Genomic DNA, 121,896 nt, shown 5'->3' with positions numbered 1-121,896 from the left:
GAACATGAATTCAGGTGTCAACTTACAATGTATACCAGTGAACACAGAAATACTGATGAGGTTGCACCTGTGATCACATACAGACGGACACATACCACATACACCCACTAATTCTTCTCGAGTACATAAGTCACAATACATTTTATAGAATAGAAGTGTTCTCTAGTTTATCAAATAAAGAAACCGATTTTTATACTCACACTGAACCTCAAGTCCCTGTCCATCTATATCCTTCAGTGTTATGGTGCATGTACGTGTTATCTCCTCATCCCCTTAAAGCTGACTAGTTGATACGTGTCGGACGATGGTAAAGTAAAGTCTAGTGTATGTTTACAAACGGGACTTGTCTGAAACAGCCGAACATAATACCTACATATTGTAAACAGACGAAATGTGGCATTAGTGGACATTTAAATAGTGCCTGAATCATAATCAGACTTCGATTTAAACGGTTTGTTTAATCCCGTAAGTAAATGCACTTGTTATGTAAACGATCATGTTTCGATATTAGGTATGTACGCAGATCAATTGATCGTGGCGGGATCTCCTTTAGTAAGTCTAATCCGGTAGTATCGCACCGTACTAGAATGGTTTGCCTACTTTCATTTATTGTTATAATACTATCCAACTATTTTATTCCATATAGTAATGAGGATATTTAAGGGGGTCAGTGATACGAATAGTAGTTAATTACTTTGACGTAACAAATTTTCATATGACAATATTAGAGGCACAGTTGTTTGGTGATGAGACATTTGACTGGTGATCGTGGGGCCGTTAGCTCAACTTCCGGCACGGACGCCATGTTGTATCCTTGGACAAGAAGTTTTTACTTGATATGTACCTGTAGACTCGGCTGTACATGCGGTTCAAGATTCTCTTTCACGCTCAGCCACACTTTAGTGTGGAACAAGAGGTCACATAAAAGAAATGTCGGGTTACAGTGATATAGATATCAATAATGTTAATATTATATATACAGTTTTGACATTTTAGTCACCATCTTACATACCACAACTTGGGATGTCTTTTTGTCCGCTATAAAGGGCATTCGTCGTCCATCGGCCGAAGGGATTATCGAGACACCTAAATTTACACCACCACTCTCGATTTAGATTTATAACTTTGTATTTATTTTATATTCTATGTATGTGATGTAATTTATGTAATATTTGTGTCTTGATAAAGAGGCAGGTTGCCTCGAAAATTTGACATTCGTTTGTCCGTATCATCGTTATTACTTCATTGATCATATATGTATATATATATACATATATATGTATTCTTAGATTTTAACAGTCAAGATTTAAAAAAAAAATCTGAAAGTCAGTCCTGTTGAGAAGAGACATAACAGTGACATTTGATGCAGGAACCATTTCTTTTAATATTAGTTATATTTGGATTTGTACAGCAATACTGAGCTATATAGAGATCTCTGTGTTTGTGTAGGGTACAAGCTGTTAGAGCCGAAATGACAGCTTTAGTTGTATAATCCCCCAGGGAGTCGAGATTATTATGACAAACAGCGATAAACACAGATGATTATTTGTGAACCACGTGGTAGTGGTAAAGAGGTACACAAAATCCTCAAATAATAGCTAGGAATATTTCGAACGCTAACACGCCATAATGTGTCGTCTCCAATTCTTTACATCGATATCCCTGTGATATCTATAAAGTGTTCCCTTATACTTATGGTAAGGAAGGCGAGCTCATGATCACTTCCCTTCGTAATCAAGGCGGAAATGGGTGTTTTAAATGGCCATCAAGTGACGAAAAAAAATCTGTTCAACTTTACCTGTTTAATACGTGAATAATAAAATGACTACCTCCGTTATGCTCAGACACAATTCTCATCAAATATTTGGCTTTGCTGTATGTTATTATCAATTGTGTAACATGGGTGCGTGTGTAAAACATAGATACCAGCACGAAACACAGATACCTTGTAGCCAAACTTTACAATTATAGCTAAATCTGTATTGCGATACCTGGATTTCAATATAGTGAGTAAACTAAAAACGAACCCATCACCCTAAAAAAATCAACGTATGTTGTTTATGGCATCGTGTACTTTTCTAAACGTAAACGTACATGTATCTAAGTTAGATAGGAGTCCTAGTCGGACAAAACAACCGCACTGCATTAAAAGGTGTGGTTTATTACGATCCACGAAAATAACAACAGTCGATAGTCTTGCTCATAAATATTGCCAACATATTGGTAACTAAAACATTTGTATCAGTGTAGATTTTTTTATATCTTATTTTTATGGATTGATTGTCAGATTTTCTATCATATTCTTAAGTCTAGATTGACTTACCTACATATCTATGTACTTACCTACATATCTATGTACTCACCTACATATCTATGTACTTACCTATATATCTATGTACTTACCTACATATCTATGTACTTACCTATATATCTATGTACTTACCTACATATCTATGTACTCACCTACATATCTATGTACTCACCTACATATCTATGTACTCACCTACATATCTATGTACTCACCTACATATCTATGTACTCACCTACATATCTATGTACTCACCTATATATCTATTGACTTACCTACATATCTATAAACTTACCTACATATCTATTGACTTACCTACATATCTATTGACTTACCTACATATCTATGTACTTACCTACATATATATGTACTTACCTACATATCTATGTACTTACCTACATATCTATTGACTTACCTACATATCTATGTACTTACTTACATATCTATGTACTTACCTACATATCTATTGACTTACCTACATATCTATGTACTTACCTACATATCTATGTACTTACCTACATATCCATGTACCTACCTACATATCTATTACATACCTACATATCTATGTACTTACCTACATATCTATTGACTTACCTACATATCTATTGACTTACCTACAAATCTATGTACTTACCTACATATCTATTGACTTACCTACATATCTATGTACTTACCTACATATCTATTGACTTACCTACATATCTATTGACTTACCTACATATCTATATACTTACCTACATATCTATGTACTTACCTACATATCTATGTACTTACCTACATATCTATTGACTTACCTACATATCTATGTACTTACCTACATATCTATGTACTTACCTACATATCTATTGACTTACCTACATATCTATGTACTTACCTACATATCTATTGATTTACCTACATATCTATGTACTTACCTACATATCTATTGACTTACCTACATATCTATTGACTTACCTACATATCTATGCCTACATATCTATGTACTTACCAACATATCTATTGACTTACCTACATATCTATGTACTTACCTACATATCTATTGACTTACCTACATATCTATTGATTTACCTACATATCTATGTACTTACCTACATATCTATTGACTTACCTACATATCTATGTACTTACCTACATATCTATTGACTTACCTACATATCTATGTACTTACCTACATATATTGACTTACCTACATATCTATTGATTTACCTACATATCTATGTACTTACCTACATATCTATTGACTTACCTACATATCTATGTACTTACCAACATATCTATGTACTTACCTACATATCTATTGACTTACCCACATATCTATGTACTTACCTACATATCTATTGACTTACCTACATATCTATTGACTTACCTACATATCTATGTACTTATCTACATATCTATTGACTTACCTACATATCTATTGACTTACCTACATATCTATGTACTTACCTATATATCTATTGACTTACCTACATGTGTAAGTTAATTTTCTTACAACTGTAACTCAGAAATGAGGTATAAAACAGATGATGATGATGATGATGATGATGATGATGATGATGATGATGATGATGATGATGATGATGACGATGATGATGATGATTATGATGATGATGATGATGATGATGACGATGATGATGATGATGATGATGATGATGATGATGATGATGATGATGATGATGACGATGATGATGATGATGCTGTATTTACCAGTATTAGTGATTACAATTAATGTTTTACTGTGCAATCCATGTACGTCCTACTAAGGGTTAGCTCCCTTGCTCCATCTGCACACTTCGAAATCACTAAATCTTAAACTTGTTAAAAACACGGCAAGATTTGTCATTTTCATCACAACTCTGTTATTTTACTTAAATATATATCTCAAAGCCCGAACAAATTGAAGAAAATTGAAGTTTTTTGTTTTTGTTTGTTTTTTGGTTTTTTTTTGGGGGGGGGGGGGGGGGTGAGTAAGGGCGGCTCTGCATAATGATATGAAAGTCTCCCGAGGACAGACTTTAAGAAATGTCTTGCTGGTCGGCATCAGGTAAATAATTGAAATTATTTAACTACGTATGGTGTGAATTATCTACTATAGAATAGAGGCTCTGATATGATCTTCTAGCCTGTTTTCAGTCTTCTTTTTACATTCTGTATTTGTAAATGTTTGGTTTATCTTTGCTTTACGTCCTATACACGGCCAGGGTCATTTGATGGTGTGCCAGGTTTGGATGGTGGCGAAAAGTAAAAATTTCCGCAGACAAAACCTTCGATCTGAGGACAGTACCCGGCGTCTACCCCACGCAGGTCTCGGTGTGGACGGCTAAATACAATAACCATCTGGCCACCGCATTGTTTTTAGTCGGTCGGTCGGTCGTTGGCTGGTTACGGATTGTCCGTTTTCCGTCCCCATGACTCCTCCCGTTGTCGTCCCACCGACGAACGTCAGTGTTCTGGCGACAAGTGTGAAGTATTTTAATGTCAGCCATTTGTGTATTACTGGGGGTGGGTTAATATAGTCAGATTGACTAATTATCAAAGAAAAGACAAAATCTCTTACCAGAGATGTTTCATTGAATAAAGATATTGGCAGATCAAAATGTTTATAAAGATGGTTTTTCTCTCATTTGGTTTTTTGTTCTTTACATACAAGTTTAAATATGTTAACTTCACTATCGCCCTCCATTCCCTCTCTCCATTCTCTCTCTCTCTCCATTCTCTCTCTCTTAATTCCCTCTCTCTCCATTCTCTCTCTCTTTCCATTCTCTCTCTTTCCATTCTCTCTCTCCATTCTGTCTCTCCAGTCTCTCTCTCTATTCTCTCTCTCCATTCTCTCTCTCAATTTTCTCTCTATTCTCTCTCCATTCTCTTTCTCCATTCTCCCTCTCCAATTCTCCTTCTCCATTCTCTTTCTCCATTCTCTTTCTCCATTCTCTCTCTCCATCCTCTCTCTCCATTCTCTCTCTTCATTCTTTCTATCCATTCTCTCTCTCTCCATTCTCTCTCTTTCTCTCTCTCTCTCCATTATCTCTCTCCATTCTCTCTCTCCAATTTCCATTCTCTCTCTCTCTTTCTCCATTCTCTCTCTCTCTCTCTCTCTCTCTCTTCATTTTCTTCTCTCTCTCTCCATTCTCTCTCTTTCTCTCTCTCTCCATTTTCTCTCTCCTTTCTCCCTCCTTATCCTCCCTCTCCATTCTCCCTTTCCATTCACATTCTTCCTTTAACAGTACATACGTCATAATTCGTTTTTCCCATTACAGTTTATAAAGAAAAGTACTCGTTATGATAAACGTTTGGAGCATTTTTGTCAATGTGTCCTTATCAATAATTCTTGAAATATTGTATGAAATTCAAGCTTTGTTTTTTATCTGTTATCCATTGTCTCCTTAAAAATATTCTATATGTTAAGGTTTTTTGTTTAAGAGACAGTCTTCCAAAAACTAACAGTTTCTTTGTATCGGTATAACCCTGTATGGATGTCCATCCAATAAGTAGGCCACAACACAATGTCAGTGCAAGTTCTGTTATGAAATCCCTGAATTGCTGTTATAATTAATCTATGTGTTCTCTCTAAAATCAGGACGTCATTCCTAATTAAAACCCAAACTCACAACCATAGAGTGCTGACGTATACACAGTTTGTTTAATAAGTTTACCAGCAATCACTGGGTCTAATTTACCGCTTTCCTCATTTAGATCTCTCACGCTTCCATCCGGCTCATCAGGAATGATTGAGATAAACCATGAGATTGTTTAGCTATAGTAAAATACATCAAGTTTATAGCTATATTTGAAGAACAGTGAACGAATGTAACCCACGTTATCCAATAAGACTTACACACACATATTGATTTGGGTGGACTCGATATTTAATTTTACATGAACATGTACCTAGGTAAGTCTTCGATATAATACCCAACAGCAGCATACAGGCCATTCAATGTAAACACTTAACCAACTCCATGTTAAACGACAGTAAAATCACGTGACCACTGGTCTTGTGGTGTTACATGCAAATTAATATCCAAAATTAGAACGTAACGAAAAGAAATTAACGAAAGTACACATCGACCTAAATCATGATTCTAGCAGCACAAGAAGACGTGCAAAATGAGGTAACCGAATGTCAGTAATTATCAACGATGTCTGAAGTAGTTTAAATCAAAACCTGAAGACTGTAATTATGAAAAATGATTCGTAACGAAAGAAGAGCATTTAGCTTTCAGTCCCGTACTTAAAACCCAGTTTGCACTCTAGACATTCAATCAACACCCAGTCCATGTTACAACATATATGTTATTAAGATAAAGGCGGGAAATATAGCGAGAGATAGGGTGGATCCACAGGCGAACTTCATTACAATGTTGATCGGTAGATAAAGGGTTTGACAGTATCTTGGTGTTTAAAAATAAAATTAATTTAATCAATAAAAAAAACAAATCTTAAGGGTTTTACATCAACCATTACGGCCTTTTCACCTTTCAGTGGACGAGCCCAAATATTTTGCGTCTCCGGCGAGGGCGAATTATACAAATAATATAACTCACTAAAACTATATAGAGGCAAGCGCCGGAAGGAGGATTTGTTGCTATGGGAATTTATGTTAACATATCACTTCGAAAATTTAGTGTTTCAACACATAGTTTTAAAAGAAGGAATCATGCACGGTCTGAGTTGAACATCAATTCGACAAGTAAAAAGGAAAATTTACTACTGAAAAAGTCTATACATTTCTAATGATCCTCAGTCGTGGAGTCACTACCGGAGATAGGTATTGCCCCGATACTCAGTCGTGGAGTCACTACCGGAGATAGGTATTGCCCCGATACTCAGTCGTGGAGTCACTACCGGAGATAGGTATTGCCCCGATACTCAGTCGTGGAGTCACTACCGGAGATAGGTATTGCCCCGATACTCAGTCGTGGAGTCACTACCGGAGATAGGTATTGCCCCGATACTCAGTCGTGGAGTCAATATCGCGGAAATGTATTGCCCCGGATAACGATGTCTGGTATAAATCCCGGTATGGGAATTTGTCCTAATGCTTATGTCTAGGGCCAATCCTGGGGTGGGGAGTCGATCTAATGGTGATGTCTGGGGACGATCCCGTGGATAGGGAGTTGTCCCAACGGCAATATCTAGGGCCAATCCCGGGGGTGGAGATATGTCCTAATGATGATGTCTGGAGCCAATCACGGGGATTGGAAGTTGTTCGAATGATAATGTCGTGAATCAATCCCGGGGGTGGGAAGTTGTCCAGGTGATGATGTCTTCGCAGGGGCAGTGAACGGTTCAGACGACCTATAAAGCAATCCCGAGATTGTAACTGTTACACATTGAATCTATTGAATTTTTCACAACAACTATCTTTGATGAACGATCTGTTGATGTTCACAGAAAACCTTTTATCTTCAACATCGATTCCAGCAGATGATCACGGCGCATGTACATGTGTTAGCACCCGTTTACCGTTGTTATGGAAACGAAATACATAACTGACGAATAACGAAGAAGCCGTCATGGACAGGTTGCCATGATTATATGCGTTAGTTGATGGCCCTAAACACAGCTAATACGTGTGTGATGAAACCAGATTGATGATTCTGTGTACAAGGAGATTTTCTATTCGCTTAATCGATCTTGTAATGTTACAAAATTGTCTTTAACCGTCAACAGGCGATATTGAAATGATCGATCAGATTTTCATCAAGATTGTTCTGGAGGAGTGGTTTTATCAGATTAGCTAGATATACAGGTATATCACTTTATATACCGGCAAAATCAGTGAAAAATATCGTTACATTAATCAAATGGTTATTTAGAATAGCAAAGCCAGTTTTCCCTCCGTGGAATAATAGCTGGTTTCCGACGTAGCGCAAATCCTTGATTCCTGCAATAATGACACAGATTGGGCACATATACAGCAACGGCCTGAACTGAGAGGAAATGTTAACTTGATCGTCAGGTAAGAACAGGTGACTGTGAATCATATCTATCACTGTATATCTGTCTTATATTCTATCTATCACTGTCTTATATTCTATCTATCACTGTATATCTCTGTCTTATATTCTATCTATCACTGTATATCTCTGTCTTATATTCTATCTATCACTGTATATCTCTGTCTTATATTCTATCTATCACTGTATATCTCTTTCCCTGGTTTCTTATGTATATCTCTGTCTTATATTCTATCTATCACTGTATATCTCTGTCTTATATTCTATCTATCACTGTATATCTGTCTTACATTCTATCTATCACTGTATATCTCTGTCTTATATTCTATCTATCACTGTATATCTCTGTCTTATATTCTATCTATCACTGTATATCTCTGTCTTATATTCTATCTATCACTGTATATCTGTCTTATATTCTATCTATCACTGTATATCTCTGTCTTATATTCTATCTATCTCTGTATATCTCTGTCTTATATTCTATCTATCTCTGTATATCTCTTTCCCTGGTTTCTTATATATCTCTGTCTTATGTTCTATCTATCACTGTATATCTCTGTCTTATATTCTATCTATCACTGTATATCTCTTACATTCTATATCATTATATATCTGTCTTATATTCTATCTATCACTGTATATCTCTGTCTTATATTCTATCTATCACTGTATATCTCTGTCTTATATTCTATCTATCACTGTATATCTCTGTCTTATATTCTATCTATCACTGTATATCTCTGTCTATATCTCTATCACTGTATATCTGTCCTACATTCTATCTATCACTGTATATCTCTGTCTTATATTCTATCTATCACTGTCTTATATTCTATCTATCACTGTATATCTCTGTCTTATATTCTATCTATCACTGTATATCTCTGTCTTATATTCTATCTATCTCTGTATATCTCTGTCTTATATTCTATCTATCACTGTCTTATATTCTATCTATCACTGTATATCTCTGTCTTATATTCTATCTATCACTGTATATCTCTGTCTTATATTCTATCTATCTCTGTATATCTCTGTCTTATATTCTATCTATATATTCTTTATGGTCTACTCTAACACTGTCTGACCTTTATTCTATGCTTTGATATATATTTTTGTGTCCTGTAATTTTGTCGGTAGCTTTATATTTCCTATTGACCCATATGTCCTATTTCTGCGTCCTGTTTTTTTCTATCATTATTTTTTTTGTCTTTATTCCCGTCATTGGTTCCATTAAGAAACGGTAAACATGGAGTGATCAGCTCGACACACATATACAATGTTTGTTCTTACAAATCGATCCACGTGTACTGTGTCAAAGTATTTACAAGGACTTTACAATTGCTGTTGCTGTTACAAAACTGTATTTTCGATTGTCGAAAGTTTCTTTCTTGACCAAAGGCTTTTAGCAAAAGGGATCTTACGGATGTATAGCATATATTACCGTGTCGTTTTCCCTGGTTTCTTTTGTATTTATTTCTGTGTTGATAATTATGGTCACAGAGGAAATTAAAGGCCATCTAAGATAGTAGCTTTTAAATTACTGAGATGTCTGAATGTTCTCCACGAAACTACAATCAATCGGAGCGAGAAGCGTGCGTCACGGATACACCGAGACGTTACCAACCATGTTGGTGTCCCGCAATTCTTGTTCCTTTGTTAAAGCAACAGATATTTATTACTAGAGTAATTATGTCAGTAGTGAGACTGCACACAGTTATATTAGTTTCCTTCGTTTGTCACAGAGTTCCAAGGAAGACGGAATACGACACTAAAGGGGACATAAATTCACCGTTAGGAGTTCAACATCAATGGCAAGGTGTGGATTAATGTTAATTAAAGTATCTATCAGACTAAACTGATACCTCAAACAAGTGGGAAAGTTCAACACACGTGAATTATAAGGCAGATTTATTACATCAAGCTGTACGATATTGGATGATCATGTTTTAACTTTGGAAGTGTATTATGATGCTATATATAGTAACATTACACTGAACCTGTACTTCAGGTGCTGACTGTAGAATTGGACCTTTGTTAAATAGGTCACTGTGAAATCGTTGAGAAATACACCATACTCTCGCTCAACCCTGTCTGGGTTAACTTTGAGTCCTAGATATTTGATATTAGTTATAGTTTTCAACATTGGTACTAAAACCGTCATTAAAAAGTTTGAAACATTTTTGATGGCTCACGTAAAGACACTCTGCATATAGGCAAAACTAATTAAAGAACAATTGTCCCGGGAAAAATCTCCCGGACATGTGTTACACGCGATTCAACTTCTGAATAATTTGACTAAAACTCATTACAATTAAACAGTGTCAACATGACGGACTTGCCAATTCAGATTACGGAACCAGTCGGATTACGAAATGTGTCTGAACCAACCCCAACTCGTCATATCACGGAGCCACGAAAATCTCGGCGGATAACGGAACCATTCGGACCTTCTAATTCCCGACATTCGGAATCAAAGAATGTCGTCCACGTCGGCCATCCGATTCCACAGAGACGACAAACGTATTGTGGAGCCTCTGTTCAGTATGAGGACCTTCAAAGGGTTCAGTTGACTGTATCTGAAAACTTTTCCTCGGAAGATGACGACATTTCCGGTCAGAAAACGTGGCAGGAAGTTGGGGCCGTTTCTGATTTGGTACGGTTTCATTGTCAGCGGTTGTACTCTAAAGCTGGAGGACGAAGTGACCTGGGTCTTTTTTATAACCGTGGAACATTCTATGCTATGGGTGCGTGGTGTGGACACATGGGTAAGATAGCTGCTTCTAAAATTTCCTCTATTGTTCTGTTTATGATAATGAAGAGGTTTGTAAATGTGGTTGTTCATGGTTATCCTATTTAATATATGTAAAGTCGGTAAGGTTATTGTCAGACATACATATATATCTATACATATTACATATTTGTGTGTATATGTGTGTAAAGTCGGTAAGGTTATTGTCAGACATACATATATATCTATACATATTACATATTTGTGTGTATATGTGTGTAAAGTCGGTAAGGTTATAGTCAGACATACATATATATCTATACATATTACATATTTGTGTGTATATGTGTGTAAAGTCGGTAAGGTTATTGTCAGACATACATATATATCTATACATATTACATATTTGTGTGTATATGTGTGTAAAGTCGGTAAGGTTATTGTCAGACATACATATATATCTATACATATTACATATTTGTGTGTATATGTGTGTAAAGTCGGTAAGGTTATTGTCAGACATACATATATATCTATACATATTACATATTTGTGTGTATATGTGTGTAAAGTCGGTAAGGTTATTGTCAGACATACATATATATCTATACATATTACATATTTGTGTGTATATGTGTGTAAAGTCGGTAAGGTTATAGTCAGACATACATATATATCTATACATATTACATATTTGTGTGTATATGTGTGTAAAGTCGGTAAGGTTATTGTCAGACATACATATATATCTAGTGCGGTATGTCTGTCGACGTTGTTTTGTGTTGATGCTTCGGTGTTCTTGTGTGTTGATGTAGTACACTAAGCATGTTGATAACCAGATATTGATATTTATGCAAACAAATATCAAAATAACGAGATACATTATTACTGAACGGATAAGGCAGCTTTGAAATTACCACCAAACGTTTTAGTGGCAGCCGATCATTAATATAAGGACGACGGGTTGACGGAATTCATTACAATCTGTGTGACTTTTGTACAGAATTGTTAGCCTTTGTTGATATATTACGACCGGGAAAGGAAACCACCATGAATGGTCAATATTTCAGTGTAATAGCACTACAAACATGTCACCGTTGCCATACGGTTATACTGTGACAAGGACGCAAAATCATAATGCTTTTCGCTCGCCATTATGACCTATATTGGAAATCTGAAGTTGAATATTTTGAACCCTCGTTAGAGTTTCATTTTCACTACGTTTTCCCATTTTGACATTCTCGGGAGGTTCCTTGATTTCTATGGCGGTTTCCGTCAAATGGCAGAAAATCTATTTTAAAGATTTTTCTGACTATCTTAATGATCCCCCAAGGACAGCCTTCGCGTTATTTGTTTTGTCCTTCCATCCAGTTTGAAGCTTGTTTTTCGTTGCCATTGCGAAATTCCCTCCCTTTTTTAAAATATGTTTATAAAACTCATCAGCACATATTGGAATTATTTTAAGAATTAAGACACAGATTATTTCTGAAATAGAATTTCATTAAGACTGCTATTGCTTCAAAGGCAACATTAACGACAACACAAAAAGAGAGAGAAAAACATCTTTAAAACAAACTTACTCAAAACAAAAAAGGTCGAGATTGTCCATTTCACAATTTCCTTAAAATACGTCCCTTATTAAATATATTTGTGAAAATACACAAATTTCTACCCTCAAAAATATGCATGACTTTCAACAGAAACATTTCGCGAGAGTTATAACAAGAAACAACAAGAAAACACCAACATGTCAATATCCGTAATATAATAAAAACGCCACCTGGTGACAGGGTCGGTAACTCGTGACGAAAACAATCGTCGAGATCGACACACATGATTGCGGTCCACTGCCCTCCAGGTAAACTATAATCACTGGTCAGAGCTTGGTCGTATTTGTGAGGTCAATTATCGTTAATAAGTGGTCGTTGGGACTGTAAGAAGTGGTCGTAATACGGAATAGCGGGATGGTCGTAATACTGAAGCGACCAATACAAAAATAGATAATGAAAAAAACGGGACTGAAGAAGAATTCCCCGTAGAAGCGGGGCTGTCGTAATTTTGTGGATATAATGGTATGAGTGTAATTGATTACCTTTTGATGCCTTTTGCATTATTTCCTACAGTTAAAAAATTTCTTGTGTGTAATTTTACAGAATTTTCTGATCATGCTCCTTTACATGTACAACTTTTTTCCAATATTTTGAAAGTGACAAAAGGTGATGAAGATCATGCTGAATCTGTAGAAAATTTCAGGTTTAAATTTACTTGGGATGACAATTTCAAACATCAGTTTTTAGAGGCATTGAATATAAATTCAGATAGCCCCAAGGAGCACATTCAAATTAGTGGCGAACTCAACCAGGAAACTATTGATGGTAGTGTTATGAATTTTACAAACCAGTTACAAGAAATTATGGAGCCATTTTTCAAGAAAACTGTTTCTGTAAATGTTTTTGACAAAGCTGTTTGTGGGCGAGCTAACCACTCAAAACGTGAAGACAAACCATGGTTTAACGGTGAAGTTAAATTCTTACGTAGGCAATATTTAAATGCTTTGAGTAATTTTAATAAAAATAAGAATTCTACCACGCACGAGGTTTTAATTGCAAAGAAGAAACGTTATAAAGTGTTAGAAAGAAAGTTGAAAAGTCAATACATGATTTATGAGGGTGATATGTTGGAATATTTGCGTAAATATAATCCTAAATATTTTTACAAAAGGTTTTAAAAAGTAACTGTAACTGAACACCCCAAATGTCATTGAACTAATTATTTGACCATTTTAATAGTATTGCTAATATTAACAATAGGGTTGCTTCAAACCCCTCACTTGAATACGAAAGTGTCGCTGATAATATGGTAATATTTGAAGAGTTAGATTCATATTTTTCTACTGATGAAATACTTTCTACAATAAAGAAACTGAAACGTGGCAAATCACATGGTCAAGATTGTTTACTGAATGAATGTTTTATTGAAGGCAGAAATTTTCTGTTACCACTGCTTCAAACTTTATTTAACAACATCTTAAGTTCAGGTTGTTTTCCGTTTGATTGGTCTACTGCTGTGATTGTACCAGTTCATAAGAAAGGTGATCGTACAGATCCTAATAATTTTCGTGGTATTAGTCTAATTAGTTGTTTATGCAAATTGTTCACGTCTATTCTAAACAGTAGACTGCTAGGTGTGTGTATAAGACACAACATTCTTACAGATGCACAATTTGGATTCAGACCTGGTGTAAGTACGATTGATGTTATTTTTGAGTTGCATACGATTATTTCTTAAACATTGTCCAATAAAAAAGGGTTATACTGTTGTTTTGTAGATTTTAAATTAAATTTTTTATATAACTCAGTAAAATCTTGCGTTTTGTTAAAGGGAAAGTGTTCAGATTATTTCCCTGATAATGTCGGATTGATGCAAGGGGAAATTTTATCACCTCTGTTACATTAATGATTTCGAACAAAGTTTTATTGAGAAGGGCGCGACTAGTTACGATTTTGGTGATCTCAGTCTTTTTCTCCTTCTATATGCAGATGACTTGGCTTTATTTTCCGAAACGGTTGAAGGATTACAAAACTTGTTGAATAATTTAAGTTCTTATGCTGATAATTGGAAACTAATTGTTAATACAGAGAAAACAAACATTGTCGTTTTCCGAAATGGAGGTATTGTCAAAGAAAATGAGTGTTGGACATACAAAGGGGAAAGTATTGATATTGTTGACCAGTTTTGTTATTTGGGCACTCTTTTTCGTTTTAATAATAAATTTAGTTGCATGATTAAGCACGTTGTTGATCAAGGACGTAAAGCAATTTTTTGTCTTCGTACCAAATGTAATTCTTTGAATCTAAATGTTAAAACTAAGTTACATCTTTTTGATACTTACGTTGGAAGTATTCTTTTTTATGCATGTGAAGTTTGGGGTAGCCTCAAAGCGACTGAGTTGGAAAAAATACATCTGGAGTTTTGTAAAAATCTGCTTGGTGTTATGAAGTCTACTTGTAATGCTATGGTTTACACTGAACTAGGACAACTGCCTCTTGTTAACACACAATTGTATAGAATGTACAAATACTGGTTTAAATTGTTAAAGACTGATAATTGCATTTTAAAAGAGGCGTATAATTTTCTGTATATAGATGCAGAGAAAGACAATCAAAAACATACTTGGCTTGTTCATATTAAGCAGAAGTTATTTGAACTAGGATTTGGATACGTGTGGATAAGGCAGTCGCCCTCCGATGTTATTCTTCTCACTAGTATTAAACAGAGAATAGAAGATCAGGATAATCAAATGTTGTTTAATTCTATGCAAATTACTAGCAAATGTTATCTGTGTAGGCATATTGTTGATAAGGTAACTTTGCAATTTTATTTAACAAAATCCTTACCTAAACAAAGAAGAATTATGATAACCAAATTTCGTCTTGCTTCTCATAACCTGGCCATAGAGTCTGGTAGATACAGAAATATATATAAGCGTCTTCGACCTTGTTTAAATTGTAATTCTATGGATATAGAAGATAAATTTCATTTTCTCCTTGTTTGCCAGAGTTATGCAGACCTGAGGAAAAAGTACATTAAGAGTTATTTTTGGCGTAAGCCATCAGTTTTCAAAATGGTCGTTCTTTTGAATTCTCAGAACCTAAAGGAATTAAATTTTGCTAGGTAAGTTTATGATAGAAGCACACAAGCGTATAATTGCATAATTGTATAATTGTATTGCATTTTTTATCCGTCTGACTACTGTCCGTCTCTCCGACTTTTTCAATAGGTTTGTCCGGCCAGTCTAGATCTGTTTTGCTACTATTTACATGTATTTCCTATGTGTAGTATAAGGTATACAAATTGTCGATTTAAATTGCAATGCTGTGCGCAATATGACATATAAATCATAATAACCTGTTTTTCTTGCTCCCTTTGTATAAGTACTTACTTTTGTTGATACTATTGGCGTTGTACGTTATTATTCTTACACAGCTATGCCTTCAAATGTATTTGATTATTTTGTATTATCTATGTACATGTACTGATGGGCTGTAACGCCTAAAGTTAATAAATGAATGAATGAATTTTGAGGTGGTCGTTAGGTTCGGTTTCACTGTATAATCTAAACTAAATTCAATAACGCTGGGGCAAATCTATGAACAAACGAAAGATTTACCAAGGGAATAAGACCAGATGTTCCGGAAAATCAAACGTCTTCTGTTCCATCGATGACACTCGCCATGTAATCCTTGATCAATCCAAATAAGTAATGTCACGTTCTGAGATGAGAGCAAGGTATACAACAACAGAACCTTTAGACAAACGAACGAGCATCAAACACGTCCAGCTTCACGTCACACACAGAAATAACATATTTCTCAATGCTATCACCATGGTATGCAAATTATCCTTTACATTATAAGCAAGTTTTGTTTAGATCTATTTGTATGGACTGATCAAATCTTACCATACATTTTGTTTTAGATCTGTAGATATTTGTATGGATTGATCAAATCGTACCATACATTTTGTTTTAGATCTGTAGATATTTGTATGGACTGATCAAATCTTACCATACATTTTGTTTTAGATCTGTAGATATTTGTATGGACTGATCAAATCTTACCATACATTTTGTTTTAGATCTGTAGGTATTTGTATGGACTGATCAAATCTTACCATACATTTTGTTTTAGATCTGTAGATATTTGTATGGACTGATCAAATTTTACCATACATTTTGTGTTAGATTTTTAACTATTTTATAACAGTATAACAGGATAATAGAATTAAATACTCAACATTCTTTTAGAATCGCTAATCATGTGTTTTACTCAAAGTCTGAGAAATGCCATAATGAAACAGAGGAGACAAAGACAAAGTGAAATACAGATAAGGATATCAAGCTGGGAGCGTACCGATATTAATGCTTGGTGTGTTATATACTTATGAAAAATGGTAATTAGATATACACTGAAATAAGCATATTTAGAACCTCGTCATTTGATGTCGTCAAGGCAATGTTATGTCTTACAAATCGCTTCCTGATGCAGATAATGATCTGTTAAGTAATTCTCCTGTCGCTTTGTTTGTCGTCGTTGTTTGTAGGGCTGTTATTACTCGCACTAAACACTGGACACCTGTCTATATCAATCAGAACGCATGCGTGCTGTACAGGTGATTAATACACAGGTGCGCGTGGCGGTGGTCGTTAGCCCGTAATTTAAACTTAAGGTCATTCAGTGGCCAGTGTTATTATCTCAACAGCACCAGTCTCCCTCTTTGACGTAATCGCCGTGAAAATTCAACACTTCGAGCCCCAAGCATCACTGACAAACTCAGAAAGACGACCCATATGTATGATGTGGTATCAGTCATCATTTGTCATGACTTTATCTAATGGTCGATTTGTGCTGAACGATGCTGATCACAGTTTGTGTGTCTGTTGCGCAGTCCTTTGAGATTGCGTGTGGTAGAGCCATACACTGTTGGTAGACTTTTTGCCCCTGAGATTTGCTGTAAACTGCTTGCCACGTTTTAATTCATGGGAATAGTGACACGGTTCAGAATATACACATGTACTTGGTAATCTTTCTGTATCATTTAATAATTAAGATTTTGAAATTTAGGAAATTTATTGTATATTCTTTTTAAAGTACTATTGTTATAACATCTCCCCGTATGGCTGTTGGTATTTATTTTGACCAAAGTTTAAGTTAGGAATAAAAGAGTCACTTAATTTCGGCTTTAAATGCCATAGAACAGATGTTTTAAACAGCCAACGTTGTAAAAGTCAATTTGAAACTACATGCACGTACTCAACAACATCTTGTGATATTCTATTCCTTGGTGTTGTATTTCATAAAAAAATAATTCATGGTATTCTGTTTGTATAGTTTGTGTAATGTTCTCACGTCGACACGCTTGAGCGATAACAACAATAACCATACGTACACAGTATATGTTCACGGGTAGTGTATGTATTTAGAATTAAATAGACAGAGTAGTAATATCTCTGTTTTGACTTAATTCACGTTGCAGTTTTGAAATGATGGATGCATGACCATTACCTAAGGCAGTTTAGTCATTTGGTTGACTTGACTATAGTTTCACGGCCCTTTGGCAGTCACAGGAAATTTAGGCTAAACTGCTTTGTTGGAAGCTTTAGATGGTTTCGTTATGACAACTTTCCCTTAATTTAACGATCTAAGACGATCAAACTACACACACATATCAATGGAGGTCTTATTATAATGTCGACACAACGGCGACTGATTATGGAAAAAGAAGAAAAAATAAAATTAAAAAAAAAAACTCTAAATAGTACAAGGAACTATAGACGAGGATGTCATATTTTCTAGAATCTCTCATTTTCTTTTACTCCAATGAACGTGGTGTTTAGAAAAGCTACGTTACGAAACAACAATCAATATCATTTCGTTTTTATTTCGTTTCGCTTTTATTTCGTTTCTAGATTTGAGCAATAAGTCGCATGTCATATACTGCTTTGATATTTCAGGAAACGTATATAATCTTTAAAATTGTTTTCTCTTTAAATAAGACACGAAATTAAGTAGAAAAAGAGAAATATAGGCGATGATCGCAAATCTAGATAAAAATGACGGATAAAATTCGATGAAGAATTCCTCATTTTATCAACATCAGTTTTATCTATCTTTTTAGTTATTTCGACAAATCGACATAATCAAACCTTGTGTGAGTTTTACAAAATAACACGACTAGTCGTAATCAGAAATTGACCTCCATTGACCTCTGCTGAAAACATCCGCTCTATAAATCTAGGCCTCTATCATACAACCTCGTAATACCAACTTAACAACCTGGACTACTAATTGGGGAAATAAGAGAAGTTTGTCAACCAGAATCGACAAAATAAGTTGTATGACGTCATTGATGTGATAGATGAATACTGAAGGTAATGGCTCCTGTAGATGGTCGATATCTTCCTGACAGACAAGGTTTAGTCTGTTGTTATCGAGGCTGTTTTACCATCCATGCAATCAATATTGCTCTACCATACAAAGTGTACGTGATTAAAAAGGCTTGAAGCTCGTGTCTTATGTCTGAAAAGATTTGTTATGACAGGTGTATGGTATTGTTATATGCAGACACTATCAGGTAGCAGGCGAGACATAGTTAAATAGGGTTTTTAACGCGTCAATGTTTTCCTCCAGGACAAAATTTGATCCTGTTTTTTTCATTGACGCTACAGATCCATAGTGTTTCCTTATGCTAGTGTACATTGTACATAGAAAATGGCGAGAATCAATTGAGACACAGCTGAAAATGTATGTTCTTTTTGCAACTTAAATACTTTTTGTTGATTAAATGCGTCATTTTGCGTATTGACGTCACTGTGTTTTATGATCTCTGTCTTCATCACACGCCGTTAAACCTGGGCGCAGCGGCCGGGTACATTTTTCTGCAAGCCTTGCCATATTTTTTAAGAGTAATATATGAATAACACTGAACCATGTAGGGCATATGACCCGTGGTCATCTGACATCTGACTACCAAATACGTGTCATTGTCCCTGATAATTACTTCAGCTGTGTTCATGCCTTAGTAAGAGGTTCGTTTTCTGATATCATGAGTTTTATTTCTGAGGTGTTCAATTTTAAATTTTTGGATTAAAATCCCATTGAATATGAAATTGACCCGGAAAACTGTTTCTCTTCACTTTCAGAAATAAAATTCGTTTGCTTATTAAATTTACTAGTAAAATTCTAGTAATAATAAAGACAAATTTCAATCTTTATTTTGTTCTGATTTCTTGACAATATGGAATATTTTGTCCAGAAGATTTGGCGGTGTGAAATATGTTGTCGTGATTTCTTGACAATATGGAATATTTTGTCCAGAAGATTTGGCGGTGTGAAATATGTTGTCGTGATTTCTTGACAATATGGAATATTTTGTCCAGAAGATTTGGCGGTGTGAAATATGTTGTCGTGATTTCTTGACAATATGGAATATTTTGTTGTGATGTATTGACAATGTTGTATATTTGTCCTGATGTATTGACAATGTTGTATATTTGTCCTGATGTATTGACAATGTTGTATATTTGTCCTGATGTATTGACAATGTTGTATATTTGTCCTGATGTATTGACAATGTTGTATATTTGTCCTGATGTATTGACAATGTTGTATATTTGTCCTGATGTATTGACAGTGTTATATATTTTGTCCTGATGTATTGACAGTGTTATATATTTTGTCCTGATGTATTGACAGTGTTATATATTTTGTCCTGATGTATTGACAATGTTGTATATTTGTCCTGATGTATTGACAATGTTGTATATTTGTCCTGATGTCTTGACAATGTTATATATTTGTCCTGATGTCTTGACAATGTTATATATTTGTCCTGATGTATTGACAGTGTTATATATTTTGTCCTGATGTATTGACAGTGTTATATATTTTGTCCTGATGTATTGACAGTGTTATATATTTTGTCCTGATGTATTGACAATGTTATATATTTGTCCTGATATATTGACAGTGTTATATATTTTGTCCTGATGTATTGACAATGTTATATATTTGTCCTGATATATTGACAGTGTTATATATTTTGTCCTGATGTATTGACAATGTTATATATTTGTCCTGATGTCTTGACAATGTGTAATGTTTTGTCCTGATGGATTGACAATGTGTTATATATATTTTATATTTTGTCCTGATGTATTGACAATCCTGTATAATTTTCCCTGATGACTGGAGGTTGTAGTATGTTTGACAAGTTCACGTGATAATTCTGGATAGAAGATTTTTTTTCTTGTAAAAATTAAGTTCAACAATGCACTTTGTTTGAAGAGTCCAACATCTAAATATGTATGCAATATTATTAACTCACATCAGATATTGATTGGACTATTTGTCGGTATTGACGAAATCCCCAGGTATTGTGTTGTGTAAGTCAAGATGTTGTCATATTGTTATAAAACCGTCCCCGATCGTATTGATTAAACACTAATGAGATTTTCAAGATAAACCTTCAGCACAGCACAACTTCTCTTCTTATTAATCTACAAACAGGTGGCCCGCTCTTTGAAGGAGATATTGAAGACTTAAATGGACGTGCTCACGTGATGTGCCCATGGCATTCTTACATGTTTGATCTTGAGACTGGGAAGAATAACCTTGGAATGAAGGTTTGTTTATGGGACTTCTTACATTAAGTAATGTAATTAACGTGGAAATGAAATGGTTTAATAACTTAGAGTGGAGTCTCGCCTAGTGAAAAAAGAAAAAAAAAACATGCTTTCATTTTTGTCAATTTTTCTTGAAAATGGTTTGAATGTAGCACAGAAATCGAGAAATATATAAAATTCTTTTCTTTGAAAACGGATAAATCAAATTGAACCAACTTTTGAAAAGATCAATATAGGAAACTGCTATTGTGATGGACAGAACTTGAGGAAACCGAACCAAGTCCTCCTCTAAAGGCGAAGACAAATACAGTAATTGTAGTATTTTTCGTTGACGACAATCGCATGTCGTGATACAATCGCATGTCGTGATACAAACGTATGTTGAAAAGATGTCGTTATCTAACCAAAACAATGAAAGACGATTTTTTTATGTCACATTCGTCAATTTCACATTGTTCAAAAACACTCTTTTTGGGTTTTTTTGTTGGCGTATTAGTAATAATTACATACTTGTTTTCATGTCATTCTTTACGTCTTTGTCAACTGAACGGAAATGAAATTTATGTACCTTTTTTATTTCAGCAAGAGATTTTTAAAGTAAAGGTAGAGGAAGGGTTAGTATATGTCCTTTACGACACCGACCTTTCTACGACGCCCTTCAACAAATTGGAGTAGCTATATATTCCTCTTACAGTTCACAAACGAAGTCACACAGACAAAGAGGACAATTGCGATTCACTGGGAAACGGAATGCAATTGAAAATATCATTCTGGAAAAAGGCGAAAACCAAACGCATGTAATGAAGTCACAAAAACTTGAAATAGAGAATGTGTATTAAATTCTTACAACATTGAACATGCATCGAAAAATATTTTTTAGAAGAAATAGTTTAAAAAAGGAATAGGGATATGATGTATAATGTATGATACTTCTGCTTTAGGTTTCCATAGCTTGAAGTACTGATGTATAATTTAATGTACAATTGAATTACTTCTACACCGGGTTTCCATAGTTTCCATTAGTATATAATTGATTCATTTCTAAGCAATGTTTTAATATCTTTTAACAATGAAATATTTTATTGCCTTCACAGAAATACCTTTTTACTCGAATATATAGTAAGACAGCATACGATAATTTAATTCTTCAATTTTTTCTGTCCATAATAACTGTTAGATAAAGCCTCATCCGTTAATGCCATAGGCCTGTCCTGACCGAATCACTTTTTGACCTGAACTTTGAAGTATTCTACTCATGTTACAAACATTAAAAACCACGTTAATGTACTGTATGATAAGCTTTAGACATAAAATATGTGAATATTCCATCAGTGAATATTTTCATAGCGAGTGCATGTCTTAAGTAAACAAAAGAAACCACGTTGTATACCGTTTTGAGCCACAGATTACATGGTAAGTATAGTGCAAGTTAAGATTGTTTATGTCGGCTACGGCCAGAAGGACGAAGATTATGAGCTTTTTTTTACCTTTCCGAATCGTCTCCCCTAACATTCGCCGAATTAGACCTTGTATTGTACGACTGTAACCGTCTGTTTTCTATATATCATAGACATAATAACTCCTTGTTATTGTCACCAGGATGACTTGGTCATACAAAACCTTGGAACCAAATATATACTCCAGATGTATGATCTGCGAAATTAAATAAAAAACAACAAGAAAATAAGAAAGGCAATATCTCAACAGAATCGTAATCCAAACGCAAATTCAATTTAACTTGGGCAAAATACGTAAAAAGGAAGACTTACACCGAGACTGAATGAGAAACAAGGTGTTCCGAAAGAATAAGCGTCAAATGCTTTATCGATGACACCTGCAATGTAAATCTTGGTCAACGCAAGTAAGTAATGTCACGTTCTCAGATGAGAACAATGTATACAAAATCAGAACCAATAGATAAACTAACGAGCATCAAACACGTCCAGCTTCATTTCCAACAGGGAAATAAAATATCAAAATGATAAAGGTATAAAAAAAAAAAACAATATCAGTATGACGATGATAAACCGTCTCAATAATTTTCATCAGCTTAATCTCTTGAAAACGAACGTTATTAGAGTTTGGCAGTTGCACGCAAATCGTGATAATGGGAACAGGCCCTTGACTATCGAATACACTGTGATAAATAAACACCCTAGGTTTGAAAAGCAGGAATGATGTTATCCAGAAATGGCAAAATTAACAGAAGGGAATTAAAATAGGTTTTTATCAGGGAAAAATTCTATAACGGGGATCTTACTACAAAAGGAAATGGGTAACAGACAAACTCTATGAAAGCCAGCTCCTTGGAAAAACACAATACGCATAAACTTATTAAAAGAACACAAAGATAAATCTAAATATCTGCATAACAATTAGGATATAAATTATAATGATGAAATATGGGAGAAAAAGGGAAATATGACTATCAAACTCCTTATGATTACATATTTGTAATTTATAAAAGCTACCAAAATAACAGATCGTTCTTCAGACTTGGTCAGTAGGTCAGCGCAAACAAACTGCCCAGAAAATTAACATATCTGTGCCGTTCCATACCGGACAATTGATGAAAAGACCAAGATCTGTGGCAACATTGAGTGTAGCACCAATTAATCTACAACTCTACAATAAATGTATTGATGTTTTCATCAAGATAAGAACAGCCATGTAGAAAGGTTTGGACAGTAGGTTGGAAACATCGTTAAGAGTAGAAATGGAGTCTTTAATTAGTAGAAAGATAACACTGGCTTACAAGAAATAAAAGCACCACGCTTATACAGCTGGAGGAGAGCTGTCCATGTTGGTTCCGTTGTAGTAATATATCCAGATTAGTGGCTGGTGTCTATCTTTGAAGTGTTCCCGATTTCAGATTCTTTTTATTGGAAAATGACATGTAAATTCAACGATATGAAAATTTCCGAATTAAGAACTACACAGAAATTTTCATTACCTATAGAAAGGACAAATCCACTTGATACGTTATAAAAATAGTCCATCTTCAACGAGAACAGTTATCTAACAGTCAAAAATAATGTAATGTTTATTTCACTGATAGAATAAACTGGGTGACAATGTCATTGTCTTTTCTTCCTGAACACATGGTCTTATTTTCTTTTGTTCAAAATTTGTCCTACTTATATTGAATTTCCGTTTGGATTATGATTGTGTTGACATGTTGGTATTTTCTTGTTTTTTTTTTTTTTTTTTTTTGTCCTAGTTTTATTGAATCAGAGTTTGGATTATGATTGTGTTGACATGTTAGTAGTTTCTTGTCTTTGAAGATAATTGGCTGTTCTTTCGATATACATGTACAGGGTGTAGCGAGCGAAGTTCATTCTAAGACTAAATAATGTAATACATATGAATATATATTGTCTAAATGTATTCTACTGTGACGAATGAAATGTGGTATGTTTGGTACTCATTTCCCATGTGATAGAAACTCGAGCTCACCGGAAGTGGCTTCATCATATAAGTGTGTCTTGGTTCTCAACCAGCATTTATTCATTCTTAATGTTTAAATGAGGTATTGTTTGTGATGTTTTTGTGTTGATATTTTCACTCTGTGATATTTTGATTGGATACATTGTTATGTATGTTGATATTGTAGAACAGCTCTGAAATATCTTTGATTGCTGTAAATTTATATCGTGGTGTGGTCAGACAGAGTTAATTGAGATTACATTTTGTCCGTGTTAATATAGACTTTATTGTGTTATGATCTCGCGGGAAGACGCTGTGCATTTCGGGAATTTGTGTTGATATTGTGATAGATTCTAGTTATGTACAGGGGTATGTGAAAGTGATGGAGTATCTAAAAACGTTAATTTTTTTCTATAATTGCGTGTTGACATTGTGGTATCACATGAACCAATATGTTGACACGGATCAGAAGAAATCATTCAATATTAAAAAATAAATTTATTGAATTTTGGGGGTTAGTGCACCTTACCATTGATCTTCTTTAAACAGTTTCTGTACCAACTTAGGCCTTTTTCATAGAATGACGAAACAGCAGGAGGGTGCGGTTTAGTTCATTATTTGGCCCGACTATAACTAATTATAAATTAACATCGATATATGTATTATTACTTGTGTATCTTTTTACAATCTTGAAATAAATCTTTGTCGGTTGATATTGTGTGGTTTCGTCTGTATGATCGCTACGTTGTTATACTTGATTTTTTTTCATATCACATCCTCTCTAAAAGTAGCAATAAAAAAATCTCGATTTTTGTTACTTGAATTAGATCATCTTAACACTGACACAAATATAAAATTCGATTTTTTACATCACAATCCATTTATTTATTTTCATAAGCTGGAATACAAATTTCAACCTATCACGTGATCACTTCCGGTATACAACTTATAATCCTCTATTCGGGCCGCATGATTACACGAGGGCCCCTTGCAACAAAAATGACACACTACCGGTTGGTTTGAAGGTCCCTTTTCATTATTATACATGTCAAGGCACACTGGATTATTCATACTCTGAATCCACCATTTATCGTAGCATTCTTCCTCGCCAACACATCTGAAAAAAACACGACACCATATCTACAATATTTGTCTTTTTATATGTCGTTTTTAATTTAAATTTCAGGATATCCGTTTCTGTACACGTGTTTAAAATTAGTGATTTAAGTACGACAAGCGTTAAGAATAAAAATAACCGTGAACGTTTGAGTGAAAAAAATAGGATTCGTAGTGAAATTGTAAAGCCTTAGTTCTGGAAACATGTGACATTGGTATGATGAAAGTAATCGAAATCCAAGCATACTTCATTTTTTAAATTTCAAGCCTTGATTTTATGACACGCAGGGTAATATAACTTTTACATTGTCATTTCGAAAAATCAATGAAGCAATGGTCAGTCCAGTTATTGCTTACTCTCGACTGAACTCCCGAGCACCATTGCGTTTCTGAATGATGGTGTTCATACAGTAGTTCTTTCCTACTGCGCATGTCTTCAATCCATCTGCTTTACAGTCAGTCTCATTACATGAGTAGCAAGACGTATATGCTATTTCCGATGTCGCTGAAAATGTTTGACTCGTCGTGATTGTCTGTGATACTGGATCTACAACACTAGGCACAGGGGATGTTGTAATGGAAGTGAAAGGCATTTGCGTGGAGGAGACAGCGACAGAGGGCGCAGGTGTCGTTGAGAGATCAGAAGAGAGCACTGCCGTTGTTATTTTTTCGGCAGAAGTAGTAGAGGGTGGCTGCATCGTCGAAAGAATCGACACTAAGGTTGTTTTGGTTATTTCAGTGGAAGGTCTTGTGTTAAGAATTCCAAATTTTCCAACATCGGAGTCTCGGAAATACACTAAAAAGAACGTACACTTCAAATTATAACCATGCAAATTTAAAGTATCACAAGAATACAATAAACATTTATTGTGTAGAAGTGTTTTTGTGATGTACTAAAACAACTGAAAAATATTAATTATGTTAATGAAATATAGGCGCATTATGAATAACTTCGTGTAAGAAACACAAATCATGAACAAGAAACGTTTACATTGTTATTGAATATTTCCAGGTCGGGATTAATCGACTACCACTGAACTGAAAATCGATAACACCGTGTATCTCTCTAGTCTCCGTTTACATTTTAACTCTTTCGATCACTTTGGATTTTCCTATTTTTATAACTTGATAACCTGATATTTCATGCTGAATAATTTGTAACTGATATGCATATACGAGGACTAAATGATAAGGTATGAGTCTTGTACTGAAAACGTTAAGCAGTCTTGTCATTTTTCAGCTCAACTGTTAAGTGACTTTTCAAGGGCCTTCAAGGTCCCAAGGCTGGTGTCATTTGGTCATTATGTCGAAGAGGTAGCTCTCTAAAATGTACAAAATGGCTGAAAGGGCAGTGATTCAATATTTGCACAAGAAAAGTCTATCACCTAAGGTTATCCATTACTGGTGTGGTAGCAAGACGCTCTACGTATGCTACAGTCAAAATGTGGGTGGTGGAATTTAATGGTGGCAGAAAGAGCCTTGGAGATGACGCTGAGAGGTCTGTCACTACTGCGACCCCAGAAATGGTCAATAAAGTCTATGATATTGTTTGCCAGACAGGTGAATTAAAGAGAAATCTAGACCCAGTACAGTTCGGATTTCACAGGTAAGAGTGCATTTCATTCTTACTGATGATCTTGCAATGAGAACACTCTCAGCCCGTTGGGTACCAAGACTTGTGACAGTTGATCAGAAGAACACCAGGCAGAAATTGTCGCGTTGTAATCTGAACAGAGACAGGTCCAGCTAAATTTCTGCAGAGGTTTCTGACTATTGACGAATGAAATATTTGCCAATCAGTTCACCCCAGAGGCCAAACAACAGTCTGTACAATTGAAGCACCCTGGCTCAACTCGCCAAAGAAGGGAAAGACTGCTCCATTAGCTGAAAAGGTTATTGCCTCTGTTTTCTGGGATGCTAATGGTAATCTGAAGATAGATTATCTGCAAAAGCACAATGCATCTCTTGGAAGACCGTTAAGAATCTGCTCCTGTGAAAGGGCAATTTGTATGGCTTCTAATACCTTATGGTAAAGGTGAGAACATATCTATATATATAATGAAACAAAACGATAGGTCAGTGTGCTTGTTTTCCTATGACATGTTACTGAACTTCGGTTGTACTCTAAATATAATATATATTATTGATATTATTATTAATATATATAATATTGTCTTCTTTCTTACTATCTGATAACTTATAGTGTTAATAATCATCTGTTTCCATTCTTAAAACAAATAAACACTTCTTCTAGCATGAATTGTATTTTTACACAATCAATATCATATTTGACAAATAATTTGAAGTGGTGTACAAATGGCCGTGATCAACAATATGTTAAGTGATCTTGGGAATAACGTCACCAAGTAACGTTCGATCGGTCATCGCAAGTTTCAGAATGAGTAAAGAGTATGGTTTTCAGTTATGTTTAACATCTTCATATGGCGTCATTTTGCATTACGAATACAAAGTTTGAGGTACTGATGGTGTTGTTAGTTATTGATTTAAATCTGGTCATAGTTTGTTTGTACCCAATTCTTGTGGACATGCATCTCGTTGCTGTCTTGTCCGACAGCGCTAGCACGGATTTGTTTACGTACTGTGCCTGCTGGTCATAGATCTAAGATATGAGCCGCCCTGAGTATTTTTCAGCATTAAAACAAACCATTTGCTATGCTGAACATAAAAGAAACTTTAAGTCAAAATAATATGTACTAAAATTTCTTCTCAATCAGCTTCCCTTTTACGTCACGTCGTTTCGCTGACTGAGTTATCGCCCTTCTCGAAAACGTCACCAGATCAGATTCTTAAGATGAAATATCAAACGCAAGCGCCGCGGAAAACTCGGTAAATGTGTGTTGTTCCACCGGGACAATGACCCTGTTTACATGTCCGACATTGCAATGGCTGCCATTAACGAGTATCACTTTCAAATGATTGAGCCTTCTTCCACGGTCTCACTCCTTCAGAGTTTTAATTTATTTCCGAAATTCAAAAACGCCATTTCCTTTACTCCATTTCGCTCATATGATGACGTCATACATGCTGTTGAGGTCGCTCTAAACGACCACGAAAATTTCTTCTTTAAAACTGTATTTGGGGCCCTTAACCATCGCCAAAAGAAAATAGATACTGAAAAGGAATTTTGTTGTTGGAAAGTGCAATATATCCGCCAAAAGTCCTTAAAGATAAGGCTCACAACTTATCAATCAGCCATTGTAAAATATTACACTCAAATGTAAATCACTCACTGTTCTCATATTTTACCATACAGCAAAAATCTTGTGGACATCTGTGGACCACAAGACATTGACACCAGTGAGTATAGACATAAGACCTATACCGTTATTATTTCTTTGATAACAAAGACTTTTGTTATGCCAACGACACTAATTGATTTGGTGAGTTTGGTGTAGTTACTATAATCAGTACACATACAAGAGGGGAATAAAGACACATATGATATCCCTGATATGTTTTTAGTTTATTTGTTTTCTATTTTCATTAAACTAAGTAAACAGAAAAGTAATTTTTTTATATCTTGTAAAAAGTATTCAGAATACTTCTAACATCTATCAATGTTTGTAAAGCAAAAAAAAATCAAAGTGAAAACAAATGTAAAAAACAAACAAAAAATTGTAAATAGAGAGAAACGTAAAAAATTGCTCAGTAAGATATTATATGTTATAGATCATTGTAGTATTTATCAATTTCCCTTCAAACAGTGTAAAAGTGTTTGGCTATATATCCATAGTTATGTTTATTACGTCACAATGTAGTTTGTGAATGTGTGACATCATTAAGTCGTCCATAACTGGCGTCACAAATAGTTTCATTACACACGTTCAGTACACAACATCAGTACAGTCAATTACTAATCAGACAAGTATGTGATCAACGTATATAGTTTCTGTTATGATGTTATGAAAGGGTAACGACATCATATTCTGTCCCTTATGTACTTTGATATATGGATGGCACGATAACCATGTGATATGAAGCTGCCAACTAAATATCTTAAAGTCTCTTTAATAAAAGGATAGCCCTTACTACTTCCGCACTGACATAGGTGACAGTGTAACCCAATGGTTCTCAGATTACATATTTCTGTTGGGCAATCGTCAGCGTCCGTCAGACAGTTAATCACAGGGGCAATGGTATGTGCCTGCTCTACCGTCGTCGTCGGTAAATCAACGTGGTAATGTACAGGGCCCTGACTGGATGTTCCTGTTAAAAAAATAGATTTCTAGTATTAACGAATCTATAAATGCGAGTACATTAAAGTTACCTTACTTATGCTTTCATAATATTTTAATGTATATTATATATATAAGTAAGTATATGTGTTTGTAGTATACAGTTAATTTCTTACACACAACTTTAACATGCTTAGCTCGTGATAAATACATTTCGTTTCACTTTTTGACGGGTTCAAAGGTTATGTTTTCTTCGTGATATTATATTTGGCAAATGGCCAGTTATTCTGAAATACTTATTATATCATACTGTCACACTGAAAAAAGTATAACACAGCGACATCAATGGAGATAAAAGAAGCTAACCAAGGCTGTCATTTATATTATGCCTGCTTGATATATAGTCTGTCATACACTGTCAATAACGTCGTATACAGAAATGGAAATTGTTTATAGGGAAACTGAAACCATACTTCATGTTTGTTACTGAATATTATTTCTTACAGCAGAAGTGAGATACGTCTCTCTCTGTTATCAAATATTGTGTATTACCTATAGACTAACATACTTCTCTTTCTGTGAACAAATATTTTATACTATCGCTGGACTAACCTACCCCTCGATGTTTGACTAAATATTACGTATAATCACGATGTGATTTTTTTCTCAGTTTTCTTTTTATTTCTAGGTTTTCCCACGAACTTCATAATGTGGTACATATATCTGCAGCGAAAAAAATACAGATATATAAAACACAGGAATGTCATTTTATACTATTCTGAATATTGACAATTCGTAACATCAATGTGGTACATATATCTGCAGCGAAAAAAATACAGATATATAAAACACAGGAATGTCATTTTATACTGTTCTGAATATTGACAATTCGTAACATCAATGTGGTACATATATCTGCAGCGAAAAAAATACAGATATATAAAACACAGGAATGTCATTTTATACTGTTCTGAATATTGACAATTCGTAACATCAATGTGGTACATATATCTGCAGCGAAAAAAATACAGATATATAAAACACAGGAATGTCATTTTATACTGTTCTGAATATTGACAATTCGTAACATCAATGTGGTACATATATCTGCAGCGAAAAAAATACAGATATATAAAACACAGGAATGTCATTTTATACTGTTCTGAATATTGACAATTCGTAACATCAATGTGGTACATATATCTGCAGCGAAAAAAATACAGATATATAAAACACAGGAATGTCATTTTATACTGTTCTGAATATTGACAATTCGTAACATCAATGTGGTACATATATCTGCAGCGAAAAAAATACAGATATATAAAACACAGGAATGTCATTTTATACTGTTCTGAATATTGACAATTCGTAACATCAATGTGGTACATATATCTGCAGCGAAAAAAATACAGATATATAAAACACAGGAATGTCATTTTATACTGTTCTGAATATTGACAATTCGTAACATCAATGTGGTACATATATCTGCAGCGAAAAAAATACAGATATATAAAACACAGGAATGTCATTTTATACTGTTCTGAATATTGACAATTCGTAACATCAATGTGGTACATATATCTGCAGCGAAAAAAATACAGATATATAAAACACAGGAATGTCATTTTATACTGTTCTGAATATTGACAATTCGTAACATCAATGTGGTACATATATCTGCAGCGAAAAAAATACAGATATATAAAACACAGGAATGTCATTTTATACTGTTCTGAATATTGACAATTCGTAACATCAATGTGGTACATATATCTGCAGCGAAAAAAATACAGATATATAAAACACAGGAATGTCATTTTATACTGTTCTGAATATTGACAATTCGTAACATCAATGTGGTACATATATCTGCAGCGAAAAAAATACAGATATATAAAACACAGGAATGTCATTTTATACTGTTCTGAATATTGACAATTCGTAACATCAATGTGGTACATATATCTGCAGCGAAAAAAATACAGATATATAAAACACAGGAATGTCATTTTATACTGTTCTGAATATTGACAATTCGTAACATCAATGTGGTACATATATCTGCAGCGAAAAAAATACAGATATATAAAACACAGGAATGTCATTTTATACTGTTCTGAATATTGACAATTCGTAACATCAATGTGGTACATATATCTGCAGCGAAAAAAATACAGATATATAAAACACAGGAATGTCATTTTATACTGTTCTGAATATTGACAATTCGTAACATCAATGTGGTACATATATCTGCAGCGAAAAAAATACAGATATATAAAACACAGGAATGTCATTTTATACTGTTCTGAATATTGACAATTCGTAACATCAATGTGGTACATATATCTGCAGCGAAAAAAATACAGATATATAAAACACAGGAATGTCATTTTATACTGTTCTGAATATTGACAATTCGTAACATCAATGCTGGTAATCGTAATCATAGTCGTACCTTTAGACACGCAGGGAACATAAGAATTAGAATTCTGTATGGCTTTTATGGCTCTGGACAGCTGGTAAATCGTATTATTACACTCTCTTCAAATGCTAACTGGGCGGGAGTGTAAAGTCCTAATTCTATGTCCTAATCAATTTAAATATTCATATAAGAATGCACACATTTTCGGACTTTGACAGAAAGACCTATGTCTACACAACTCTACTCTGTACAAACACTTTGAGAAGTGCATCTACCGTATATATGGCCTTGGGAAGGATTAAATCCAAAAGGGATGCTCTGACTCATGTCAAATACGTTTCCACCCTGAACAGGTCCGGAATAGGCAACATGAGAGTTATGCGATGGACCAAAAAGAAATTTTCTTCTCCTTTGAGGTGCTGTCAAAACAAAATATCAATGTGTTTGATAGCGCTAAACTAAAACATCATATCAAATTCATTGCAATATGAACAAATATTGATGTTTCGAGACAGATATATGTATTACATTAAAACAAAAATTCATTTTTTTTTTATAAAATTCGTTAAAATTAATTTCATATGAATTCATAAAAATAGTGTTCAACCTTTGTAACATGAACTGCATTTTGTACAATGTAAAACTTTTTAGTGTTGTTTAGTTCGTGTATTGTAAGTATTGTGAAGCAAAAACCACGAAGAGAAAAAAAACCGCGAAAAAATGTAAACGGTTTACATAGTTTGGACAGAACACAGAATTTCAATAATACCTGGTGGTTCTGAGTAGTAGTATAGAGGAATATGAATGGATAAAATATAAAAAAAATCAAACGAAAATGTAGCGAAGAACAAGTTTTTGTTTAAGCAATACAACGTAGTTCACAACAACATGAGTTCTGTATAAACGAATGATTACATGAAAATGGATTGCAGCCTTTAATTCATAATGACGTAATAAATCAAATATTCTATTCGCCATCATTAAATCATTGATTACCTGATGACGATTTCTTGCAGTCGCATATCTGACATGATGTCGTTGGACCGGAGAAGTCTTCCTCGTTCCTAATTGAGCAATTTGAAGGACACACGTACGAGTTTTCGTCACATGGCTTCTGTAGCGCTATGAACGTTTGACCTATTAAGAATTTGTACGATTTTGTAATGATCACAATTATGACTGAAATAGTTCATTACCTAAATATTACTGTATAGAATTACCAATTAAGCGCACAGTTCAAAGCATATCATATAAAAGGTATTGGTAATAGATATCGTTGTTGTTAGTAAAGAAACAGCGTTAGTGATTAAAGTAGAGTTATTTTCATATGACTAGTTTAACGATGGGTAGATTTGCGTATTTCGACTAATTGCTTCTCGAGACTGTGACTGCTTTTGAATCATCTTCTTAATTATATGGCAATCTTTCGCAAAAGAATATTTTTCTGTATTTCAAAATCTCCGTCATTTAGAAGACGGAGCAAATGATCTACATAGACGTCAATACAAGGGAGATAATAATTTCATTGATCATATAATCAATGTAAATTATCTAAAAAAAAACTCGAAATGCTCGTTGTTAAATATATTTTACTATAGTCATTTGTCCTGGCCTAATTACTGTGAAAATCTGACTATAAGGATTGTATTTCGCAGCATTATGAATTTTTCAGTGTCATTTGTTCTCATTGGAACAATAGATTATTGTCCGGCACGCCCAATGGATAACCTTTTCCCGTGAAAAAAATCATAAACAAAAACAAACATCGGCCATTTGTCTATTTGACCTAAACGTGAATTGTAGATAAAATGATGTAAAACAATACTGAATTATCACTTGATTATCGATCATTACAACTCTAATCTTCTACTGGTTGTAAGAAGTACCAATCTGATATATAGTCCCTACATCAACAACATTGGCGGCAGTGAATATGACATCATACACCAACATGCCCAATTTGACTACAAATTCTTCTACGTTCCACTGTCGTTTGTCGAAGAAGTAGGTTATAACAGTACATTTCATTTCTCCTATGATTAAAATGGGATACTAAATTTCCGTTCTTTTACTCCACTTATTTCGGAATCGTTGACTTCCTTATCTCGAATTCTAACTCCACTATGGTGAATCACATTTATCTAAGCTTTTATTTTACTTGTTCTAAGATCGTTAATGAAACAAGAACAACTACTTATTCATAAAAAAACACTTACAGTTCCTCATAGTTCCAATATACAATATCTAATTCAGCACAGCACTCATCACAAATGGCCATGTAATGAATACATGATTACATGGTATCACGCCTATCACAATTAAAGAATCTTAACGATGAACTTTGTAACTATTAATTACCTTCAGGACAAGAACAATGGTAACAGTCCCATGATCCCACTCTGTAATTGGTCACGTGGCATGCGGATGGACAATAATCCGCTTTAGGCAAGCAAAACATTTCTAGGAAGCTCGCCGGATCTTGATTTAAAAAAAATATACATCAAACATTATCTCAAATAAAATGTCCACCAATATATTGTCAATACTGTTTCATCGGTGACAAAACTATTGACTAGCAAAAACAGCAAAATTAATACGAGACTCATAACTGAAAATTAAAAGAGACAAATAATAAATTAAACTGCACCATACAGCTGTTTCATCAATATATGACCCGTCAGGTGGTCCTAATAAACAGTTGTAACATGAGATGACTGGAAATATGATTCCAATTTGTGGAAATGAATGTTAAAAAACTACACAGGACTTTCGCTACCCCAAAACACAATGAATTTATCATTTATTCAATATTGAATGAATGTGATATTCGTATTAAGGTAAAATAATTCCAGAAGTTTGTATTTCTACATTTATTTACTGCTGATTATCAATGTAACAATCGTTTTAAACTCTTCTTTATCCTTTGATGGTTTCGTGGTGTCTTAGTTACCTATAATGTTAGTGTTACAAATCTTGTCGATGATATTCTGTTCATCACAAATTTATATATGTGCATTCAAATTAATTTTACTCGTAGAAAACATTGTTACTGTAAATAACTTAATAATGCGATGATGATAAGTAAAACAGTACAGTCTAAAGGTTGTTTTTCTTGATACTCTAATATTTTGCTGTTTTGCCATCAGCTTGTACAACGAGTTTATTCGTCGCGGAAGTCGTGAATTTGGCTTTATTTACTTATTCTGATTATAAGATATATATATTTTTGTGGATATTCTACATTTTTTTGTGCGGTAGTCAATGCAACAAAAGACGCTTACTCTTCTGGAACACCTGGTCTTATTATCCTTGTACTTTTTAAGGAGTCTGCGTGTAAATCTTTCTTTTGTACATAATTGGCCCTAGTATTATGGAATTTCGGTTGGAATTGTGATTATGGTGCCATGTTGGTATTTTCTTGATACTTATTCTGATTATAGGATATATATTTTCCTGAATTAAATCCATTCTTGAAAATAGCAAATAAAATCCATCGAAAAAAAAAACTTTTACAGAATTGCTTAAACCTCCTAGAAATGAAGAAATTACCTATTGTTGTAGGTGGTTCCGTGGTTTCCGATGTAGTGGAAGGTTGGTCCGTAATTGGCGTAACAGCAGCTGCATCTAAAACAAACATTAAAACAAGTGCGAGAAGAAATATGTTATGAAATTGTAATACATTTAAATAGGATATGTTACTATCGTGCGAGTATGAATACACCGAGATCGAGGTCATATGTTAAGATCGTAACGAAAAACATATCTAAGTATTAATTTTTGGTTTCATGGGGTGATGCATTGAGTTGTCCCTCAGACAAATTCAATGAACTGTGACATGTATGTTAATCTGGTCATATTCATAAACAAACGTAACAGGCTAAAATCTGTACATTTAGACTGTTTTACTTATCATCATCGCATTATTCAGTTATTTACAGTAACAAACGTTTTCTGGGAGCAAAGTGAATTCGAATGCAACCGGAGTAGAAATTAAGATATAAATTCATATAAACATAATGTTTTCCTTTTAATATTCTTTAACGACTGTACCACGAACTCTCAATAAACATAAAAGGTTCCGTCTGTCTGTATCGATATTTTATCTTATCAGGAAATTTGTGTTTTATACACGTACCGATTAACTTTATAGTGATACCAGAATACAACAGAATATTACTGATACATCTCTCAGCAATAGTTTTGTTAAGCGTAACGGATTGGGTACATTACGACAATCAATTGGATAAAACGCCCCCCGTTTACAGACATCTCATGTCTATATAAGGCATAATCTCGTTATATGGCCAATATTTCAGTAAAAATTGCTTTTAACACAACGAGATGTTTAATGATATTATTGTTACTCAATAGACACACGGATTAACAAGCATTAACATATAAGTATGGATCTAATGATACATACAGAATGCGACATGTTTAAATACTCATTTGACCTTGTTCTTTTAGGGAACGTTACATTACCAACTTGGATATATCGAATTTTACATCGGCGGGTATTGTCAACGGAGCAGTGGAAAATGGCCTCTGTTCGAAATTTGTTCTTATTTCTAAGTGTCTCAAATTTAATTATCCTTTTATTCAAATTTCCCATGTTTCATAACATTGAAAGTAGATTATATTGTCATGGCAATAATCACTTGTTTTTCGTGCTAGGAGCAAATGATATTCAAAGTTGTTTACAATGCATGGAATGTGTCTAATTATGACAATTATTTCTACCAAATATGTTTGAAATATTTCAAATTACACCGTATAATTCATTCAGATAATGTACTGTTTTCAATTTTAACACTCATGTACTACAGTACCGATAAAAATCGCTTAGATTCAAATCTGAATTTTTAAATGTCAGCTAATTGGTAAATACAACGTCGTCATTAACGTGTTATTAATTAATTGATTTTAGGTAGAATCTTATTAACAAGTGGTTCTGTCTTACTGGAGGCCTGTGTAATAACACACTGACACATCCGACATCCACTCGGAGTCACGGGCATGTGTTGTCCAGGTGGACAGGTGAAAATAGGACAGGTGAAAAAAGGCATACACGGTCTGTTCCAAAACGCATGTGGCATCACTGTAACAAAGATATAAGAAAGGTGAAGAAAGATAGACACGGTTTGTTCCCAAAATCATAAAGCATCATTGTAACGATACTCAATATTGCGTCAAATAAAAAAGAGACACAATAGATGCCAGTCTTTTTCCTAAACAGTTTATGATAGTTTAACGTCAAGTCTTAAAGAACAAAATGAGAAACAACTGTAAGATATCAACGATAACAACAAAAAACAAACCACAGAAAAATCAGTGACAACGGCACTGCGTAAAGTAACTGAAAGCCAACGATAAGGTATCAAAAAACAAAGATATACCTACATATCAACATAGTCCAAATCCAAACTCAAACTCAACAAACATTATATAAAACTTTGGCAAGTTATGAACAAAAGAAACCGTTACACGGAGACTCTTGAAAAAGTACAAGAAGACTAAATAGAACCATGCATGTAAACCATAGTCAATCCAAGTAAGTAATGTTAATTTCCTTAAACAAGAATGGTAAACATCAGGATATTACATGAAACATACGTGTTCAATTAGCTAGTACAGTATATAGTGTTCAAGGACCATCACACGAAGGAATCAAACCACACACCTCATGTCTTCACCTGGGTTTGTTAATTTATTTTTTATCACACAGACCAAGGAAACATTTGTGAGGGCACTCACAAACGAGGAAGAAAAAATCCTTATTTGGTTTTTTTCAGAAAAGGTGAAACATCGATAACATTTGACATCATTATCAACAACAGTTCAACTATATTGTCCTCGTGAAATGATGATTAGCTTATTCCGTTAAAAACCACAATGATACAAAAGACACTTACTCTTCCGGAACATCTGGTCTTATTCTCTTTGTTTCTGTTTTTTCAGGAGTGTCTGTATAAATCTTTCTTTCCATATTTTGCCCTAGGTTCAATGATTTTGAGTTTGAATCATGATTATATTGACATCTTGGTTTTTCATAACTTACTATATTACACAACTTACTTTCAGGGCCTGGATGTCGTTGCATATGTTGTCTAACCAAGCGCACTTGATCTTCCTTCCAAATTTTTTCTGAAATAGATCATCATAAGCCTCAGGGAAATACGAAGTGAATCTAGGTATGAATTCAAAATCTGGGCAACAGAAAAAACGTTCAGTATCATATCGCACAAACAAAATAATCCTTTTAAAATGAGATCTCTATGACGACCGTAAAACTTCCCAATACTTTTTCTGTCTCAACCTTAAAGGGGAATTCAGAAAATTCAAAGTGACCGAAAGAAATGTTTAGATGGGGAGTTGACTAGCCTCACAATTAAATACATTTCGTAATTTTCATATGTTTGATAGTGATATAAAAACGTCAAGTACTCGTGTTTATTCAGAATCAAGTTAGAGTCGACGTTCGATCATTCAATACAGTAGATGATTTATAGATTTCGTTATGAGTAGATCTTATATTACAAGCGTAACATGATTTGAAATGATCTATATCAATCTGAACGTTGTTGCCTTTGAAGCAGAAGGCAATAATCCTTAGACAAGTCTCAAGATCTTAGTGCATTCTGGTACCCATACAATAATTTAATCACATAACTCGTCTGTTGTGTCACGCCATATACACAATGTACGATATATTTCGCTACAAACTCTTCTTTAAAAGGCTTGACAATCTTAACATCTAAAGAGATTGTTTTAATCGTACTGAAGACACAAAAGTAAATCACATCTCTCAACACCACTTTGGAATTAGACACAAGATAAAGGACAAAAACTACATCATAATGCTTTTCATCGGGTAGATCCTTAGGTTTCAAATTGTTGAACCTCGGGACGCGATAGAGAGAAACTGATTCTTCTTCTCGAATAAACTGTTATTGGTGTATTTAAAAAGCTTACACACTACATGTTGTGGCAAAAAATTAAACAGATATACATTAATTCTTAAATAAAATCTTATATCTGTAGGACACTATCCGACACACAGACTCTATATATATAATCTGATATCTGTAGGACACTACCCGACACACAGACCCTGTATATAAAACCTGATGTCTGTAGGACACTACCCGACACACAGACCATATATATAAAACCTGATGTCTGTAGGACACTACCCGACACACAGACTCTATATATAAAATCTGATATCTGTAGGACACTACCCAACACACAGACCTTATATATAAAATCTGATATCTGTAGGACACTACCCGACACACAGACCCTGTATATAAAATCTGATATCTGTAGGACACTACCCGACACACAGACCATATATATAAAATCTGATATCTGTAGGACACTACCCGACACACAGACCATATATATAAAATCTGATATCTGTAGGATACTACCCGACACACAGACCCTGTATATAAAATCTGATATCTGTAGGACACTACCCGACACACAGACCTTATATATAAAATCTGATATCTGTAGGACACTACCCGACACACAGACTCTATATATAAAATCTGATATCTGTAGGACACTACCCGACACACAGACCTTATATATAAAATCTGATGTCTGCAGGACACTACCCGACACACAGACTCTATATATAAAATCTGATATCTATAGGACACTACCCGACACACAGACCTTATATATATAAAATCTGATGTCTGTAGGACACTACCCGACACACAGACCTTATATATAAAATCTGATATCTGTAGGACACTACCCGACACACAGACCCTATATATATAACCTGCTATATGTAAGGCACTCTCCGGAACACAAACCATGTTACGTACTTTAGATTCTGTTTGTTAGGCTTACCTGTTAACAAAGATGCTTTAGACCATTCTCGCCTCCCAATCAAGGCAGACTGCGGACTATCTGCTAACATATAAAAGGAAACCCATGAAAAACTGTGATATTTGAGCCAAACTGGTGAATTATAGAATACATTAGGATGAAAATGTACACAATATGAAATTAAAAAACCCATTAGTTTGCATGGCTGTCTCAAATGACATTTAACACGTGTGAGTGTAAGCTATAGAGGAAATGAAATGACACATATGATACATAAATGTCTTCCTCATGGAGAGGGTGGGGAGGGGGGGATATCATTTTCATTTTTCTCGTTCTTACAGTGTCCGTTGTGCCTTTTGGCGCCAATTTTCAGAAATGTTCGCCTTTTCATGTCTTGTCTGCTGTATTTACACAATGTACCTTTGTCCATATTTTGTTCTGATCTGTTCTCACCTTGTCTGGTCAGCCAGTCAAACATTTCTCTTTGTGTGTGTAATACTGTTCACATTTATGGTTGTCTACTATAGCTTACGTCTTGAGTGTATATCCGGACATTCACATCTCTCGCACGTTCTGCCGGACGAAAGTGTCACGTTTCTTCTGATACATGTCGTGGGACACATGGCATTAGAAAGTATACACGGATTTCTCAGTTCCACGTAATGAATGTTGTTTACAATAAAGTGCCCAGGGGGCAGGGTGGTCGTCGTTGAGGCAGTCGTTGATGTAATTGTTGTTGTATCTGGCCATGCTACTGAAAATATCAACACGATCTCATGACATAATGCATAACAATCGTTTCATGGTTTAATAGTGCCATACACCTGTTTCCTATTCCAATGCCTCACACGTGCTTCTTATGACAATGCCACACACCTGTTTCCTATTCAAATGCCTCATACGTGCTTCTTATGACAATGCCACAAACCTATTTCCTATTCCAATGCCACACACGTGCGTCCTATGACAAAATCACACACTTGCTTCCTATGACAATGCCACACACGTGCTTCATATGACAATGCCACACATGTGCTTCCTATGACAATGCCACACACGTGCTTCCTATGATAAAGTCACGCACGTGCTTCCTATGACAATGCCACACAAGTGCTTCCTATGACAATGCCACACACGTATTTTCTATGCCAATGCAACATACGTGCTTTCTATGACAATGCCACACACGTGCTTCCTATGACAATGCCACACACGTGCTTTCTATATCATGTTTTGTGTTAGTGGTTACTCCATGACTAATGGTTCTGATATATTAGATAAAAAACATTGAATTCACGGCTGAATAAAAACCAATTATACACTATTATCTATAATTCCCCTAAGCAATAAAAGTCTCCGACACTTCAGTGTGTGACATTTGTATTTACTTGTATTTCCATACACCATTATCATTGTAAAAGTTTTCCGAGAACTCTTTAAGAACGATTTCCTTGTATCATCAATATACAGCATTCGGTAGCGGTAAATAATTTCTTTGTGTGGCCTGTGTTAGTATTTTTGTTCATTAGTTCATCCCTTCATCAAAACTTTTATTGAAATGTTTTTTTTTAAATTAAAGATTCTCAATACAGTCGGTCAAGTTGAATAAGGCGATGTGTAATTCATATTCATTATAACTATACTTTGTTGAACATCACTGGTCTATAGTAAGTGGAATTCCCTTGGTGTAAAACGCGTTCATGTTGTGAAGCCGTTCACTATTGGGATTCGCTAAAACGTGAGTATTTTTTACCAAGACAATGTGGTTCAATTTTAGCAAATTTTCAGAAATAATTCTTTCATTCGAAGCTGTAGTTTTGAGTGGAAATAAGTGATATTTTAGGATTTTCACAAATTATACTTTTATTTTTCTCATTACACAATTTTGATTTCCCTAAAAGAAGTACATGTAAGTTTGTATTTTTCATCAGCAAATTCTTCTATCTGTGTACTGCAAACCATGTCCTATCACTTCAGGACAAATTAACTAACTGTGACCCAGTGTCTTTCCAAATGAAGCGTTCCAATCAGTGTGGCTTTTATCTAGTTTCCATCGATATTTACTGTGAGAGATAACAAAATAGTTATGTATCCTGTTATATGTTACGTTGCCTTGCGTGACAATTCCCCACCACACACATTTTACCTGAATCTATAGGATTTGTGCAGAAACAAAATTCGCAGTTAGTTGACCCGGACATCTTCATAAGGTTACAGGTCAGAGGGCAGATGACGTCCTGGGTCCGGCACGGATTCACGGGGGCCACGAATTCCGGATCACTAGATATCACACCTAAATATAGATCCTATATTTATTCATATCAACATCAAATTTTCACATCATACATTGTATTTATATGGCGTCTTACATGACATTCCCTATATAACAGATAGATCTGTGAGTATAGTCTCTATCAGTAGTTCAGGATTATTTTATAAATAATTCAATTTTTTCTAGCCTTTTTTAGCTTTGAAGATAACAAATCAATTTATTTCTAGATATTTTTAGTAATGGGTTTTAATGTCATCATGTTTTCTGGTTATTTTTTATATTGGTTATCAGCATTTCGCTAAAGATCATAAATACAACATGCGTGGGTACAGACCAGGTCACTAAACGTAAGAATATCGTGATGGAAACAAGTCACACAAAGACACAGTGTTTCTTTTACTCTGCTTAATTATTTCCAAAAGTTACAAACAACAACAAGAAAATACAAACATAGCAACATAATTCTAATCCAAAATCAAATTCCATAAATCCAAGGCAAAATATGAACAAATAATACTCCTGAAACAGTACAAGGGAAATAAGACCAGAGGTTCCGGAAGAGTAATCGGCGACTACCGCCGAAGACACTCGTTAATGCTGTTTTTAGTAACTTTCGAAAATAAGTAACTCGAGTGCAATACCTTGTTGTGTGACCTTTGATTATAAAGAAATTATTTATGTAAATAAAAACCCAACAAATCTGTGCCATCATTTCTGTCTGGAAAATAATCATTGATATGTAAACTGACGCTATTCGTTCCGTATAAGTAAGAGAACGTACCACAGATCCATAACATAACGCTGAACGTCCGCCATTGTATACTCCCTGTCATGATGGAACCTGTACATGCAAAATACAACACAAGTTGGTAAAGTCTTTATAGAAACACTATCAAATATTCAGATAGGTACAAAGAACCAATCGCATTTTGCGAAAAAAACGAAAACCAAAAACAAATAAAAACAAAAAGCAAACAAATACCAACATTTCAACATAATCATTATTCAAATTCAAATTCAATTAAACTAGAGCAATAAAAAAAGAAAGAAAAAAAAAAGAAAAAAAATTACACGAGGACTCATGTACGAGGATAATAAGACCAAGTGCTCCGGAAGAGTAAGTGTCTTCTGCTTCATCGACGACACCTGCCATGTAAACCTTGGTTAATTCAAGTAAGTAATGTCATGTTTTCAAATAAGAACAAGGTAAAAAAACCAACGGAATCAAGTGTAACAACCTGAACAATGATAATCAGTGCAGTATCTATATCCCCTGTCATTATTACTGTAGATTTACACACTCGCTTACCTCTTGTTTTCTCATGTTTTTGTTATTAAGATCATTTTGCTAAATTGCAAAAAGAAAGTTTTTTATATATAAACAAATACCGCGAGTCTCTTAAGTATTCCTTACAGTAGTTAACTATTAGAACTACTCCCAAAATTTTCAAACGCTAAAATAATCAAACTAATGACGTGTAAAGCCGAGGAGAAAGGTAGATTTCATTAAACTTATCATAAATGTGAGTTTTATACAGCCAACGTAAGATCGTTCCTGACAGTTGTAACATGGGAAAGTCACCAAAAAAAAAACACCTCCTTGTAAAAACAACACCCTCAAGGTCAGAAAAACACTCTCCTGGTAAAACAACACCCTCATGGTCAGAAAAACACTCTCCTGGTAAAAACAACACCCTCATGGTCAGAAAAACACTCTCCTGGTAAAAACAACACCCCCATGGTCAGAAAAACACTCTCCTGGTAAAAACAACACCCTCAAGGTCAGAAAAACACTCTCCTGGTAAAAACAACACCCTCAAGGTCAGAAAAACACTCTCCTGGTAAAACAACACCCTCATGGTCAGAAAAACACTCTCCTGGTAAAAACAACACCCTCATTGTCAGAAAAACACTCTCCTGGTAAAACAACACCCTCATGGTCAGAAAAACACTCTAATGGTAAAACAACTACCTCATTGTCAGAAAAACACTCTCCTGGTAAAACAACACCCTCATGGTAAAAAAACACTCTCCTGGTAAAACAACACCCTCATGGTCAGAAAAACACTCTCTTGGTAAAAATAAACCACATTCAGGGTCAGAAAAACACTCTCCTGGTAAAACAACACCCTCATGGTCAGAAAAACACTCTCCTGGTAAAACAACACCCTCATTGTCAGAAAAACACTCTCCTGGTAAAACAACACCCTCATGGTCAGAAAAACACTCTCTTGGTAAAAAAAATCACATTCAGGGTCAGAAAAACACTCTCCTGGTAAAAACAACACCCTCATGGTCAGAAAAACACTGTCTTGGTAAAACAACACCCTCATGGTCAGAAAAACACTCTCCTGGTAAAACAACACCCTCATGGTCAGAAAAACACTCTCCTGGTAAAACAACACCCTCATAGTCAGAAAAACACTCTCCTGGTAAAAACAACACCCTCAAGGTCAGAAAAACACTCTCCTGGTAAAACAACACCCTCATGGTCAGAAAAACACTCTCCTGGTAAAAACAACACCCTCATGGTCAGAAAAACACTCTCCTGGTAAAAACAACACCCTCATGGTCAGAAAAACACTCTCCTGGTAAAAACAACACCCTCATTGTCAGAAAAACACTCTCCTGGTAAAACAACACCCTCAAGGTCAGAAAAACACTCTCCTGGTAAAACAACACCCTCATGGTAAAAAAAAAACACTCTCCTGGTAAAACAACACCCTCATGGTCAGAAAAACACTCTCCTGGTAAAACAACACCCTCATAGTCAGAAAAACACTCTCCTGGTAAAAACAACACCCTCAAGGTCAGAAAAACACTCTCCTGGTAAAACAACACCCTCATGGTCAGAAAAACACTCTCCTGGTAAAAACAACACCCTCATTGTCAGAAAAACACTCTCCTGGTAAAACAACACCCTCATGGTCAGAAAAACACTCTCCTGGTAAAACAACACCCTCATTGTCAGAAAAACACTCTCCTGGTAAAACAACACCCTCATGGTAAAAAAACACTCTCCTGGTAAAACAACACCCTCATGGTCAGAAAAACACTCTCCTGGTAAAAAAAACTACATTCAGGGTCAGAAAAACACTCTCCTGGTAAAACAACACCCTCATGGTCAGAAAAACACTTTCCTGGTAAAACAACACCCTCATTGTCCGAAAAACACTCTAATGGTAAAACAACACCCTCATAGTCAGAAAAACACTCTCCTGGTAAAAACAACACCCTCATGGTCAGAAAAACACTCTCCTGGTAAAAACAACACCCTCATGGTCAGAAAAACACTCTCCTGGTAAAAACAACACCCTCATGGTCAGAAAAACACTCTCCTGGTAAAAACAACACCCTCATGGTCAGAAAAACACTCTCCTGGTAAAAACAACACCCTCAAGGTCAGAAAAACACTCTCCTGGTAAAAACAACACCCTCAAGGTGAGAAAAACACTCTCCTGGTAAAACAACACCATCATGGTCAGAAAAACACTCTCTTGGTAAAAATAAACCACATTCAGGGTCAGAAAAACACTCTCCTGGTAAAACAACACCCTCATGGTCAGAAAAACACTCTCCTGGTAAAACAACACCCTCAAGGTCAGAAAAACACTGTCTTGGTAAAACAACACACTCATGGTCAGAAAAACACTCTCCTGGTAAAAACAACACCCTCATGGTCAGAAAAACACTCTCCTGGTAAAAACAACACCCTCTTGGTCAGAAAAACACTCTCCTGGTAAAAACAACACCCTCATGGTCAGAAAAAACACTCTCCTGGTTAACACAACACCCTCATGGTCAGAAAAATACTCTCCTGGTAAAACAACACCCTCATGGTCAGAAAAACACTCTCCTGGTAAAACAACACCCTCATTGTCAGAAAAACACTCTCCTGGTAAAACAACACCCTCAAGGTCAGAAAAACACTGTCTTGGTAAAACAACACACTCATGGTCAGAAAAACACTCTCCTGGTAAAACAACACCCTCATGGTCAGAAAAACACTCTCCTGGTAAAACAACACCCTCATGGTCAGAAAAACACTCTCCTGGTAAAAACAACACCCTCATGGTCAGAAAAACACTCTCCTGGTAAAAACAACACCCTCATGGTCAGAAAAACACTCTCCTGGTAAAAACAACACCCTCATGGTCAGAAAAACACTCTCCTGGTAAAAACAACACCCCCATGGTCAGAAAAACAATCTCTTGGTAAAAACAACACCCTCATGGTCAGAAAAACACTCTCCTGGTAAAAACAACACCCTCATTGTCAGAAAAACACTCTCCTGGTAAAACAGCACCCTCATGGTCAGAAAAACACTCTCCTGGTAAAACAACACCCTCATGGTCAGAAAAACACTCTCCTGGTAAAACAACACCCTCATGGTAAAAAAAACACTCTCCTGGTAAAACAACACCCTCATGGTCAGAAAAACACTCTCCTGGTAAAACAACACCCTCATGGTCAGAAAAACACTCATTTGGTAAAAAAAACCACATTCAGGGTCAGAAAAACACTCTCCTGGTAAAACAACACCCTCATGGTCAGAAAAACACTCTCCTGGTAAAACAACACCCTCATTGTCCGAAAAACACTCTCCTGGTAAAACAACACCCTCATAGTCAGAAAAACACTCTCCTGGTAAAAACAACACCCTCATGGTCAGAAAAACACTCTCCTGGTAAAAACAACACCCTCATGGTCAGAAAAACACTCTCCTGGTAAAAACAACACCCTCATGGTCAGAAAAACACTCTCCTGGTAAAAACAACACCCTCATGGTCAGAAAAACACTCTCCTGGTAAAAACAACACCCTCAAGGTCAGAAAAACACTCTCCTGGTAAAACAACACCCTCAAGGTCAGAAAAACACTCTCCTGGTAAAACAACACCCTCATTGTCAGAAAAACACTCTCCTGGTAAAACAACATCCTCATTGTCAGAAAAACACTCTCCTGGTAAATCAACACCCTCATGGTAAAAAAACACTCTCCTGGTAAAACAACACCCTCATGGTCAGAAAAACACTCTCTTGGTAAAAAAAAACCACATTCATTGTCAGAAAAACACTCTCCTGGTAAAAACAACACCCTCAAGGTCAGAAAAACACTGTCTTGGTAAAACAACACCCTCATGGTCAGAAAAACACTCTCCTGGTAAAACAACACCCTCATGGTCAGAAAAACACTCTCCTGGTAAAACAACACCCTCTTGGTCAGAAAAACACTCTCCTGGTAAAAACAACACCCTCATGGTCAGAAAAACACTCTACTGGTAAAAACAACACCCTCATGGTCAGAAAAACACTCTCTTGGTAAAACAACACCCTCATAGTCAGAAAAACACTCTCCTGGTAAAAACAACACCCTCATGGTCAGAAAAACACTCTACTGGTAAAAACAACACCCTCAAGGTCAGAAAAAACACTCTCCTGGTAAAACAACACCCTCATGGTAAGAAAAACACTCTCCTGGTAAAACAACACCCTCATTGTCAGAAAAACACTCTCCTGGTAAAACAACACCCTCATGGTCAGAAAAACACTATCCTGGAGAAACAACACTTTCATGGTCAGAAAAACACTATCCTGGAGAAACAACACTCTCATGGTCAGAAAAACACTATCCTGGAGAAACAACACGCTCATTGTCAGAAACATAATAGCCTCCTTTAATGTCTTGTTTTAATGTCACTTTAGTCTCTATAACAGTTTATTAAACGTATATTTATCCTGTTATTTTGTGTCTTTGTGCTAAAATCTAATAATCGTACTTAGGTATTGGCACGTCCACTATTGACTACAACAAGGACATCTGTGTAATAAGATCAATCATCCACACAACGTTATCAGAGCCGGTGACGTATTGAATAATTGAATTTGTCGGAGAATTCCTGTCATATTAAAAAGTGGATGATAAATGAAATCAAACAGACGAAAGTAATTACAAAATTATTAATATGCAAGTAGAAACGATAAAAATTAAACACCAACAACGATATGTAAACGAAAGTATCATTTAAACAAAAAATAAATCAAACCAGTGCAAAATATGAAGACATAAAATATTTACAATTAACTTTAGGTCATAGAGAACGTAAATTTGGATCGATCCGAAATCATTTGGCTTGTATGGTATTCTAGGTATGTTAGAATTGACCTTTGACCTCAATCATAGTAGCAACCAGAGTATACAATGATATATACCTCAAATGAAAATATTATAACTTGTCGCACTACATCCCATAATTATCACGTAATTACGACATACTTATCAGGTAATTACGACATACTTATCAGGTAATTACGACATACTTATATCGTTATTAGACTAGATTCCTAAACTTCACAAGAATCCATTTAACTAATGCTTAATTGCCGACTCGTCTAGTTTTTTAACCCGGTTTGGCAAACCTTTAAAAAAGTGTCTTACTTCCATTCTACGCAGTATCAAATAATGGTCACATCTTTCTTCTGACATTTTAAATCAAGGAGTGGAATTAAGGGAACGTTGATTTTAAGACCTCCAAACTAGTTTTTTTGATAATTCTCTCCTGTAAAAATGTCTTCTATAAGATCACGTTTTTACTCTGAACCTTACCGTGTCCCATTCTAAACTGAAGGAACGTGATCTGTCTGTTGTAATGAGAACTTTTCTAGCATTGAAAGGTGACAGAAAGTACCAGAATGTCACAAAGGAATAAAAAAAGATGTTAACAAAATATTAATTCAAACACGTGTTCGATAAACAATGGCAAAATAGGGACAAAAGAACGATTTTATACTGTATCAGATAGCTATTAAGTCAGTGCTACTAAGGGGCTAAAATCTAAACTTTGAAGTTTAGCCAAGGTACACCATAAAAAAGTGAAGACAATTGTTATAATGTGGATGATATTTTGATATGAATAAAGAAATAGAATCAACTGACAAGTTTATAGGTCACGTGATCAAGTCTACTACATTACTACTGGTCCTTGATATCAACATGTAACTTATCCAAATTACAACCTGCCAGATCGAAATTGAATTTTTTATATCTAGAGACGAAACGATCATCTTAGATTTACGAAAGCCTCGTGGATTTATGTGGAGACTTGTTTTGCCTATGATGCCTCTATGTTACTATATATAGCGACATGATCATCGGGTTTATAAAGCTGCTTATATTATGAAATTCTGCCATTTTTTTTCGAGTCAATGAAAACCCGTAGGAATCTGCTATATCATCGTTCTAGCTCTGGTGGTAACTTCTGATACAGATTATCCCTTTCAGTAAACTAGTAAAAAAAGCAGACCTTATAAACACACTTTGTTTACAAACTCCAACTCATATCTCATATTTAATATCTTAAACAACAATTATATAATCAATTTATTATTTCCCTCCGCTATATTTTATCAAAATTTATCTAGCAATGTGCTGTTCTCTTGTGTGTCTTTTGCACAACTTATACAGCTGGAAATATTACTGATAAATGTTGCAGTTGCGATGTGAAGCTGGACGTGTTTGATGCCCGTTAATTTGCCTGATGATTCAAAGTTGTATACATTGTTCTCATTTGAGAACGTGACATTACTTAAATTGACCGATGTTTACATGACAGGTGTCGTCGATAAAGCAGAAGACGCTAATTCTTCCTGAACCTATAGTCTTTTTGTCCTTGTACTATTTCAGGGGGTCACCATGTGAATCTTTTTGTCGATATTTTGCCTTAATCTTATTGAAATTGAGCTTGGATTATGATTATGTTGACATTTGGGTTTTTTTTAAATAACCAATAGAATTATGAATAAATATCTCTCATAACTATTTCTTCTTTGTAAAAGTGTTACTGTATTTGATATCAAACATATTCTGTATAAATCTATCTATTGTCGTATTATTTTTTTATGATATAAAACCTAAACGTGGCCTCAGCTGGCAGATTGCCAGCTCCATTGTTGAGGCTGAAGAAATGTTTCGCTAAATTGACACTTCCTCTAACGTTCGTTATGTGTGGGGAAACCCCGCTAATTGAATGATATCTCGCACTGGTACATTCCTATCATAATACTGTCAATAGTGTCAACCAGCTCTCGTGTCGTGACGGCAATTATAAAACTCAGGACAAATTGACAGATATTTTGTGTACTGAATGGTTATTAAATGTCGTTCTAGAAAGATTGTTTACAGGGACTAAATGGTTAGATTTCGTTACTTTTTTTTCGTGCATTTCATTTCGGGAAAGCGTTGTAATACTTAAAATAAGACTAGTCACAAAATTATGGCACTCTCTGAGGAAACTGATAAATATTATCAGTTTAAATCTTATGCTAGTCGACACTCACTGTTGTGTCTACCACATATCGCTGTTTTGATCGGAGATTTCATCACGTGACCTTTCGAAACCTCGTTTTAACCCGCCGTTTTGTTATGATTTCTAAATATGCACGCACAAAGACATTGTTTACACTCTCCGAACGATAATGATATGAATTAGGGTTGGGTCGCTCCTATTTTATTTTATTTTTTCTACGTTTTTAGTGAAATGGTCATGCCAAATTTTGAATTATCATGATTAACACAAATTTAAAGTGCACAACTTTCAACACATATTTAAATATCATAATGTGTTTTATCAGTTATGAAATAAACATCTAACCATTTAGTCACTTTAAATATTTTCTTAGCTCTACTTATAATACCTACCTTATCTGTACCTCGCTGATTAGATTTAGGACACGGCACCACTGACGGTAGTATCTGTGTGTAGTATGGAAACACGTTAGAGCCATACTGTAAATTGTTTTCTGTTACAAATACTTCCGACACTTATGGAATCTTATTCATTTTTTTATTGTCTACATACAAAGCCGGTCATTCAAACACACAACTCACCAATGCAACAATATGTCTTAATGTAACAAACAACATTACCTTACTAACTGATTGACTGACTGGATAGCTGGCTAATTAATCTGAATAACTGACTGACATAATGGTTAGCTGGCAAAATTAACTGACTCAAGCAATGTGTTTCTCTGACCTAATCCTATTTCAACAAATTTTGCGGCGCAGTTCAAGCAGCAATACTGGTCCAGCGGACGGTCAATCATTTGCATGAAAGTCAGCTAGGAACATATTTTGGTGGGTTGGTGTGTTTAAAACTATTTTATCTGACATATTGATGTAAAAGTTGCATTTTATCACAAGTGTTAAAATACTTATTAATTAAAAAACTGAAAAGGAAATATTGTTTCAAAGTTGTAACATATAAGTGTCTATTCAAACGCTGACTTTTCAGACATGGTCTGTTTCAGATTGCTAGCAATACTACATATCGGACCTTGTTTGAATCTTTAACTCTTGTTGTGAGAATTTCCTTTTCCAAGAAAGGTGAATGACGATACAGATATATAGTTGTAAGCTATAATAAAGCATATTTCGTGAATATTCAGGGAATAATTGAGTATCTAGTTGACAACATTTTCGTCGAGTTTGGTGGTAAGATCTCCCAACAGACTATTGCCATACATGTAGGAAGTAGCTGTGTCCCTCAGTTGGCCGACTTGTTTTTGTTTTATATGAGGCTAAAGAGCTTATCAAAACAGGTCACAAAGACCTTGCAAAGCCGTTTAATTTCAATTTCAGATATATTAATGATTAAAAAGGTCACTATTTATTTTCCTTTTTGTTTTTATTTTTTCCTGTATTTTTTATATTGCCATTTCTCTCTGGTAAATGTTGGATTGTTGTGTTAGATTATGTTAACACGTTTCCTGTCAGTGTAGGTACATTAGACATATATCTCGTTATATACATGTGTATAATCAGTATAGCAGTGGCCTTTAATCCATTACTTCACTCTTTATCCTGCTTTCTGAGATACATTTATCAGGATTTTTATCAGGCAAATTAGTGAATGCAGTCTGAAGGCCTCTGTATCAACAATATATATATACTGAGAAAATGTACATCCTCCAGTACAATAGCTATGTAGGGTCCCAAAAATAAGAATCATGCCAACATTAAAATTAAATATTAAAACAGATATTTTTCCAATGTTCATCAAGCAATACTTCGAAATGGTAAACATTATCTACATCGATAATATGTTGTAGTAAATTATTCTATATATCTACTATTCTATGACTAGAGATATTCTTCCTTATATCCAGGTTACAGCGATTTTTTTTTGTTTTTTTGTTTTTTTTTTTTGTTTTTGTTTTTTTGTTTTGTTATGTTTTTGTTTAATCTTTTATGAATAACTCCTTGTTCGGCTTGAAGTGTCCATTTGGAAAAAAGTTTTCTGTCACTCTATAATCAAAAAGATGTTAAAAGTATATATGATATCTCCTCTGATTCTGCGACATTGAACTGTTGGGAGATTTAATCTCCTCAAGCATTCTTAGTTCGATAAGTTCTGAAGTTCAGGGATTAGCTTGGTAGCCCTCCTCTGTACCTGTACTGCATACTCTAGGTGAGGTCTAACAAAGGCTTTGTACAACAATCCGAATATTGACTCATCAGGATAAACAAATGATCTGATTAGTGGAATTATACTATTTGCCTTATTAACAATATTATGTATGTGTGCTTAACTCCTCATCGATAGTTACGCCAATATCCTTCTCGTGGACTACATTTTCCAAGTGGATCTTAACCCCTCCTTGTCGAGGCACGAGACATTTCCTTTTCTTCAGAACCTTTTATTGACATAACCTTACATTTGTTAGGATGAAATTTTAAAAGCCATTCAATTGACCAAATATGGAGTTTATCCAGGTCTTCTTGGAGCGTTTTAACATCTTCGTCGCTTTTTATCTGCCTGTATATTTTCGTATCATCTGCTAATAGCGGCAGTGAAAAGTCTTTATTTCTGGGAGGTCATTGATATATACTATAAATACCATTGGCCCAAGAATGCTTCCCTGAGAAACACCACTAATTACAGGGTATGTTCTTGATGATTGGCCGTTTACAATAATACGCTGAAGTCTGTTACTTAGAAAGTCCTCTATCCGTTTTACTACTTTCTGACTTGTACCATCTCCTGCCAGTTTAACAGCCGTTTGTGTGGAACTTAATCGCATGCCTTCATAAAGTCCATGTAGATGGCATCTAATTCGCTCCCGCTATCTATAATATCCGTCCAGTCCTCCAGAACAGTTAGAAGCTGGAGCTGCGTTGATCTTCCCGTGGTAAATCCAAATTGTCTTGGGCTTAGTACATCTTAGTACTGTTTTTTTCTTCTAGAGTTCTTACTTGTTAGACTGACTGGTCTATGTAGTTACCTGGGCCTGACTTCGCTCCCTTTTTGAGTATGCTAATTATGTTGGAATCTTTCTATTCCTGTGTAGCTTTCAAAGTTTTCAAGTGAGTGGTTAAATGTATCTGTTAATGGTGAACTAATAGTTTGCCTTAATTCTTTCAACAGTTTTGGATGCATTTTATCTGGTCCTTTCGATTTATTTTATTTAAATTTGCCAAAAGTTTTTCTATCACTTGGGCATTGCAAACAATATTCTTGAAAGGGTATTTCATATATTTTTTTTTATCTGGTATTTTAAAAATCATATGATTTCATGGTGATATTTTAAGATAAGATAAGTTTATTTCCGGTCCAGGGCGTGCTTGAGTCCTCTATACCAGACTCAATAATTTTGTTGTGTTTAATATCATACTGGTTGATTGTCGTAAAAATCGCTCGCTTACCTAAAGTGACTTGTTTCAAAACACGACTTTACACAAATCTTATTTGCGGTTATATTGCTGTCACCAAATGCTTGGGATTCGACATACGACTGGTACGAGCACAGTCGTCAGAAAGCTTTAGAATGTTTTCTAAGTTTGCCAATATATGTTTTATCTTGGGATTAATTTCTGACGGAAAGCTCAACTGAACTTTAAGTTCACCCAATGTTTAGAAAAAGCTAAATTTAATATTTCTGTGTTCCATTCTTTATAAATTGTGTCATCATCGAACGCATCCCTTAAGCTTGGGTGATCGTTACTATTGTACCTCCTTTGAGAAAAGAGCTACAAAACTATGAAATGTCTGCTAAATATTCCACAGAGGGTATGCCACAGGAATCAGACGTTCTAGACTGTATACGTGAAATATAGCTATTATACTGCTTTCCTATAGGCAACCCCTGCTATTTTAGTAATATAAAAGCAATGTTTCACATATAGAACGTCCGGTTCCTGTGGCACTGCCTAAGAAAAATCTCTGATCGAGGTAAGTGTTATTTAATATCAGTATACGACACGTGTTTTTCTTTTCATTTCTCTAAATTACATGCCATCGAATGTATTACTGCATGTCGTTTTCAATTCAGCGCCACATAATTTTCAGACCTACTTATATCTTAAACAATTTGCCTTCTCCACTTTTGCCTCTCCTGGGCTGACAAGGACTTGTTCTAATATTAAAGCGCGGTCTTAACCCCTACTCCGGCCAATAAAAGAACATCGCAATGCATGGTGTCAGTGCTACAACACTGTCGCTAATATGAATATATATAAGATGTTTAATCTGATGCAGTTATTTTCACAGTTTCTATTCGTAAATGGTAACTACAGTTATATATATGCTACAACTGTAACATTGAGGCATTTGCAACAAGTTGTGTGTACTATGTTATTTTAATTTCAGGAATTCAAAGAAGAGGATTTGCTCCAACAGTGTCTCGAGTAAACAGTACTTGTTCTGTACATTTGGTAATAAGAACATAACAAAAATTATCTTGGCATTACATAAAAGTTTAAATAAAAATTCACATGGTGATTTATAGTCATAAACAAACTCGACAGCCCTGGTTATACCAGAGCCGTTTAATTCACAGCTCAAGGGATAAGAAACTAGGCTCTGTGGTGACTTCTCAGGTGTTAGTTTTTTAATTGGTTCACAGGGCCATGAAGCTGCGAAGCTCCCTCTTCTTTCTGCGGTTACCTAATCTTATCTACATGATTGTCTCTGATATAATTAGTAGTGACTTACATAGCCTTGACCAATCTGAGTAATTTTGTCCACAATCTGAGAAGTGACGCTCATTTTTGTAACAAAAATGATACTAATTAATGAAAGTAATGTATCACAAAATTTATGTGAGTCAGTCAGAAAATGACTCGGTTTTTCTATGTTATCAAGTTACGGAAGATTTTCTCCAACAGAAAGTGGTATAGTATAGGATAGTATTTTGGTTGTAAATATCTTTAACATGCGTTTTGTTTTACAAATATCAAAAGTTAACAAAAATTGTTTGTCACAATAGCTAATACTACAATCTATTTGAAAATTATTAAGCGTACAAAAACTGTTTACTTTGAAAAGATAAGTTGTGTACTTATGTAGAAAAATGTTTTGTAAAAGCAACAAGGCTAATGAACTTGATCTGTTCTTCGCTACAGCATTACAAAGATCAAAATCAATATTCGGCGATATTCGGCGTTTTAGTTGAGTCTTTTTTTGCCAAAATATGGAAACCACAAGCGTATGCATGGTGTACCCTCCTAAAAATAAGAACAATTAATGAGAAATAGGGACTTAACTTAAAATTGTATACAGCATCAAAAATTAGGTTGTCAATAAACAGATGAGCCCGATATGGTCGAAACCGGTCAGCAGTAGTAAAGTTTGTTGACAAGCTAATTTTTTGAAGCTGGTATATGTTGTGTTCACGCCTTATTTCTCATTTATAGCAATACAAAAGATACAGGCAATTTCTAATCCCTCTGTATTACACATCCCTTATACAATGTGAAGTGATTTAAATAATGTACTTAAACATCTTTAACTTACCAGTAACAGTTTAAAAGTGGGTTGTCATATCATCCGGTTTATTTAAACTAGAATAACAGAACAGGCAATAGTCAAGTCTCTATCATTTTGAAAAGAAAATTCACTACTACCATGGAATCAGGATTTGAAAAGGACTTGGTAGACGCATTGAAGAGTGTTGTAAAGGGAAGCAACTGGCAGTGTCTTGGAGATGTAGATCAGCTGAAGACATTGAAATGTCGACGGTAAGTCTGACGAAATACCAACAATTACATGAAATTTAAACCTTGTGATATATTGGTATCCATTAAATAGAGGCTTTGTTCCTTGAACCCAGCAAGGAAATGATGTAATCTTTTGTATCATGATACACCTCAGCATTAAATACATGTAAATAAGATTTTTAATTTCAGAGTCTTTTTAAGTATACAATGTAAGTAACAAGTAATTGTTTATATGTGTGTTACCTGTTTCAGTGTATACACAGACGAAGGAGATGATTTGGTTCTGATAAATGTTCAGAATGGAAAACAGTTTTTTGTGTTAGATGCATCTTGTCCTCATGAAGGTAATGTATACTGTTATACCCTATCTGTCTTATCAATACCTCAATGCATGACTGGTTGTGTAAGTCCACCTTTATTGTTATCAATTTCATAGGAATTTAGAAATATAGCAAATGTTTGTTGTCCTGAAATAAACCCGTTCTCTCAAGGTATTGTGTCTGAATTTATGTAGGCTTCACAGAAATAAAACTGGAATTCAACTTGACACTCTGTGTATGGAGGACCAGTGAGCTTATACCATGATACGGCATCTGTTGTTAGTCATCTTGCATCTAGCATCTATCTTCTTTTTTCTAATAATCACTACTGGTCGTGAACCATTGAACCGATTTTGCCCCAGTGTGGTCAGAAGTATCTTTTAAGGAAGCCAAACTAAGTTAATTTAAAAGATTGATTTCTGACCCTTGTTCTTGAGGGATGGTGCCCAAAATGGGAAATTCAGCAAATCCTTCAAAATCTGTTTTCTTCTGTATAGATTTTGGATTTTGTCCTGATTTATTCAGAAGCATCCTTGTGTCATTGAGAATCAGTTTTTATAAACAGTTGGTCTGGGCCCCAAGGGGCAGGATGGTTGGGGCCCAGTACAGTAAATAGAGAAAATTCTTAAAACCCTTGTTCACTGAGAATGTCAGGGTTTGAATCTGTCCTAATTTGGTCTGAATCTTGAGAGGGTGAAGGGGAATCAGTTTTATATTTATTAAACTGTTAGTCTTGGGCCCATAGGGGCAAATGGGGTGGGGCCCATAACGGGAAGAGAGCCAATTCCTTTTAAATCCTTCTTCTTTGGTAGGAGTTTCAGGATTCTATTCCAATTTGGTCTAGCTAGCGATTTTGAAGGGAAATCAATTTTGTATAAACATGTGATTTCAGCTCACTAAATAGAGCAAATTCTATTGAAATGTCAGAATTCTGTTCAAGTGTGGCCTGAAGCATGCATGGATGAAGGAGACTTTGTATAAAAGATTAAGCTGACTCCTTGAGGGCAGAGGGTGGAGCCCGCTGGGGAATAGATATAAAGTTATAGAATTCCTTTTCCTTTACTTTTGATATGCAATTTCAGCCAAATCAAGTCAAAGTTAGCAATGGAGGACCTTTTGGCCTCTTGTATTATGTATGTATCATTGTTAATTTATGTTCTCACTTTTGAATCAATTCAAAAAGTGCGTTTTTCAATTTATTTAGAAAAAAAAAGTTTACTGCAAATGCTACTTTTTTGATGGTTCAATTTTTTTGAGTTTTACTAAAATTTTGGAGCAAAATAAATGGACTTTTGGTGAAAGCTAAAAAATGGACATTGGTTTGTGCTATAGATATGTTTTTAAATTTATGTACAATGTACATTGCATTTTTCAGTTTAATCAATTCTCAAAGTTAGCTAATTAAGAAAAAAAACAATAACAACCTCAGCGGTAATTTCACTTGATTAAAAGTAAAAAGTAAATGTGATATTTATCAGGCTGTTTACACATGTCTTGTAATAAGCCCACCCTTAAGCCACGTTATTAAAGGGACTAAATGGTTAGATTTTGCTATTTTTCCCCAGCATTTGATTTCGAGAAAGCATTGTAATACTTAAAATTAGACTCCTCACAAAATTATAGCACTTTCTGAGAAAAATTTACAAAGATTATCAGCTTCAAAGTAATGCTTTTTGACACTTCGTGTTTTGTCTAGCACCCATAGCTGTTTTGATCAGAGATAGCCAAGTTCTTCATATGCCCTTTTGGAGCCTCTTTTTAACTCACCCTTTTGATAGGATTTCTTACTATGTATAATCAAGAAGTTAGCCAAAACTTAACTTGTCACCAGTGTTTCAATTCTTACTTTGTGAAATGGCCTCTTGTGTCATGCTGTACACATGACAGAGGGAAATAAACAAATTTGAATTTATCTGCAAGCACAAAGAAATTGTTTACTTTCTCTGAACGATAATGATATAAATTATTTCTTGTTTAATTATGGGTCGCTCCTATTTTTTATTTTTTAGTCAAAAAATGGTTATGGAAACTTTAAATTATCATAATTAATAGAAAGTATATATAAATGTTCTAATTCTTTTTATCAGTTATGAAATGAAAATCTAACAATTTAGTCCCTATAAAATGAATTGTATATCAGTGCTATTTTCTTGTTCTCCTTTACGCAGGGTATGAATTTGAATTATTGTAAGATAAATGCGGTAATACATTTTTTTTTTGAGTAGGTGGTCCTCTTGATGAAGGTGACATTGAAGACATAGATGGACGTTGGGTCGTACTGTGTCCATGGCATTTCTACGATTATGATTTAGAGACTGGCAAATCATCTTCTGGTTTGGTGGTAAGTAAGATTGAACTAAAGCTATCTAAATCTTGTCTATATGTAATATATTAAGTCATAGAGATTGTTGTCAGGAGGTTTAATTTCATCCTTTGTCAGCTGGAAAAATAATACAAACCTTGTTATACAGCCATCAGTGTACAGTAAAACCTTGTTATACAACCATCAGTGTACAGTAAAACCTTGTTATACAACCATCAGTGTACAGTAAAACCTTGTTATACAGCCATCAGTGTACAGTAAAACCTTGTTGTACAGCCATCAGTGTACAGTAAAACCTTGTTGTACAGCCATCAGTGTACAGTAAAACCTTGTTGTACAGCCATCAGTGTACAGTAAAACCTTGTTGTACAGCAATCAGTGTAAAGTAAAACCTTGTTGTACAGCCATCAGTGTACAGTAAAACCTTGTTGTACAGCCATCAGTGTACAGTAAAACCTTGTTATACAACCATCAGTGTACAGTAAAACCTTCTTATACAGCCATCAGTGTACAGTAAAACCTTGTTGTACAGCCATCAGTGTACAGTAAAACCTTGTTATACAGCCATCAGTGTACAGTAAAACCTTGTTGTACAGCAATCAGTGTAAAGTAAAACCTTGTTATACAGCCATCAGTGTACAGTAAAACCTTGTTGTACAGCCATCAGAGTACAGTAAAACCTTGTTATACAACCATCAGTGTACAGTAAAACCTTGTTGTACAGCCATCAGTGTACAGTAAAACCTTGTTGTACAGCCATCAGTGTACAGTAAAACCTTGCTATAGAGCCAGCATTATTCAGTGAAACCATGTTGTATTGCTGCCATTGTCCTGTTCAGTTTTTGGTATTTAAACTCACCTGGCTGGGAGGATGAAATGAGCTATTGACATACTGTGATGTCTGTTGTTTGTCCTTCCATCAACTTTTTAATCGCTGCTAGTCATAAATGATTACGCCAATTTTGACTGGAGCATTCTTTGGTTTAGGGGAACAAATTATGTATAAACGGTGGATCTCGGCCCTTGGGAAGGGAGAGGCAGCGCCCAACTGGGGAAATTGTGCAAATTCTCTAAAATCCTACTCCTCCTCTAGGAATGGCTGAATTTTGTGCAAATTTGGTCTGAAGCATTCTTGGGTGAAGGAGAATTAATTTTGTAAAAATGATGTGTCTTGGTCCCCAGGGGCAAGGTCAAATATTGGAAATGAGACAAATTCTTTAAAATCCTACTTATGCTGTTGAAAGATTTGGTCTGAAGTATGACTGGTTTGGTTGACCCCTAAGGATAGAGGGTTGGGGTCCAATAGGAAAGTAAGTTTGTTTTGTATTGTGTGCTTGAACATTTACAATTCCTTTTCCTTTAGTTTTAATGAAGCATTTTCAGCCAAGCAAAGCCAGGTGAGCAATACAGGCCCTATGGGCCTCTTATACATAGCTTTTAGCTGTGTGTATATATGTTTGTACTTGTATTTAGAAAGATAATTTGTATACAGTTTGTCATATACATGTAGATATTTTCTGTTAATGAAACCTTCCCAATATTTTCCTGTAAAGTAGCAACATCTCGCTACCTAAGAAAACTCTCTACCAATTCTAGATTAAAGGGAAATTTCTAGCAGCCAAAACTGGTAAGATAGTTTGTAAGTTACTTTTACTGTCATTAAAGTGTGAATAAAGTTGAAAAACTAATATGATGTTTACGTTGGCCTTACATTTTCAGCAAGACACTTACCCTGTGGAGGTGGTGGACGGCAAAGTGTACATCAACACAGACAGAAATCTCTCCCTACATCCTATAAAGACTAAACAGTTAACTACAGGTGTGTTATTTCTGTATCTCTACATTACAAGTTGGTCTGTATTTTTCCTTCCTTAATTGTATACATACCTAAATCTGTACATATTGTTAAAATATTTCTTAGAAATTTCAAATTGGAAGACATTTAAGACTTTCCCTTCATTTAAATGTTAATACATTCTTCACCTTGGGAAACAGCTTCCCTGCAGTTTTGATGATTTGTAGTGCAAACACTGGAAAATGTAAGTAGCGTGTTTATTTGTGTTAGTTTGAGTTGCAGTGTTTTTGTTTTTGTATTTTGTGCAAGTACATTGTAGTACTACTATCTATAAAAGGATTGTGTCAGAAGAAATGGTGACCTATTGACCTCTGATCGCCTAGTTAATGTGTTACAAATGAGTCATTTAACTGACCACCAAAGTTTAAATCTCCATTGATTTTTTATTTTCGTTTATTTCTACTAGATCCTGGTGTCACCACTGATAGTATAACAGTAAAGGAGGATGACAACAGTCTGACCTACTGGGCTGTTAAAATTCTACAGACGTCAAACCCTGAAGAAAAGGTCAGTTGTCTCCCTTAGAGAGTCTATTGCCTCTTAGTGAAGTTGATTTTTCTGTGTAAAATCTGTCGTCATGGAAGGGACTACACTAAATAAAGATCCTTTTTAGGACATTTTGTTTTTATTTGGGTTAGTAATGTTGGTAAAATAACCATTCTTCAGCAGAATTAGAATGTTATATTTTGATGACTGAACATCTTCATCAGACAAATGACCAGTGTGAAGCGTACTAGCACTGACGTACGTAGTGTGCGAGATCTACACAGTCATCGTCATCAGACAAATGACCAGTGTTTAGTGTACAAGCACTGACGTACTTAGTGTACGAGATCTACACAGTCATCGTCATCAGACAAATGACCAGTGTGGAGTGTACTAGTACTGACGTACTTAGTGTACGAGATCTACACAGTCATCGTCATCAGACAAATGACCAGTGTGAAGTGTACTAGTACTGACGTACGTAGTGTACGAGATCTACACGGTAACCTTCATCAGACAAATGACCAGTGTGAAGCGTACTAGTACTGACATACTTAGTGTACGAGATCTACACGGTAACCTTCATCAGACAAATGACCAGTGTGGAGCGTACTAGCACTGACGTACATAGTGTATGAGATGGTAAGAATTTTTTGCAGCGGTACTCTAATCCTATGTATGCTAAGGTTGAAAATAGTGTGATGAGATGGTAAACAGATTATAGACCGAAAAAACACAAGATGGTATATATATATAATAGCTAATTAGTCTATGTTTTGTTTTTACACTTTATCATAGATACGTGAGAGTCTGTGGGACCCCTCGTCTCTGTTTAGTACGGACCTGCTGTGCTATTGATCCCTTACCATCTCGTACACTATATACATTAGTGGTAGTATGCTTCACACTGGTCATTTGTCTGATGAAGGTGACTGTGTAGTCATAGAAACATCACACTCTAATCTTCTACTGATTGTGTTATAAGATGAAGGGGGCCGTGTAGTCATCAAAACGTCACACTCTAATCTTCTACCGGTTGTGTTATAAGAAGAAGGTGACTGTGTAGTCATAGAAACGTCACACTCTAATCTTCTACTGGTTGAGTTATAAGAAGAAGGTGACTGTGTAGTCATAGAAATGTCACACTCTAATCTTCTACTGGTTGCGTTATAAGAAGAAGGTGACTGTGTAGTCATAGAAATGTCACACTCTAATCTTCTACTGGTTGTGTTATAAGAAGAAGGTGACTGTGTAGTCATAGAAACATCACACTCTAATCTTCTACTGGTTGTGTTATAAGATGAAGGTGACCGTGTAGTCATCAAAACGTCACACTCTAATCTTCTACTGGTTGTGTTATAAGATAAAGGTGACCGTGTAGTCATAGAAACATCACACTCTAATCTTCTACTGGTTGTGTTATAAGGTGAAGGTTACGTCACACTCTAATCTTCTACTGGTTGCGTTATAAGAAGAAGGTGACTGTGTAGTCATAGAAACATCACACTCTAATCTTCTACTGGTTGTGATATAAGAAGAAGGTGACTGTGTAGTCATAGAAACATCACACTCTAATCTTCTACTGGTTGTGATATAAGAAGAAGGTGACAGTGTAGTCATAGAAACATCACACTCTAATGTACTTCCTTTTTGTATCCTTGGAATACAATGTATACACTCCCTGAACATTGTTCCAGAAGTGTTAACACCATCAACATCTTTGATAAACAGAAAAATATTGTCTGATTTTATTAATGGTTCTAGTACCTTCTTAGTTCAATTAATTTTACTGAAATCAAGAATAAGGATCACATGACTAACCTGGAGCCTTTAGACTTCAGTTTTGCTGTGACATAGTCATGTGAGCAGATAATGATGTGTTCAGTAAGAGAAGAGCCATTGGATTGTTATATTGTCATTTAAATACAGACAGTTGATAAAGATTTTGATGTTTGCTACCACAGGCTAGACTCACTTTGGAAATAGGAGAGCTCTGGAGATCAGGGAAGATAACTGGGATAGGTAATAATTCTCCACCTGATCAACCTTCTCGTGATCCTCAGCTCAGCATAGTAGCTCCTGGAAAGGAGAACAAGCGTGGAAAGGGAGCAACACAGGTTGGTACATAAATTTCAGCTTTTCTTGATAACTCATGAAAACAATATATTACTTGTAGTTTATTTTTTGTGAATTTGAAAAATAACGAGAAGTTCTGTGTAATGTTTAGAGGATAGATGAAATAGCTGTATATTGATAAGAGGATTTGACAATAGTCTTCTGTTTCTAAAAAAGTTATATTTTACCATTCACTAAGGTGTTTGTTATGATATGAAAATATTAGCAGATACATAGATAATTACCCATTTGTGTAAAAATGTTCAGCTTTAATTAATTAAAATGATATGATAATTGGAATTATAACAAATGTTCAGATTATATTCATAAAAAAACACAGATATTTTATGTTACGGAGATAAACTTTATCACAAATTTTACATCATCTTGATATACAATGTGATTATGATAGTAAACTTAGTTTTATGTGAAATTATATCCGATGACTTCAAACAAATGTTTATATTCCAGTTAAAAAACATTTATGCTAATTTGTTCCATCTCAATGATGATGAAATCCAATTTGTACAAGACAAAACATGTAAATGAGAAATTTTTGTTAACTTGACTTTATACTTTTCAGAGCAGTCGTATAGCCAACCTTCACTCTCTGGCTAACATAGAACAGTGGGCCATTGACCTGTCCTGGGATATTGTGGCACGTTTCCCATGTTGGCCCAGTGACGTGGTGACTGACCACACCACAGATGTTCTACAACTACCTAAAGCATTTTTTGATGACTTTATTCAGGTTGCCTGTGATGAAGCAAAGGTTTGTAATTATAGATGATAATAAATAAAGTCCAGAATCTCCACTTGATTTAACCTTTAACTTGTACTACATCAACTTTTCGGGGTGATGGTTTATGTAAGTACTTGTGAAATAATTCTATTTGGTTCCTTTTTCCATGTTTTCTTTTGTGGTTTTTTTTTCACCTTTTATCATTTTCCATAAAATTTATTTCTACTGATAAATATTTTTTAATGAATTGTTTGCCCTTACATATATCAGATGCAAATTGCCAGCTAGCTTTTAAAGAAAATTAGAAAAAATCATAAACAAATTTTTACAGTTGTTTGAAAATACTGCAACGTGTCAATCTTTTCCAATAAATAGAACCAAAGTATATATCTCTAATTTGATTTTGAGGACAAAAGATAGTATTCAATATTGTCAAGAATCCAAATGATCTAGATTCACATTATATTTTTGCAGCATTTCCTGTTACTGTCAAACAGACTGAAAGATCTGAACAGCCATTTTGGTGCCTTAACTGTACATAATGGTAAGGTTTGTCAGAAATAAATCAATATAATCAAACAATTAGTGCATTTAAGACCACCCTACTGTACACAGCCACAGACGTACAGATCTGTGAGATGACATTCATACATGGAGCACCATTCCTAGTCTTAATGATCAATGAATCCTCTAAAATGTTCATCATTTCAAAAATTGTAATTGAATGTCCACATCTATCAAGAACCGTGCCCGTATTCATGAAACCATTCTCATGCTCAACAATGAATTTTGTGCTCAAGCCTTATGTCTTATTTAAATTAAAATTTAATAAATAAGACTTATTTTGCCAAAGATTTAGTAAGAAATTTGAAAGGACTTCAAGTTAAAATTACGTTCATTGTTTATATTTAACATTTGTGTTATTTTATATGATTTAGGTGAATTATAAAAATCTATTCTTGAGCATGAGAACGGTTTCATGAATATTGGCCCAGGTTTTCTCATTTGTAGATTAAATATGTAAACTTTCCATATGGAGGTCTATGATTACACTTTGAGTTTGCAGTCCCCTATTGAGATTCCGAGGAGATGAAATGAATAACACAGTGCACGGATTGTGTTTACAGGGCTCTGGGAATCAGCCACTGAGACAAGGGACTCTCTGCTAGCTAGACTTGCTATAGTTCATATGGTACATGAAGCTCGGTAAGGTTGTGTTAACATTGTACTTGACTAATCCACTTCCTTTAGAGAAAATGAAAATTGAAAAACTGGAAAATGTGAAAGAAACATACATAACATGCTCCTGCTTATAGCTAAACAGATATAAACACAAAGTCTTCAATATCATCAGTCTGTATATATTTTAGGTCACCTGAGACAAGCCTTCCATACACTGTTGTGTGTGTCGTGCATTTTCGATAACTTCCTAAAAAAACACTGAACAGATTTCAATAAAATTTTGCAGAATCATTCATGGATCAAAATTGTGAACTATACAGCCCCCCCCTCCCCCCAAACACACACACACCCCCAGGGGTCTGAGGAATTAACTTTTTAACCCTGTAAGTAACTCTATAACGCTGTGTAAACCTTTCTTTTGTTCATACTTTGCCCTAGTTTTATTAAGCTGGAGTTTGGATTATGTTCACATGTTGGGATTTTCTTATTGATTTTTTTTCTTCAGTGGACTGGATGTTCAGCCTAAGACACTGGCTAAATTTGCCACTCAGAAGGACGTGAAATCAGTGGACGTTTTAAAAGTAATCTACACAGACGAAATAACACATGTGGCAGCTGGACTGCGATGGTTTACATATGTTTGTCAGCACCACAGTCCCCCATTGGTAAAAACTTAACATTTATACTCAATCATACACTGACAATTTTAAAACTTCATTATGATAAAATATGGTTGTTCTATTGGTACGGCTGACATTTCAGCACCTAAAGTTTCCTTATCATAACTATTTTATCTTAACAAAAGGTTGGGAAATATGAGTAAATATTTCAAACTATCAAAGAATGTACAAAAATCGCATAAGTGATTATCATTAATAGGACTATTAATGTTCAGCCTACAAATTCCTTCATTATTTTACTGAAATATCTGTAGATATGTTTTCTGCAACAATGAAAAGATAATTTTGTATTTCAAAATTCATAATTACAGCCATTGCCCAGTGTGTTTGCTTTGTTTAGTTTCAGACAAGGAAGTGGGCGTGTTTATTTCGGGTCATTGATTAGCGTACTCCACTCTCTTGATACTCATTTTTCATTGGCAGTTATTTCCATGTGAGGGTCAAACTGGTCTATTCAGTCCAAATTTCATGCCAGTTTTCGCCAGTTTTATCCTAACCGATTGAGACTTCCAGATGGTCTCCTTCTTAATTTGTCATATCTTGGCAAGGGAAGATAATTTTCCTTAGTGAGAACCAACTCTGAGTGGTAATATGAGCTACACATGTAACTTGTCTTACTGTCTTCTGTTTTCAGGAGTGCATCCCTACTTTTCATGACATGGTGAAAAAACATTTTAGGTAGGTTAAAGGAATATGGCAATAACTTATTACAGTGTATACCAGTGTTTAAATATTGTTTAGTGTCAGAGTTAACTCCCTTTGAAAGATAAAATGATTATAGTGTGATTAGATGTATGTGTTAAATTGTTGAATATTGAATAAAAAATATTGTTTAAATAACTAAACTTTTACACAAAAGTCTTCTTTGAGGATGAGAATTATATATACATATTCAAATATAAAAGTTGAATTCTCAGTGTTCGATGAAATGTATAAGAATAACTTAAAACAACACGTCGAAGTAAGCATTAGCACTTTCATTCCTGAATCTTCATGATGCTCAATAAATTGCGTAGAAATTGTTTCTAGGCAATTCATTAATTCTATATATTATTCTAATATTTATGTATATATACATATTTATATATATGACATGAAATACCTTATACTTCTCAGAGGATATTTGAAGCCACCTTTCAACACCGAGGGTCGTGACACAGCAGGCATGGGACCAGAGGTAAGAACAAGTTTGTATAGATGTATGTGATGAAGTAGTACATGTATACTTACATTTTACTTATTTTCTAGGTTGTACTGTACATGTATGGGTATGGGTTCACCTGCTCAAACGTGTTGGTGTGCCAAAGTTTAGATCCACCATTCACTTTAATCCATCAGGAGTGAATGATATTAGTTTATATAATGCACTTAACCAGTTTTTTATGAAATAAAGTTTATGCTGATGATTATGTAATCTATTCACTTACTGAAAAAGATGTCATATGTCAACCTCTATAGTTCCTCTACCCTGGACTCATCATACTGCGGTTTCTAACACTCGCTTCCTATCATAGGTGTTTTATGATTATTAAACATGGCCAGTTTAGCTTATGCTTCCCAATACCCAGCTTACCAAATGTCATGGTATCTGGCTTGTGGTTGCTGGGATGAAGACAATAAAGTTTGCAAAAAAAAAAAAATTACCTTGACCCTTACTTAAGGTCACAGGAGTCAAATTAATTAAAACATTTAAACAACTTTTTTCTAACTAACCAAAAGGTGCAGGATGCAGAAGCATGATGATAATTTCTTAAGTTAGTGTTCTTAGAATGATGCTGAACAAAGCCTGCAAAAATAAATGACCTTGACCCTTCTTCAAGGTCAGAGGGGTAATATTTGCTTAAACATTAAGACAACTTCTTCTGACTAGCTAAAATTTGCAGACGCATGGTATGTGGCTGACAGGTTGCTAGGATAAAACCCAACAAAGGTTGTGAAAAGAAAAGATCTTAAAAGAACTATATTCAAGGTCACAGGGGTCAGATTAGTTAAAACCTTTAAACAACTTCTTCAGACTAACAAACAACCAAGAAGGATAATACTTTGGCTGGCAGGTCTCTTGGATGAAGCACGACAAAATTTGCTAAAAAGAAATGACCATGAAGTATAATTATTCAAGGTCACAGGGGTCAAATTGTCAAAACCTGTAATAGATTTCTTACCAAAATTCCAAGAAGCATGACATTTGGTGGATGTTTCTAAGCCCGACGATTTTGAAGAAGAAAAGAAATGACATTTACCTATTATCCAAGCCATAGCTGCTATTGTTTAGAATATCGTATCAGACACAACTTTTTGTGTGGAAATTGATTGGATGTGCCCACATTGAATGTCAATGGTGTATGTGTTAATGTATAGTGATTGACAACAATTTTATTTTTTAATTACTACAAGATGGACTTACATATATAAATACACGTAAATCTCGAGTCGTTTGATAATTATTTACACTATTCTGTACATGATAAGATTTGAAATTTATTTTCATTTTAGAATTTATTGCTTTTTATTTATAATTGCAATTCATGTACTTATATTAAACCTAAATGTAAGTTTTATCAGATGTTCTTTAGAAACCTTCTATCATTTCAGTGGTATATGCCTCTAATAAAGCCACAGAGTTGATCCCAGGAGGGGGGACAACAAAGAGTTGACTCCGAAGGAAGGATGACACAGAGTTGATCCCAGGAGGGGGGACAACAAAGAGTTGACTCCGAAGGAAGGATGACACAGAGTTGATCCCAGGAGGGGGGACAACAAAGAGTTGACTCCGAAGGAAGGATGACACAGAGTTGATCCCAGGAGGGGGACTCCGAAGGAAGGATGACACAGAGTTGATCCCAGGAGGGGGGACAACAAAGAGTTGACTCCGAAGGAAGGATGACACAGAGTTGATCCCAGGAGGGGGGACAACAAAGAGTTGACTCCGAAGGAAGGATGACACAGAGTTGTACCACAGAGGAGGGACAATGCAGAGTTGTACCCAAGAAGAAGGGGGACGACACAGAGTTGCCCTCTGAAGGAGAGACAACACAGAATTGACCCCTGGAGGAGAGACAACACAAAGGGAGAGACAACATAGAGTTGACCCCTGGAGGAGGGGCAGCACAGAGTTGACCCCAAAGGAAGGATGACAACAGAGTTGACTCCTGGAGGAGGGATGCCACAGAGTTGACCCATGGGAAGGGACAACAGAGTTGACCTCTGAAGGAGAGACAACACAGATTTGATACCTGTAAGACAGGCAACATGATTAACCAATCACCATTGTACTACCGCTATCATTTCTGCTGGGCAGGAAATTTCAGTCGATAATATTTATATAATTAGGGATTTAATTAACTTACGGACTGGACAGTTTAAAGTGGTATGCATTGTTCATTATAATGATGTATCTGTAAATGTACATATTTCAGGGTAATCTTGTTACCCACTTTTTACACTAGAAGTATTGTACTAAACTATAACTGTTCCTCTGCAATTTCTGTGTGCCTCTGATGAAGAAAGTCGAATTTATCATTGTGCTAATTTCACAAGATGTGAAAATGGGGTAAAATTTGTTTTCACCAAACTAAATACATCCACAATATTTGTTACAAGTTTTGATTTAATTTGTTGTGAAGTGTATGTATACATGTATTCAGAAGTTTCATTGATAAACAAAAATATCCTTCATATGTCAATACGATGCTCAGTACTGGAATATATCAAACACCTTCAATTTATACAGTATGTATTTAAAGAATAAAATATTTCATCATCTCAGCAATTTGTTTCTTGTTGTCAAAATACAAAACTATTTTTATGTACTTTCTGTTACAGCATTGGTAAAATATTCTCTCAAAAATAAAAGAAAAAAAAAAGAAAAATGTACTGTCATGAAAACAAAACTATGAGTTCAGTAGGATATTGGTCAAAGGAAGTTAAATGTCTGAAAGACTTACACAAAGAAAGCAAATCTCCTTAATGTTCCAGCTGGCATCTTCTGCTTCGTGTAAGTCAAGGTCAAATCAAAGGAATGGAATATTCTCAAAAAGAGAGTTGGACACTATAAAATACACTAATAAATACCATCAAACAGCAAAAATCACGAAAATTGGACCAGTTGATGATGGCGACAATGAACACTTGTCTGTTGTCTCCATTTACCTATTACTGAAGCAGTCAATATCAAACTGAAAGAAGAAATGTAGTGCAGCATTTCCAATATAACAGACTTAATTTAAATTGTAGAGGCAAGTCTGATGCAGTTATTGATTGGTGAGATCAATCACAATCAAACGGGTATGTACATGTCCCAACTGAAGAAGGAGAAACTAAACCAAACCATAACTTAAACTGCACAAGAAGATAAACCAAACCATAACTTAAACTGCACAAGAAGATAAACCAAACCATAACTTAAATTGCACAAGAAGATAAACCAAACCATAACTTAAACTGCACAAGAAGATAAACCAAACCATAACTTAAACTGCAGAAGAAGATAAACCAAACCATAACTTAAACTGCACAAGAAGAAGATAAACCAAACCATAACTTAAACTGCACAACTGCACAAGAAGATAAACCAAACCATAACTTAAACTGCACAAGAAGATAAACCAAACCATAACTTAAACTGCACAAGAAGAAGATAAACCAAACCATAACTTAAACTGCACATGAAGATAAACCAAACCATAACTTAAACTGCACAAGAAGAAGATAAACCAAACCATAACTTAAACTGCACAAGAAGAAGATAAACCAAACCATAACTTAAACTGCACATGAAGAAGATAAACCAAACCATAACTTAAACTGCACAAGAAGATAAACCAAACCATAACTTAAACTGCACAAGAAGATAAACCAAACCATAACTTAAACTGCACAAGAAGATAAACCAAACCATAACTTAAACTGCACAAGAAGAAGATAAACCAAACCATAACTTAAACTGCACAAGAAGAAGATAAACCAAACCATAACTTAAACTGCACATGAAGATAAACCAAACCATAACTTAAACTGCACATGAAGAAGATAAACCAAACCATAACTTAAACTGCACAAGAAGATAAACCAAACCATAACTTAAACTGCACAAGAAGATAAACCAAACCATAACTTAAACTGCACAAGAAGATAAACCAAACCATAACTTAAACTGCACAAGAAGAAGATAAACCAAACCATAACTTAAACTGCACAAGAAGAAGATAAACCAAACCATAACTTAAACTGCACAAGAAGATAAACCAAACCATAACTTAAACTGCAGAAGAAGATAAACCAAACCATAACTTAAACTGCACAAGAAGAAGATAAACCAAACCATAACTTAAACTGCACAAGAAGAAGATAAACCAAACCAAAACTTAAACTGCACAAGAAGAAGATAAACCAAACCATAACTTAAACTGCACAAGAAGAAGATAAACCAAACCATAACAAACTGCACAAGAAGATAAACCAAACCATAACTTAAACTGCACAAGAAGATAAACCAAACCATAACTTAAACTGCACAAGAAGATAAACCAAACCATAACTTAAACTGCACATGAAGATAAACCAAACCATAACTTAAACTGCATAAACCAAACCATAACTTAAACTGCACAAGAAGAAGATAAACCAAACCATAACTTAAACTGCACAAGAAGATAAACCAAACCATAACTTAAACTGCACAAGAAGATAAACCAAACCATAACTTAAACTGCACAAGAAGAAGATAAACCAAACCATAACTTAAACTGCACAAGAAGATAAACCAAACCATAACTTAAACTGCACAAGAAGATAAACCAAACCATAACTTAAACTGCACAAGAAGATAAACCAAACCATAACTTAAACTGCACAAGAAGAAGATAAACCAAACCATAACTTAAACTGCACAAGAAGAAGATAAACCAAACCATAACTTAAACTGCACAAGAAGAAGATAAACCAAACCATAACTTAAACTGCACAAGAAGAAGATAAACCAAACCATAACTTAAACTGCACAAGAAGATAAACCAAACCATAACTTAAACTGCACAAGAAGATAAACCAAACCATAACTTAAACTGCACAAGAAGATAAACCAAACCATAACTTAAACTGCACAAGAAGATAAACCAAACCATAACTTAAACTGCACAAGAAGATAAACCAAACCATAACTTAAACTGCACAAGAAGATAAACCAAACCATAACTTAAACTGCACAAGAAGAAGATAAACCAAACCATAACTTAAACTGCACAAGAAGAAGATAAACCAAACCATAACTTAAACTGCACAAGAAGATAAACCAAACCATAACTTAAACTGCACATGAAGAAGATAAACCAAACCATAACTTAAACTGCACAAGAAGATAAACCAAACCATAACTTAAACTGCACAAGAAGATAAACCAAACCATAACTTAAACTGCACAAGAAGAAGATAAACCAAACCATAACTTAAACTGCACATGAAGAAGATAAACCAAACCATAACTTAAACTGCACAAGAAGATAAACCAAACCATAACTTAAACTGCACAAGAAGAAGATAAACCAAACCATAACTTAAACTGCACAAGAAGATAAACCAAACCATAACTTAAACTGCACAAGAAGAAGATAAACCAAACCATAACTTAAACTGCACAAGAAGAAGATAAACCAAACCATAACTTAAACTGCACAAGAAGATAAACCAAACCATAACTTAAACTGCACAAGAAGAAGATAAACCAAACCATAACTTAAACTGCACAAGAAGAAGATAAACCAAACCATAACTTAAACTGCACAAGAAGAAGATAAACCAAACCATAACTTAAACTGCACAAGAAGATAAACCAAACCATAACTTAAACTGCACAAGAAGATAAACCAAACCATAACTTAAACTGCACAAGAAGATAAACCAAACCATAACTTAAACTGCACAAGAAGATAAACCAAACCATAACTTAAACTGCACAAGAAGAAGATAAACCAAACCATAACTTAAACTGCACAAGAAGAAGATAAACCAAATGATGAACTGCAATGAAAATAGGACTATATGTTCAAGAAGAGTAGGCATCTTCTGATTCATTCAAGACTTGTGAAATTTGAAATGATGGAGTTTGAAGGTGGTATTTCAAAAATTAAAAGTTGATATAAATGAATTTAACATGGAAATGTTTAAGACTTTGTGGATAAATCTTCTTTATTCTAAAAAAGTCCCCTAGATACACCTGAGGAATCTACTAGCTTTTCATCCTTTATTTAGTTACATGACAAAGATCTAATAAAAACGAATCCAGTTCAAATTTGGAATTACTTGAATAGTTACATAATGCAAATACATGGTATTTTGTAAATAGTGGATTCTTTCAAGTGCAGAAAGTCCTGTACCAAGCGTGAGCTACTTAGCCTTCTCGGACATATGAATTTCGCTTGTTGTTGTATCCGACCTGGGCGTTCTTTTGTCTCGCATTTGATAACTTTATCTACAACCGTGCAGGAGTTACATTATCATAGGATAATTCTAACCATGAACCAAGTCTGTGCTCAAACTGGTCATGACGTTTAATTGTTATAGTACATAAAGTATTGTAGTTTACTCGGATGTAGAACAAGTTTTATGATAAAAAAAACATGACTGACATTTTCTAACAGATAACATACATAAACTTTACTACATACATGTATATGTTAACAATTCCATCAGCAATGTGAAACTTTTTTATTAAATACTGTTTTGATATCAGTTGATAATCATCATTTACTTAGCTATCTATATATAGTTGGTAATAGTTTATAACCTCATGTAAGTCAAAATTTGGACAAAATCAAACAGAGGCTGCCGTTTTTAATGTTACGTTCAGCATTGCCCTTACTACGACATAACAATAAATATTGGCGCAGCCAATGGAAAAAAAACTTATTTTTTCTTCAAAGAAAAAAAAAATTTTATCTGACAGCCACCAGATATCAATCTACATATTTCAAAACAGTTTTCTTCTCTGAGTTCAATTTTGCTTGTTAACAAGTTGTAAAGTACCCCAAGTTATTCTAAAATTTCAGAAGACGATTTATCTGAAATCATTAATCTTCCAAACATAAAGAGTTAAATAAAACACATGTCACAGATCTAGAGGTACATGTACATAAAGTGTAAGAAAAAGATGGAACCATAAAAAAGGTTGACTGTCAAATAAAAGCTAGACAAAAGAAACAGTGCAATACACTTCATACTTACAAACCTGTCACCAGCATGATAAAAAAAATAATTGAATAAATAATGAGTAAAAAATAAATAAATATGCCGACATGAAGTCTAGCTATGATAGACCAAGTTTATAACATTATTGTTTATTTCATGTATAATACAATGTATATCTAATCATTTCTATATTGGTATACGTAGATATCCGACATTCAGTATGAACACATGGTGTATTTGGTATTACGATACCAGATCAGATTGAGCTAGAAGGCTAATATATGTGCACGAATAGGATAAATTTACGAAACTGCGGCTACGCAGTCTTTTCTTTCGCGTAAGCGGCATTTCCGATTTTGTTGAAGTTGACAACCGGCAGGATGAGTTTAGCACTTCGGTAAGAATTTTAAAAGCTGTCTTATGTTTCAGTATTGACAAGCGTGAAGATAAAGAATGCATTGATCTTTCTAGTTAAGACAACCACAGTTCCATTTTGCATAATCTGTCTTTTATATTTGTCAGTTGTTGAATGCATTTTCGTGTTTTCACTTTTGACGTGTTGAAACAAGTTTGTAAACAAATGCATAAACTTACGTATTTAACATCATGCTTGCTTTCCCGGGAAGAACATGCGATTTTCAGTTATCGATTTTGATTTTAACGGTTCCACAATGTTCAATAAACTGTATGTAAATCTGAATGCGAACATAATTTTCTTTTGTTAGAAATGAGAACACACAAAACATATCTAGACCAAATTGACTGTACGATCTGAATACATTGTTGTATTCTGTAGCATTAATTTGTTGGTCAGTTATTGCTGATGGGAATTTTTCATCTCCTTAATACGCCTTCCCACCATAATGGCTATTGTTAGAAAGAAACACGCGTTACATAATGATTTTTGGGACTCGGATGTTAGAGCCCTGGACTCGTGATTTCGCTGTGGGACTCCCACATATATTGATGACCCATTATATATCTTAAAAATGGGACTCATCAAAATTTTAGAAGTGATCTAAGAATATCCAACAAAAGATAATGTACATATAACAATGGATGATGGGAAACTAAACAGAACTTATACAAGCTGTAAAAATCACACTTTAGATCTCCAATTAGTATGTAAGTATGTTGGAATGATGGAAAAGTTGTTCTTTCTATGCTGCATAGAACTTAAACCCTCTGCAAAATGTTCTCCATGTTATTGGTTGATTAGTTTATCGCCCTGTGAAAAGTCTGGGTCATTTGAGGGGGTTCTCCTTGTAGCAGGTGATAGCTACTTCAATGAGATTGGGGATGCCAGCAGTCATACTGCATGACACTCAGAGCAATCACTGAAATATGACTATATGTTCATTTGTATGTAATTGTTGAATGCTTTATGACTGTTTCCATTCATGAGTGATGGTATGTAATTTGTTTTAGTTCATTAATTAGATGATTACTAGGACATGATTATGTCAGATATGTATTTTATATTACTGACATTAATGTTATTTATCTTATAAAGTACTTTTTAACATGTTTAACATTTGTATATTTTTATCTGTTTTGATTAGGATTACCTACATACCTGCACATCAGTTACATAGAATAATACATGTTAATGTCAGGTACAACTAGAGGTAATTGTATTGTATTTGTATAACATAAGTGAACTGTTTTCATAGTCTTGTTCTAGTCGTTGGACACAAAACATGCCCAGTAGACCGGACATTACATGTACAATTTTGATTGGTTGGATTCTATCTGGAGGGAAAATGAAGGATGTTTTTAGTATAGGGGCTAGACTGTTGGTCAGCAAAGGAGAACAAGTTTACGAAGGGAAAACATCAGGTTTCAGAAGGAAGTAATATATTTCAGACAAAGGATTAAATGATCGGTATATAGAAAATGTAGAAGACAGGGAATTTGTCCAGAAAATGTAATTGGTAGGGAACCCAGAATATGAATATAATATAAACTTTATTTATTTTACAACAATTGCAAAACAAGTTATTTCAACTTATACTAATCACTCTTGTTGTAAACGCGGGAGGGGTCTTATTGTGGGAGAAAACCGGAGTATCCGGGGAAAACCACATGGATGGGCAGGTGACCCCTTACCTTTACACATCTGTTCTGGGAATACACGCCGCGAACGGCTAGGTGAATGGTGAGTGTGTTACCACTGTGCCACCCGACCACCCCAGAACCCCTGTACTATATACAGGGATTATATGATATATAGATTACTCGTTTGAAATAAACATTCATGAACCAAGTTGTGTGAAAATATTTTCATTCCAACACTATTACACATGTAGAAAGAAAAATATGAATGTGCGGCATGACAACTGCATCTTAATACCCATCCAATATCATATTGGTTTAGTTTTGGCAAAGTGTCTGTGAGGTTCACCTGCACATCTGCCAAGTGTTGAAAATTCATACTTAACATATGTACCTGGCTGTCGGGTCAATATCATTATGGAGTCATATAATTCTTCTATCTTTGATTTTGTATCACCTCAGTGATATGCAAGATAAATGACTTGTCAACATGTCGGAAATAATTGAAAGCAAGATTTTTAATTCTTTCTGGTCATTAGTCTGAATTGTTCTTAAGCTCTATAAACTTTTATATATTGGTTTGGAGTCGATGTATGACATCTACTTCCAACCGATTCATTAAAATCGATGAATGCCAGAATAATTTGAACTATCTGGTCATTTGAATAATTGTTTGTGTGATTGACAGAGCTGAGTTTGCGCTGGAGAAAGGCAAGAAAAAGAAGAAGAGGGAGTTAGCTGAAGAGCAGAAGCAGGAAATCAGGGAAGCATTCGACTTGTTTGATACAGACAAAGATCGCGCCATTGACTACCATGAGCTCAAGGTACTTGTCGTATAACTTAATGTTAGAATGTTTCAAAAATCTCTACTTCCTGTCTAACATGTAAGGTGGTGTTTCAGATCATTTTTTTGGTTTTTTTTTACTTTTCCTACTGGTAAAGGACAGAAAGGGGAGATTACTCCAATTTAAGATATAACAATATTTGTGTGCCATTCAATTTAATTGTATTGATATATGAAAGATAAGACTGTGAGATTGCTTGTTACAGACATACATAGATTATACAGGGTTTGAAAGTCTTTGATTCAGGACTTGTCAGGAATTATTATAAGATAGCTAGGTCATTTTGATCCATCAAAAACAGCTCCAACCCATCCATTTAATGTCTTATCTAGTGCATGACTATTTACCAAAGAAAAATAAAACCAATTGTCCTGTTGAATCAGTCCGTCAGTCTGAAAAGATGAAGCACTATATAGCGGTGGTTTTCAAAATTATTTATATTTATGTATTTTGTAGATCTGTGATAAATGGTCCCTAATGACTGATGTACATATGTATTTTGTAGATCTGTGATAAATGGTCCCTAATACCTGATGTACATATGTATTTTGTAGATCTGTGATAAATGGTCCCTAATAACTGATGTACGTTTGTATTTTGTAGATCTGTGATAAATGGTCCCTAATCACTTATGTGTGTATGTATTTTGTAGATTTGTGATAAATGGTCCCTAATAACTTATGTACATATGTATTTTGTAGATCTGTGATAAATGGTCCCTAATAACTGATGTACGTATGTATTTTGTAGATCTGTGATAAATGGTCCCTAATTACTGATGTACATATGTATTTTGTAGATCTGTGATAAATGGTCCCTAATGACTGATGTACATATGTATTTTGTAGATCTGTGATAAATGGTCCCTAATGACTGATGTACATATGCATTTTGTAGATCTGTGATAAATGGTCCCTAATGACTGATGTACATATGTATTTTGTAGATCTGTGATAAATGGTCCCTAATACCTTATGTACATACGTATTTTGTAGATCTGTGATAAATGGTCCCTAATTACTGATGTACATATGTATTTTGTAGATCTGTGATAAATGGTCCCTAATACCTTATGTACATACGTATTTTGTAGATCTGTGATAAATGGTCCCTAATACCTTATGTACATACGTATTTTGTAGATCTGTGATAAATGGTCCCTAATTACTGATGTACATATGTATTTTGTAGATCTGTGATAAATGGTCCCTAATACCTTATGTACATACGTATTTTGTAGATCTGTGATAAATGGTCCCTAATGACTGATGTATGTATGTATTTTGTAGATCTGTGATAAATGGTCCCTGATTACTGATGTACATATGTATTTTGTAGATCTGTGATAAATGGTCCCTAATGACTGATGTACATATGTATTTTGTAGATCTGTGATAAATGGTCCCTAATGACTGATGTACATATGTATTTTGTAGATCTGTGATAAATGGTCCCTAATGACAGATGTATGTATGTATTTTGTAGATCTGTGATAAATGGTCCCTGATTACTGATGTACATATGTATTTTGTAGATCTGTGATAAATGGTCCCTAATGACTGATGTACATATGTATTTTGTAGATCTGTGATAAATGGTCCCTAATGACTGATGTACATACCTGGTATGTATTTTGTAGATCTGTGATAAATGGTCCCTAATAACTGATGTACATATGTATTTTGTAGATCTGTGATAAATGGTCCCTAATGACTGATGTACATATGTATTTTGTAGATCTGTGATAAATGGTCCCTAATGACTGATGTACATATGTATTTTGTAGATCTGTGATAAATGGTCCCTAATAACTGATGTACATATGTATTTTTTAGATTTATGGTAAATGGTTACAAATAATTACTTAATAACTTGTTTTGTTTATGTAGGTTGCCATGAGGGCCTTAGGGTTTGATGTGAAGAAAGCGGACGTTTTAAAGATTCTGCGTGATTATGATAGAGAGGGTACTGGAAAGATTTCATTTGAAGACTTTAATGAAGTCAGTAAGTACAGTTGGATGTCTGTTTGAAATACAGGAATTACTTGACTGGAATTCCATGTCATCCTCACTGATTCTTATTTTGCACACTTTCACTACTGAGTAAAAAAAACCATTCCAAAAGGATGAAAAATCAGTTATTATGACCAATACATCTTCTAAATTTGAGCAAGTACAGACTTCTGTAAAGTCAGGAATAAAAAAAAACTGTAAAGTCAGGAATAAAAAAAACTGTTAAGTCAGGAATAAAAAAAAATGTCATGAAATATGGAAAAAGAAAAGTTAAGATATTTTGCAAAAAAGACAGATCAGCAAGTTTCGCCAGCATTACATGTTTATATTTATCAATGATACGTAAATATAAAACAGAAACATGTTGTAGGTCTGATTCTTACAACTTCTCTTACCTCACAGTGACAGACACCTCACAGTGACAGACACCTCACAGTGACAGACATTTTACCTCACAGTGACAGACATCTCACAGTGACAGACATTTTACCTCATAGTGACAGACACCTCACAGTGACAGACACCTCACAGTGACAGACATTTTACCTCACAGTGACAGACACCTCACAGTGACAGACATTTTACCTCACAGTGACAGACATCTCACAGTGACAGACATTTTACCTCACAGTGACAGACATTTTACCTCACAGTGACAGACATTTTACCTCACAGTGACAGACACCTCACAGTGACAAACATTTTACCTCACAGTGACAGACATTTTACCTCACAGTGACAGACATCTGACAGTGACAGACATCTTACCTCACAGTGACAGACATTTTACCTCACAGTGACAGACATTTTACCTCACAGTGACAGACACCTCACAGTGACAGACATTTTACCTCACAGTGACAGACATCTGACAGTGACAGACATCTTACCTCACAGTGACAGACATTTTACCTCACAGTGACAGACATTTTACCTCACAGTGACAGACACCTCACAGTGACAAACATTTTACCTCACAGTGACAGACATTTTACCTCACAGTGACAGACACCTCACAGTGACAGACATTTTACCTCACAGTGACAGACACCTCACAGTGACAGACATTTTACCTCACAGTGACAGACATTTTACCTCACAGTGACAGACATTTTACCTCACAGTGACAGACATTTTACCTCACAGTGACAGACACCTCACAGTGACAAACATTTTACCTCACAGTGACAGACATTTTACCTCACAGTGACAGACATCTGACAGTGACAGACATCTTACCTCACAGTGACAGACATTTTACCTCACAGTGACAGACATTTTACCTCACAGTGACAGACACCTCACAGTGACAGACATTTTACCTCACAGTGACAGACATCTGACAGTGACAGACATCTTACCTCACAGTGACAGACATTTTACCTCACAGTGACAGACATTTTACCTCACAGTGACAGACACCTCACAGTGACAAACATTTTACTTCACAGTGACAGACATTTTACCTCACAGTGACAGACACCTCACAGTGACAGACATTTTACCTCACAGTGACAGACACCTCACAGTGACAGACATTTTACCTCACAGTGACAGACATTTTACCTCACAGTGACAGACATCTGACAGTGACAGACATCTTACCTCACAGTGACAGACATCTTACCTCACAGTGACAGACATCTTACAAATTCTCTTTCCTCACAGTGACAGACATGATGCTAGAGAGAGATCCTCAAGAGGAGGTGCTGAAAGCCTTTAAATTGTTTGATGATGATTCTTCAGGGAAAATCAGTCTTCGCAACCTCAGGAGAGTAGCCAGGTAAATATAGAGACAAGGGGATACACAGATTAGTACTGTTAACAGATAAATATAGAGACAAGGGGATACACAGATTAGTACTGTTAACAGGTAAATATAGAGACAAGGGGATACAAAGATTAGTACTGTTAACAGATAAATATAGAGACAAGGGGATACAAAGATAAATAGTGACACGTCAGTTAAAGGCTCATCATGAAAAGTGACATAATGATCCTTTAATTATCACATTTGTTTTTGGACATTCTCAATACTCCAGGGGTTATGATCACTTTCATGCTCTGCAGCCCTGGAACATTTCATGGCAAAATTGAAGGCACAATTAATGTAATTTGATTGGTATGGAAAATGGTATTTGAATGATGTTCCATGCTATTTTTTAAAACAAGTTAAGATGTTGTTTTTTTTTTTTTTTTTTTTTTGAGAAAAATGAGTTAAAATTTTTTTAATAACGTTGAAAAGTAGAAAATTTTAGGTGCTTCTAGAATTTTTTACAAAGAAAGCAGGCTAGGATATCTGGTTGACCTGACACCTGACTGGTCAGTTGTAAATGAATGATATTATTTATTATGTAAATGTGATATTAACTTGTGTGTCTTTTGTACAATCTTTAAGATAGCAGGTGTTAGACACAGCTAGTGGACTTTAAGTCCCTGAGGTTTGACGTTACCTGCTTGCCACGTTTTAATTTACTTGTACTTGACACTTTTCTAAAATTATCTGATGTATAAAAATTACAAAATTTATTTAAATATGGGGCTGCTGTAACTTCCTGTTGATTTTAGCTTATCTTTTGATAATTTTGAATTTTCCTTAGTCACCTCCTAGGCTTCAAAACTTAAGCATCACTGACCAGTCCTAGAAACGAAACAGCTATATGATGTAGCATCACTGACGAGTCCTAGAAGGACGAAACAGCAGTATGATGTAGCATCACTGATGAGTCCTAGAAACGAAACAGCTATATGCTGTAGCATCACTGACGAGTTCTAGAAGGACGAAGCAGCTGTACGATGTAGCATCACTGACGAGTCCTAGAAACAAAACAGCTGTACGATGTAGCATCACTGACGAGTCCTAGAAGGACGAAGCAGCTGTACGATGTAGCATCACCGACCAGTCCTAGAAGGACGAAACAGCTGTACGATGTAGCATCACTGACGAGTCCTAGAAACAAAACAGCTGTACGATGTAGGATCACTGACGAGTCCTAGAAGGACAAAACAGCTATATGATGTAGCATCATTGACGAGTCCTAGAAACAAAACAGCTGTACGATGTAGCATCACTGACGAGTCCTAGAAGGACGAAACAGCTATACGATGTAGCATCACTGACGAGTCCTAGAAGGACGAAACAGCTGTACGATGTAGCATCACTGACGAGTCCTAGAAGGACGAAACAGCTGTACGATGTAGCATCACTGACGAGTCCTAGAAGGACGAAACAGCTGTGCGATGTAGCATCACTGACGAGTCCTAGAAGGACGAAACAGCTGTGCGATGTAACATCACTGACGAGTCCTAGAAGGACGAAACAGCTGTGTGATGTAGCATCACTGACGAGTCCTAGAAGGACGAAACAGCTGTGTGATGTAGCATCACTGACGAGTCCTAGAAGGACGAAACAGCTGTGTGATGTAGCATCACTGACGAGTCCTAGAAGGACGAAACAGCTGTGTGATGTAATATCACTGACGAGTCCTAGAAGGACGAAACAGCTGTACGATGTAACATCACTGACGAGTCCTAGAAGGACGAAACAGCTGTACGATGTAGCATCACTGACGAGTCTTAGAAGGACGAAACAGCTGTACGATGTAGCATCACTGACGAGTCCTAGAAGGACGAAACAGCTGTATGATGTAGCATCACTGACGAGTCCTAGAAGGACGAAACAGCTGTATGATGTAACATCACTGACGAGTCCTAGAAGGACAAAACAGCTGTACGATGTAGGATCACTGACGAGTCCTAGAAGGACGAAACAGCTATATGATGCAGTTTTATTCATTGTTTGGCTCTACTGTATCTCACTCTTAATTATGAAAGGTGCTTTTCATTTGTGTGTCTTTTGTACAATCTTTCAGGGAGCTGGGAGAAAATATGACAGATGAAGAACTACGAGCTATGATTGATGAGTTTGATAGAGATGCTGATGGTGAAAGTAAGCTATCTTATACATGTAAATACAATGAATATCTAACCACAAGTATAATGGAAAGGGCAGCTAGACATAGCAAAAACAGCAGGAAGTATGAATAGTAAACTCAGTTCTGTTATACCATACAGTAAACAATGAAATAATAGTATAGATCTGCTGTTTCTAAAGTAACATTATACTTTCTAGACCAATCAGAGTTCAAGAAAGGCAGCCATTATCTAATACTCAAATTATTGAAACCTGATACCTACATCTTATCATTTTAGATAGTGATATTGTTGAATAAATTTTAGAATATATGTTTCTCTTTGTCTTCAAATGAAACCATCTTGAAAATGAATTTATTCTTTTCTGTTAAAAGGGAAATCACTTATAACTTATTTTCAAGACTTTAGAGTGTTATCATTTTAGATATTCATGTCATTGAATAAATTTTAGAACTTGCATGATCAAAGTAATTCATGAAAATATGCCTCACTTTGTCTTCAATTGAAACCCTCTTGAAAATAAATAAGATATGGCATATGTACTATTCTTTACTGTTGGAAAGGAAATCACTTCTAACTTATTTTCAAGACTTTAAAATGTTGTGATAAATATAAATAGAGATTTTTTTTTCATTTTCAGTTAACGAAGATGAATTTATTGCCATAATGACTGGGGACACGTGAGAGGACTACCTATGTGCTGTGTGACCTAAACAGTGTTTTAGTATTGAAATTCATTGTGTAATGACATGGACCAAAATGTATTTAAAATGGTTAAAGTTTCCAAAGTAAATGAATTTGTGAAAAATCAAACCGGTCTCTGTTGGAAATAGATTCTCAATATCCTGCTTCCTTTGTGTGATAATTATTCATAAATTCTATTCAAGCTATATTTAGAATTTTAAAAGTGAAATCTACTTTTGGTATTAAGGTTTTAAAATAATTATTCTTCTGGTAGACAACTAAATTGTTAAATTTGATGTGTAGATATTATTTACGATTTTTGTTATGGTACACTTATGTATATCATATGACATTGGTTGTCAGTTTAAAGTTACATCTATCATTCAGGTATCAGTGTCTCTCGAGGAGTATGTAGATATGTATGGTGAATGAAGGTGTGCATTTGTATGTCAGTTTGTGAATATGTGTGAGTGAAAACAGTGACCTATTTTCTGGTTTTCTGTAACATAATTTTGATGTGTGGGAGGATGTTTCTGGCTGTCAGTAGATGAGGGTACAGTGTATTGTAGATGGTGATGATGATAGATTATATATTATATATGTTAGTAGACAAGATAAGGAAATATACAAATTTATTAAGAATGTAATTAATTAACATGACAAGTTAATATCATTATTGTCAATTACATTTTAAACTGTAAAAGTATTAAAACTTTTGATACAAAATCTGTTATTAATGTTTTTTCTTTGTTATGATAAACCCATCAGAATCACAGGTTGAACTCAGAAGTCCTTATTTGAACAATTCCATTAATTTCATGTGCATTTGATTCCTAATGTAGTTATAGAACCTCTATCTAAAGGTCATTTGTGTATAAAGACCACCTGTGAATAAATGCCACCTGTATATAAAGGTCACCTGTGTATACAGGCCACCTGGATATAAAGGTAACCTGTCTATAAAGACCACCTGTGTATAAAGGTCACATGTGTATTAAGGTTACATGTGTATAAAGGTCACTTGGAGATAACGGTTACCTGTGTATAAAGGTCACTTGTGTATAAAGGTCACTTGTATATAAAGGTTAGCTGTGTATAAAGGTCACTTGTGTATAAAAAGCCGCTTTCCCCTGCTCCATTGAGTGGCTTTATAGACAGATTGACTGTATGCAGGTAAATTTCTGTTTTTGACTTTGATTGATTTATCTTGATGTTACCTGAGACAAAGTCCCATGGTGACCTATTGTGATCGTCTTTTTTTGGGGCGTCTTGCATCTGTAAACTTTTTAACAATGCTCACGTCTCAAAAAGACCAGAACCAGTTTTAATGAGTTTTTTTTTTTTCAGAAATCTTCCCTCGTCAAAGATAAACCAAAACTGTGAATTATACGATCCCTGTCCCCAATGGCCCTAAGGGGTGGGGCCAACAGCAGTAAAACTGACTCAAATTTCTTCTCAACATCGAGATATGGTAGAACCTAATGCTCTTCATGGATGGAAGCATCTTCAGGTACTTACCAATATTGTGAATTTCATAGCCCCAGAGTCTCACATTTTACAGCACAAAGGTTGAAGGCCTTAAAGTTATTTATAGATATTAGCCGCTTTTCATTTCCTCCTTGCAACCAAAATTGTGCAAAATACGCACAAGGGAAAATAGCCTTCCTATTATCAGGATTTTCCCGCAAGAAGTCGTCAACTGACTGACAAACTCGTAACACAGGAGTTTAAAAGATGCTGATTGATGAAAATTATGGATGAGTTCTACGGTTGTCCTAGTGATCCCATTGAGAAATTTTCTATTTTTTTGTGGATGTGAAGCACGTCGTGTTTGATGTATGTTAGTTATCTATTGGTTTCATTGTTGAAGACATTGTTCTCATTTGAAAACGTGACATTACTTGTTGGGTTTGACCCAGATATACATAGCGGCGTCCCGATGAAGCAGAAGACGCTTACTCTTCTGGAACACATGATCCTATTCTTGTACTTCTTCAAGTGTCTCCAAGTTAATTGTTCAAAACTTCCCGTAGTAATATTGAATTTGAGTTTGAATTATGATTGCGTTGAAATGTTGATACAGTTGAAACTCGTCTCGAAATCGCTTGAAGTGAAATTCGATTTGAGTTGGAATAATTTTCAAGTCCCGATTTTTTCCTTCTTCATCTTGTAATTTTAGTTCGGATGACCCAAATTCATTGAATCGAAATTTCTTTTGAGTCAAAGCGATTTTTCTTCAATTGTAAAGCAAGTAAAAAACTTTTCAAACAACTGATGCAATCGACTGAATATAAAGAATCGTGTTTTTCTAACTGTAAGGATGTACTTCTCGGAAGTAAAACCATTCCAGTATTATTTTTTTCTGAGGTTAGGGTTTTGAAGGGTTTAAATTAAAAAAGTAGATTAAAAAAGAAATCAATTTGTTGCTCCACTCTTTCTCCGGTACAGATGCCAGTATATGTGAAACAAGAAACAAGTCCTTTTCTCATCTTTCCCCTAATAACAAACATTCTCTGTTGTTATCATGGCAACCATTTTCAAAATAGATTTTCGTCTTTCATTACAAGTTAAGGGTATGATACTTGGATACTTTGAAAAAAATGATATGAAGTTTTCATTTCATTTAACGAGTTATGAACTGCATAGCAACCTAAAAATGAAATCGTTCCAAAATTTTTATTTTCTTTGATAAGCTTATGGTATTAAACTTTATTTAAGATTTATGTCTTGATAGAAATATTTGAGGATACTTTACTTGGTCTCCGTTCTCTAACTTTTGCAATTTCCATCCAATATCAGGCAACTAAACTAAAACGAGATATTTGTTTTGGGTCCTAAACATCTAGCAATGTGTCCCATTACGTCGGAATTTGAAATGTTATTTGTTGTGATTATTCGGGCAAAAACTTTTGAAACTGTAAAAGTGTGATATTTCTCTATATTTATCTGATACAAATGAAATATATATTTTTATGAGTATGTTTACATATATTGCGACAGGTCGCCGTAGGTCGTTAGTGCTAAACCCGGATATGGACACGAGTTAAAATTTGTCATCCCTGTTCTATCTTATACATTGATTTATATTTGAACTAGCTGTCGTTATTGTTGTTTGATGTACATTGTTAACACAGATACTCTGTATACTATAACAGCTGACCTACTGTTCATTCAGGGCGTTACCGCAACAACTTTGTGTAAATAACTTAATTATAACAGAAATTTTTGTTCGAGAATAAATATTTATTTTTGAATATTTTTGTCAAATCTATGGGCCATTTGGTCCATGCTCCAAAACTTGAATATATCGTATGTCTTCTCCTTGTGAGTTTTGGGCTTTACAAGCGTAGTCACCATAGTTTTCATCCCTCACGTTACTTATTTGGATATCGGCGCCATGGTTCAATACCTGAACATTACTGGGTGGTGTATTACTGATTGACTGAAAATAAAATCAGTTTAACAAGCGTGTAAATAGAATAATGATTATACGTATAACGTGTTTTTTGATTTCAGAAGTTTTTTTTTCCATTTTACTTCATCAAAAGTTTGATAAGAGGAAAAACAAAATATTAAGTCTTTTTAGGGAATTGAAATTAAAGTGCGATTACATGATTAAGACCTTTACCTACATGAGCACCTGAATGATCAGGAGAATGTTTGATGATCAGGAGAATGTTTGATGATCAGGAGAATGTTTGATGATCGGGAGAATGTTCGATGATCGGGAGAATGTTTGATGATCGGGAGAATGTTAGATGATCGGGAGAATGTTTGATGATCGGGAGAATGTTAGATGATCGGGAGAATGTTTGATGATCGGGAGAATATTAGAATATTAGATGATCAGGAGAATGTATGATGATCGGGAGAATGTTAGATGATCGGGAGAATGTTTGATGATCGGGAGAATGTTTGATGATCGGGAGAATGTTAGATGATCAGGAGAATGTTTGATGATCGGGAGAATGTTTGATGATCAGGAGAATATTAGATGATCGGGAGAATGTTTGATGATCGGGAGAATGTTAGATGATCGGGAGAATGTTTGATGATCGGGAGAATGTTTGATGATCGGGAGAATGTTAGATGATCGGGAGAATGTTAGATGATCGGGAGAATGTTTGATGATCGGGAGAATGTTTGATGATCGGGAGAATGTTTGATGATCGGGAGAATGTTTGATGATCAGGAGAATGTTTGATGATCAGGAGAATGTGAGATGATCAGGAGAATGTTTGACGATCAGGAGAATGTGAGATGATCGGGAGAATGTTTGACGATCGGGAGAATGTTAGATGATCGGGAGAATGTTAGATGATCGGGAGAATGTTTGATGATCGGGAGAATATTAGAATATTAGATGATCAGGACAATGTTTGATGATCAGGAGAATGTTTGATGATCAGGAGAATGCTGGGGTCAGTTGTGAATACGAAAGTATTCTGCGAATCATCATCATTTAATCGATACATTAGTGACATAAAATATACTGAAAGATACATAAACGGAAATTGAAAACGTATGAAATATATTCCAAAAATGGCTGTAGCCAGCAAACGACGATGATCTCAACTCTAGAAATCATCGAGTCATATCAGGGATACAGGAAACAGAACGTACATCTACAGCTTACAGCATGTACCTGATGACTTTATTGTCATTCACAATGATCAAGTTTCCATTTTGAGAACATGACATTACAAGGAATAACAATCATTGAAATGGCAGATGTTATTGATGAAGGGTTTTCCTGGTTGTGTGTTTTAAGACTCCGCTGTATATTTTGCACCTTTTATTGATTTTAGAATAAAGATTTTATTTAAATGTTGATTTGTTATTCTTACCAGAAAGCTCCAAGTGAGGGATGGAGTTGGGTTACCAGTTGCTCTGCACTTCAAATGCAGGTAAGTTCCTTTATTGACATTGTGTGGTCTCGTTATAGACGTGATGACTGGCTTCGAAACTGTAAAATTGTACATGTTATTAAAGGCTTGTTAGTATTATTTTCAAATATTTTATCGATACACAAAGCATCTTTAAGTTACATTTATATATATATATATATATAACGTGATATCTATGTAAATAGTGTTTTATTCTTATGGTCAAAATACCCATCACTAATAATATTACTGTAAATAAACGTGTCGTCTCACGCATTATCCTTATGATAATACAGGTTTAATTTTTTCAAGTTAACGTTTTAACTGTCTAACCTCTGTTCACTTCACTGTTACAACTCACTGAAAACAAATTATGTGCTTTTCTATTTTCTCGAAAACTGGGCCAAATCAACGCATTTTGCAAAATTGGGTGAGTTATAAAAGTATGCATGATGTTATGAAGAATAAACACTTTACGAGTTTGAATCGTCGGATGATGCGTGTGATGCTGTGTCGTAGGCTTTGTCGTAGGTTTAGTGGTAGGTTTAGTGGTAGGCTTTGTCGTAGGTTTAGTGGTAGGCTTTGTCGTAGGTTTAGTGGTAGGTTTAGTGGTAGGCTTTGTCGTAGGTTTAGTGGTAGGCTTTGTCGTAGGCTTTGTCGTAGTTCGTATATGCGCATGAGTCGGCGATGGTGTATGTTGATTGTTTGAATGCATCGTACATTGGTCATTACATAGATTGTTGGCACAACATGAAAGACATCTTGCTTGGGTCAGACTCTTTTTGCCAATTAAAGCTGGAGCTGCCATTAATGCTTTACATTCCTGAAAATGAACTTCTTATTTAAACTCATTATAAACGGTAATATCATTGATGTCATTACTACAGAATAATATATCATGTTTATTTTGTTTTTCTTAGCAACAGGCAACAGGTATGGGAATCTCACTCATAAGAGGTGAAAGATATATAGACTGATTCATTGTATCAACTGCCAGGTTGGAATTGTGGAGGAAAGTCATAGTTCCCGGAGAAAATCATCGACCTGTGGCCAGCACCTGGCGACTGCCCCACGGTCTCGAACCCGCGACCAAGAAGATAAAGGCGTCTTAACCACTCGGCCAACGAGGCTCATCGCATAAACATACGATATTGTGTAAATTACTAAAATAATATTCTTAACTCAAAAGACATCTTTTATAATTTGATTAAATATTTGATTGGCATTAATTAATTCCTCCTTCAATAAATCTTTGACCACATCAGTTTACATATCGTGACGTTTTGATTATTCGCTTGGTCTGAATGTAAAGTTATTCTGTACAAGTAGTATTACATTTTCACTAAAACGAAATTAAAACAAAACAAACAAAAATATGTAAAATGTAAACAGCAAAAGACATAACATTCTTACTGTAGAATTTTCACCACATCTGCTCTCCCAGAGAAGTTCACCAGATAGCTCATTCTGTGTCGTTCCAATAAAGCATTGCTGAAAAAAGAAATCAATCGATATAAGTGAAAATGGCTTAATGATATACTGATCCTGTCTGACTCCCATTTACTCAAGAATGGGATTCCAAAAGGGTCAAATATACCCATTTTTCGTAAGCCTTCCTCCAGATATGGTAGAATAAAATATTCATCTTGGATGGACGTGCCTTAAGGTGCTTTACCGAAGTTGTTCATGGCACTAAGGTCGTAAGTTTTCCTTTGGTATCATAGTTATATAAGGGAAATGCTTTTTTCTGAGCGTAACTTGTTTAATTTTAATTAGAACTTTCAAACTTGGTTAGAATTATCATAATAAGATGACGGCTTGATGGTATGCTCTGACCTCCCCGGGGCAGACGAGCGGGACCAAGAGGGGTCAATTCCAAATATGATAGTCTCAGCATCCAGATATGGTAGAATCACACGCGAGAAGGGATGGAAGAGTCTGAAGATGCTTACAACAATTGTGGAATTCAAAACCAAAAAGCCTAACGTGTCTGCCTTGGGGGAGGGGTATATTTTACTACATCTTACTGTAGTAGCTAGTGGGAGGATCGGATGGGTCGAATTTACTCACATTTCAATAATGATCTACCCACCATCAAAATGGGGTCAAATCAAGTGCTATTCACGAGGGTGAAGAGATACAAGAGTCTGAAATCCATGTGAAGTCCGTTAATTTGCTGTTTATCGAGTACCTTTTATTGTATGGTATTTGTTAATTCACCACGATAAGAATTTCACCATTTCACAATATTCAATATACTGAAGGCAAATCTTCTAACTCTCGAGTAAGTAAATGCTTGATTCATTCCTTCCGTTGAGATATGATATACATATGTATATCCCACATGTGTTAAGTGCTTTATTAGTCATTCTCCATGTAAGTGTGATTTTATCTACTTTAATATAATTAACTTGTTCTGATTAAAGGTTTTCATATATAACTTACATTGTCTATACCACAAAGTTTAATTCTGTCGCATTTATCAGGGTGTGCCATCTGGTCACAGTTATAACAAATCAGCGCTCCAGCTCCATTGGTACCTAACACTGAAAAGGAAATTAAGAAATATTTACATAACAATACAGCGTACATGGCTGACATAAATATAATACATTTGTAAGCTAAAGCTGTTATATTCTAGGGGTTTGTTCATCGCTATGTTTGAAGATGGCAAAAAAAAAAAAAAAAAAAAACATCATTTACATTGAAAATTAGATCAAATTATCGGGGAAAATCATATATTTTTGTAATTTCTAAAAAAGATATATATATTTGTGTATCAATTTGAACCATCGGAAAAAGACCACAATATAGTTACTTTCATCTGGTATATATTTCTAGACAGAAGGTCAATGTAAATGGTGAATGGCTCATCACATCCTATGCACCGAGGATTATCTCCGCCTTTCAACATATATGAATGTGTAAGGTATGTATGGCCCACGCGAACTTCCTCTCGGTGGTTGTCTCTACAGTAGGAGACCATACAGCGATAACAGGTTTTACAGAGTGCAATTTGTTATTGGTATATGTATTCCATTCCTCCTGCCACTGAGCTTTCGAAATTTGTTTTGAAAAAGGTGAACATTCAACAGATGAACATTACACTGTTTCGTTTCTATTTTTTGTGTAACTCTATTTTACTCATTTTTGTATTGTTACATCAGTTATTAAAATATTTTGTTTTTTTACTCACTTGGCGCACCACAGTTACCATCCAAAATGTTACACATCTTTGTATTGTTACAACAGGCATAACATAAAGTAATTCTATTGTCGAAACTCGTCCTTAAATCTGGTAAACTCAGTGTTGACTCCTGTATTTCCTCTGATCGTTTTCCTATTCCCGCACAGCGCTGTAATGGCAACAAGGGTAATATCGACATGTCAACATAATCTTACTTCAAACTTTATGAAATATTAGACAAAATACGCAAAGAAGGACGATTTACAAGAAGACCCGGAAGATAATAAGACCATGTTTTCCGAAAGAATAAGCGTCTTCTGCTTCATCAACGACACCCGCCAAGTAAACCTTGGTCAGTCCAAAAATATAATGTCCGGTTCCCATATAAGGAAAAGGTATACAATAATGAAAATAACAGACAAAGTAAAGAACATCAAACAGCTTCATATCAAATTGAGATCAATAGTATACATCACATATGTTCAATAAACTTTTCCTTTCAGAAGAAAACATCCACTTCTCTGATATATACATATATAATTCTGTAAACGTCCTTACATTGGTGCGATTATTAAAAAAAAAAAAAAAAAAAAGCAACACAAGGGAAATGCAATGAGTGACAATAAATTGAAGTGCAATACGTTAAACGCAAAGTCGCTAAAATGAGATAACCACTAATATTATGTATGCTACAGACAAATTAGTGGCGTGCGTTATAATACCTAGATTTTCCGTAGCCAGACATGTCGTTTATCAATATTTCTGAAAATGTGAAAATTGCAGCGTTTAGAACATGTGAATGTATTCAATGTTTCAATGAATCAATGAATCAAAAACATGTGCTGAAGGATGATGCAAAGTCTATTCAAGCGAATACAAAAGCGAAGTATATTAGCCTATACAATTGAATATTTTCGAAAACTAATTAACGGCCTATACACCTGAATACTTATGAAAACTAATTAACGACCTATACACCTGAATACTTATGAAAATTAATTAACGACCTATACACCTGAATACTTATGAAAATTAATTAACGGCCAATACACCTGAATACTTATGAAAATTAATTAACGACCTATACACCTGAATACTTATGAAAACTAATTAACGACCTATACACCTGAATACTTATGAAAATTAATTAACGACCTATACACCTGAATACTTATGAAAATTAATTAACGACCTATACACCTGAATACTTATGAAAATTAATTAACGGCCAATACACCTGAATACTTATGAAAACTAATTAACGGCCAATACACCTGAATACTTATGAAAACTAATTAACGACCTATACACCTGAATACTTATGAAAATTAATTAACGACCTATACACCTGAATACTTATGAAAATTAATTAACGACCTATACACCTGAATACTTATGAAAATTAATTAACGACCTATACACCTGAATACTTATGAAAACTAATTAACGGCCAATACACCTGAATACTTATGAAAACTAATTAACGGCCAATACACCTGAATACTTATGAAAACTAATTAACGGCCTATACACCTGAATACTTATGAAAATTAATTAACGACCTATACACCTGAATACTTATGAAAATTAATTAACGACCTATACACCTGAATACTTATGAAAATTAATTAACGACCTATACACCTGAATACTTATGAAAATTAATTAACGACCTATACACCTGAATACTTATGAAAATTAATTAACGACCTATACACCTGAATACTTATGAAAACTAATTAACGGCCAATACACCTGAATACTTAAAAAAACTTAAGAACTGTAACTATAAATAATATAGGAAGAAACCCTGTGTCAGGAACGTATGATAAAGACACGCCTGCATTTGGTTTAAAGCAAAATAAAACTGCGGATGACTACTTACGAATAATGATTAACAGCATATACAGGTGAATCTTACGAAGAATGATTAATGACCTATACAGGTGAATCTTAAGAAGAATGTTTATAGGCCTATACAAGTGAGTACTTACGAAGGATGATTCACAGCCTATGTCGTAACGTCTAAGACCATAGGGTGTAATGTAAAGATGAATAAGGCACTCCTGTAATGATGATATATTTTTTGTCAAATCATTTTTATCTGTTCGACTTTTGAAATGTTTCGACAAACTAGGAAATAAGTTAAAGACTTAAAAACATGAACTTCACAAGGTTTGGAAACCATGAAAAGTGTTATGTATCATAAACAGCGTTATAAATTGAGCAAAAGAAACATAACGAAATTAATCATTTCAATACAGAGATTACAAAAGACTGAATTCAGCCTTATAGCACAAATTTGTTGTTAGATACAGTAGAACCAAATGTTGAAATATACTGCACTACACACCGGTTTCGTCCTTCAAGGACTCGTCAATTATGCTAGGTTTGAATTAGGAAAATTCCAAATTGATAAAAAGAACATTTTAAATGTATATAAGGAGTGACACAAGCCATAATTCAGAAAAAAATCTTTCATGAGATAATTTCAGAAAAGCGTGAAGCACATTTTGAACAGTGTCACAATCTTATAACTTTCACAGGTGATAAGAAAATTTAGAATTCATAGAAGTAAGGGTTGCGCTTATATTACCGGTATTGGAAGCATCTGTTTCTGATATTTTGTTACAGTCACATGCTGTGCTTCAAGAATGACGTAATGGTAATTGAAAATACTTTTATCTTTATTTAGTTAATTGAATGACTGTAAATCGCTAATGTTTCGCGTGGGATTTATTTTCGCGTTAATACGGAGAGGAGAGTCATTCGCGAGTTCAAATCCTTCACGATTATTTGAACAGAAATAATTCCTGATGACATCCACGTTGATAAGGTTACCGATAACAAAGTCCATACGTCTGATAGCAAATTATTTGATTATTTAAAGTCATTTCTAGATTACCATTCGCGAAATCGAATATGTCTGAAGAGGTAAGTTGGCGAAATAAAGTATTTGCGAAATCCACGTAATTTTCAGTTATGATTTTCTTGGTATTTGCGGTATTTCAAAGTTAAATTTGTATCAGTGTAGAATTATTCGGAATAAACTGGATGCTGCTGGTGCCTGCAGTATTCTACATAATATTGCAGATATGGCATTCTTTTATAAAAATTTATACGCCAATTATTATTCTATGAACTTTTCCGTCATTCCACTTCATTGTTATATTTCCAAAACTCAATAAGATAAATCCCCTTGAAATTATTCAGGTGTCTCCGTTTATGTCTTTCTTTTGTGCCATGAATACCTTTTTGTTGTTTTTTTTTAATAGGAGTTTTGATTATGATAGTTATGTTAGCATTTTCTTTGGTTCTTTATATATACCAATGGCTTAACGGCCCGTCAACACATACAAGGTCATTAGGGCCATCCAACGGTAAAACACACAGCGATCCAAAAGGAAAGAAATTAAACAAACCAAAAGGTAAAAGACAAATGTTAAAAATCTTAAATGGATATATGAACACAAAAGATTAAAATGGTACGTCATAGTCTATTATATAGACCAACATCGTTCAGGTAATGTAGAATTCTACAAATCTCAACAGTTTCAAAAAGGAATTTTAGACATGTAATGTTACGATAAAAACATTCTCGAGTAGACGGAAGGTCAATGCAGTCCAATAAAAAAATATTTAATGGTGAATGGCTCATCACATCCTATGCACCAAGGATTGATTATCTTCGCCTTTCAACATATATGAATGTGTAAGGTATGTATGACCCATCCGAAGACGGTCCAGGACAACTTCGTCTCGGTGGCTGTCTCTATAGCCTGGAGACCATTCACCGATAACAGCTTTAACTGAGTGCAATTTGTTTTTGGTATAGGTATTCCATTCCTCCTGCACTTTTAAAATTTGTTTAATAAGTGGTTTAAAATCGGTAAAATAAACAAGTAGTAGCGATAAAGCTTCCTTTGCGGCACGATCTGCTTTTTCATTGCCTGGTATTCCCATGTGCCCAGGAACCCAGCAAAAAGCAATACGAAAGTTAAGGCAAGTTCATGATATAGTATTACGGTATTACGAATGAAAATATTTTCGATATTTCTATTGCTGAGACTTTGTAATGGATAACAGCTCTCATTATTTGTTTGTTTGAATATATTCAAGGCGAGGTAGATAGCTCGCGCTTCTGCCGAGAATATTGAGGCGTTGTTCGGTAGCCGGCATCCATAGGTTTCATCTTGTGTAACCATGACCGCAGCAACCTTATCATTATGTTTTGAACCATCAGCATATTAATGTAGATATGTTTCATATTTTAACCGTAATTTCGAGAAGGATGAACGAAAGGTGTAACTGTCTGTGTCTGATTTAATCATTTCTCGAAGTGAAAAGTCAACTTCAGGTGAATTCATGAGCCAGGGTGGAATTTCTATCGTTCTAAATGACTGAATTTGGTCAATATCAATATTTGTGTTTTGTAAAAGAGTGCAAATTCGAATACCAAATAAAGGAATAATATTTTGGATCAAATAGAGAGAAAAATGCAGGAGTTGAAGGATTTGACTTTAGCTGAATGGTGTATTGCAAAGCCAATTCATTTCGACGGCTATATAGTGATGGTTCGTTAGCCTCTACCTAGAGGCTTGCTGTAGGTGTGGTCTTAAAAGCTCCGAGAGCGAGCCCGATACCTTGGCGATGAACAGTGTCTAACAATTTTAAGTATGAAGGTCTAGCAGATCCATGCACGATGGAACCATAGTCCAATTTTGATCTAATAAGGGCTCTTTAATGTCTTAGCAAAACTTTTCTATTAGCTCCCAACTCAATGTGGGACACAACCTTTGGAATATTCAGTGCCTTAATGTATTTGGCTTTAAGGTATTTTATATGTGGAAGGAACGACAATTTCCTGTCGAATATTACACCTAAGAATTTCGTTTGCTCAACAACAGGAATGGGTACATAACAGAGAGACAGATTTGGATCGTGTTGTTTCCGAGTTTGACAAAAATGCATACAGACTGTTTCTGATTGTGAAAATTTAAAAGAGATTAACATCTTTTAATAAAAAATCAGAGTTAAATACAGTAGAGCCACAGGATTGATCAAACTGCAGCGTGTCGCTGTTTCGTCCTCTTAGGACTTGTCAGTGATGCAAAGAGCTTAAATTTTGAAACCTAGGAGGCGACTGCGAAAAATATTTTCGAAAGAAATGTCAAATTCTAGATTTGGAGGTGCGCTAGCTAATACTAGAACAACGTTCACGTGTAAATACCACGTATACCACGTGTAACACGTATACCACGCATACCACATATAACACGAGCATTCAATGCAATTACGCCAGCTTTAGATAAATCATGTGATAACGACAAAAGGTTTTACGCATCATTTCTAAGGTATATACCACGAACAACGTGTATCCATTAACAGTTCGTGGTGTCACGTATATTTAGGTCATCGCGCTTGTCTATTTACTGTATAATGGCAAATAGCTAGGAATGGTTACCTCATGATCGCCACACTCAGTCACGACATTACAATCAGTTGGGTTAACCAGTTGAGAACATGACCCGCAGATTTGTCCCGCATCTACAATGAAGCAGTGGAGAGTTAATTTTCTCGTATTCTTAAGCTAAAAATCGTTATTTTATCATGTTAATAGCAATATAACAATACGTCTCCCTTGAAGGCCATCTTGACGTCACACTATAGAAGGTATACAGGACATATCAGCAATGGTGTCAAGAAATGAATACAACATAGTGCCCTTGGCCGTGACGTCTCGACCTGCTGTCTAGAGCCCATGACGTATACAGATTTAAACCAGCCCCTTACGGGCATGACGTCTACAGATCTTCACAACCCAGCCCCTTTGGCCGTGATGGTATACAATGTATACGTGCAATATCAGAAATTTGAAAATCTTTGCCTACTTAACCTTCTATTGCTTGTATAATGGTATTTAAATTTACAAATAGGAACATATCAGTGACATAATGGTGAAAGTAAAGAGTCATGTTCTAACTGATGACTAGAATGCCTTCCTTTGCCATATTTTTCATTAGGGACAAAGAAGAGTACATTTGAGTGCAATAGAAAATAAAAAAAAACATGTTTACCTGTTATTCCAAAGATGACGGCGAAGCAACACAGGGTGAGTCTGAATGGAGAAAATATACAAAGATAGTTACTTTTTAGGTTTATCTCCATTGCCAGTCGGAAACAAGGAATTCTAATTGACCTACTGAATCAACATATTTTTCTTTATTGTTTCCAAGGACAGCAGAAACTCAATGTAGTTCTATAATAAAACATAAAACATAAAAGATATATATTTTCTTTGTTTCTAACGTTTGGTGTGCTCATTAGAACATGAGTTGAAACGAACGAATACCAAGTCATGGCTATTTTATGACGTCACGTCAAAAAACATCAAGGAAATACCTACATGGCAACATAATTCAAACTCAAATTCCTTAAAACTAGGGCAAGATATGAGCAAAAGAAAAAATACACGGATACTACTGAAAAAGTACAATGAGAATAAGACGATGTGTTCCGGAAGAGTAAGCGTCTTCTGCTTCATCAATGACACCAGTCATGTAAACCTTGGTCAATCCATGTGAGTAGTATCACGTTCTCATATGATAACAAGGTATAAGCATCAAATAGTTCAATTAATCAACATTATCAATCTTGGAAAAAACAGATTAAAAGTTTTATCTATTAATCCTATATGCGTGATAAAGATTTCGTTATTCTTTATATGTTGTAGGGATTCCTTATGTATTAGTGGTAGGAAACATTTAAGTAATATATTATGCACAGGTATGATAATGTTGATGAATACCTGTATCAGAATTCTACAAGTCTTTTATTACTATTATTATTATTATTACATTCTTTACGGCCCGTCAACACATAAAAGGTCATTATGGCCATCAAACGGTAAAACACACAGCGATCCAAAAGGAAATACCATTAAACAAACTAAAAGGTAAAAGACAAATGTTAAAAATCTAAATGGGTATGTTAACACAAAAGATATAAAATGGTACGTCATAGTCTATTATATAGACAAATATCTTTCAGGTAATGTAGAATTTCACAAATCTCAACAATTTCGTTTCAAAAAGGGATTTTAGACATGTTATGTTACGATAAAAACGTTCTCGAGTAGACAGAAGGTCATTGCAGTCCAATTAAAAATGTTTAACGGTGAATGAAATTATGAAATTGTTGTTGTCGCCATTGCAGTTTGGATATTTATTTCCTCGGGGATCAATTACTTTGGCGTGCGTCATCAGGTAAAATTCGTCGCAAACAGTGATGAAAACATTGAATAATCGAAGTGGAAACTTCAATCTTCGAAATTGTCATTAAATTTCGCAGGATAGATATGAAAGATGGTTATTGTAAGATTCTGCCAGGTGTTGTCTTAATTAATCAATACTTCATAAGGTTATGAAAATGATAAAATATATATATTACCTTATAATAAATCGGCACTCCATGTTGAATGAAAGCAGACTTTAGGAGACCACACAAAGCGATAACGAGGCACCGAAAGTATGGCGTATCTAGTACATATGTGCACCAGTTTGGACCAAATAGATAAGACAAACGGGTCAATGTTTCCTAGGCATCTGTTTATAAACCACAAACGCATTCAATTTAATTGTTTCATCCTACATTTAATTATTTTTTTTTATTTGTTTATCGATGAATACATCTATAGATCATGTTTGTTTAATTTTTGTTCTCGTTTTCCTTGCTTTTGCATTTCATAACTAGTTCCTTGACCTAAACAAATACGAACTTTTGAATTACGATGACCTTTGGTCATCACGTCACTGCTTATTTCTCATGGCTTCACACCAGTATTAGGTTTCGTTGTCACTTCAGATTATCGTGTTTTCGTATAACACATGTGCCTATATAATTCAGATATATAATTTATTATATACCTTTTTTGGCCCGCTGATTTAGAGCAAAAATAAAAATCTAATACATCAAATTTCAAATTTATCCGCTTTAAATTGATTATAAATACATTTAGATATCATGGTAGATGTACTGAAGACAATTTAAGCGTTCAGGTGACAACTCAAACTGCTTAAAGAGTTCATATAGTGTAGATCTGTTGTCAAAGGTTAACCATTTAACCCTAGAGAAGATAACACATTGTCAGCACATGGATTAAATATGCCACAAAGCACTAACATGATTTTAGATTAAAGTGTGAAATAGCAAGGACGCCAAACCCAATCGGAAGTGCAATTTGACACCTAGAAAGTGTGTTTGCCTCCTGATGTACATATCTGGCTTAATTCAATCACTTACAAACAAACAAAAAACAAAATAAAATATATATATATATTATGAAAATAAGCAAAAAGCAAACGATTATGTAAAAACAGAAATTATTCTTAAAGTAAAACTGAAAAAAAATGGAAGGGAATGTTGGAGTTGCAATACAAAGTTGAATTCTTTACATGAATTTCTCGTCAATGCTTTTAAAATAATAATAGTCAAATGATAATAATATATAAGATATATTCGTGGAGCTCAATTTTCGAGTGTTTTCAAAACATACTCGATCATGGTCAATGTTAAGATTGTCTTTATCACAAAATGTACTATTATTCTACTATAGAGGTTACACAACTGTGACAGGTTATTCATACACCTGTTATGCATGTGCAGGGTCTCAGGTGAGGGGAAAAACTTGTCAAGTCACTATAAGTCAGGGTGTGCATTGGGTAGTAGGCTAAGCATGCAACCACCAGGTTTTTGGTCAGACACCCCATATAAGTTTGGGTAGTAGCAGACACAACTTCGATAGTGGAGGTTGCCAAGGCCAGAGTACTATAGGGACGGCTGAGTGCCTAATTCAAGATATGATTAATTGGGGAGCCTAGAACTGGAGCCTGTAAGTATAACATTATATTAACTTGGTTCTGGTGGCTGCGTTTCTGTAAATATAAAATTCCTAAGCTTTGTGCTTCGAACCTGTGTTTTGTCCTAGACTGTGTATCCATGAGACTGATATTTATTTTAGGGTGTGTTCCCTGTGCTTCGTCCAGGACTGTGTATCTATGAGACTGTACTTTATTTAGGCTGTGTTCCCTCTGTTTCGTCCAGGACTGTGTATCCGTGAGACTGAGATTTATTTAGGCTCTGTTCCCTGTGTTTCGTCCAGGACTGTGTATCCGTGAGACTGAGATTTATTTAGGCTGTGTGCCCTGTGTTTCGTCCAGGACTGTTTGTCTATGAGACTGAACTTTATTTAGGTTGTGTGCTCTGTGTTTCGTCCAGGACTGTGTATCCATGAGACTGAGCTGTTTTTAGGCTGTGTTACCGGCATTTTGTGCAGGACTGTGTGTCCATACGGATGTATGCTGTATATGTTGGACTGTGTGTTCTTCAGGCAGTGTGCCAAATTTCTGTAGGACTGTGTGTCCACAGAGTATTCCGCATGAAGTTACTTGGGAGCTAATGTATTACAAAACCAAAAACTGTATTTAAGTTAAGAAATCAAGTAAGTGATATATAGTATGGAAATTTGATTATTCCTAAATGTGAGGATGGTGTGTATTCTAGTATATAATTGAAAATGTTATTTTTTTTGTTTACCATTGTCAGTAGGTGAGATAGGTTGAGGACTTTATATAATGTACGTGACCCCAAAGATATCGAGGCCTCAAACTTATGGTGACTTCAACTGCCCAAACATAAACTGGGATACGATGACAGTTAAATTATTATTATCATTATTATTACGACATTCTTCACGGCCCGTCAACACATGGAAACATCAACCGGTAAAACCCACAGCGATCCAAAAGGAAATAACATTAAACAAACCAAAACGTAAAAGACAAATGCTAAAAATCTTAAATGGGTATATTAACACAAACGATTAAAATGGTACGTCATAGTCTACATCTTTCAGGTAATGTAGAATTTTACAAATCGCAACAGTTTCAAAAAGGGTTTTTAGACATGTAATGTTACGACAAAACAATTCTCGAGTAGACAGAAGGTCAATGCAGTCCAAAAAATGTTTAACGATGAATGGCTCATCACATCCTATGCACCGAGGATTAACTTCGCCTTCCAACATATATGAATGTGTAAGGTATGTATGACCCATCCGTAAACGGGCAAGGACAACCTGGTCTCGATGGTTTTCTCTATAGCATGAAGACCATTCACCGATGATAGGTTTTCCGGAGTGCAATATATTATTGGTGTATGTATTCCATTCCTCCTGTCACTGTGCAGTTAATATTTATTTGATGGATGGTTTCAAATCGGTAAAATGAATTTTAAAAACAACAGGTAGTAGCGATAAAACTTCCTCTGCGGCACGATCTGCTTTTTCATTGCCTGGTATTCCCATGGGCCCAGGAACCCCGCAAAAAGCAATTCGAAAGTTAAAGGCAAGGTCATGATATATGTATTACGAATGAAAATATGTCCGATGATTCTATTGCTATGACTCTGTAGAACAGAAAGAGCGTCTTAATGGATAACAGCTCTCATTAGTTTGTTTGTTTGAATATATTCAAGGGCGAGACAGATAGCTCGCGCTTCCGCCGAGAATATTGAGGCGTTGTAGAAGAAGCCACCAAGAAGTAGAAAGGAACCTTACTGATATCACATATATCACACTAGAGAATATATCCCGCTAGACCTAACCTTTACCATTTACCCTACCCTTGATTAAACATCTATCCACACCCCGGGAATCTCCTACCATTACATTGTAATCTAATATAGATACAGAACGACTCGAAAACAAACACCAGGATATTGTATTTATAGAAAGAAAGCAAATATCTAGACAACGTCATAAGGAAATAAAAAAATATGAACGATAAAGGATGCAATATCAGTAGCAACTGATTGACATTCAAAGAACATTTACAAAGGAGCCTGAACAAGAATAAAGTCAACCAGAGATTAAGAAAAAAAGCAGCACCTGTATAATCAAGACAAAAGATCACTAAAATGATCCACGTTGAAACACCACCAGAAAGAGTGCAAGGCATAAATAAGGAAAGTTGAATGGAACTATATAAACTTGGCACTATTAAAAGGAAAACAGCAACACAAAGCCTTTCTGGGAGTACGTAAAATCTTGGCAAAAAGACAACATCGGAGTAAAGCCACCGAAAGAAAAAATTATCAACAACAGCAAAGTAAAGGCACATATTCCAATCAAACAATTCTCATTGAATGGAATAGACTTCCGGTGGTCAACTAACATGATTGGCATGTAGAGGCAGAGTGTAAAAATACTATTTTCATGGATTTATGGCCACTATGGGATTACATAACTTATCCTGATGTGACAGATAAGTAATCTCTCCTTGTAATATGAGTAATCCGATCAAAATATTGTTTTTCTACGTCGTATGAAGTATTTATTGAAGCGAGGTGGACAGTTATCAAATTTTCCCGCGGTATCCTTTGTTTACACCGTCTCTCCTGACTGGTCTATTGAATCTTTCACCCTTCAATATGTCTGTGGAAAGTTAGGAAAGGGGTTTAGGCTATAAGTGAACTACGTGACCCAGCTGTAGTAAAGGAATTGTGTCCCAGTTAATGGACAGTGCCTTGTTAAAAGACGCTTTATTGAACTCATTAGGTATTACTGCTATGCATCACAACATTGAGTCATTGGAGAACAAAATTGATGACATAGAACAATATTCCAGACAAAACTGTTTAAAATTTAGGGGAATCCCCGAATCAGAGGGTGAGAATACGGACCAGATAATCAGAAATGTGTAATAGTCACCTAGGGGGTCTCAGTATTGATTAAAAACATACTTGCACTTTCTGAAGTAATACTGCTAGTATCCAAGGTGATGTACATATCTTGAGATCTTATTAATTTACTTTGGTTACTAAAGATTTTGCACTGACAACGCGCGGTATGTTAGCCCACGTGCATATATTCACCGGCTTGTTATGATCGGCGCGCCTACTTTTACAATCCATTATCGTATTTTGTATTAGATTTTAAACACATATACTTATATACTTGTCAAAGGCTTGTATATGAAATAACTGATATACTTATAGTTGTTATTATTTACTACTTTTATCTACTGAATGTGATATTATGTATTTTTTGTAAATCTTAAATTTTGTACTGTTTAAGCTGGTCTTACCGATTATGAGAAGGCGATGCACTCAAGCGATCCAGGGACTTTAATTTTTAAGGGTGTTCCTGTCGTTTTAGTGTTTGCATTATACGGTAGATAATATTACAACTTAAGATACCTAGAAATCCAGACACATGTTTCATTTTTGTCCATTACCATGCTTTAATGGCAGTGCTAGTATAGCTGCCTGTCCCTTCAATGTCTATCTTTCACGCTGTATGTATATATGTGTTCCTAACTATTGTTTTGTTTGTGAATATAATGTATTTTCTTGTATTTTTATTCATCTATGCTTGCTCGGACACTAAATTTATCTGCTTCCTAGATACTCGCTATATAATGTGTCCTAATTACGTCACAGTAGAATGTTTTGGAATTATAGCTCTATATGATTATGGCTAAAACAACAATAGTTATATTACGTGACGGGACATGTATATCAATTAGTAATTTACATTATATTCTGATAGCATTTATTTTGTTTGTAAAGTGTAATGATATTGGGTTAAACTCATGTCCTTTATGTAACCTACAAATTTCTGATCTTAGTATTATATCCCTACGAAATAAGATTGACATTGTTGAAGCGGACTTAAATGGTAATGATATCGTTTGCTTAACTGAAACCCATCTCACACCCGATATACCTGATACTGAGCTTATAATGCCTAATCACTTTGAAAATCGCCATAGGTTAGATAAGAAAACAGGTCCTGGTGGTGGGGTACTTATATATTACAAGAACAATATATTCGTTAAAAGACGATGTCGTCTCGAACGCGATGAAGTTGAATTGATATGGGAGGAAATCCATGTTGAGTCACACAAGTTCCTGTTGGCTTGTCTGTATAGACCTGAATCCACAGTCAGCTATTGGGAAATCTTAGACTCGGTAATTGAAAAAGCTGTAACCACCAACTTAGATATAGTAATTACTGGTGATATAAACATGAACATGCTAAATCTCCAACCCCATTCTTATCTTGCTAGACTTATGACAAAATTTAATCTTTCAAGTTTTATCACTGAGCCTACCCGTATCACTCCAACCTCATCCACATCAATTGATATTGTCTTTTCTAATAACATTAATCTAGTTAAGTATGCATCTATTTTTCCTCCTGTATGTAGTGACCATTCCCTGATACAGTTCAATATTTCGTAAACAGTCTACAAGCAACAAAGCTATCAGAAGAAAATATCTATTTATCAAGATGCAGACTATGATAAGATGCATAGCTGTATTTTAGGAAAAGATTGGATAAACCTTGTCAATACTAATGACTCAAATGACTTCAACAATATTCAATGTGACACTATAAAAAGATAATTGACGAATGTATACCCTTTAAGTATGTGACTATTAGGCCAAATGATAGGAAATGGAATACAAATGATATTAGACTACTTATAAGACAAAGAAATAAGACTCATAGGAAAACTAAAACTACTAACTCTCATTGACTATAGAAACAAAAGAAATGAAACTATTTGTAAAATACGTGATGCAAAGAAATCTTACATAGAACACCTTCAAAAATAAATTAATCCTAATAAATGGTGGGAAGAAATGTTCCTAATATAACCAATAAATCTTCTATCTCCCACTAAATCACAATAACTCATTTATTCAACATCCATTTGACAAAGCTGATAATAATCCCATTGAATTGGCACAGAATCTTTCAAATAACTTGACAAACATTATGCTGTGGACCAATAAATGGGATATTATATTCAATCCTTCCAAAACTGAATCTGAAGTATTTTCAAGAAAAACTGACAAAAAAAAACAAAAACAAAAAACAAAAAACAAATAAACAAAAAAACAAAAACACCCAATTATTACATTCTATGATCAACCAATTACTGATAACAAACTTCATGCACATCTATGTCTTACTGTTAGTGATGATGCCAAGTGGAATCAACTCATATCTCATATCTATGAAAAAGCATTTAAATGGGTAAATATCTTAAGGTTAATGAAAAACAAAATTGATCGAAAATCTCTAACTACCTTGTATACTTCGTACATTAGGTCAATTATTGAATACGCAAATGTTTGGGATAAATGTACACTGGCTCAAAAAATTTATTGGAATCCATACAACTAGAAGCTGTTAGATAAATTACAGGTTTACGTAGAGGGACAACACTTTATAAATTATAAAAGGAACTAGGATTGGAAACTTTGAGTAGCAGAAGATATAAACATAGACTTATCTTAATGTATAAAATGATAAATAATGAAACTCCAGATTACTTAAGTGAAATAATTCAACCATATATACATGATGAAACCCAAGACAGATATCCCTTGCGTACAAGTAGAAGTTTTGATCCCCCATTTTGTCGCACAGTAAATTATTATGAAAGTTTCTTTCCATGCACGTTTTATGAGATTAAAAGACTTTCCCATGATTAGTAATGTCTATTCCACACCTCAGTTGAAAAGGTTATTGATCAAGAATCAATATGTAGACTGTGAAACAAAATATTATTTTTAATTTCTAGGTAATTGTGATACAAACATTATACTGTGCCAGTTAAGAAATAACGCTAGTAATCTTAACTATAATCGATTCAAAGATCATCAAATAGAATCGCCAATGTGTGAGTGCTCTCAATCTTCTGAACTTGAATCATGATACTCATAATCATTTATGTGAAAAAGTTTTATTACATGGTTATGTTCTTTGTAATGATATACGAAACAAAGTCATCCTATCTAATGTTTCAGATTTTATTTCACGTTCTAAAATATTCCCATTTTTCAATGCCTAATTTACAATTATTCCAATGATGCATGACTTTACTTCCACAACGAAGAATTATCTCATTGAATGTAGTATTGTAAACATCCTATATGTACCCTAAGTAATTCCTATTTATCAATTAAACACCCAGGTTGACTACTACTATAGCAGTACTACACATACCTGATGTATTATTATGAATTATCATCTCTTACATTTTCCCTCCTTTACTAGAATTAAAACAATGTAAATCTGGTCTGGGCAGCTCTGATGGCTACTGTCACTTATGTAACTATATGAAGTAACACCTCCTTATTTAAATAAGCAACCAGCATATTATAAATAACACTTGTTGTAACCTTACTTACAAACTATGTATATCTATTTGTTGAAATTGGGTTTTAAACCCAAATAGTGTTGGCCAGTGAGTTCTGCATATGGACTTTGTGTGGCCTTAGCTGCTGGGAGAAAAATCTAATTTCAACAAATATTTTATCTCATCAAGCCACAATTAAGACTATGAAACTATCTCAGACGTGATCGTCTTGATTAATGCTCAAACTCAATAGACATAACATCGGATTACTTCCTTATATAATCATGATCTAGTTTGTTTACAATAAGGGGTTACTTCCCCTTATGTCTTAAACGAAATTGTGTATATATATAATACATATATGTCTGTTTGTTTACCACAGGTTGTCACCTGCAGGAGAGGACTGTAATCTGATATTTGTCAATTCAATTTGTTGAAAATGAAATTGAAACAATTCTCATCGGTATTCACCACAGGAAAGACCGATAAAGTTGCCCCCGTACACCACAGAGTAAAGACAAATATTCCACACATCGAAATCACAGACGATGAAATAGCCAAAGTATTAAGGAAAACTAACCCCACACAAGCATCAGGACCAGATAACATCTCAAATAGAGCACTCAGGCAGTGTGCTGGCCATCAAGAATCGGCCGTTACAGTCATATCCAAACATTCATTAGACGAAGAAAATCTACCAGATGACTTGCTGAGAGCAAATGTATCGTGTATGATATGTAGTCAACTGATCAAACAAATCAGAAACATGGAATCTTGACAAAATTTAACCATGGTTTCAGATCTGGGTACTCTTGCGAGCCACCACTAGTAATCACCATTAACGATCTACTGCTGTCATTTGACCAGGGTAAACAAACTTATATAGCAATACTGGATTTCTCTCAAAAGCTTGTTACTGTCCCCCATGACAGACTTCTCTACAGAATAGAAAAATACGGGATCATAGGACTAACATGGCTAATATCATTACCGGGAAAACGGAAAATGCGGCTGGCGTTAGAAGAGGAATACTCAGATGAAGTCACTGTGGACTCTGGAGTACCACAGGTACAGTGCTAGGCACCGTCTTCTTCCTATGCCACACAAATGGACATAAAGTCCAGGTAAATTCTTTGCGGACGATTGCTTATCATTTCGAGAGATAAACAAGAAAGACCACACAGTACTACAAAAGGATTTAAAGAATCTAGAGACAGGGGCGAATATTAGGGGTGTGATTCAACGGCATATGTTGCTATATCCCAAGTATAAGGAACAAAAGTGAACGTTTCTACACACTGAACGATCACATCCTGGATCGAGTGTCTTCCAATCCATACCTAGTTCTCAGAATATCAGATGATCTAAACCTTAAAGAACACATTAACAACAAGCGTAAAAAAGGCTCCATAATTGTATTCCTACGCAGAAATCACCAACACTGTCCAACGGATTGCAGAGGAACTACATTCATAGCCCTCGTCAGATCACAGAATATGGTTAATCATCTGCTATACAATCAGAGAACGCATTAAGCAACGTTTAATATTTTTCTATAAAAGAGTGGAGTTACAGATAACAGCAATACTATCTGATCAACTACGTTTCAAAAACAAAATGTAAAATCAAAGCCAAAACATATGAGAACTATGAAACATCCCACACCATGGCATTATTGGTAAGACACAATGATAAATCAATAATCATTCCAACAGGCGAATCAGGACAATACAGAGATCGTTTTTTAGCCAGTAACTAGAACCATCTGGAAGACAGTAATGTCTCAAGGACCAAAGTAGAGTCTTTCAAACTTGCCCTGGTGACTCAACGTGTCTAGTGTGTCAACTGGTCGTCATATTATAACCCAACTGGGACTCCATGACATATATAACAGGAGTCGTGACCTTGAATCAGCTAACGACCCTGACAGTCGACCGCCTACTGGAATGACAACGTCATATTTGCTGGAGAGGAAGTGATCGTATCGTGAGAAGACGCACATTTAATTTTACAGTTTGATATATTTGGAAAATCAAGGGTATTATAGGAAAATCTAAAAATAGAGGCTTCTACATCTTCATCTAAATAAATGTATTTATGGTTATCATTTTGAACAGACCCATTGAACCTTTTAACTACACTTTCATGGACTTCCCTCACACACAGTATGGATTAATACGGATTATTTCATAGTATGATAGTAAAATGGAAAACACAAATCAGCAGTGTTATAATAATTTATTCATTTATTTAAGATAAACACTGCCAAATCAAAAGAAATCATAAAAGACAAGTAATGGATTATTTCAACATAATAATTGTGTAACTTCTATAAGAAACAAGGTCAAATGTTATCTAAGAAATTTCATTATGCCGTTAACGTGATATGTATGCCTCATCCGAAGACGGGCAAGGACAACTTCGTGTCGGTGGTTGTCTCTATAGCCTGGAGACCAATCACCGATAACGGGTTTAGAGGAGTGCAATTTGTTATTGGTATATGTATTCCCATCCTCCTGCCACTGAGCTTTTAAAATCTGTTTAATTAATGGTTTAATATCGATAAAATGAAGTTTAAAAACAACAAGTGGTAGCGATAAAGCTTCCTTTGCGGCACGATCTGCTTTTTCATTGCCTGGTATTCCCATGTGCCCGGGAACCAAGCAAAAAGCAATACGAACGTTAAAGGCAAGTTCATGATATAGTATTAAGGAATTACGAATGAAAATATTTTAGATAGCTCCCGCTTCTGCCGAGAATATTGAGGCGTTATTCGGTAGCCGGCATCCATAGGTTTCATCTTGTGTAACCATGGCCGTAGCAACCATCAGTATATTAATGTAGAAATGTTTCATATTTTAATTGCAATTTCGAGAAGGATGAACTGAAGGTGTAACTGTCTGTGTCTGATTTTAACCATTTCATGAAGTGAAAAGTCAACTTCAGGTGAATTCGTGAGCCAGGGTGGAATTTCTATCGTTCAAAATGACTGAATTTGGTCAATATCAATATTTGTGTTTTGTAAAAGAGTGCAAATTCAAATAACGAATGATGGAATGGTTTTTGGTTTGTTTTGAAACAAGCTTTTTTATATTTTGGATCAAATACAAGGATTTGAAGAATTTGAATGGTGTATTGCAAAGCCAATTTATTTCGACGGCTATATAGTGATGGTTCGTTAGCCTCTACACAGAGGCTTGCTGTATGTGTGGTCTTAAAAGCTTCGAGAGCGAGCCTGTGACGTTGGTGATGGACAGTGTCTAATAATCTTAAATATGAAGGTCTAGCAGATCCATACACGATGGAATCGTAGTCTACACTGTCGTGATCGTGCAATGGATAGGACTTTTCAAGATGGCGGACCAACGTAACACCGGAAGGTAAGCTCTGTTTTCAAACGGTAATATCCATAATCTGTATACTCACTATGATCATGACATTGTATTTGATTCGCAAATAGTGCTAATATTGTTGTATGTATCTATTTCGATGGTGATAAACTTTAAAATGTAATGCAATCTGCGTGTATACTTTGTCAACATGCCGATTTGTTAGATCCAAGCGGATGTGAGCTTAACTTTTGGCCCTAGCTAAAAAATTAAATACATCCCGTCAGCGTTTTAATGTTAAATTGAAGGTAAGATAAGCTTCTAATCAAATGACAATCTTCTGTGACGGAATCGGAAGCTTGATTGGAGGAGAAAAAAACCAGGAAATTTTGACCATGCGATGTTTCGCTAAGGATCGGTCATACGACTTTGCTAAGGACGAGTCTTGCGCGTGACGTAGGCTATACAGGGTATATAATCTATTTCCATTTACATTGTACTTTAATCTGCATTTCGGATTTACATACATTCCACAGTCCAACACGTATTTGCAGGGAAACACTCGTTAGGAATACTAGATAGCGAAATTCGGCAGTAAAATCGGTGCGAACAAATGTATTGAAAGCACTAATTGTGCATTAAAATAATGTTGGTATATTTGGAACCCCTGTGGTACATGGAACGTTTATTGGATAGTTGCATTGCTTAGCTTTTCACGTTACGAACATCATCCAAGAAAATTTTGTTCATTATTCATGTAGCCCTAATGATCTTTAAATAATTTGTTTTCGATTTTCGTCCACACCAACATGAGCCAGGGCCCGTATTTATGAAACCATTCTCATGCTCAAGCACGAATTTTGTGCTCAAGCTTTATGTATTGTTCAAGTTAAACATTATTCTCAAACAATTTTGAAAGGACTTGGGGTCAAAGCTATATTCAAGGTTTAAATTTGACATTTGTATTATTTCATATGCATTAGATGAATTATAAAAAGTTTACTTGAGCACAAAATCTATGCTTGAACATGAGAATGGTTTCATGAACACTGGCCCTGGTCTCCTCCTAAATGTTCTCATTGTTATTCCGTTTTTCTTTCAATACAGGAAAAGGATGGAAGTTCTTGATGCGTCCTTCCTTGAAAAAATGGAAACTATATTATGTGAAGTATGTGGGAAGTCCATGAAGAAACAGTAACGAACTGAACTTTAAATGCAGTAAATGTCCTAAAAGCTTCTTTGAGAGCACACTGTATGCGTGTACATGGAGAGACAAAGAAATACACATGCGGAACATGTAAGGAAATGTTCACTTTCAAATGCAACCTTTCCCGTGGACGACACATTGTTACAAAAAGTACACCTGTAAAATTTGTCTGTTCCCGTTCGCAACTAGATGGACTTAAATATCACAAATCACCAATACATGAATGCCGGTACAAGTTTGCCTGTGACAAATGAGATCGCACGTACATAAGAAAGGAGTCCCTGGCACGGCATGTCATATTGAAGCACACATAATGAATTGCCATTCCAAAACAGTTTTAAGCAAATCCACCAAGACGGAACACTGCACGAAACCACAGTTTTAATGAAAAGTTGTTGAACTTTAATCCATCTCTGCGAAATACCAACATATATATACCCAGTACCCGTATGGAAGATGTAGACTTCGTATTATTGACTGGTCGTTTTGCTGTCCATCTGTGTCTGTGTGTACGGTTTCGACTAGCACCCTACATATGTCCGTCCTTCTGCCCATGAATAATTATCTGTAACTAGGCATTCCCTCCTTGACCACTGTTGGATTGGAGAGCAGCGATGGCTCGGTTCATGTCGCATACTTCAAATTCACATTGGCCTCACGCCTCCTGGATTCGAATCCCACTGGAGATAGTTCATTTAAGGGAATCGCCCTGTCTGTCCGTCCGTAAATCTGTCTGTCTTTGATACATTTCCTCCTCAAACGGCACTTGCTTGTCTTCCACTGCTACGTGGAACCCTTTTTCCTTGTTCATAATTGTGATGCGGTGGATTTTATTTTTGGATATACCTAATGTTGAGGCCAAATCATCTAAATAAAGAGTTTACAGTTGCAATATTATGTACACATGTATGGTGATTGTTTTGCAGAAAAGCAAAACTGTGATTATGTTTGATCATCTTCTTATATTACATGACATGTTCTATGTTCCATAGCATTGGAAAGTTTATCCTCTATATACCTAATGAGGAAGCCAATTTTTTTTATTAAAGAGTTAACAGTTCATAAACAATCATGGCTTTTATTTGATTTTACCCAAAGTATATATATATATATATATAAGAATGTGACGTTAATATTGTGTATGTTCCACATGTGGTTACCTGTACATGACGTCTATTGTTTTGCAGCCATTATTAAGGAGGCGATGAATTGTCTTTCAAACACAAAGCGCAGTCCTCTCAACACTGAAGTGTCTTTTCAACATCAAGCATCGTCCTTTGAACGATTATACATTTTCATCCAGTATCAATCCCCAGCGAACATGAGGTAAGATTTTTGCCTCGTGAGCTCTGTGAAATTCGCGTACTGCTCTGGGTTTTTTTGCTGGTTCTTCTGGTCTGTTTACATTACCCTTCTTTCTTTTTCGCGAACCTCTGGATCAAGTCAAACCCATGTTCTCTGAAAAAATATCAAAACAGGACGACCATGTAGAGTTCACCCGACAGTGATCAATACGGTTTTGTCCAAATGATGGTATCTTAATCAATTGGTGTATTTCGCTTCTTGAGAAGGAAGTGACGTCATAACCGAGTACGTACCCAGATTGCGTCCCTGGATTAAGTAGTAAAATCAAAAAATATATGTAACATTTTTCATCTCAATGCCTCCGCCAGGAATCGAACCCGGGACCCCTGTCTTACTAGTCTGACGCCCAACCAATCGAGCTAAAGAGAAGTTCTCTCTAGCCCAGTGGTATATTGCAGCTAGTATTTTACCAGGTTTACATATACATCATGCTTTCAATTGATTAGTTGATTGATCGGGGCTTAAGGTCCACGTAACATATTTGATTGTGACGTCATTTCCTGGATACAGTCGGAGTTTCCTGCGCTCCGACAATCAATTTACTTAATCAAGTATTTCCTTGATATATGGCGTAGACAGCGTGTAAATCCGTCGTAAAGGAAATCGGGACAACGCTTCCCATTTTGGCTGGTGTCGTGAACTACTAAAGCCAGAGAAGAACAAGATACAGATCAGGATACGATGGGCGAAACCAAGGAGAAAGACAACAAACATGGCGACAGGTCACCAAGGGAGTCAACAGGCAAAACACGGGCAACGCGACCGTCTAGTGGGAGCGACAAACAAGGCAACGCAAGCAGATATAAGGAAAATGAATCATTTTTCCAAATGAATTGGAATTGTGACGATGTATATAATAATCGGGATGCATGTTTTGTGTGTAAAGCGGAAGTTTCGATGAGTTCAAAACACTTGGAATGTGGACGTTGCAAAGAACGATTTTGCATAAAATGCCTGAAAATCAAGGACAAAGAAAACAAAATCCTAAGTCTCAAGACTGACGGACAGTGTTCCCATGCTGTTACTATTGGAACAGCGAAGCTGGCAGGCTACAAGGAAGTACCAGCTATGCTGACTTGCACCAGCCTGCCACAACAATGGGACAAGCCCAGGAGAGAGAAGATCATCCCAGAACCTGTGGCTACCATGATCATAGCAAAACCTAGTAATGATAATAGAAAATGGAAACCAATTATGGCAACTTTCAAAGATAATAGGTAGGATTTGTATAAGAAATATGCATCATGTATTGAACATTTTAAAAAATGTTTAAAAAGCTTTCTTCATTGTGCAGTTATTCCACTTTTAGATGTAACACTAAAGTACTCAATAGCATCAGCTTGTCCATCAAGCTTCATGGTCTCGGGTTCAAATCCCTCTAAAAATGGTAGTGAAGACCTCCTTCCTTACTCACTGGTTGTTCAAGGATGGTTTATGTTTTAGCTAGCTGTGTCAATATGATTAAAACAGTTTTAACCACTTAATGCTGTGTATCCTACACTTTTTTATTGCAGAAAAAAAATCCAGGTGACAAGAAGTTGCATTGAGTCTCTGAAGTCTGTAGCTGGGTCACCAATCTCCTACTTTGTTGAACAACATTGTAGCTGCTTCAAGTCAACACAATATGGACAAGTGCCTGTTGGAGCTGCTATGGCTTACCATGTATGCAAAAATAATTATTAATATTGTAAGGTTTTAAAATTTTAAGAGAGTTAATAATGTTTTTTAATTTCAAAATTGATATAATTCTTGGAATGAAAACAAAAAAGAAGTCAAATAGTCATGTGCAAATGTTTTTTTTTTTTTTGCTGCTGCTGTGTTTATATTATCAGCAAAAATAACTGTAAATACATGTTCAATATAGATATAATGCTGCCACACTGCAGTCTCACACCATGGCTATACTGCAGGTCAACTACCCAGTTCAATTAAGATTTTAGTCTTTTATTAGGTAAGACATGAAGGTTGTCAAAAAGCAACAAGTAAACCCTATTTGGTCTATAATAGAAAATAAATATAATTTAACTTTCCCACCCATAATTTAAAACTGTTTAACTCTAGCAATTGCACGTTTAACATGTGCACGATGTCTTGCAATCTTTTCTGTCAGAGCTACATCATAACTCTTCCTCTGACAACCACTAGATTCAAATGGAGGTATATTAACCCCAATTCCTTTACATTGATGATGTATGGATACGAAAGCCCTTATCTGCAATTATTAAATCCCCAATATGTATTTTGCCAGACTTGAGGTTGTTTTCAAGACAATTATAAAACCCACTCTGACGTGTTATTTCATTGTCAGATATATTACCAGTGAATAACATTGATGAAAATATGATAGATACACGCGGATCAACGCCAACAAGACCTTTTAATGTTGTACATGTTTTGTAGTCCGAAAAGCACTGACTCTGACGTGTCAAGGAGCTAGGTTTTTCAATATTAATATCAGTTCCATCAATTATGACCAATGTATTTTGAAATTCTTCTTTAAATTTCTTTGGCATGTGATTTATAACTACACCTCTGTGAGGCCAAACTGATACAGATGAAAATCTAAAATCATGTACTGTGTCCAATCTGAAAAAACGAACTGCAACTTAGAGAAGAAATTTTGAACAAATTTCCTAAATGAAAAAAGTCAAAATTTTGACAAAGTTTTGACGAAGCTTAATAAGCACAAGAAGAAACTGATCTTCAAGTGAAAGACTAGTAAGACACTTAATACTCTTGCTTGGAGTAAAAGAGCAATTCATTTTATCAGGCACGAGAAAATGAAAAAAATTATTATTGAACTGAGTATGATTAAAACCAGTATAATAAATACATTCATATTTAGTTTTTGTAACTTTTAAGGCATGAAAACTCAGAACTTGCGATGAACACTCTTTTTCTTTTTGTGAAGACACTGTAGATGATTCCCTCATTAATTGTTCATTCTGCAGGATAAGTTTAGCAACTTGTTCTTTCAATGCAACATTTTCTGACATACTTGCCAGTAGGTCGAGGGGGTTACAACCTGTCAAAGATACAATAATTACAAATTGATATTATTGATACTTGATTTGTTTCTTTGATTAGTGTTTAACACCACTTTCAACATTATTTCAATTATATCGCGGCGACAGTTCACCATGCCTTTTTGGTTACACCAGTACTAGGCTAGGCTCTGAAATGTCTTGCTCAAGGACACTCCCGCGAGAGTGGCTCGGTGGGGATCGAACCCATGACTTACAGTCACCTGAGATCAGAATTCAGCCTGGTGCAACCCTAAACATGGAGCCACGCAAGACCCTTTATTAATATTTGATAAAAGGTAAATAAAAGGACAATTCTTTTCTGTATGTTTCAGGCACCACTGAATGTACCACTTCACACGCCTAGGGAGGATCATGGATGTGGTTACATTAGTTTTCCATATACAGTCAATCTTTCAAATACTACACTGCAGACACTAGCAGCAAATGAACACGAATGGTCTCACTCATCAATTTCTCAGGAAAAGGGAAGGTCAATGTCACACAGACTGGACATATCCACCAAGTTTTTTGCTCCAGAAAATTATGTCTTTTTTGAATACTGAAGACGTTATCTATCTTGGTTTTCGGCCAGTGTGTGTTTAATGTGTTTGGGACCATTTCTACCTTGGAATGTTTGTCTTTCTTGCATCAAAAAGTGACTTTTAAAACCTTTGGAAAACAAACAAAGAATTAGGACTCTACCGTGTGACAACTGTTCAGCGACGCGCTTATGACTAGAACCTGTGTGGTTTTCACCTGTACAGGCCAGACTGTACCTATGTTTAACCACCACTATTGACTTTGATCTGACCATGGGTAAAACGGGAGCAAGAAGTTGGAGTTAGAGTGCTGTTAAGACGACAGAGGAAAGATTAGAGGAAATTACAGCGATGATCTCCAATATTGTGACAAAAACCGAAATGGACAATGTTTGCTAGACTAAAGGAGGATTTTCGGAAGGAGGATCGTGAACTGTTGGATAAGTATTACGGGAGAATATTTCAGCACGAGAAAGAAAATGAGGAACTCGGCCACACTGTTGGAAACCTAGAAACTATGTGTATGGAATTTCAGAAAGCACAGAAGGAAGCGAACAGTAGATACGGTAACCTTGAACAACAGGAGCGGAAAACTTCGGTTCGTATCTTCGGTTTGGATGATCCGACAGAGAAAGCGACAGTTGAGGAGTGCAAGACAAAAGTGACCAGTCTTGTTAACTCGAAGCTTAAGTTGGCACTCAGCGGTGATGACATAGATATCGCTCACAGATTGGGAAAGTTCGCCAGCGGCAAGAAGAGTGGCATCATTGTCAAGTTCACCCGCCGAACAAATAAACCTGAGATTCTGAGGAACATACGACTTCTGAAGGGTACTGGAATCGCTATCTTCCAGGATCTCACTCAAAGAAACCAGGATCGACACAGAGAGGCCTACAGCCTAGAATGTTTTAGAAATACTTAGTGTGGACGGGAAAATTTTATTATTCTAAATGAAAACGCAGACTGTTTGATGACACTCCTTTAAATGGTGACTATCTGATGAGAAAATTATAAGCTTCGAACGCTTTTGTTTGTTTGTTTGTTTTGTTTTGTTTTGTTTTTTTTTTTTTTTGACACTGTACATATCATATACTTTATGTGTCGGTAATGGATATCTCCGGGGGTATAGCCCGGTTACCGAGTTACATATTGCATATTTCTATTTTTCTTCATTAATATGTGTTCAAATACGTGTGATTTGTGTGGATTTTATTATGATACCATTTCACTAGATGCAAGTCGTATGGAAGGTTACACTAGATTTCTCTGTATCAAGGTAAGCTGCTTGTCACTTTGCAAGTCTAAAGTTTTATTTATGCAAATCGATTGCTAGGATATTCTTTACTGTAATATCAGTCATTATGTTCAGTTGAACATTCTATCTTGATAAGATTCTTTTTTCCAATATTGCATTTATTTATCCATACATGTATACACTGTACTTTTGTCCGTGTTTATTTGTATATATATATACATAATCCGGAATTACTGTCCTGGTTCTGCTTCATAATGTTATAATTACCATGTAGCTTCCTGTTACAACTTCCTGTTACCTCATGTGCAGGGTCGATTTATCAAATCACTACAAGTTACGTTGTAGCTGACATGTCATGTTACTATTTCTTGCCACGGTTCAGTATTATTGGCACGTAGGCTGGACAGTTGTCAACGACTAAGACCGTATAGGTTATATTTTATGTTTTCTCTGTATGTTCTGGTTTCTCCTCTCTTTCTGACAGGCCTTTCACCAGTGATTGATGCGATAAATGAGATGAAACGCATTTATACGTGTTCCATCGTAATTCCTACATTATCTGACGAGACCATGCGGCGTGGTTTTATTTTGTCTTTTTTGTCAGTTTTAATACTAATGATATAACTATTCTGAGTGCTAATTGTAAGGGTTTAGGTGATAGACTCAAAAGAAAAGATATCTTCAAATATTCAAAATATCAATCGTATAACATTTTTTTGTCGCCGAGACACGCATTTTTCTAAGGAGAAATAACATCTTTTTAGAAGTGAGTGGGGTACTGAATGTTTTTTTTTTGACTCTTACAAATCTAACGCAAGGGGGTCGCTATTTTGATAAATAACAATTTTGAGTTTAAAGTTCATAAAGAAATGAGGGATAACACAGGAATTGTTTTAGCTCTTGAGATTACCATTGAAAGGACAAGACTGACTCTTATTACTGTGTATGGTCCGAACCAGAAAAACCCGGACTTTTATATCATTTCCGATACTATTGATGAAAACAGTTCTATTGTATTATGTGGTGAGTTTAATTTAGTTTTAAACCCAGAGGCTGATTATGATAGTAACTATAAAAATATTTAAAAAAAAACCAAAATTATGGTCTCATTGATATTTTTCGAGAACAGCACGAGAATAGTAGAAGATATACCCGGAGAAGCAGCAACCCAGAAAAACAAGCCAGGCTTGATTTTTCCTTATTTCAGAAGATCTGCTTTCCTCTCTTAAGAATTCGTTTATAGACCCAGGGTTTGTTTACGGCAAGCATGGCGACGTAAACAAACAACAAGATAAGGATACAGCGGCCCGCGCGACAAGATCCTCAAGTAGAACCAGGGCCGTTCTCTCTTCCGTGGGATGGAGATTGCTGCAAGGTTTGCTCAGTTATACTGGACTCAAACACAAAAGCGCTAAAGTGTCGTAGATGTAGCCTTCAATACTGCATTAAATGTGTAAATAAGGATGAAGATGAAGATGCCGTATTAACAAAATCAGCAGATTCTATGTGGTTTTGGCCTCCTTGTCTCGGAACTGTGGAGAAAAATCTACAAACAGACATACAAATCGAGCAAAAATGTGCCGAAATCATGGAGGTCTTTGAGGATAGAATCAAATCCCTGGAGAATTTGAAACAGAGCAAGTGCAACGAGGAACAAGGAAATAATTAGAAAAGAGGTAAGCAAAATCACAGAAGAGGGTAAAAAAATCTTTGCACTCCAAGCGCAATACCGCTGATAAAGATACACAGCAAGATGTGATCTCAGAACTGAATGAGAGAAAATCTAGGGAATCTAGCATTGTTGTATTCGGCGTAAAGGGGCAAACTGTTGCCGATGGGAAGGCAAGGAAAATTGTAGACGTGAAGGAAATACAGGAAATGCTCGAGACATGCAAAGTGAAATATGAGGACAACGTCGCCATCCGGAAAAAAGACAGTCCTCTTCAAAAATATATCTGCACTTAGAGACAATTCGAAATACAGCAACATCAGGATAAGTCACGAGAAGAGGAAACCGCCCCGAGAGCAGAGGCAAAACCAAGAGAAAGAAATTAGTCGGGGGAATATATACACCGGGTACGGGGACCGCCGTGGAACTGGAGGATCGTACGGCTGGCAGTGAAAAGGGCTTAATAAAACATACATATAAACTCCGATGCATGTTTACAAACGCTGACACACAAACAAAATTGAAGAACTAAAATATATTATTTGAATAGTCGAGTCTTTCCCTAAACATTCAAGGTAACGGATAAACAAGTCTAAGTTGAGCATAGAAGGCTGCGAGGTTTTTCCCGGGGAAATAAAGCAAGATCGTGGATTGAGAGGAATTGTTATTTACACAGCACAAAATCTAGGACAACAACAAAAATAACAATTAAGAATAAGTTTGACGATCAGTTGTGGATCAAAATTAATCTCGATAAAGGAAATTTATTACCAATTGGAGTACTAACAGCGTAGATGAAAATAATTTGGATTTTTGCACACTACTTACCAATATAGAGGAAATTTAAACATCTCACTTGCTGATAATGGGAGACTTCAACTAGAAAAATATAGACTGGCATCAATGGATACCGTCTAGGGGATCAAATAGTCTGGAACATAACTTTCTAGAGGCTGTGAAAGACTCATTCCCGTTTCAACATATCAAAAATCCAACAAGGGTGAGAGCGAATAACGAGCCCAGCATTTTAGATTTGCTATTTTCATATGAACAGGATATGATCAGTGATATTGAAATACGAAGCGGACTGGGAAAGAGTGATCACGGTACTATATTTTTCGATTTTAGCTGTACAAAAACAAATAATTCTAGCAAAAACAATCAGGTATAATTACAGCAAGGGGATTATGAACAAATTATAAAAGACCTATCGATAGATTGGAAGAAAACGTTAAATCGTGTGTCGGATACAAAATCAAATACGATTTTTTTCATCAGATAATTTAATCCACCATTGATCGATACCCAAAAGCATAAGTAGTTAACAAAAGACAAAATCCTCTAGATACCCAAACTGTAAAGGCCATTAAACGGAAGCACAGAAGCAAGAGAAGACGAAAGATTATGTACGCGCCAGAAATAAAGTAAAGACTTTAGCAAGAAAGTGTAAAAGAAGTTTGGAGCAGGAGATCGCACAGGCAGTAAAAACAAACCATAAGAAGTTTTGGAGATATGCAAGCTCCAAAACGAAAACAAGATCCGGAATCCCAGAACTGCACATAAAGCATGGAAACGAAACAATAGTCACTAAAAATGATAAGGATAAAGCTAATGCATTAGCAAACTTTTTCTCGAGCGTATTCACGGTAGAACTGCAAGGCTACATCCCAGTTCTGAAAGATTTTACCGTAAACAGTCCGTGCGTCAATACTGAAATATCAGAAGTTCAAGTATATAACAGAACCCCACTAAATCGCCAGGACCTGATAATATTCGTCCGAGAGTTCTTAAAGAAACTGCTGATATATTGAAAACCCCTTTATGTGATATCTTTAACTCTTCCCTAAAGTCTGGAGAACTTCCTGAAAGCTGGAAGGAAGGTCAGGTTACTGCAATACACAAAAAAGGGGACAGGAAATCACCAGCAAATTACATGCCAATTAGCTTAACAAATGTACTATGTATAGCTATGGAGAAAATCGTAAAGACAAGAATAATGACCCACCTGAAAGATAACAATCTCCTAAGTAAGCACCAAGTTGGATTCGTCAACGGAAGGTCAATTGTTTTACAGATGTTAAAAGTTATTGATCATGGGACAAAGGTTATCGATCAGGGGGATCAATCCGAGCAGTTTAAAATATTTAGACTTCATGAAAACATTTGACACCGTCCCACATCAACGGCTCCTAGGCAAACTAAAGGCATACGGATTATCACCAGAAATAATCAGATGGGTTCAATGTTTCTTAACTGGTAGAAAACAGCGCGTATCAGTTAATGGGGAATGTCAGACTGGACGGCGGTAACAAGTGGGATCCCACAAGGAAGCGTTTTAGG

General features: G+C 35.1%; 5 protein-coding genes across 7 annotated transcripts; 3 read left to right on the top strand and 2 right to left on the bottom strand.

The window, feature by feature from the left end:
• Positions 1 to 10,600: 10,600 nt before the first annotated feature.
• LOC132563133 (Rieske domain-containing protein-like) lies at positions 10,601 to 21,860 on the top strand. The gene is made up of 3 exons (XM_060227892.1): positions 10,601 to 11,039; positions 21,070 to 21,185; positions 21,768 to 21,860. Exons 1-3 carry the CDS (start codon positions 10,601 to 10,603, stop codon positions 21,858 to 21,860), a joined length of 648 nt encoding a protein of 215 aa, XP_060083875.1.
• A 3,663-nt stretch (positions 21,861 to 25,523) lies between these two features.
• LOC132563140 (uncharacterized) lies at positions 25,524 to 43,307 on the bottom strand. The gene is made up of 13 exons (XM_060227901.1): positions 43,256 to 43,307; positions 42,349 to 42,495; positions 40,735 to 40,956; positions 40,224 to 40,286; positions 38,430 to 38,498; positions 37,315 to 37,452; positions 35,904 to 35,978; positions 34,713 to 34,832; positions 33,351 to 33,491; positions 32,630 to 32,773; positions 29,778 to 29,954; positions 26,085 to 26,523; positions 25,524 to 25,728 (listed from the first exon to the last, which is right to left on the bottom strand). Exons 1-13 carry the CDS (start codon positions 43,305 to 43,307, stop codon positions 25,524 to 25,526), a joined length of 1,992 nt encoding a protein of 663 aa, XP_060083884.1.
• An 11,263-nt stretch (positions 43,308 to 54,570) lies between these two features.
• LOC132563134 (uncharacterized protein HI_0077-like) lies at positions 54,571 to 68,973 on the top strand. 3 transcript variants are annotated; one of them, XM_060227895.1, is made up of 15 exons: positions 54,571 to 54,702; positions 55,120 to 55,184; positions 56,361 to 56,489; positions 56,721 to 56,812; positions 59,014 to 59,129; positions 60,831 to 60,930; positions 61,373 to 61,473; positions 63,417 to 63,569; positions 64,151 to 64,339; positions 64,784 to 64,853; positions 65,437 to 65,515; positions 65,997 to 66,156; positions 66,806 to 66,849; positions 67,288 to 67,348; positions 68,764 to 68,973. In XM_060227895.1, the coding sequence occupies exons 3-15, from the start codon at positions 56,377 to 56,379 to the stop codon at positions 68,794 to 68,796; spliced, it is 1,311 nt and encodes a 436-aa protein (XP_060083878.1). In that variant the 5' UTR covers positions 54,571 to 54,702; positions 55,120 to 55,184; positions 56,361 to 56,376; the 3' UTR covers positions 68,797 to 68,973. The 3 variants fall into 3 exon arrangements, with proteins under 3 accessions (XP_060083878.1, XP_060083876.1, XP_060083877.1); XM_060227893.1 differs by having other exon boundaries at positions 56,317 to 56,489; XM_060227894.1 differs by having other exon boundaries at positions 55,875 to 56,489.
• A 5,758-nt stretch (positions 68,974 to 74,731) lies between these two features.
• On the top strand, positions 74,732 to 84,612 carry LOC132563145 (centrin-3). Its single transcript, XM_060227907.1, has 6 exons — positions 74,732 to 74,749; positions 77,096 to 77,231; positions 79,142 to 79,256; positions 80,933 to 81,047; positions 83,137 to 83,213; positions 83,838 to 84,612. Exons 1-6 carry the CDS (start codon positions 74,733 to 74,735, stop codon positions 83,879 to 83,881), a joined length of 504 nt encoding a protein of 167 aa, XP_060083890.1. The 5' UTR covers position 74,732; the 3' UTR covers positions 83,882 to 84,612.
• Positions 84,613 to 87,149: 2,537 nt separating this feature from the next.
• On the bottom strand, positions 87,150 to 98,122 carry LOC132563139 (protein psiD-like). The gene is made up of 9 exons (XM_060227900.1): positions 98,032 to 98,122; positions 97,419 to 97,501; positions 93,949 to 94,020; positions 91,964 to 92,123; positions 91,213 to 91,307; positions 90,181 to 90,258; positions 89,245 to 89,590; positions 88,729 to 88,847; positions 87,150 to 87,323 (listed from the first exon to the last, which is right to left on the bottom strand). The coding sequence occupies exons 1-9, from the start codon at positions 98,120 to 98,122 to the stop codon at positions 87,150 to 87,152; spliced, it is 1,218 nt and encodes a 405-aa protein (XP_060083883.1).
• Positions 98,123 to 121,896: the final 23,774 nt, after the last annotated feature.

The sequence above is a fragment of the Ylistrum balloti genome, unplaced genomic scaffold (assembly GCF_031769215.1).
Source record: "Ylistrum balloti isolate Yb309-2 unplaced genomic scaffold, AGI_CSIRO_Ybal_v1 Utg371604, whole genome shotgun sequence".
Classification (NCBI taxonomy): Eukaryota; Metazoa; Mollusca; class Bivalvia; order Pectinida; family Pectinidae; genus Ylistrum; species Ylistrum balloti.
Note: the sequence above shows the minus strand (reverse complement) of the source record. Positions and strands in the feature narration are given on the sequence as shown.

What these genes read in the sequence shown, in the direction of transcription:
- LOC132563140 (XM_060227901.1), bottom strand. Translation starts at nt 43,307, where the DNA reads ATGACAGGGAGTATACAATGGCGGACGTTCAGCGTTATGTTATGGATC. An exon ending in ACGACATCCAGGCCCTGAAA is followed by an intron (nt 37,453 to 38,429) that starts GTAAGTTGTGTA and finishes TCTTTGTTACAG; the next exon opens with TGATGCCACATGCGTTTTGG. An exon ending in GGAACCACCTACAACAATAG is followed by an intron (nt 34,833 to 35,903) that starts GTAATTTCTTCA and finishes TTTTAAATCAAG; the next exon opens with ATCCGGCGAGCTTCCTAGAA.
- LOC132563134 (XM_060227895.1), top strand. Translation starts at nt 56,377, where the DNA reads ATGGAATCAGGATTTGAAAAGGACTTGGTAGACGCATTGAAGAGTGTT. An exon ending in AATCATCTTCTGGTTTGGTG is followed by an intron (nt 59,130 to 60,830) that starts GTAAGTAAGATT and finishes TTACATTTTCAG; the next exon opens with CAAGACACTTACCCTGTGGA. An exon ending in CGTCAAACCCTGAAGAAAAG is followed by an intron (nt 61,474 to 63,416) that starts GTCAGTTGTCTC and finishes TTGCTACCACAG; the next exon opens with GCTAGACTCACTTTGGAAAT.
- LOC132563145 (XM_060227907.1), top strand. An exon ending in TTGACTACCATGAGCTCAAG is followed by an intron (nt 77,232 to 79,141) that starts GTACTTGTCGTA and finishes TTGTTTATGTAG; the next exon opens with GTTGCCATGAGGGCCTTAGG. An exon ending in TGAAGACTTTAATGAAGTCA is followed by an intron (nt 79,257 to 80,932) that starts GTAAGTACAGTT and finishes CTTTCCTCACAG; the next exon opens with TGACAGACATGATGCTAGAG.
- LOC132563139 (XM_060227900.1), bottom strand. Translation starts at nt 98,122, where the DNA reads ATGGAGATAAACCTAAAAAGTAACTATCTTTGTATATTTTCTCCATTC. An exon ending in TAGGCTGTGAATCATCCTTC is followed by an intron (nt 92,124 to 93,948) that starts GTAAGTACTCAC and finishes TTGCCATTACAG; the next exon opens with CGCTGTGCGGGAATAGGAAA. An exon ending in TCATCCGACGATTCAAACTC is followed by an intron (nt 88,848 to 89,244) that starts GTAAAGTGTTTA and finishes ACAATTTTACAG; the next exon opens with TTTCGAAGCCAGTCATCACG.
- LOC132563133 (XM_060227892.1), top strand. Translation starts at nt 10,601, where the DNA reads ATGACGGACTTGCCAATTCAGATTACGGAACCAGTCGGATTACGAAAT. An exon ending in TGCGTGGTGTGGACACATGG is followed by an intron (nt 11,040 to 21,069) that starts GTAAGATAGCTG and finishes ATCTACAAACAG; the next exon opens with GTGGCCCGCTCTTTGAAGGA. An exon ending in AGAATAACCTTGGAATGAAG is followed by an intron (nt 21,186 to 21,767) that starts GTTTGTTTATGG and finishes TTTTTATTTCAG; the next exon opens with CAAGAGATTTTTAAAGTAAA.